General features: G+C 34.2%; 10 protein-coding genes and 1 long non-coding RNA gene across 22 annotated transcripts; 5 read left to right on the forward strand and 6 right to left on the reverse strand.

Annotated features, from left to right (window-relative positions):
• Positions 1–8,471: 8,471 nt before the first annotated feature.
• Positions 8,472–9,134, reverse strand: LOC119190854. Its single transcript, XR_005113229.1, has 2 exons — positions 9,045–9,134; positions 8,472–8,570 (listed from the first exon to the last, which is right to left on the reverse strand). It is a non-coding gene; the product is annotated as an uncharacterized LOC119190854 (long non-coding RNA).
• A 1,016-nt stretch (positions 9,135–10,150) lies between these two features.
• Positions 10,151–14,219, forward strand: LOC115444930 (secernin-3). Its single transcript, XM_030170932.2, has 6 exons — positions 10,151–10,411; positions 10,523–10,719; positions 11,757–12,063; positions 12,495–12,686; positions 12,813–12,947; positions 13,025–14,219. Exons 1-6 carry the CDS (start codon positions 10,259–10,261, stop codon positions 13,238–13,240), a joined length of 1,200 nt encoding a protein of 399 aa, XP_030026792.1. The 5' UTR covers positions 10,151–10,258; the 3' UTR covers positions 13,241–14,219.
• A 1,067-nt stretch (positions 14,220–15,286) lies between these two features.
• On the reverse strand, positions 15,287–34,013 carry LOC115444927. Of its 2 annotated transcripts, none has more exons than XM_030170925.2 (11): positions 33,618–34,013; positions 30,952–31,092; positions 30,510–30,642; positions 29,998–30,169; positions 29,788–29,900; positions 28,929–29,704; positions 28,689–28,830; positions 27,918–28,081; positions 26,829–26,953; positions 20,626–20,841; positions 15,287–19,815 (listed from the first exon to the last, which is right to left on the reverse strand). In XM_030170925.2, exons 1-11 carry the CDS (start codon positions 34,011–34,013, stop codon positions 19,743–19,745), a joined length of 2,451 nt encoding a protein of 816 aa, XP_030026785.1. In that variant the 3' UTR covers positions 15,287–19,742. The 2 variants fall into 2 exon arrangements, 1 of the variants encoding a protein (XP_030026785.1); XR_003938772.2 differs by having other exon boundaries at positions 19,653–19,815; positions 26,829–26,945.
• A 1,358-nt stretch (positions 34,014–35,371) lies between these two features.
• On the forward strand, positions 35,372–53,290 carry LOC115444928 (voltage-gated potassium channel subunit beta-2). Of its 5 annotated transcripts, none has more exons than XM_030170926.2 (19): positions 35,372–35,648; positions 35,730–35,824; positions 37,302–37,403; positions 37,663–37,797; positions 39,777–39,888; positions 39,974–40,106; positions 44,098–44,171; positions 45,730–45,963; positions 46,065–46,158; positions 47,136–47,284; positions 47,423–47,502; positions 47,710–47,842; positions 48,071–48,207; positions 48,285–48,381; positions 48,450–48,565; positions 48,631–48,767; positions 49,306–49,468; positions 50,045–50,111; positions 50,181–53,290. In XM_030170926.2, exons 2-17 carry the CDS (start codon positions 35,816–35,818, stop codon positions 49,415–49,417), a joined length of 1,854 nt encoding a protein of 617 aa, XP_030026786.2. In that variant the 5' UTR covers positions 35,372–35,648; positions 35,730–35,815; the 3' UTR covers positions 49,418–49,468; positions 50,045–50,111; positions 50,181–53,290. The 5 variants fall into 5 exon arrangements, with proteins under 5 accessions (XP_030026786.2, XP_030026787.2, XP_030026789.1 ...); XM_030170927.2 differs by having other exon boundaries at positions 47,157–47,284; XM_030170929.2 differs by lacking the exons at positions 35,372–35,648; positions 35,730–35,824; positions 37,302–37,403; ... (1 more) ...; positions 39,777–39,888; positions 39,974–40,106 and adding exons at positions 40,124–41,470; positions 41,759–41,975.
• Positions 53,291–53,506: 216 nt separating this feature from the next.
• Positions 53,507–61,233, forward strand: LOC115444929 (sodium-coupled monocarboxylate transporter 2). The gene is given in 14 exon segments (XM_030170931.2): positions 53,507–53,726; positions 53,729–53,819; positions 53,903–54,062; positions 54,142–54,259; positions 54,336–54,403; positions 54,572–54,726; positions 54,969–55,109; positions 55,178–55,396; positions 55,474–55,601; positions 56,406–56,548; positions 57,076–57,260; positions 58,076–58,196; positions 58,578–58,718; positions 61,086–61,233. Coding segments are annotated over 14 exon segments (1,815 nt in total). The 5' UTR covers positions 53,507–53,638; the 3' UTR covers positions 61,143–61,233.
• Positions 61,234–65,533: 4,300 nt separating this feature from the next.
• On the reverse strand, positions 65,534–75,421 carry LOC115444924 (sodium/potassium/calcium exchanger 4). Of its 5 annotated transcripts, none has more exons than XM_030170920.2 (10): positions 75,192–75,421; positions 69,111–69,293; positions 68,619–68,806; positions 68,151–68,337; positions 67,996–68,070; positions 67,589–67,821; positions 67,348–67,510; positions 67,062–67,163; positions 66,852–66,973; positions 65,534–66,666 (listed from the first exon to the last, which is right to left on the reverse strand). In XM_030170920.2, exons 1-10 carry the CDS (start codon positions 75,208–75,210, stop codon positions 66,439–66,441), a joined length of 1,500 nt encoding a protein of 499 aa, XP_030026780.1. In that variant the 5' UTR covers positions 75,211–75,421; the 3' UTR covers positions 65,534–66,438. The 5 variants fall into 5 exon arrangements, with proteins under 5 accessions (XP_030026780.1, XP_030026778.1, XP_030026782.1 ...); XM_030170918.2 differs by having other exon boundaries at positions 67,589–67,923; positions 75,192–75,419; XM_030170922.2 differs by lacking the exon at positions 75,192–75,421 and adding an exon at positions 75,034–75,160 and having other exon boundaries at positions 67,589–67,923.
• A 4,500-nt stretch (positions 75,422–79,921) lies between these two features.
• Positions 79,922–85,949, forward strand: LOC115444926 (sodium/potassium/calcium exchanger 4). Its single transcript, XM_030170923.2, has 11 exons — positions 79,922–80,308; positions 80,391–80,512; positions 80,840–80,942; positions 81,468–81,655; positions 82,084–82,228; positions 82,959–83,063; positions 83,371–83,478; positions 83,837–84,052; positions 84,370–84,471; positions 84,544–84,665; positions 84,755–85,949. The coding sequence occupies exons 1-11, from the start codon at positions 80,146–80,148 to the stop codon at positions 84,965–84,967; spliced, it is 1,587 nt and encodes a 528-aa protein (XP_030026783.1). The 5' UTR covers positions 79,922–80,145; the 3' UTR covers positions 84,968–85,949.
• Positions 85,950–87,025: 1,076 nt separating this feature from the next.
• LOC115444923 lies at positions 87,026–93,086 on the reverse strand. Of its 2 annotated transcripts, none has more exons than XM_030170917.2 (3): positions 92,871–93,086; positions 88,962–89,022; positions 87,026–88,879 (listed from the first exon to the last, which is right to left on the reverse strand). In XM_030170917.2, exons 1-3 carry the CDS (start codon positions 92,973–92,975, stop codon positions 88,335–88,337), a joined length of 711 nt encoding a protein of 236 aa, XP_030026777.2. In that variant the 5' UTR covers positions 92,976–93,086; the 3' UTR covers positions 87,026–88,334. The 2 variants fall into 2 exon arrangements, with proteins under 2 accessions (XP_030026777.2, XP_037299896.1); XM_037443999.1 differs by lacking the exon at positions 92,871–93,086 and adding an exon at positions 91,275–91,302.
• Positions 93,087–97,571: 4,485 nt separating this feature from the next.
• Positions 97,572–114,861, reverse strand: LOC115444922 (MOG interacting and ectopic P-granules protein 1). Of its 2 annotated transcripts, XM_030170915.2 has the most exons (9): positions 114,554–114,860; positions 113,520–113,964; positions 109,579–110,572; positions 108,765–109,510; positions 108,434–108,688; positions 107,139–107,380; positions 106,230–106,350; positions 105,839–106,148; positions 97,572–102,545 (listed from the first exon to the last, which is right to left on the reverse strand). In XM_030170915.2, the coding sequence occupies exons 2-8, from the start codon at positions 113,928–113,930 to the stop codon at positions 105,840–105,842; spliced, it is 3,078 nt and encodes a 1,025-aa protein (XP_030026775.2). In that variant the 5' UTR covers positions 113,931–113,964; positions 114,554–114,860; the 3' UTR covers positions 97,572–102,545; position 105,839. The 2 variants fall into 2 exon arrangements, with proteins under 2 accessions (XP_030026775.2, XP_030026776.2); XM_030170916.2 differs by lacking the exon at positions 97,572–102,545 and having other exon boundaries at positions 105,835–106,148; positions 114,554–114,861.
• Positions 114,862–125,368: 10,507 nt separating this feature from the next.
• Positions 125,369–137,396, forward strand: LOC115447268 (ER degradation-enhancing alpha-mannosidase-like protein 3). The gene is made up of 10 exons (XM_030174266.2): positions 125,369–125,698; positions 125,809–125,955; positions 126,992–127,144; positions 127,407–127,560; positions 128,554–128,723; positions 129,043–129,264; positions 130,493–130,658; positions 131,255–131,643; positions 132,022–132,223; positions 132,859–137,396. Exons 1-10 carry the CDS (start codon positions 125,592–125,594, stop codon positions 133,720–133,722), a joined length of 2,574 nt encoding a protein of 857 aa, XP_030030126.2. The 5' UTR covers positions 125,369–125,591; the 3' UTR covers positions 133,723–137,396.
• Positions 137,397–137,628: 232 nt separating this feature from the next.
• LOC115447273 lies at positions 137,629–144,094 on the reverse strand. The gene is made up of 9 exons (XM_030174274.2): positions 143,933–144,094; positions 143,585–143,714; positions 143,148–143,273; positions 140,493–140,635; positions 139,844–140,002; positions 139,284–139,321; positions 138,552–138,614; positions 138,369–138,455; positions 137,629–137,947 (listed from the first exon to the last, which is right to left on the reverse strand). Exons 1-9 carry the CDS (start codon positions 144,005–144,007, stop codon positions 137,695–137,697), a joined length of 1,074 nt encoding a protein of 357 aa, XP_030030134.2. The 5' UTR covers positions 144,008–144,094; the 3' UTR covers positions 137,629–137,694.
• Between the last annotated feature and the right edge of the window lie 85 nt (positions 144,095–144,179).

Below are 144,179 nucleotides of genomic sequence, written 5' to 3' on the forward strand. Positions count from 1 at the left end.
TTATTACAGCAAGATTGTTTGCGTCTATTTTAACATCCAATATTACTGTTTATACACGGAGAGTACAGAGCGTTCGCTAATAGACAATTTACCTAATAAGCAATTTACAATTTATCTAATAAGTTATAATTACTTACACGTATCCATCGATTTATCAATTATAATCGTTATATACCTGCGTCTTTAATAAAAGTGTTATATTGTATTTGTCGTACAATGTAAAATAATTAGGGAATGCTCATAGAAACTAAAAAATATTCTCATTCGTCTCTATTCTTAATTAGTTCTTAATAATTTATTATTAATCTAAATATTCGTTTTTTTGAATATCTTACATCAAGATGAGGATAAGTCCAAAGCTACATAAATTGCGATATGTTAAATTCAATAGAATAGAGTCTACGATTGAGCTCTGAATATATTATACAAATATATGATAAAATATTAGCAAGCAAGAAACGCTGAGAATGTAAACAAACGGAAATATTATTTATTTTTAGCTGTGACTGGGCTGTGTTTGAGGCAAGGACTAAGGCGCCAAGGTTACTGTCGGCAGCGAGGTATCCTACACGACGAAACGGAAATGGGAGCTAAAACTGTCAGAAACCGGCGGGAAGTCACTAGTACTTCCGATGCGGGGTTCCATAGAGCACTCTATATTTTGGCTCATTGTTGTTGGGTATTTACATAAATTATTTATGAGCACCCAGTTTTCTTTGTGAGTCGAGTACGGCAGGAATTTTACTAATAACTTGATAATTAATTTTCTGTTTTATTTTTAGGGTCCCAAGCCTAGATCAGCCAAAAGTGTCCATATAACTGGTCACATAACTCTTTTACAGAACATATTCCATTGATTAGTCGCAAACCCGTCCCATTTACAAAAAAACCGGCCAAATGCGAGTCGAATTTCGCACCGAGGGAACCGTACCAACTTATAGGTATATAAGTAAAAGTTCACCCATCACGACAATCGAGTCATAGTTATGGTATTTTTATTGAAAAATGAAATCCATAACATTACAATATGGAAAGCTGGAGTAGCATAAATTAAAAACAAAGGTCTTAAAAAAATTTGGTTTTCGCAATTTCTTTTATATGTGCTACAAAACACTGCTTCATGCCAAATTTCAGGATTCTAGGTCGACTGGAAGTACCTTATAGGTTTGGATTCCCTTGCGCGTAGTTGCGAGCGAATTGCAATTTAAATTGGTGTTTCTTTTACTTGCGTTGACATATAAGTTTGATTTTGTTACAGCTTAAATTTATTATAGACCTAAGTATTTGATATGAATATCAATTTAATACCTCTACGCGTTCGTGAAGAAAAAGGCAGTAACTTTAAAATGATTAAAAATATTTTTATCATAGGATTTAACTAACAATTTACGGTTTTCGCAATTTTTCCTTTATCTGTACTATAAGACGTTGTTCGTACCAAATTTCAAGATTTGGTAACGGTAGGTTGTAGGTTTTGATTCTGTTGCGAGTTTAGAAAATTAGCAGCATAAGCGGCCGTATCTTTTGATTGCGTTAGCTTTAAAGTTTGATTTTTTCACAGCTTCAAGGGACAATAGACTTGAGTATTTCATATAAATGTCAGCTTAATACATCCGCGCGTTCCTCAGAAAAGGCATTTTGACAGACGGATAAACGGATAACAAAGTGATCCTATGAGGGTTCCGTTTTTTTTCTTACGGATACGGTACGGAATCCTAAAAATGATACTTTTTGATGACAAACATCAAATAATGTGGTTCTCGCTGGACCTTGAACTTAAAATGCCTTTCCAAATTTAAAAGATATAGGAATAACATTTTTCATTAAAAGGTTTTATAAGTATTATTTTGGTAAACTATGTAATATCTGACCTACCTACCTACCTACCACAATAATATTCTATTGGTATCTAAGTACTCTAATACTTACATCAATCGTGATTCTATCGCGTAAACCCAGGCCTCGTTAATCATTATTTCACAAAACATCTAATTCATATAACTGCGGTTTAACAGCACATCATTTATGGAAAAACAAACGCATTAACGTATTCCATAGTTAGTAAACAAAATTACCATTAAAAATAACAGCTCATTTGAATAGGACTATTTTGTTGTTCTGCGTGACAAGTTTTAATTATGAAGTAATCAATTGGAAGTCACTCATAGTACACCGGGGTCCAGGCGTATTAAAATTATTTCATACATTTAGAATTTTGGTATTACTTATACTATATTATGGTGAAACTAACACCATAATTACTATTTCTGAATTCGTTACCAAAATATTTTTATAGTGTGACCTAACATAGCCGGATTTCTACCAAAACCCAGCAGGGCCGTAGCTAGACTTGAATTTAAGGTAGGGCAGCTGTGGTTACAGCTAGGGCGGAAGTAAAAATGTTACTAAATCCGATCTGGTCAATCGATTTTTGGGGTTTCTTTGACTTGTGAACGTGAATAAGTCAGGTTAATACTTACGTTATTGTTATGGTAATATACAGATTGTAACAATATTCCCTTAAATTTATTCCACCCATCAATACGAAAAACTATTACTGTAGGACCAACTTCCCTATCTTGAAATAAAAAACCCGCTGCTCCATATATTTCGATAGAGTAGTTATGTATAATTTTGTTGATTATTAAGGTAGGGCATCGCTCCACAATAACCCCCCCTCCTCTAGCTACGACCCTGAAACCCAGTTGTCAAAAATCCTACAAAATCTTTACCAAATGATTAATTCAAATTATACGGCTGGTTCCAAACTTGCTGCCATTTTAAAAATGACTGACCTTTTTCGTTATAAGTTACTAACTTTTGCCCGCGGCTCCGCCCGCGTTATAAAGTTTTTCAGGCTAAAGTTTTCCGTTATAAAAGTAGTAGTTTCCCGGGAGCCTATGTTCTTCCCAGGGTCTAACACTGTCTCCATACCAAATTTCATCTTAATACGTTGGGTAGTTTTTGAGTTTAACACGTTCAGGCAGATAGATACAGCGGGGGGCTTTGTTTTATAATATATTTTTTGGAACTTTTTAAGAGGATCAATCCCGTCATACATCATTGTTGCATAACTTTAACCGTTTACGCAGCGCACGCAACGGAAGCTCTCAAAACTAATAATTTTCCCCGTTTTTGCAACATGTTTCATTACTGCTCCGCTCCTATTGGTCATAGCGTGATGATATATAGCCTATAGCACTCCAGGAACAAAGGGCTATCCAACACAAAAAGATTTTTTCAGTTCAAACCGGTAGTTCCTGAGATTAGCCATTACTGCTCCGCTCCTATTGGTCATAGCGTGATGATATATAGCTTATAGCGGTCCACAAATAAAGGGCTATCCAACACAAAACGAATTTTTCAGTTAAAACCGGTAGTTCCTGAGATTAGCCATTACTGCTCCGCTCCTATTGGTCATAGCGTGATGATATATAGCCTATAGCACTTCACGAACAAAGGGCTATCCAACGCAAAAAGAATTTTTCAGTTTGGACCGGTATTTCCTGAGATTAGCCATTACTGCTCCGCTCCTATTGGGTATAGCGTGATGATATATAGCCTATAGCACTCCACGAACAAAGGGCTATCCAACGCAAAAAGAATTTTTCGGTTTGGACCGGTAGTTCCTGAGATTAGCGCGTTCAAACAAACAAACAAACAAACTCTTCAGCTTTATATAATAGTATAGATTATTTCCATCAAGTAAACTGTTTTAAAAATCAATAATATTAAAGTAGCCCTGTGTTGATTTTAATATTACAACAACAATCCTGGCCTGTTCGATGTTGAATAATTAAAAGTAAATTTTATTTTGTTTTTGGCTTCTGTTATACTTTCACAAGATTTTATTGAACTTATATGAAGTTTTCCTCCACTGATGGCCCATCGCAAATTTATATAAACAGCCAATGACCGCATAAGTACTCATCTCGTTTATCGTTACATTGCTACCAAATATAATGTAAGATATTGTAGGTATATCTGACATTTTTTGATTCAGGAAATTATTTTTGATTCCCTGCAGTTTTTATTTTTTAGTTTTATATATTGTTTTTTTTTTACTATATTCATTTTTAACCGACTTCAAAAAAGGATGAGGTTCTCAATTCGTCTATATGTTTTTTTGTGTTTGTTACGCGATTACCTACTCCGCCGTTTATGGATCGATTTTCAAAAATATTTTTTTGTTTATAACGACATACTTCTGAAGTGGTTCCATAGTCACCAAGACAGGATCTGATAATTGGATCCTCGAGAAATCGAGGGCAACCCCCAAATTTTATTATAAATATATTCGTCTGCCAATACAATAAAAATAAAGTAATACTTAAATAGTCTACCTATATAGTATTAATTAACGCCCTAAAATAAATATTATATTTTTACTCCATACATCCATGAAACGATTTCAATGTTAGTCGTTCCGACTTCCGTCACCTTATTAAACATAATGTAGTATTAATTTTCTAGTTTGCTTGTAACTATTTTTTTCCAAGGGGCTGGGGTAAAGTGACATTGCACCTGATTATAAATGGAGTAGCGTGCGGACATGTCAATACATGTCCGAGCAATCAATGATTAACGAGGATGATTAACCCTTGCCACTCGATGTACTGTCGGGCTGTTCCAATTCCATTTTGTTGTTAAATGAAGAATGAGCTTTGGTAATTTTTCACTCGATGGCTATCACATACTGCGACGAATATCGCAAATAAGGTTTTCTTTACCGCGATTTTGCTATAATACCTACAATGTAGTAAACTCAAGCATTACATAAAGTTAGTGTAGTATTTAGTTTATATTAGATTAGAGTAATTTAAAAAATAAATCAGTTATGAACTGAACTATGACCCATGTCATATTATAACACCACATTAAGCAAATACAGTGTGTTTAAATTTCTCTGACAGTAAGCGAGACCCATCGCTTGCAGTTTCATGTAACAGCATACTAAGTACTAAGTAGATATGTTTGAAATAGTCGCGATATTAAACGCAATAAGTAACCCCTTTTTTGTTATCGCGGACAAAGTACTTTAGGTACAACTACCATCTTTTGGGGTAATTCAAGTATTACGTAACTTTTGGAGGGGAGGGGGTAGGCGTACAGGAAAACGTTGCGGCGCGTTACATGGGAGGTTGGGGGGGGGTCAAAAATCTTTTAAAATTGCGTTACGTAATACTTGAACGGCCCCTTCACGACCGACAGGAGACAGTAGTGACATTCTACAAACGCCCTAATGGGATGAGGATGGGAAACGTCGGTCTGTCATCCATCTGGCTCGACACTTCCTACGTTTTCTTTGACGGTTTCAACAGAGGACCATTTCTGTTTCACCTTTCGCCAGCGGACCACCTCGAAGAAATGGGCTGCCGCGCTTCAACATCTTCCGTCGTCGACCATGCATGCCGGCAATGAAAGATGTCCTCCCGTGACTGACATGAAATCGCTGCTCTTTATTCCAGACTGTGCAAACTCTTAAATAGATACTTACTATGTAGGCATAGTCAAAGAACGTAATTCACCATTGTGATAACTGCTTCTAATGCCGGCGACACACACAGACAAATATTTGAACAAAGACTTTGCCACACATTTGAACATGGATACAGGCACTGACCAATTTCTATTTTTATGGCTTTTACTTTTAGGTTTCCATATAATCGGTTCTCCTTGAAGCAACTCGATAACTTCGAACGCTTTGATATGTGGTCGGAAAACCAATACCGAATGGCAAATACACAAACATTTAAACAAACTTTACACAAATACGCATATACCCGTGCAACACATGAGTTCAAACAAGTGTTCAAATAAGTGTGCAAATATTTTTGCTATGTGTGGCACCGGCATACAGGGCCGTAGCTAGGGGGGGAGGCATGGTGGGGCAATGCCCTACCTTAAAATACTAATGCCCTACCTTAATAATCAACTAAATTGTACATTACTAGGTACTCAATGAAAATATATGGAGCAGCGGGTTTTTTATTTTCCGATTTGGAAGTTGGTCCCATAGTAAGAGTTATTCGTATTGTTGGGTGAATAACCAAAAACCTAATAAACCTCTTTCGAGATTTGAGGGAATTTTGTTACAATTACTGTATATTACTTTAACAATTACGTAAGTATGGACTTTTTGTTTTTACTCACGTTCATAAAAAAAACAGAAATCGATTGAGCAGATCAGATCTAGAAACATTTTTATCTCCGCCTTGCTTGTAATAACAACTGCCCTACCTTAAATTCAAGACTAGCTACGGCCCTGCCGGCATATGGGCAGTTGTAACGCATTACTTAAATGCATTATGCATCTATAAAATGAACGCTGTGTAATAAAATCACTTTCATGACATCTTAAACTAATTCGATAGGTACTTACTTAGTTAGTCTTTTTTTTAATATTTTGGGTTCATTTCTCCTACGAAATCCGTAATAGTTTAAATGGCTAGAGAGATTTGTACAACAAATACGTTTTATGTTTTTTATTTGACATACTTTTTATCATTAGGTACCTACATTAAAGGAGTAAGAATGAATATTAAATCATTGTTATAAATTTTAATCCTTCATACTATCAAAAACGTAAAGAACTTAGTATATGACTGTACATATTTTTCTAAATCTGTGAATGCAGATTAGTCGTTACAAATTATGTACGGTCTCCTAAGAAAATTTTATTATAGGTGCAATTGTTAAGCCCCTAATGGTCCATATAAAATAACCATTCTGTACTTATAATGTATTTCATTAGCGGAGAGTGAGATCAATTGAAACGTCGGTCATTTGAAACAACATAAGTCAATTATAATCATACCTCTAAGTATACATATCTGAGAGAAAACCGTCAGCGCCACCATGCGCCGCGGGAACGAATTTCGGAATGTACCGCTAGCTGACCTAGTGTTTATTATTGTATTGTTAACATAAACATTCTATTAGATATCTTCTTTTTATTGCAAAAGAATCTCCGACTGAGTTACATCTGGCACCGAACGTGAACTCCTGAAGAAAATATAGTAACATCCATAAATATATTTTTTTTCTTTAGTAATTAAATGTCATGTGCGTAACGCTTTTAAAATTTTAAAATAAAATCACGTGGTCATAGTCATCATCATCATCACATTACCTTTTTTTTTTTGTTGTTTCCCGGAGAAAGTGCCTTATTACTACCGCCCAGCCTTCGTGGGGGGCGACTGAGCGGTTATACTGGGGTAACCGTGCCTTACGGCCCGGCGTTGAGCCGCCCGGATTTGATGGTGACCTTCGGGCGACCGCCGGGCCGAGTCCCTAACCCTATATACAACTTAACCGATGCACGGCCTACCAGCCAAAACTCCGCGGTGGCCCTCTTCGGCGCGTTATGGACGGCTGCGGGCTTCCTCTGACGTTGAAATGTCTAGTCTCGGCGTCTACGGCAGCGTGAGGCCAACTACACACTGCCGTCCATCCAGGGGGTCAACCGAAAAATGTGCAAAAGATGCACAGAAATGCACTAGGGCGGACAGCCCCCTGCTGCCCGCCGACGACCCCCTTCGTGGCCCCTATTAGTTGCCTCTTACGACAGGCAGGGGATACCGTGGTGGAATTCTCCAAACGCCCCCATTCCACAGGGCGGATCATCATATTACCTACCCATTTCATTATAGGAGAATTAAACAAAACTTTACCTGCAGCATAAAGCTCAAGTTGCCAAGCAGCAAAGAGAATATAACCACTACGTTCCAAGCAGTATATTATAAAACTTCAACTACAATAAAGCGGAGCCTTTTCTCTCGTTCTTACTTCGATAACATTTATCGTTATTTTAGAAATTTACCCACTTGCTACCGTGGCGCCACCATTATTTAACGCTTTACAATGGATCCAAAGAGAATATAATCACTACGTTTTAAGAGACAGGACTTAATACAAAGTAATAAAATCGAATTTACATGGCGTATCAATACCAATATCACGGAAGAATACGTCAGGAACGTCAAATAACAATACTACCAACTGAACAAAATACATAGTAGTGAGTACTTTTTATCGATATCGATAAATTCTACTGGGTGGGAATCGACGCTAATGCTACTTTGATAAAATTCATATAATGTATTTTCGAGTCCACATTATCAATTCAACTCACGCTATATAGTGAACATTTTAGCACTATAATTAATTACAAGGCTGGACTAAAATGAGGACTCGAAATAAAATGAAAAGCTTTCACATGTTGAATAATAATTGTATTTTAAAATAAAATCCTTCATTCACCATGTAGGCTAATATGATAGGTCAAGGTACAATGAGAATATTTAATTATAAAGTCAAAGGATGGTGACACTTCTTTGTCACACTCATTGTTTATAAAAACATGGCACGGAAATTCAAACATTTCATCAGGAAGTGGATCAGCTTTCAAATTTTTCGATGGTATGGCTGACTTTCTAAGGCGATTGTTCTTTTTATTAAAGTCTTTGTTGTTAAAGTGAGAACCACACACCTATTTCAGAGTATGCAGCTTTTCTCTGGGAACATATATCAAATCTTCTTTTCCCACAACCTGAACCCACTTTCGGCATCTGGAAATATTTTTTAATTGTAAATAAATTGCTTATTAAATTATATTTAAGCCTAAAATCATAAACAGTGACCAGGCATATTGATTGCTCAACGCATTTTTAAGTACACACACACACACATACACGACTTTAGTATTTTTTGTCCTGATGATCAGTCATCATCTTACTAATATTATAAAGCGTGTGCATGCAATTGTATGTTTATTATTCGTACCTGCAAAAAAATCTAAAATGATTGCGATTAAACTTGGTATGTAGATAGTTCGAATTACTACTTTTTATCACTATGTTCCCACAGAATCTGGACCTAAATGGGTGAAACCACGGAGGGCAAATTGATTAATAAATTTAAACAGGTATCGATAATAATAACAACATCACTAGTAACATAATGGTAATTAGAAAATGAGAATTTTCATTATTTCTAAGCTACTTTATTTGCGCGATGACTAAAAACATCTAATTAATGCTTACCTGACCTCATCCAATGGAAATTTCGCCATAAATATTCTGCTTTTGTGATTTATTCGACTGTCTCGATCTCCACAAATTTCACACGTAATGAAACGTTTTTTGGTGGCATGTCTTTAAAACGTATTCACTTACACCAACAAAAACACTTTTTGGTATATTTTTACTTGTTTGAATAACAAATAATACAAACATAAATCAATAAAACACAAATGTATTCCAAAACGTCAGGAAGTCAACAAACAATAATAATGGCGGTGAGGAATAGAAAGAGAAACTGTACTGAGAGAGAGAGATAGCAGTATCCGCCATTAAATGCCATGTCAATTCCATACAAAAGATTTTTTGTTCCTTGTTGCGCTAGGCTGAATGGATCCTTTTCGATACACAAGATAGTTCCTATCAATATTCTTTTTGGTTCTCCTTGCCTCCATACCTCCATAGTAGAAAAACATTGATTCAACCATAGACAACACAACAGTTGAATAGAGATGAGCCCAAGGGATAATTTTATATAACGTGCCAAACTATAAATAACCTAATTTACTTAATGTGTTATTTTTAGCGTTATAATGCTGGATCGCGTCTTTTAAAATTTGCTCTTTATGAATCGATTTTCATATTATAATATGTACATAAATTTGTGTAAATAACGACTTATAAATATACGCAAATTATTAAAAAATGATAAAATACGCGTTTATAAATAAATCTATACCGAGTGAACGATCTATACGGAGTGTTCGCTCGGTATAGATCTATTTAGAAATGTGTACTCGGTATAGATTTATTTTAAATTCATCAATTATAATAATTATTAATTATTATAATTGATGAAGGAAGGTTGGTTAAAACTACTACTCAACTATTCATTAAAGAGGAAAGGAGAGGACAGATTAATTAGAGTTACCCAATATCTTTCATTCACCTTCCTGAAAAATATTGAGTGATTGAAGAATAGTATAATTATAATTAAAATAATAACGTTACATTATCTTGAAATTAAAAATACACATCTCTAAAATTTATATAGACACCTGATTGACACTTGACTGGTGAGATGACAGCTTCAAATTGTAGGTAGTTGTCAACTGTCACTGTAATTATAATTTGTATTGAATCATCAAAAAAATTAACAGATATTCCAGATCTCGGGGTATAAAGTAAATATTTATTAGGAAAAAAACTATTTAATTGTGTACCTAATCAAAGACATAATGCAATTTCCAAGATCATGCGATACCTTCGTTGTGCTGCCACCTTTAACAAAAAATGGTGTAGTTATATTTGGGAAAAATTCTGACCGCCCTCAAAATGAAGTTCAAGAAGTAGTATACATTAAGGGTGGCTCTAGAGAACCTAAACTGAAGGTAAATATACCAGATATCTTTTCCAGGACTATTACATAAGTCTATTGATTGCAGTTTGCAGAGTAGCGTGATTTTATTTCCAAGTTAATCAGTGCAACAAAATTATTTCAGTGTACTTATATCACGATTGACGAGAGTCCGAATCCGGTAAACACCGTTATTTTAAGTAAGCCGGCTTGGATGTGGGGTGCTGAAATGGGTGCGAATGATAGAAATGTTGTGATCGGCAATGAAGCTGTTTGGACAAACAACAATGAAGGGGAAGGAGACCCGCGGCAGAAACGACTACTAGGCATGGATTTAGTAAGGTAATCTCTAAATAATATTATTTAAGAACTAAGTAGCAAATAACATATTGATGCTTGAAAGGCAATTATATCTAAGCAACAAATATAGCAAAAATTTATTATATAAATATTTGGAATCGCCAAATTTGTCTGCGTCATTTGATCTACAATTTATAGCTGAATGACAATGTTAATATATTTGGACTATATTTGTATAAAGTAAAAACTTTGTTTTTTCTTATTAAAATTAAAATTTTAATAACTTTACTCAAAAGTTTACTCATTGTCGCATAGGAATGATTGGCTTTCAAATGTTATGTAATAATTTAACTAATGTTACCTCATAAATTAGCAAAATTATAGTGACATAAAAGTAGCTTCTCTTGTTTAATTGTTTGACCTGTCTTAAAAATTTAATGTGTTAAAATAATTTTATACTTAAGGGTCTTGCTATATGTTAAATTATGTAAAATTCAATAATTGTTAATTTATACCACAATATTTGTAAGTATACCAAATATTATAGTACAAGCTTTTGCTTGTGGCTTCACCCATGTGAAAGTTTTCCAGGATAAGTCCACAGTCCCAGTGTTTTCCCTGAATATAAAGTAGCATATCCTTCCCAGGGCCTTAAACTATTTCCACACTAAATTACATCAAACTAAATTAAGTAGTTTATAATTTTATCATGTTCAGACGGGCAGATAGATGCAGCAGGGGGACTTTTTTCTAATATACTTTTTAAAATTGTTTAGAAGGAACAATTCTGTCATACATGATTATTGTGTAATTTTAACTGTTTATGCAGTGCCCACAACAGAAGCTCTTAGAAGGAATAATTTTTCTCAGTTTTCGACTCCTATTGTTTATAGCACAATGTTATATGTTCAAGGAAGAGCATAGTCTTTCTCAAGAAATGGGTTATCAACAACAAAAAAATATAATCAAACCTGAAATCCCTGAGATATGAAACTCTACAGCTTTATATAATAGTATAGATTATGGTTGAAACACATAACTATGCAATATTGAGTGAGCACACCATTACAAATTTATAGATTGGGTTTAGAAAGAGGCAACACAGCAGAAGAAGCATTGGATGTAGTGACTTCACTGCTGGAAAAATATGGCCAGGGTGGGCCATGCTCCGAAAATGATGACAGTCATTTCTACCACAACTCATTCCTCATAGCCGACACCAAAGAAGCATGGGTACTGGAGACGAGTGGAAAACAATGGGCTGCTGAAAGAATTGAGTCGGGATACAGAAACATTTCTAATGGATTAACTATTACCACAAAGATACACAAAAAGTCAGCAGGTTTACAAGAAAAAAGTAAATCTTTGGGGTTATGGGATGGCCAGGTATGTTCTTGAGATGCAGTTACCTCATCTAGACCAGACAAGTGTGTGAGTGTGTATATATTAAAATCAGCTCTGTATTACATACTGTCCCACTGTTAGCCACAGGCCTTGTCTGGTAGTGAGAGGGATCAAGTGGAGAAAACAGATAGATGTGTAAATCAATTTTCTTTATACTATTTAAAGATTCAGAAGCAAAAAAATACCATCTCATTCAAAGTCCTAACAATCAAAGTTATAATTGACCTTGATCAATGTCAAATGCATCATAACTAGATTAACAGCTAAAGGCTACAAATGGAAAACACAACCACAGAAAACTTTATCTGCAGACTAGTTGTTGGCCCAGACTTAGATGAAATAATATACAATTAAAAAAAACTATTATGCATGCCTTCTTGGCTGTTAAATGCTAATATTGTTATTATTTTCAGAGTGAATTTAATTTCACTAGATGTTTTTCATCTGGAGGAGATGAAGTGAGACAACAAGAAGGAGAAAAACTGTTAAAACAGGCAACATCTGAGGCAATGTTTGATGTCAGAGATATGTTTAATATCTTAAGACACAAGGAAAGTCATATTTGTAGGAGCTGTGATGACACTTTCCCTACTCAAGGGAGTCAGGTATTAACATTCATTCTTCATAAGAAATCAAACTACATTATACATATTTCATAAACAAGTTAGTACTTAGTATATTAAAATTTATATATAGTGTATTTACAACAATGTGGTGCCATTTTTTTGCAGGTGTCGAGTTTGTCAGCAACATCCCCAAGTGTGCATTGGTTCACAGCAACACCCGACCCTAGCATTTCATTTTTCAAGCCTTTTGTCTTTACACCAAATGCCAAGACTTCTGATTATACTGTCAGTCCAAAGGAGGTAATTGTTTACTACCTATAATTATTTTTATTTGTATTAATGAATACAACCTAACTCTGTTATCTCTTGTACCACAGCTAAAAAGAGAACATCATCTGTACAAGCTGCATTCCAAAAACTACTCATCTGCAAAAAATGACGAAGTCTTGAAAATGTTGTGTGACATGGAGAAGCACTGGCATGCTAAAACAGAAAAATTAACAAGAAAAATAGAATCTGATCAAAGCTCTCTTGCAGAGCTAGATATTTTGATGAAAGAATGTGTGGAGAATGAAATTAGATTATATGAATAAAATCAAGCATGCCCCATAATTTACTAGACAACAATTGTAGTATGCAAATTTAATGTTACTTGATGAAACATAGGCAATAATGTTACTTGATGAAACATAGCAACATGGGACTTACATTTAACATCATAAAGTCAGATTGCATCATCTCGAAAAATTATTGAGTCACATGTTACACCTGTTGTCTATATAGTACTTGACTTCAAGTAGATACTGCACTTTATAGATGCTACAGCTCAATTACATTACATTATACTTTGTCAATTAAAGTTACCTAAATTGATTTATTTCTATTTTAAAATTTAATGCAGAACATATTTATTATTCACTTTACATACTAATATTAAAAAAATGTATAAGCTTACATAAAAAACACATAGTATATACTCTGACGGTGCTTTCTGATTTACATGGATGCATGTTCGGATGGAATATTTTCCATCCGCATCCGCGTAAAACAGAACAAATATATAAAATTAATTGTACCTGATATGTAAGGAGAGAAAGTAATAATTAGCGAGTTGTAGTGACATTAACAGAATGTAGACTTAAATGGGATAAATATTAACATCACCTAAGAACACTCACACTGTTAGTAGTGAAGTATTATAGGTTCCATTTTAAACTTAAGAGACTGGGTTTGAGAAGGAAGGAAGTTTTTGGAAACGCTAGAGCAAATCTGCCATTTCACTAATGTAACAAAGACTACTTAACGAATTTACACTATGTAAACACTAAAGATCTGTAAAATTGTATGTTATATATTAATAATTAGCATTAGATCGCGGCTCTGGCGATCAGCGGTCAGCGGTTACTTTCACATTATACTTGGCGGATAATGTGTACACAGTCTAGCTTTTATTCTCAATGATTAAATCACGAATACCTTCCGATATGCATCACATACCACTCAAATCACACTTTATAATCATATGCAATAAAAACAGCTTACAAATTATATTATTATTGTGTTAATGTGTTATTATTGTTTTAACCTAAAATTATTATTATTCTTAGCGGGGTAAGGTTGCCCGCCCTAGAAAAAACCTTGCGCTTACATAGGTGGTGCAGGGTTTAAATGCTATATAAAATTATAATATTTTAAAATACATTAACCTGACTTGTTCAGAGATTAAATTGAATGTTATTATAAAATTATTTTTGAATTATCGACATGTATACCTAGGTAGGCAGTATTAACACTGCCGATGGAGCACTTGTCATGCCATACATATACGCGAGGCGCACCGCATAAGAAAATTACGTAAAGTGGATATTTGTTAGAAATATTGTGAAGACTATAAACTCTCCATCGACCGTACGTGTGCGAAAAAATCATGTTCACGCTTCGTATGTATTCTTGCTTTATTTATTTGCAAAACTATTAATTTTATCATTTAAATATGTTGTTAAACAAATTTGTATAACATACAACCATCTATAACAAAATTAAACGCCCTTTTTCCTAAGAATGACCTTGCCTGAGATATAGCGATTGGAAATATATTAAAAAAAGATGATTTGAAATCTTTTGCAATCATTAAGGAGATATAGGAATATTCCGACAATATTATTTTATTTCAGTACAGGCATGGCCTTGGCACGGTAAAATGCAGTATTGAGCACAACATAGGACTAATAGTTATTTTTTGAATTACTACGCCAAAACAATTCATTCTTATTGTTCTTATGAATAAAAGGGTCTAAATTAATTATTTTAATGATTCCAAGCTCCTCATTTCTGCCACTATCATCCAATAAATTTCAGGTTGGTTGGAATTTGTTCGAAATAAAGAAAAAGCGCACATTAATATTAATCTTGAAATTAAAATAGTCTAATTTGTAATTCAATTTGTTGGATGCTGTTTCTACTGGTTATGGGCGGTCATATGGCTTACAATCAGGCGAACGGTAAGCTCATCTCATCATTCAAAGCAAAAAAAAAACTCAAATGTTTTTAAAAGGTTTTTTAAATATAATTACTTTCGAAGTAACTTGGATAAGCTCATCAAAAGAGTTTGACAATTTATCGAAATCAATAACAAGTCGTTCATGAATGTTCTTTATTTCCACTTATACAGCTTAAAGTATCACATGAATCCAAAACAATAATGAAAATAGGAATCTTAAGATATATGGGAAGATAAATTATTTTATTAATAGTGTTAAAACACTACTAGCTCTTCTTGTACAACAAAATGTACAGGATTTTGTTGAGATTATTAAATAAATGCCACATAATAAACTAACGTTAAATTACAACAACTTTGAAATGTTATAATAAAACAATAAGAATAAAGACAATATTAAAGTCCTTAAATTTAATGTAATGACAATATATTCACAAAGTAAAGTAATTTAGAGCCAAATTGTATATTTTGCTACATGATATGCAATTTTCACAAATTTATTATAGTACCACAGAAGAAAAACAATTTTGCCACTATTAAATCGTGTTGATTTTTACCGGGATTATGACTAATTTAGAATCAGGAATCACAAGAAAACAATTTGAGAAAATAAATATTCTATGTGCGATATATACAAAGTACATCTTTATTTATTTACTATCAATATCTATTGACTATATTATCATGCAAGTTTTAAAAACGACATACAATTGAAGTCCGTTAGCGGGAAGATTATAAGATTGTATAAAAAATTTCAGATACCTGCATTTTGAGTTTGAATCCTATCTGAAAACTGTATAGCTATATACATTTCCTAAGATTTTCTGAAGTGATATTATTTCATTCTTAATTTATCATACAGTGGAAAGGTATATTTTAAAATGAAAACAAACTCTGTGCCTGAGTGTGTGTTATTACAATATTCTAATATTGTACAACATGTTGTGTTATTGTACAATATTCTAATAAATTAAATATCCAACTAAATATTTTTATGATACCCTATCAGAGCACACCATAATGCCGACTCCACATACAGACAAATATTTGAACAAAGACTTTGCCAAACATTTGAACATAGTTTTTCCTGGACCTGCCACACAGGCTTTCCAAATAAATTCGGTCACAGTATTCATTCATTCATTCATTTTGTGGAAGCCTTACACTTGTACTACTTGTGAATATAATTATTTATTACATGTACCTATATAAAAATAAAATAAAAACTGCGATATAGAGCAAGATAACAGTTTACTCGTTATTCTGATCCAAGTGGCACTGACCAAATTTAAATTTTGATTGCTTTTACTTTTAGGTTTCCATCTAATCGGTTCTCCTTCAAGCAACTCTATAAAACTGAACTTTGTGTAAGTGTGGCAGGATATGCAAACCATTCAACTATGAACGCTTTGATGTGTGATCGAGAAACCGATACTGAATGCCAAATACGCAAACATTTAAACCAACTTTGCACAACTCCGCAAATACCCATGCTACACATGTGTTCAAATATTTTTGCTATGTGTGGCGCCGGCATAATATTAACTATTGGCCAATATATAAAAATAAATTATCCCGGTAAAAATCTTGATATATTTTTTGCATGATAACTTTTTGTAACTTCCCTGAACTACACATGCATATGTACTGGAAATGACCTACAGCATTTTTAAACGGTAAATGGATTATTATGTAATGACAGTCCAATTAATCTTATATAATGAGATCTTAATATGACAACATCCAGTGTGGCTAACTAAGTTACCATTAAACACCTAACATAGTTTACATACATTTATTATTATTACCACTTGAAATATGAATGTTGACATAAAATGTGGTATATTATAATAAGGGCATTATTACGTCATCATGAGGGCCCCTATTATATGAAGTGAGACAGACAGATCGTACGCACAATAGAATTGCAATATGGTTATTACATGTAATATTCAACTTTAACACATAAGTTCAGCATCTAATACATTCAGCCACAAGTATATTGTTTCTTAGATATTTGGCATATACACGAATCATTCCAATTATCTACGCATCATCTTATACACTATGATTTATATCTTATTCGCGAATAACATAGTATACAAATGTTGATACAAATTAAAACTGTATCCAAGTAGGAGTGATTAACACACACAGGGAATACTCGAACTAGAGCTGTGTCTACAAAATAAATAATGTTGTAGTACTAGCTCCCGATTTACGGAACTGACATAAAATATAAGGTATAAAGTGATAATTTGTGAGGCAAGGGAATATAACATCATGCATATTTACTTGTGGCTTTGCGAAAAAACAATTATAACACTATTGGAAATCCCTACCAATTACGTAACTTTTACCTTTTACAAAATAATAATTCTGGTATTTGACTGAGCACTATATATTTATTTCAGTAAAATTAAATAGGTACCTTCGTTGTACATGTACATCATACTACTCAGTTTAAATTGATTTTAAATACGAATGAGTGTTTTAACCGTATGTGATTGTTTCTGAATCAAGCACAAATATATACATATCAATATGAGACATAGTGGCATTATTAAATTACTAATCTTGCCAGTAAAAATCTATACCATAATATGAAAAGAATTAAAAAAATCCCAAAACATTATAATAAAAATAATAAAATGTAAAATTCGAAAACCATGTATCCAAAGTTGAATTATTTTTTTCTGGAAATAGTCCATAAAAGGATTTGTATAAAACAGTAAGAAAATTGTATAAGAAATTTATTAAATATTTACCTCTAGAAGAATGAATAAAATCGTAATTTATATAGGACCGAATTTATCTACAGAAAAAATATTTCATTTATTTTTTATCTAAGTATATTATTGATAAAGACGGCCAGTGTGTTCTGTGATTATTGTTAGAAAGAAAAAAGGCTCTTCGATAGTATTAAATGTGAATATTACCACAAATATAAATACTCGGTCTATATACCTACGAGAACTTACTGTTATAACCTTGGTTAAATTTTGCTACTTGTTATCTTACATCTTATAGTTATCGACAAACACTGAATAATATTGAGTTAATTAACAATGCGATGAGCGTTGCTTGCTTATTTATGAACCTACTATGGTAAAATGTTTCCATATTAAGGGTAAAATATTTTCAACGGTTGCAATAGATTGTACCAAGGAGTGTTATATATAGAATATAGTTTAACATTAATCAATAATGAATATACATTCACGGATAGATTATACCTTAGCTTAGTTTTCGTCTAACCAGCCACAGGGATACTTATATACATACTTATATACATTGGTATCAATCTGAAAGGCGGACTTCTAAGCAGTCCTTGCAGAATGGTAATGATATTGTTTTAGTTCTAGAGGTAATTATTACAAACAGGGAAATTATTTATAATACGAATTATAATGTAATATCTGTATGTAGTTGTATGTACTATGTTGCACAGATGCAACCCATACCCTAAGATTTATGCTGTAATGAATATTTTTGGTTTTTCGCTTTCTTTTACGCATTATTTCTGATCAAACTTTACTTATAATATGGCGCCGTCGACAAACCGCAATTTTCCAAATTGCTAATATACTACATCAGTTAATTAATTTCATGTTGCAAATCATATCATCTATTGTACAATATTAAATACTCAGATGCACAAATAACTACATTAAAATCTTACTTCATAATTATGCTAGAGCAATTAAAAATAATTATTTTGAATCACAGTTCCTATAATAATACACAAACGTTAAAAAACTAGTAGGTGACGGTTTAAAAAGTAAACATCGATAGGAAGATTGTATGTGGAAAAGACACTATGCATCCCACTAATAAACACTGTTTCACTGTTCTAAATACGGATTTGTCACTTTCGACCTCACATTAAATGTTCTTGGCGTGAAAGAAACAAGATGTTTAAAAATATTATAAGTAGGGATACTAATGCGGTGTAATTTCTAAGTTTTACTTATACGCCCAGACATAAAACAAATGCAATATTGGCAATATATTTACATTTTTTTATTATCCCATTAAAACAACACGAACATCGCCAATGAAGTTTTGACATGATAAAACAAATCATATTTTACCAAGTATTTCATATACGAAACGTCTGTTAAAATTAAATTTAACGATCACTAATATATATTTGGTAAATCATACATTGTAAAACATTTACAAAATAATAATGTAAACATACGCATACAATACCCCTCTAGAGAAACATGCATAAATTCATATCGCGTACACTACACATATATACAAATTCAGTCCATTAAAGAGTCACAAATTTAAAGCATAGTATATTTACATTATGTGAATAATCTTCATTGGGAAGATATAGAGAGCTCACTGCTAGAATAATGTGAAATAACATTTTTAATAAAACTGCTACCTTCAGTTATACTTATTTTATAATGAAGTGTCATTACTTCATTAAATTTCAGTCCGACACAAGAGATATCATAATCTCAGAATAGTTCATTGTCTTTGAGCTCATCATAATTATTGTGACAAGTTTATACTGTCAAAATCGAATATCCACACTTCCATGTTATGTGATGCATTACCCTCGTTTTACGTTGAAAGCTTCAATGAAGCGTCTTAGATCTCTTTGCTCTCTTCAAAGCTTTCGAGGTCCTCACCCATGGCAGCATGAAATCTCTGCAGAAAAAAAAAACAAATGCAAATCATTTATCAATGAGTTACTACTACACATCTTTGTAAGTCACAAAACTGTGTACCATTAATCATTTTCTGACGCTAAATAAGGGTATGGAAACAATATTGTGTTTAATTATCATTATATTAAATATCATGGAAGGCAGCAAAGTTTCTGAAGTATTATGAGATTTCACTTAAGATGTCGACTAAAGTGATTGGGACAATACATTGTTGAGCACAGTTTTATTACTCAAAGTACAAAAGATGTCATTTTTTACAAGGCAGGCTGGTGCTAGTATCAGCGTTATAGCTGTATGAGAACCGTAATCAAAATGTATTTTACAAATCATAATTTCTAAATACACATCATATTCCATTTCTCTTGAGGGTGGCAAAAACGGCTGTCAGTGGGTGCAACACCTAAGCAAATACCTGCATATAATCCGGTACCCAGTATACAAGTTTGTTTGTTTTTTATATTATTTAATATGCTACCATTCTCTTAAAATGTATACTTGCAATGTAATGTTAAATAAATAATTGACACTGGCCACCGAATCGCACAAAAACCAGAGACCATTAGAAAATCGCCTAGTTACCATCTAGTTAACGCTAAATGATAAAAGAATGTATGTCAATACCATATCCTAGCAATTGAATCATCATTAGAGTATACCATTCCCATATATGTTGCTGTTTTAGTGAATAATGTAAACGATTGTCGAAACATCTTGTTTACGGCTTCTGTTTGTTATACGCCTCTATGGTGTGAAGTCCGCCATATCGTGCAATGTATAAATATGCACTCACGTCTCCGGTAGAGCAGGTAGAATCTCCCCAAAAGCCATCACAGGGAGGGAATCCGTAATCTCGATAAAACGGGCATCCCTCTGAGGCTGCGGCCATATCGTATAGATCGAAGGCTGTTGGTATGCTGGGGAGGCACTCCCGCCGCACCAAGAGTCCCTCTGTCTCAGCCGAAGTCTCTCCACATGTCTCTGCTCCCGTACTCGACGCATGTGCCACCTGTAAGCAAAGAAAATCACAATTAATAAATCAAGTACGACATCCATCATGATATGGAAGGCGTATTCAAGCTAGAAGTTGTCCACTTCTTTTGCGTTATTCGTTAAAAAAATCGTTATGTGGCATCCTACATTGTCTTAGTTAGAAAATTCTATGCGCAATATTTCCACTAATGCCTTACATTATGTATTACAAAATGCTTTTGTATATTTACTGCCTCAGAGAAAGCTAATAACTACTGATTATATTTTTAATAATGATCTTTTTTACCAGCATCACATATACTTATCACAATATACACATACAGGATGAAATTTTATCATAAAACAAATATAAACAAATTAGATAGACAGACAAGTAAAATTCGTTCCGTGATGAATAAATTTTATTTGCATGCCATGGTCATCAGCTAAATGTATAGGTACTGAAGCAATTGGAAAAAAAATCTCACTGACATGACATATTTTATTCCATTCCTTCTCCAAGTTATATTCAAGCTAAATTCAAAGCATCTCTTATATAATATACCTATATATTTCCTGGTCTATCTGGCTTTGCTCGCGTGATTATTTAATACTGTCAAAGATATTTATTAGTTTAAAGTAGTACTTGCAAAAAAATACAATTTTTAAAAATAATCACGTCTAAAATCAAATATCGATATTTCTTTTTATTATTTTTAATGACGAGATGATCTTGTTGTTCACTTGATGATAATCGACATAACCACCTATAAACAGTAGAAACATCATGTAACACCTTGAATTCCAAAGTATTATTTAGTATACCACTGCGCTCGTCATCCTGAGATATGAAATGTTAAGTCTTATTATATTCCAGGTGTTACCCTATATACTACAATGTTCTTTAAACCGAAATACAACAGTGACTATACACTGCTGCTTGGCGGCAGAAATAGACATGGCGGTGTTACCTACCCAAGCGGACGATGTTAGATTCTATAAAGATTAATAAAAATATAAGATTTTTTACGTACGCCCTAAACTGCCCTTTCGACTATTTTTATCATCTCCATCCAATGGTTGTCTGGTAGAGATCGCCTCGAGCGATAAGACCGCCATTTGTACCACCAATGTTTAAATAATTTCCATCCTATGTATACATATTTGTTTTGGTTTTTTAATACTTATGGTGTAAAATAAAGTTTTAAATAAATAAAATAATAATACCAGCCTTTATTGTATAATATGTAAGTATTCCTACTGTAACCCACTATAGAACAAAGGCCTCTTTTATAATTATGAGAGTTTAAGCGTTGGTCCACCCGTTTTGAAACGTGTCCAAAAGAGGAAGATTGAACTATTTGTCATATTTATTTTTGTTATGTTTAATAATATCAGCCCTATCTATACTATTATATAAAGCTGAAGAGTTTGTTTGTTTGTTTGTTTGAACGCGCTAATCTCAGGAACTACCGGTCCAAACTGAAAAATTCTTTTTGCGTTGGATAGCCCTTTGTTCGTGGAGTGCTATAGGCTATATATCATCACGCTATACCCAATAGGAGCGGGGCAGTAATGGCTAATCTCAGGAACTACCGGTCCAAACTGAAAAATTCTTTTGCGTTGGATAGCCCTTTGTTCGTGGAGTGCTATAGGCTATATATCATCACGCTATACCCAATAGGAGCGGGGCAGTAATGGCTAATCTCAGGAACTACCGGTCCAAACTGAAAAATTCTTTTTGCGTTGGATAGCCCTTTATTCGTGGAGTGCTATAGGCTATATATCATCACGCTATACCCAATAGGAGCGGAGCAGTAATGGCTAATCTCAGGAACTACCGGTTTCAACTGAAAAATTCGTTTTGTGTTGGATAGCCCTTTATTTGTGGACCGCTATAAGCTATATATCATCACGCTATGACCAATAGGAGCGGAGCAGTAATGGCTAATCTCAGGAACTACCGGTCCAAACTGAAAAATTCTTTTTGCGTTGGATAGCCCTTTGTTCGTGGAGAGCTATAGGCTATATATTATCACGCTATATTCAATAGGAGCGGAGCAGTAATGGCTAATCTCAGGAACTACCGATTCGAACTGACAAAAATATTTTTGTGTTGAATAGTCCTTTGTTTGTGGAGTGCTCATAGTTATATGTCATAACGCTATGACCAATAGGAGCGGAGCAGTAATGGCTAATCTCAGGAACTACCGGTTTCAACTGAAAAATTCGTTTTGTGTTGGATAGCCCTATATTTGTGGACCGCTATAAGCTATATATCATCACGCTATGACCAATAGGAGCGGAGCAGTAATGGCTAATCTCAGGAACTACCGGTTTGAACTGAAAAAATCTTTTTGTGTTGGATAGCCCTTTATTCCTGGAGTGCTATAGGCTATGACCAATATCATCATGCTATGACCAATAGGAGCGGAGCAGTAATGAAACATGTTGCAAAAACGGGGAAAATTATGAGTTTTGAGAGCTTCCGTTGCCTGCGCTGCGTAAACGGTTAAAGTTATGCAATAATGATGTATGACGGGATTGTTTCACTTAAAAGTTCTAAATAATATAACAAAGTCCCCCGCTGCATCTGTCTACCTTAACGTGTTAAACTCAAAAACTACCTAACGTATTAAGATGAAATTTGGTATGGAGACAGTTTGAGACCCTGGGAAGAACATAGGCTCCCGGGAAACTACTATTTTTATAACGGAAAACTTTAGCCTGAATAACTTTATAACGCGGGCGGAGCCGCGAGCAAAAGCTAGTATTATATACTTTCCCACAGTTGGGCACGGGCCTCCCCTTCTAAGTGAGAAGGATTAGGCCTTAGACCACCACGCGGGCCTAGTGCGGATTGGAAGACTTCACACACCCACGAAAATTCCTATAGAGAATTTCTCAGGTATGCAGGATTCCTCACCATGTTTTCCTTCACCGTTAAAGTTGTTGTTACGTATGTTTAGCGATTATTTCTTACCTCATGGTCCGATTTAAAAGATTATTTTGAATTCGACTGCGTATAGCTTTAGAGTGGTCCCATTTTAACTTTATTTGTATTGGACCTTCAACTTCGAAAATGCAGAGGGAATACCTCAAAATTAAATAAGATGAAGATGATTCTTATCATTTTTATGTAACTAACAAAAAAGCAAAAAATAAAGATTTTACAAAAGAAAAACTACTACAATCAAAAAGTATATCCTACAATTTACATAAAAATAGATAGAAGTAATATAATTTTCTTTTCAATTCGACTTTTTATGTTTATATCCATTTTAAATATTTTTTCGAGTCGGCGCCCATTTAAAGTTGTCAGATACACTAAGTACCATACAAATATACAAAATGATTAATTTAATTACACATACACATTAAAACACGAATTATAAATAAGAAATTGCTTCTGTGTGTGGAGTTTAATTATTTTCTAGATTGTAGTGGTTTTTAAAGTTGGTTTTTCTTTACTTAATAATAACAATTGAGTGTTGAAAAACTTAAAATATCTCCAAATATCAACCTAGTTGTTTCAACGGTTTAGATTCTATACTGTTTATACCATACATTAAATAAAAAAATATATATCTAATTCATCATCTTCATTGCCAAGATTCATATAATTTCTATATTTGATAACAGCACGACTAGACAAATTCTCCTGTTATCCACATTAAGTGAGCCATCACTTATTTACAGGTTGTTAAAAATATATTATCCTATACCGATTCTATTCAAGGTAATTTCAATAAACACATTCATATAAAATGTGATCACAAATGGTCCAGTGGTTAATTTTTTTCCATTTTTGACCTTTATTTTAATAGTTCGACATGTTCCCATATCAAATTTCACTGTAATTGTTTCAAAGATTTATTTCTCTCCAGTTTTATCCCCTTAGTTAAGGTTTTTACAAAAACCGGTCAAGCGCGAGTTGCTCTTGCGCAACGGGGGTTCCGAAAAAACTTGTAGGTCAAAACTCGAAAAACTTAGACTTGCACGGTTATTACACCAACCGCTAATAAGATTTTGATACTGAAAACTTTGTTTCGTGTATTGAAAAAAAAATAATAATCTTAATTTAAATCTAAGAAAATAATTCCACACAGTTTCTCAAATTAGGCTGAGCCTGTGTCTTGTAAAATCAATTAATTTTAAAGTAAATTCATTTATTAAGCGCGAGTTAGAGAGCGTGCGTGCGTGTGCGTGCACATGTGAAAAATTAAGTGTGAAGAAGAGAGTTTAAGGGAATATCATGTGGTAATGGGGTTAATATACATAGATGTGCAGTTGTCTAATTCTGGATTTTGCAGTGCAGAAGAGATTTTACAGTGTACCACTGTGAGCCAATCACAATATTTTCAGTCTCCTCATAGTTGAGATTAAAGTACGTATTTAAGGATTTTAGTATTTTCCTTTACATGTGCTGTAAGACACTTCTTGCAAACTTTTCACGATTCTACGATAACGGAAAGTACCCCACACTTTTGATTCTATTATAAAATTGTAAAATATACGACATAAACGGTCATGTCTTTTGATCGCGTTCACTTCCAAGTTTGCTTTTTTACAGCAGATATATACTTAAGACCTGGGTATTTGTTGACCAACTTGACACCTTTACGCGTTTCTGAAGGAAAGGGTCCTGACAAATAAATAAACAACAAACAACAAAGTAATGCTATAAAGGTTCAGTTTGTCCATCCAAAAAAAAATATTTCGCATATTTATTTACATGGTTCAAGATGGCGCTTTACGAAATTTCATTTCCAACGCTTTAAGGTGGTAGCTCAAGGTCCATTTTCATACATTTTGTTTCGGCTTTAATCTGGGTAATTAAACAAGTATTGGCAAGTAAAGAATTTAAATTCACGTCTAGTTAGTGATTAGTTCTCGCAGTTGAAAGAAAAACGTAAAAATAATTAATAATCATGGATATTTCGGCCTTTAAAATTTAATATGACGAAATTTTAAAGGCAGAAATATCCATGATTATTATTTATTTTTACATTTTTCTTTCAACTGCGAGAACTAATCACTAACTAGACGTGAATTTAAATTCTTTACTTGCCAATACTTGTTTAGTTACCCAATTAAAAAAAATGGTATGTTTTCCCCACTGTAATCCCACAAGGTTAGGGTTGGTAACAAATTAATATTTCTATTTTTTTTTACTAATTATTTCCGAATCCAAACACGATCAACCCTTTACAGGTTGATATTTTTACTGATTAGCACATACAGCTTAACACATATCTTGTTTTCATCGTGGGCCGCGTCAAAAACATCTTACTGATGTAGAAATGGGAATTTTCGTGAAGATCTTATGATGAAAGAAGTAAGACAATACATACACGGTCAAGATATTTTGACCTATAGCCTTCTGTTATTACGGGAAAGGTTATTTTAACAGGCATGGCAGAGCCTACATGACAACATGATCTAGTAAAATACCATATTATTTTTTTTAGTTATTATTCATCATCGAAATTAGTTTCTTTTTTTTATTAAAACCATATTTTGGAATATTACCATTTCAGATTTAAGATTATTATTAAAGAAAAAGTATATTCAATCCGAACCCACAGTACGTCTTACCGCACACAACCCTATTTTACTAGAACATAACAAGTAGCAAAATGCTACAAAATTATTTTCTAATGTTAAAGACCCCGATAACAATCGCAGAAAGTGTGCTGAACGTTGGCAATTATTATTCTGCAAATAACTACGCAGATTTTTACGTATAATAAAAGGGTGATAAAAGTACATTATATACTTTATTCGTCTTATACGTAATATATTGTTACTTATTTCATTTGACTAATCACGTAACGTAATTCATCTCATTAAAATATGGCTTATTAAACATTTACATCCTGTATATGCATTGATCTTGTAAATTCTAACAATACATCGACACTACCACATAACATGAAAATAAAAACATAGATAACTCTAATGCTTACAGACAATTGACAACGATAACATGTAATAATGAGTACAAACGGCAATCAATTTTACCTGAGCTGTCTCCGTTCCTCCGCTTCGAGCTTTTGGTGCCTCTTTTCGAAAACTTTGTCGTCTAGATTCTCCGTGCCCTCAAGAGTGTAGCAACTCGTGTACGGCTTCTCCCTCCATCTGGGTACCTAAGGTAATGTAAATCATATAATGCGAAAACAAGGGGGCAAATAAATAGAACGTGGGAAACAAATTAATGGCCTTTAACTTAATCATGTTTACTATAACACACATTGCATTAATTTATTGTCATGGATGAATTATACGATTGCATATGACATTGCATAGAACAATAATCGAAATATTATGATATACCTTTAGTCTATATTTATGATATAATCACACTGCTAAAATTCCAAAGAAAGTCAGAACTTCATAATGCTTTTTTCTCTTAAGGTTGGCATTAATTTCTGCGTTTCGATTTACCAAATATATAAAAATGAACAAAAGCAAACAAAACTAGCTCTTATATTTAAATGACTCAGTCATCAGCTTATGCTGTTATTGATTACATGAAGTATGCCAGGGTATACTTAGGGGGCCAACGAGAATATTGTCATTTTTGATATGTTCACAAATCTAATATATTCAATAAATAATACAGAACTGAACCGCTTTTTGAGTCAGATTATTAAATAGTTTTAAAAAAGTTCTAAAGGGACGCGTTTTGAAAACGGTGCTTGAAATTTAATAATAGCAACCAGTACAATTACACCATTAAGCTTTAATTAATAAATGTTAAAAAATATGATTATTTTAATTGTAGGCCACAGTTCTTGGGTGATAAACAAAATATAAAAGATAAGTGTGATCAAGCCAAAAAAGCGAAAACAATTTAAAATGACAAAAGCGGTTCTACAGTATCTTACAGTAGAAACAAAAGAAATTTCGATAGTCCATACTTTCAAAAAGAAAATTCCAGTCTTATTTTGTAACTTCTGGTTTTCTAAATCAAGAAAAAATTAGTTAACATTGTATAACATCAATTTCATGCAATTCGCACCATTGCATCAGCAAACAAATATTGTTTGCACCGCAATGGTTTTATGCTATAACTACACATTTATATTTTGTGTAAACATATGTACGTACTTCGACAGTAGAAGCCTTGGGGTCTTCAGTAGGGTCAATATCTTCAAACTTAATGTCTGGGTCCAGTCCCAAGTACCAGGATAGATCAGGATCGCCCATCAACGTGTGATATGGCTTTGAGGTCATCATGCCGGGTACAGCTGGCTTTTTGCCTCGGGAAACAGCTAATCATGAAAAACAAATAATTGTTATATTATCATTCTTATTTTCTCCTATTCGTCATTCTAATTCTATTCTATACCCTTCACCTACAATTTTTTGAACAACAAATGTTTACTTCCTCCTTTCGTTTCTTTTCCTTCCTAGATCAAACTTTAATTGGTCTAAACTTACATGCTAAACTGCACTAACCCTATTTTTATCGTAAATATTATTTATTTATTTAATATTTGGGAAACAAACAGAAAATATCAAATATAAATAATAAAAGAATATGTTACAGAATCCAGCGAAGTTTCCACTAATAAATAACACAGGTATGGAAAGAGTGAACAATAACATTAATTGAAATACAATGAAATAAAGGTAACAAAAAAAAAAACTTAAATAAAATTATGCATAAATTATCAATATTATTTTTGTGTATGATATTTTCTATTCGTTTATTTTTGCAACATTTATGGATATTAATGTAATTAACTTATAATACATCTCATATAAATGTTTGAAATGTTTATAACGTCAACCATTTTCACCTACAGAATTTTCTTTACTTAATACATTGAAATAGAAAATAGATTAAACATTTCTCTTTGATATATTCTTACTTACCTTTTCCTTTAACTGGCTTTGGTTTAGGTGCAGCCTGCTTTGGCGTAGGGTCACGTTTCGCCTTAGTAACTCCTGTGGCGGACATTGCACGTTTCCTGCCACGTTTGCTTTCAGTACCACGTTTGAAATCCACTGCCTCAGGCTATAATAGTTATCAAATAAAAAATATTAATCGTTATGGATGAAAACCCCTTCAAACTATCCCATTTTTTAATTAACATACATATTTATGATACTTACTGAAGCAAAATCTGGAATGGCACTAAGGCCAGATCCACCAGGTGCTTCTGGACTTAATAAGCTTGTGGTTCGTGCACCTCGCTGTTTCGATTTATCAGGGTTATTGTTTTCCGTTATTGGAGTAAAATCCACCGGATTCAAGGTGTCCAAATTCAATGGAGAATCGGCATTAAATAAATCTTGGAATTCTACCGAATCCAACCCAGGGAGAATACTTGTGGCTAAGTTGCTGGAGTTTTCGCCATAAGAAAAATCACATAAGCTTGTCTCATTACCAGTTTTACTGGTACTAAACATTTGCCAATCTAGATCTGGCTCACTTTTCACTAAATCCATATCCGGCTCTCCTTCCATAAGAGTCTTTGGTAACTCTTTTTTTGGCTCAGGTACAAAGGTGCTAGATAAACTATATCTTTCGACCTTTGGTTTGATCAGCGGCTTAGTTGTTGTTTCTGGTATTGCCGGGTCATAAATGCGACGTGTACTCGTAGCCGTAGATGGATTATCACTGGACAGTTTCATTCTCCCATGATGTGATTTTTGTAACATAAGTTTTGGGATTGGCGATTGTTCTCTCATGTCAGCCTCACCAAGCTGGTACGGATCTTCCCCCGTAGGCGTAGTATCAATCAATTGTAGTCTATCTGATAATGATCCTGTGAACTGAGTCGTTTTTTTTGGAATGGTTGATCTTGATTTTCCATATGTATTTACTTTATTTTTCTTATTAACGCTATAATTGCGATCAAAACTTTTTTCGTCTTCAAACATTTTACCTGAAAAAATATCAATTTGAATGAAAACAAATCCAAACATAAAGATCAATAACAAAAAAAGGGTCATTTTATTCAACTCTTACTTGTGTCTGGCATTTCTACTTTGGGTGTGGTATTGCGCGACATGCGGCTTAGGCTTCCAATGCCTGAGGTCCGCCTTCGGTTTCTTTGTATCTTCTGGATAACGGGGTTGCCGCTGTATGAAACAAAATATGTGTAACATGTAGATTCATATTAATTAAACCAAATCACGAAATATGTTATGATTTTTATAATGCCAATATATTGTTTACCTGTTGGATGTCACAGTATAGAGCGGCTCCGGACGGGGCTCCGGTTTCGCGCTCTCTTTTTTAACATAGGAACGCTTGTTCTCAATCATGGTGAAATTGTCGCAATTCAAATTGCTATCCAATATTGACATAGACGGCACAGCCCAATCAGTAGGCAGAAAGCTAGTTACATCTGAACAAAAAGAAATTATATTCTTACTATCTAATGCACTTAATTTCTTAAGAAATGATATTTTCTATTTTCCTAAACTTCCATCCAAAACTTGATTTTGATTGCCTATCTAAGTTCACGTTGTTTCCAACTGTGCATTTTTTATGGATAAAAGTTTGCTTTTTTACTATTCTAAATCCAGGCCTTAGTTTCATCTGTGTGCCAAATTTAAGTCGCATCATAACCAAGCTTTATAGGTTAACTTAAATAACAAACGTCCAAACATCCAAACATACACACATCTTCACTTTCACATTTTTATAATGAACAAAATATAACGAGCAGAAGAGACAGGGCTTACCCGATTCTGAGCTCCTTGTTATGTCAACAGAATTGTTGGTAAATGCTTTTGATTTATTGATATCACTGTTAAAGATGTACGAGTTTGTTTGGCTGTCTGGCAATAATAGCTCAGTAAAACTATTAAACATAATCTGAAAAAAAAAAAACAATGACTTCACTTTAATACTCTTGTTATGATAATTAATAATTATCATATTGATGCATTGACCTAACAATACTTGCCAATTTTAGAGTTAAATTGTAACTAAGGATATGGCTGTACAGACACACAAAAAGACTGCTCATTTTTTATTTCATCCCACATACTTATAAATTTTTTAGGGTATTATTAGTAAAAACATAGTTATTGTACAAGTATAACTAATTGATTAGTATATAGAAGACATATTGAATTATTTTGTTGTTTGTCAATACAGGGATTATTTTACCATATAACATACCTGTGAAGATGGGGATGGTTCGGTTTTTACAACCGTTGATGTAGCTGTTGTGGGAACAACATTCACTAATGGTGGAGGATTGACACTTTGTCTTTGATTCGCTGGAGCTTTTTTGTCCATACGATTCAGTTTAGTTTTAAGCTGAAATAAAGAATATTCTTAAGAGGATGTGTAAACTAGTGCAGATTATAGCTGCACCACATTCGCGAATTATTAAGCAGCATAGCATATGAGGTCTGTATAAAATAAATAAACTTAACACAAAATGTTCATTTGGTCTTTGTTTTAATATTACTACACTTTAAACATAGAATGCCCAGCAATTCAGCCAATATTTATACCAAATTAGTAAAATGAACATACACCACACACTCTCATTTTGGAAATACATCAGTAGCAATAGAGAAAATATTATTTTCGTCACAGCAAATTTACCGTGTGCACAATGTAATAACAGATCATACTATGAAATATTTTATTGAAATAAAGCTGTAAGGGGAGAAGGGGTGGCGCTGCAGGGTGCGATGCGCCCACATTGCGCCCACTCGCCTCCCAACCCCCACCACCCAGCACCTATTCCTCTTATTTACTTAGTGCTCTGAACGAGATATAAAATTGGTTACACTCTTCTTTGATAATTTAATGAATAATAATAATAATGAATTTGTAATTTTCTATAATTTATAGTTTTTGACTATTGATAGAAAAAAAAATGAAACAGGAACCAAAAATAAAACAAATATTAACATCAGCACAGCCATATGTAATATAGTTAGTACAATTCGCAAAATATGATCACTAGCATTGCTGCTATGCTCTTTATAAATACTCACATTGCATTTTTAAAAGTATGACAAGAATATCCTATTTTCATTAGCATTTGCTTTAACGCAGCTGAGATCAAATGTGCAGGACTATAATAAAGATATATTTTTTTAAATAAATATAGTATATCTATTGTGTAATAAGTTTTCAATAAGATACTGTTTATGACTTGTCATTACAAAATACCATTTTTGTTTATTTCCACCACAATAGCAACTTAGCATTTATGCAAATAAGATGGAACGCAAAGATTATAGATTATATTAGAACACAAACTTTAATAATGATGATCTATTTTACCAATATGATAAATGTGGAACTTTGTGATGATATTGCAATGTTAGTTTAAAATAACTATGGAAACTATAAAATGGATTTGGTTAAATTTGGCACACAGTTAGTACATTGGTTATATTTTACTCTGGAAAGACACAGTTGAAATTTTACTTATGGAATTATTTTATATGAAGCTGAAGTCATAATCTGTACATATTATTATATGAAATATGAACATAAATAAATAAGCAGCAGATTTATTTTTTTTGCATATAATATAATAAGAAAGCTTAAGGCCCTAATTACCAAACTTATGTATTATTGACTCGACCTCAATCCTAGTATTAGACATCATCTTTTTGAAAGAGAGTGATCATTTTGATACCAGCAATTAATATTAAGTCAACTTGATAATGTCAACTTAACAGTAGAGACATTTAAATAGAAAAATAAGATATGTCATCTTATTTTTCTCTTTATACTACTAGGGCTTTCTTATTTAACATTTGTATAATTCAAGAATTCTTGATACTATAGCAAAAAAAAGAGATTTGGTAAGGTTATAAAAGATAAGGAAATAATAACTTTGTTTTAACAGAGATTAGCCAAAAATCAACAGAGCATAGTATTAGTTGCTAGTATCAGCTTATAATATATTGCGTTTTATAATTTATCATTTTGACTGAAAGGTAACTAATGCAGTGCATTGCATTATTTCAAAAGGTTCCTTTGTTTGACAAAAAGCTTTGTTGTTTATAAATAAATTAGGGGTTTAAGAAGCCGAAACTGTGATTAAATATATGTAATTTATATCAGCAAGGTAACAAAATTAATAAGTAATCATATAATTGAGTTTGGCAATTATGCAATATGCAAATTATAATTTATTTTTAAGTTATTGAATACAAACTACTATTAATAAACAGTAATATTTAGGATTTCTTAACAAAGTTAAAGTATGATAATTAAAATTTTATTTATAAAAAGTATAAACTATCTAAGCACCATATCACGGGTAGTTGTCAATATATATATAGACAAATTATTGCCTTTTAATCTTTATCATTTTTAATTTATATACTTCCATGAAATCCCTTTTGTAAAGCTGCAATTACGATTATATACATCATAGGCGATGGTACAATATAGGTAACTTGCATAGGTAAATATTGCATCAGTAAGATTTTTATTTTTTAGGGGAATGTGATAATATAATAATAAAAATCTTTATTTGGCACAACATTAAATGACAAAATAATGCACACACAAATGTTAATACTTAATGTGTTGATTAATACTTTTTATTTTGTATATATCGCTCAATTTGGACATTTTAGTCAGTTCTGCAGTATTGTATTGTCATTGATGCCACGTTTGTTACCAACAAAGCTATTTTTATGTTGCAAGTTACTTTCTCCTTTTCATAATCAATCCAAACTTCTGAATGAATTTTACCTAGTCTTCATTGTGAATCATTTTGATGGTTGGGTAAATCAATCCAACCCTTTTTATTCATTTAACTTTTTTGTCATAATAGTTTTCTTACAGTAGAAAAAGCTACTTACTGTATCATTCTCTTGTTTCAATGCTTGATACACCTTCTCTCTCTTTGTCATTAAATCATTCTGCTGCTGAATCAAATCCAGGTGGTAGATAAGTAGTTCCTTCAACTTCTTATTTTGGCTTTCAGCAGCGGTGAGTTTGGTTGAAAGCTGGTTCACTTCAGGACTGGGGCTCACTAACAAATCCTTTTCTTCTTCAACGACACAATGAGTAGATATCTCAACCTCCTTGTCGAGCTGAAGCGTTTGCCTCCGATCCGAACTATCAGAATGGCAAGCGTATATATGGTCGAATGGGAAGCTTAACAACGAGTCTTTTGTGTCCAATTGATTAAGAGTAGGCAAATCAGTCGCGAAACTCACCAAATTACTTTCATTTACACTACTACGATTGTTCATTTTTATAGGGAACCAACCGTAAGTCACTGATGACGAGCCTGCCGGCTGTCAAACGTTGAGTGTCCCGACACTACCCTTTTGTTCGTTTCATTACAACTGCTAGTCTGAAACTCACTGCACTAACTAGTACTTTGCGAAAAATCAATGTTCGCGTTTGCCTAGGAGGGGAGGCTCACATTGTCGAAACATCGACAAATATATGTATTTCGATACACTACTCTGACAACTCTTACACGCACATGCAAAATGATAGAAGACGCATAATAGCTATGCAATTACTTCGTCCACGTACATTGACATGCGCACTGAAACCGATTCGAAACATTTGGATCTGAAAACAAAATGAATAAATGAAGACGAGAATTATAAACACTCGTTATTAGCCGAGATACGATATTCAACAAAAATTGAAAATATCATGAACTGGCGTCAAAGCGTCAATCGTAGACATTTTTTATTTTTTTTTTGTTTAAAGTACTTCTGAGAGGGGCGTGGAGAGTTTATATGTAAAGGTTGACATACTCGATATACACACAGACAATAATTTTTCTCCAGTGCGACTGCGTCATACAAATTGCATAAACTACTTTTTAATACTAAATTCCACTTGCGTATCAAGAATTATATACTTTTGTACAGATTAAATAATTCGATAATATATTTTTGCGTTTCATCAGGATTTTACAAATAAAATCCCATTTATTATTTTTTTAAAAGGCAGGCAAGAAATCAATACGTATCGCGCGACGGAAACGACGCTTTCGAAATGGCGGGAAGTATGAACCACAACTGTTGAGCCATGAATTTTCGGAAATGTAGGTCTATTTTAAAAACAATAATATTATAATGTACTATCATGCAAAGAACTGTGAGAAGTTTGTATTAATTTATTTAAATATATGACTATTTTCATTTCAAATAAATCTAGGTAGATTAGCATCTAGATTCTATAATCTAGTACATAAGATATGAATGTGTGCAGCATGTGGGCCTGTGTTAGTGTTTACAATATCCCGTACCCCTACTCTCTAGGGAGAAAGGTGGATCTAGGGAGGCGTAAACTCTGCAGCGGGATGAGTAACTAGGTAGAGCTGTAGTGTTATTATTATCTATGTCGGTACATCCGAGTCAACATGAACCTGGATGCGTGAATAAACTTATTTAATGAAGTAGGTACGCTTTAACACTTAATAAAAATATAATTTATAAAATTTACTCGTTCTTATTCTTATTATTAAATATCTATTATATATATTTTACATCTAATATGATAGATATCTACCTGTTGTCCCCTTTTCTTATTTGCTTCTGAGATATTTGAATAGTTTTGATATACTTATTGTTTTTTATTGTATTGCCTAAGGATGCTGTACGGTCAAGGTGGTGTCGTTGGTCGGTTGGATGGCTGCCAAACAGTTCCATACATAACTTCACTATACACGTACCATCAACCATGAAAATAAACATCTATGAATAAATTCACACAGTTTATACGCGGTGGGGTAAACGTTTGGGATTCAGTTTTATTCTCACGCATTTTTACCTTCACAAGTAAGGTTACACATTGAATTAATTAGTTATTTAAGTTATTAAAACTGGCGCATCAATTTTGGATATCGTACCACTCGCCCGCTGGTAGGTACACAATCTTGGCGATTTTAATACATTGGTTAGTGGATGGGTTTTCAAGTAATGGTAATTAGAACTATTATTCAGGAGCGAAACACACCTCCAGCGGGGATGAAACGCCACCGATACCAGAAGAAGAGTTGGAACAACAGAAGCTCGAACATGAAAAGCAAATGCAAAAGGTAAGTACACGGCCATTATGAAATATAAATAACCAACATTTTTACAAAACTTTTACTACTTATAGATTACATTTATTGAACTGAATTCAATATAATAAGTGGTTTAGCATTATGTCCATCTGAGCTACACCTGTGTGACAATTAGATATATTTGGGCAAAGCGGACCTGGATAGTTAAAACAAATTTTATAGTTAAATGTATATATTGGGTATCTACGTCCATTGCTATTTTCTCAAACATTAAAAAAAGTTATTTTCCTCAAAACCAACTCTTCATAGCATTTAAAATAGAATGTGACCCACAAATAATACGCTTAATTTACCTGCATTTCGTAGCGGAAACGTTAATCTCAGTGGTGTTGCTATATCAATTTATGTCTTCTATTTATTTTAATGTAAGTATAGTGTCCCATAAATAAAAAAAACTTAGGGAAGATGTATTGAAAGGTAGAGCACTGCCAAACAGACCTTTATAAATCCCCATCACTTCCAAAATATCGAGGACTTTTGATATCATTTAATCGCGTTTTTTCTTGTCTCTTGTTGCTATATGATTTTAGTTATTTTCAAGAATAATTAATTTGTTATTTTGTTACTTTTTACGTAACAGACTGGACCATGGACCATCATCCACAATAATTATTTCTATTTCATTTAGTCCAATATTTAAATAGTTGAATATCGCTACAATTCATTTTCCGTTTCATTATTTACGATGGACGGTTTTTGGATTTGTTTTTTATCGTGATTTTGGAAATGGAACTCATTAATTAAATGTAAATTGCGATCATAAAATGTAAAGGAGTATGTACTAACAAAATCAACTTTAAAGACTACGGTATCCTACGAACTAACATGAACCGACTTTCAATTACCGAAGTAACATACACACAGGACACTAACATTCTTCAATTTTCCGTCACAGTGTATGAGAGGGATCATAAATACACGCTTGGAAATGGGGCATTCCAACTTTGTGAAATTCAAGTTTGAAACTTTCAAACACATTTTTTTCAAAGAAAAAAATAACATTTTTCAATTTCCAAAAATACAATAAAAAAGCTCATTAAATGAAGTATTTATTTCATTTCTTTATTTATTTTATTGTAACATTTAAAAACTTGATAATTGGATTCGAAGTGGCGTATACCAGCCGGCCAGTCAAAACTTCAAAGTCCTTTAACTCGCTTACCAGGCTTTATACTTTAATAATATTTTGTACCTGGATCTAGGACATATACAGGTATAACATAATCAAATATTACGAAAATCTGAGGCATCGAGTTTTTTTTCGTGCCCGCTTCACATGGAATGCCCCAAATGTCACTTGTTGAATATAAACAATGATAAATTCGTATACGGAAAATGACTGTTCTACAATTGGGTTGGTAGAGAGTGCATATATGCGAAATGATATACTGAAGAACCATTAAAGCCATGTTTATAAGAATTCACCTAAAACAATATGCTGTTCTAGGAAAAACAATGCCAAGCAAGGGAAGCAGAAGAGGTCAGGAAACTCGACAGAGAACTCCTCCATCAGCGTGCCATAGAGGCAGAGGAAGAACAAAAACGGGAGGTCTGTATATAGTCACTATAATAAAATCACTTAGGTAATATTAAATGTTGTTATAATTTATTTTATAATGTACTTATCTATGTTCATCCAAAAGCATGTTGTCGTTGTAACTATAATTAATAAACAATTTCGTGAAAACAAAACTGACAAACAAACATAGCACCTAATAAACATTCCGTCTCTTTTTGGAAAGGGTAATAGGTAAAAGATCGAAATGCAATTTTAACGTAATCGATAGCCAAATACCCCTTGGATGTAGATAGCAGAAGCTGTGGAAGAGCTCAGGGGCATGAACACCTCGTGGTCCCATCACAGGCTGTGCGACCTGCAACGGCAAGCCGCCAGGCTTAAGCATAGTCGTCCGTCTATACCTGACACTACTAAGCACTACAGAGTAAGTACAATAGAACTTATTTAACATAAATTCTCGAAAATAATAGGTACTTGTCTACTTCTACTGGTCATATGGTCAAATTGTAAGTATACACATTAACATCATCAAGAATTAGTACTGTATAATGCATGCATACTGTATGTTTTATTGAAACGGATATGGTTATTTTTCGAGCGCGGAGTGGGTCATCCGACGGTAATTCATAAGTAGGCACCGCCCATAATTGCATATAGTTTCAGCGAAATATTGATAACTAGTGCGCCTGCTCATGTACAATAGCAACACAACCCAGCACTACATTGGGACCTGTACTCGTTATCCTGAGGTCTGAAAGTTAATATGTGAGAACTCTCATTTTAATGTTAAGTCTCATAATGATTAATAAGGGAATTAAACCTTGCAGTTTATCAAATCGATACGCAAAAGCCACACGATACTGCAGCTTTTCGGTAGAAGTACTTATAAAACAGCAATTATCCAAAAACAACAACAAATTCTGGTAATTTGTTATTCCATTGCATACGTGTACGTCTCCAAACTAGTCGCCACCTTCAGCGTATGTGAGCTCTCGATTCTAAGTGGTTCTGGGTTCAAATCCCAAATTGGATCTCCCAGACAATACATGCAACCTATATTAAAAAATAAATTCGAATCGTGTTTGCATATATTACTCAAGTATTTTGGCGCGCGACCCTACATTCATTGTGTAAAGCCATGTTGAAATAGAGTTTTAATAATCGAGTAAAAATCGCTTATTCGCCTTACCGCTCATACAGATTCACAGAAGAATCATTGCATCGGTGCTTGCCTTTAAGAAACATAGAAATTAGAATTAGAAATGGAAGATGATTGTTTACGACATACAATAATGAGCGGTCTTTTCTAATTTAGTAGATTTTTGTGAACAGTGAAATTATGGACGTTATGCTTCCAAAACATTGTACTTCCATTACTACCATATTTTGTATTAAATTCTTATAATCGACCTACAGGAAGAATGTGTACGTAAAGAGGGTACTCCGAATGCAAAATCTTCTTAATTCATGTTTCATGCTTCCTCCCGGGACCGTAGCCTGCAATAATTATAAATAGAACGCAGTATTGATTTATACCTGCTGTCTATCAGTACGACGGTTTGGTAGTATGTGTGATGTCAATGTAGTTGTGAGGGGGTCTGAATACATATTGCCTATGTATATTGCAGTTCCGTCCGGCCCGGTCGCTAAAAATAGTGAACAGGGTGAGGCTGCCATAAATCAATACAGCTCTCTAGATTTGGGATTTCATTTACAGGCACACGTTCCGACCTAGAACATATGACCTGACATTTAAGAACATGACCTCGTTTTATATTCATAGGTGTATTTCTTTTATCACACGCGTATGTTTATGTAGGGATGGGTAGAGGTATAAGTACAATCACAAGATGAGTTAATAGCGATATTAGGCGAGTTTGTCAATATACATAATTACGCTTTTTATCTTCGAGGTAGTAAACAGAGGCCCATCCAGTGAACATGTTCGTCTTGCTTAGTCCATGTTATATTGTAATAAGGCGTATCGTACAAATTCTAAACTCCGATTATGATACTAAGCAGAAAACCGAATATCACATTACCCGCCCGGGGATTGAAACTACGACCTCAGATCGGCAGCTGTATCGCACTACGAGTAGGCCAAGGAGACAGTCTCCGTGTATATTAGGATTCCGTCCAGGACAAAACGCATTTTTTAATTTGTTTAGCACCTTTTGAAGGTAATTCGATATCGAATCGAATCATAAGATATGCGATTTGTACGTCCTAGGCATCACATCTAATACCTCATCACTGTTTAACAAGGAAGGCGTACCAAGATTCATATTAATGATTAACTACTAGTGGTCGTCTCCTAAACATTAGACACGCTTGTGGCCACCCGAAACATTTCCCAACTAATTCATATTTAGATAAGTGTTTATTTTGTTTCTATTTACGCAGAGTGTCTTGAAGAAGGCTTTCAGCGCCCAACTCACGAAGCCTCAGTCTAGTCAGAGTATTGGAGAAAGCGATGGCATATTCATTAATTTGTCGCGACTCGGTTCCTGTAGAGGTAAGTAGTTTTTTGTTCTCTCAGTTATTATTGAAAGTTCTTTGTCTAATTTAAATGTATGGATTCATATCAATTGGTTTCGTAGACGAATCAGTGGACAGTGACGTTTGTTGTGAAAACTCTTGTGTGAATAACGAGGCGAGGGCATGGAGAGCTTCTGCCAGCGATGTCAGTCCCCAGAGACTGATGACCCTCGGGCGTGCACCGTCGTGTCCCGGGTAACTAACACAACCACATAGCTGTTTAAATAAATGTTTTACTTAGTATATATAGTATGGGACATGATTGATTATTCGGATATAGTACTTATATAAATTATTAAGGGTAGAGTGTTTTATATATTTAGTGAAATGTTAATTAGAATACATTATGTTTCGTACGTACAACACGCTCGATTCTATGCGTATGTCTTTTATGTTAAATACAATAAAGTTGAAATTACGACGCTTCTCGAACTCGGTAATTTTTTTTAACACCAAATACGGTTTCAGCTGTATCAAACGATGCACTTGCGATTAAAGAAAAATCTTTTTCATTATGTCATATCATAAGTCATTTTCACTCAAACCTTACCTTCGCGTCTGCTTTATGTAAAAAAGTACTGTGTTCTGTCTTAGTTCTCATAGAGCAGCAATGCGATCTCTGTGTTTGTAATAAACCATGCCCAGTCATTTCCTTCTATTTGGGGAGTTACTAATGTCTACATACTGTAATTAGACTACATGCCATTGTTATATTTTAATATAATAAACTTTAGTTTTATACACGTATTCATTGATTTTCTCTATAAATAGTACCAGAATCACATCAAAATGAATTATATATTCCTTAATTTGCATTCTATACAACATCATCATCAAAAAACAAGTTGTATGGTTTTATAGGTCCGACATCGAAATGTGTATATGTGGATGGCGATTGCTTTCATGTATGAATTCAGTAATATATAATAATTCAGTAATTGCATGCCTCAGAAACATCTAACTAATTTAAATCTGGCCATGGGGATTAAGAAGTATAGAACAGTCATTTCCACTAACGCATGCTGTACATTTAAATTAAATCGCTCAGAGCATAGGTACACCTGTATATGCGTCGCAATTGCACCCTGAACGCCATCTGTATTGATTTTAGTCCTCCGAGCTGAAACTTCGCTCGGCACACAGCTCCTACCCAGGCCGTCTAACTAAATGTCTGTATCGATTAGTGCGCTCTTTATGTTCGTACGTTACATAACACGCATTCGTAAGTTTACGAAAACTTCATATTTTATTATCAATTTATTATGAAGTGGATAATGATATCAAACGTGAGCTACATAAGAACAGATGAATCGAAATTATAAATATCTTTTGTAACGTCTGGGGCAGAATCTAGAAATAGGTCAGATCGGTAAAGCATTGAAGGCGCATGTGCGGGTGGTGGCGCTAGGATCGCGGCGCGCCGTGCGCACCACCCTCGCGCTGCTATCGGCAGCCGCCGTCGGGCACGTCCGCAGTCCATTCTACTGACGACGCAGTTTGTTTCCGAGCCGGCTCCGCAACATTCCTCACTCAGTACGTAGAACGCCCGGCCAGCCCCGGTGAGTGCTTCACAGCGACTGCCAAAACTGCCTAACGTGATCAATACCTACACTACTGTTTGACGTACCTACCTTCCTTGGTTTTAATTGTGATTATAGTCCAGTGCTTAGATGTTATTACCGCATTCAACACTTGATCTGTAATCCCTTAGTGGACTAGATGTTAGCGTCAGGGCATGCATGCTTCTCTATGTCTACCTGTTTCTGAGTGTGTTGAATTAAACCCTGGTCCTATCCCGGCGGCGTCGTCTTCGGGGCGTCCCGAGACTTGTGAACATTTCGTTACAGATAAGATGACTTTAGGGAGATAAGATGCCGTAACAAAACATAGGAGCGCAATGAAACGACACGAGATGCAAAGCAAGGGGGCAGAGGGAGGCGTCGGCAAGGAGGGCTCGCAGATGTCGCGCAGCGAGTCTACCATCAGCCGATGTACGCCGCATACGCCGCTCGGGCTGCCCGACAGCGTCAGCGTCGACTCCAACCCAATGCCCACCATATATCGGTAACTGGACGCCACGAGAAAGCCCTGTAGGGAGAAGACGTACTATCGCCGGTCAGCTGTCATCTGCGCAACACGACGCCAATACATGCGCAGTAGATTCAACTAACACAAACTATGCTTTCTCATAACAATACCGTCATACAGTGTATGAGATATTTAAATATAATAGGCATCGACTTCTATGATAATTAAAAATCCAAAAAAAAATTGTTATGTCTTCTCCCAACGGCAAGTAAAGCTGAGAGCGCACCACGCCGCATCGCGCACTGCGATCGTCGCATGCGAGTAGGTAACACGAAAGGGCCCATATCTTTGGATTGATGAAGAATTTGCAAGGAATGTTCACAATGTTTACATTCTTATCGCTGATTTTGCGATTAAAAGTATTCCCATCACTTAAGATACCGGCCAAAATAGTAATACTGACTGCTTAGCTTGCTCATGCTGGTTCATCGGAGGGGCGGTGGTGGCGGCGGATGCCAGGTATGGTATTGCCTTGAGTTGTGTCATTCGGTCGCTTTCCACATTATTTCACACAAGCCTTTTCCTTACCCTGTACAAATCCTCTTGAGTATTTATCTATATGGGAATGTTTGGGATGAATGCGTGACTTTTGTACGATCTACATATTTTTTTTTAATAAGTAATCAGTACAAATATCTAAACCTCAGTAACTAGTAACTTCAGTAATTATGGCGATGGTCTAAGGCTGCAAAAACAATAAAAAAATAGGAACTCACATCCATTGCATGCCAACATTTAGGTGCAACATAAATCATAATTTACCTACACCAACTATCAACCTAGAATTTAACAGTAATTTTAGCGATTAACTGTCATGTCTTAGAAGTAGGCGTCATTTAAATTCATTAGTTACTTATCGTCACGTATCATACCAAGTAAAACATGGTAATCTCATTACACTTCATAAAATGTAGAGCTACGGATCTATGAGTAGCATTGAGTGATATCAACAGGAATGACATATTATATTATGCTTCTTACATACAAAAGTTCACTTAAATTAGGCCAAAGTACGGGAAGCTATACCATGCCATGTTATTTAAGTAAACTTTTATAGGTAAGGGACATAATATGTTCCACCTGATGATATCACGTGAAACGCTTCTATAGACCCGCTATATTATAACAGTATCATCAGTATTAGATAATTCAATCGTTTAGATCATCAGAACTAGCTTTTAAAATAGTCTTGTATTTATCACTAATATTTCAATAACGACTTTGTTTACCAAAGAAAAAAAATATATTTAAATTAATCTCTTGCGGATCAAAAATGACAACATTTCCACTTCGTCAAATCGATTTCACATCTGAGTAATTAAATACCATCAGTAATTAACGTTATTATAAATTAATGATCTCGATTTTATCCAAATTCAAACCGTCTTCGGCTTATAATAAAACCTCACGCCTATATTCTCGAAAGGGTCGGCACAGCTGCAATAAACTATATCTTCCGCCGTATGGGATATTCAATAAATCCCCCGTATGTTCTGTTTGGGAAACGAAAAATAAATACATATTTTGATTGCTGCTGCTCGACCCCAGTTGAATACGGTTTTGTAAACCTACAAAGCGATTAATGATATCGGAGCTATTTATAAAAGCATAAACTAATATTTAAAACACTAAAATATTTTACCTTTGGACGCTGAAAAGTTATCAATACCATTGTTAAAGAAATACGTAATAAATTAGTGTCTAAAATTATCGGTCTCTTATTTTATAACTGCGAAGGAACCTTGACCGGAATTATTGATCTATCATCCATTCTTAGACGTACCAATACAATATGCAATAGATATGTATATCTTATAAATCGTACAAATGTTACAAAGGTTACCTAAACTAAACAAAAATATATAACTCTACCATTGTGGAATTGGCTTCAAGAATCATGGCATTTTACTTATATGCAGTTCCGTGGTAATTAAAAAACAAATCTAATAAACAATCGATGCACGAAAACTTATTAAAAATAACGACGCACAATTCAAAAACTAAGACATAATATTTTGGAATGTTGTCATTAAAAAAATAAACAACAATTGGTATATCAACAAGTTTAATACTCATGTCGATGTTTTTCTTTGTTTAGATGTCGCGCTCCAATAGCATCGCTGGATTGCATGGATGACTTTAGCGCCAATTCCCAGCATATGTTAGATCAAGGTAAATATATAATGCCAGATTCCAGTTTATTTATGCACGTAATGTGGCATCAAATTTACAAGAATCTATATGAGAACAATCTCCTTCGGTGATTGGATTGTTGCGCATTGGAGATATTCTTCTGCAATCTAAGATAAAACAAACACACACCGCGCTTTTATTCCCGAAGGGGTATGCAGAGGTGAAATCTTGGCACCCCCTTTTCACCAAGTGTATTCCGTCCCTAAATGAGATACAGAGTGAGCCTATCGCCATATCGGACCCAAATTCCCGACTCCGGCTGATACTGCAGCAGCAAAACCCAAATATCACTTTGCCCGACCCAGGATGGGAATCCAGGACCTCAGAGCGTTGTCGTACCGCGCATGCAGTACAACTACGCCACCAAGGCAGTCTCATCAACAATAAGATGACCATAAATTATTACTTATCACTTACTGCAGATTGATGATACGATACATTGTGTATCGTATCATCAATCTGCAGTGAATCTATATATATAAAAATGAATTGCTGTTCGTTAGTCTCGCTAAAACTCGAGAACGGCTGAACGGATTTATCTTATCTTGGTCTTGAATTATTCGTGGAGGTCTAGGGAAGGTTTAAAAGGTGAGAAAAATTCGAATAATTGCCGGGAAAATCCTCAAAACAGCATTTTTCTATTTCCCATACAAACGTTTTCTAACTAATACGTAGAGTCAATTTGAGCTTTATTGCTATTGTATAAAGTTCACTGTTGTCTAAGCAATGTAGGTGTGTTCCTAACATCAAAGGAGTGTGCGTTGGAGCACAGAATATAATAATGTAATGTCGCGTTCTGAAACTCAACAAAAGTGATCTGGCGGACTCGACTAAATTGAACAGTCACAAAATTTAATATATCATTAGTTATTTGGTTGGCTTCACGATATTATTTCTTTTGTTTTTTGGATGGAGATTTGGAATGATAGTGCGAGTGCAAAGTGCAAAGACATAATAAATGGAGAAACAGACATTAGAATTGAAATTGAAAATCTCCTTCTCTTAGTTAATCTATCTATACTTATAATAAATCTGTAGAGAGGTCAATTCTGTACATGAAATATATTTCCAAAATAACTGGGGGTGATTAGGGATCGATACTGATGCCAAAAATGCAATTAGTAAAATTTTTGTCTATCGGTCTGTATAACCGTTATAGAAACAAAAACTACTCGACGGATTTTAACTTAACTTGGTACAATTATTTTTCATACTCCTGAGCTGGTTATAGTATACTTTTCATCACGCTACAATTAATAGGAGCATAGCAGTGATGGAAAATGTTGGGAAAACGGGAGAAGTTACTCCATTTTTAAGCTTCCGTCATTTCGTGTGCAACCTTAATGGTTAAAAGTTCCTTCGATTTCACCAGGATCCCATCATCAGACCCTGACCGGACAATCGGACCACCTGCATACCACCATAAATTAAAAAAAACATCCTGACAAATTGAGCACCTTCTCCATTTTTGAAACCCGAAATCCACGCGGGCGAAGCTGCGGGCGGAAGCTAGTTATTAAATATTTATTGTTTGCAGCTGGCGAAGTAACAGTGTCCCGTCATATGTCCACTTATATGGGAAATCACACCACGATGCCTTCGGTTGTGACCCCCGGTTTGAGATACAAGAACCTCGGAAAGTCTGGTCTTAGGGTCCCCAACATCGGGCTTGGAATGTGGACTATGCTCAATGAAGATTGTGCTGAGGACGTTGTTATGACAGCTCTTGAAAATGGAATCAATCTCTTTGATTTGTCGGAAGCTCACTGTGGTAATCGACATGTTTTTATCTTTTATTATTTTTAGTCTCGAAATTTTTTCTTGCTAAAAGTATTTACAAGTAGGATTTTATTTATATTAGTATTTTTACAGCTAAAGGAGAGGCTGAACTGGGCAGGATTTTGAAGAAGAGAAATGTAAGGAGGACAAGTATCATTATCACTACAAAAATATATTGGAGTACAAAGTAAGTTCCAAACACCAATTCATATTAATGAGATTTATGATGAGAGATGCATGGTTCAAATGTTTTATAAAGTCACGATTAGTAAACTTTAACTTTCCAACACCATGAAACCTTACAACATTGCCCACATTTTTGCATTTTAACTTTACAATACCATATTGCCACTGAAACTACACCTACACATTTAAAATGTTTTAATACATAATATTTTGCAACAAAACTTTTGAACGACATCAGCTTTACAATTAAACAGTTATCCAATTTTTAACTGCTTTTCTTTTCTTCTTTCCTGATACTATTTCTGGCATTTAATGAAAATCACGTACCTACACTCTATATTGTGCCGCCAATTTGATTAATTAAAGTGGTCAATCCATCAAATATCTCAAATCTATTAACTGAAAATATATGAAAACTGAATATTAATAGCGCCACATTCAAATGTGCGAGCGATTTGTCATAAAACGATTTATCTTAGCAACTCGAACTGTATAACGATTAGCGACCGGAGCCATATATTATCCTTCATTACAAATAAACGCTTACTCTGTTTTAAAAAAGCAAGGTTTCAGTTATTTTATGTTTGGGAATATTATCACCGCATCGCCAATGTTGTAAGGGAAAGTGGGATTAAAACGTGGGGATTTCTTATTACATTCATAATTGATTTTATCATTATGTAAAAGACATTTATCATTGAAATAAATAAGTAGATAATTTTAGGAAATTCCGCATGAAGTTACTACTTTTTATACTTTTATTAAATATATTGCTTAGTAATATAAAATTGATTTTTACATTTGGATACAGCTATCAAGGAACTAACAACTAGTCTTAGGTTTTAATAAAGACATGTTTGGGAACGCTTTCTGCCGTTACGTGTTTGCTTTCAATACAACATAACTCAAATTGTTACGCTTATAGATGAGTGCTTGACCGCTGACTAGCCCCTAATACGTTTTGAACTCTCCTGATAGGTTTGCTCATACTAATAACAGGTCGGATGAAAGAGGTCTGTCTCGTAAACATATTGTTGAAAGTGTAAAGTCGTCGCTGGCCCGACTGCAAGTGGAGTATATAGACGTGGTGCTCCTGCACAAGGTCGATCCGGTCTGCCCGATGGAAGGTCAGTCGCAATTATTGTGTTAACCGTTTTCACGACGCGTTACGCCTAAGTTCGCACTATGGAAATAAACTTATGTAGATGTTTATTTTAGCACATTTAGACTATACTTAAAATATATTTTTATTTGCAATTAAACAGAGCTGGTACGTGCAATGAATTTTGTCATTAATCAAGGATGGGTAATGTACTGGGGCACGGCACGGTGGTCACCGTCTGAGGTAAATAATGCTTCTATATTATATGCGTGCCTTATTTACAAAGCATATTTATATCAACTCCTGTATGTATGTACTTGTTAACATGCGTAAATTGTAATTCATATTACATGTACAATATTATGGCATATAAACAGTTGCTATCCAGCCATTTAGCTACAGACGAAATCATTTAAACGAGTTGGGTACAAAGTTAATGTTATGTTGTAGATAATGGATGCGTATACGAATTGCAGACAGTTCAATTGTATAACACCGATTGTAGAGCAAACTGAATACCACATGTTCTGCCGAGAGAAACCTGAACTCTACATGCCGGAGCTCTACCATAAAATTGGTGTAGGTAAGTGCAGTTTCCACAAATCATTAATATCCATATGGTTTTTAAACATACAATGTACTTCTAATTAACACATTTATTCCTGTTTCCAACCGACTGACTTCCACCTCTACAATTATTGCACATTGTGAGAGCCTATTTAAATAAAACATTATAGAACCAATCCATAATGTGATTTACTAAGATGTTTGTATTGGTAATAAAATGATAACACAAATTAATGATCATCAGGGATGATGGTGTGGTCAGCTATCACAACAGGTAAAGGACTAGGTCGCGAGGAAATCACCGGACTCTTTGCGAAGTCACGGTTCAACAGAAAATATAGCACATTCAGTTGGTGTGAAGAGGACCTTGCCGTTCCCGAAGTGAGTATCACATTGCCTTGTGAAGGATAAGTAGACTTCAGCATAATATGACAACTTCATTTATTTAATGTGCCTAGGTAAGGAGTTCTGGTAGCAAAGAACAAGTAGCAGGCGAAGAACCGCGGACATACGGAGATAAACTACGCGATTTGGCTAATTTGGCCACTTCACTGAGTAAGTTTGAGGATAATTTTGAAAGATATTTCCAAAACTCGACTCTACATTTTACTAATGTCAAACAGATTGCTCAATGAGCCAGTTGGCGGTGGCTTGGTGTCTAAAGAATGAATCGGTAAACTGCCTACTGTTGGGAGCGAGCAGCGTGGAACAGTTCAAAGAGAACATGCACGCCTTGCAGGTAAGTGTTGTGGAGTTCCGTAAGTACGTTATTTAAGGATAGTGACATAACCGACGTGGTACCAGATTGTTCCGCAGCTGACGCCCTCGGTGATGGTGGAGATCGAGCGGCTGCTGGCCAACAAGCCGCAGCGGCCGCCGATGGTGTCCACGCTGGCGATGCGCACGCAACAAAACTCCAACACCGTGCGCGTTGACATGACGTTAGTATCCTACCTCGATAAGTATAATAGCTCTTCATTACAATCACACGATTTTCAACGTTTATTGTGTGACGTATTCCTTGTTCTGGTTCCGTATGTCTCCAATTATCGCCAATGCATAATTCTTGTTGCTTTTCCTCGTTACGGTCTAAATGAAACAGATAATGGCAATAATGATTTAGTATTATTTTCGTTATGATATAATCATTACTGTCGTTTCTTAATAAGCGTTCCTATGAATTTTATCATGGATTATTTTAATAATTCCGGTACTGAAACAAATTTCATTGTTCATTGCCTTTTCCTTTACCAAAATATAATGCAACTATTCTATGACATTATAATGTGCATTCGTGTTCAATGGTAATCGTTTACCATAATTGGAACGACTGGCACGATTGATTACCCACCCACAATGCACCCACTAATAGGAAATCGATCAACTACTAAAATATTTAGTGTTTGCTGGCGCTCTATGAGGAACTAATGGCCTAGCTACGAAATTCTTGTCGTGTAAAATGTAGAATGTAATTTCAAGCGGCGCCACTACATCTGGCACGGGGTCTCCCAAACCTGAGGACAACGCTGGCGAGGGAGAGGCGTCCACGCCCGTCAAAGAGTCAGGGCGGGCCTTCTGTGAGATTCAGTGACCGTGGTGGCGCGGAAGCACTGACTCTGCTTCCAAATCTAGTAAATCAAAGGTATGTTACATCGGTATGTACAGTTAAGAAATTATTTAATATATTTAACTATAATATATTTACTATATTTAACTCCGCTGTAAATTCAAAAAATGCGCGGTACATGAAAATAAAACTTTATGTGTTATACATTTTTTCAAACATGTTTTCGTTTTTTTTTCTAACAATGGGATTATACGACTAGTGTTAAGTATGTTATCTGCTGGAAAGTAACTCGCCTTAAACGTTTAATTTCTATGTACTTATGTTATCGCACTGCACTTACCTTCTAGCTCTGAAAATGCCCACTAATTATACTGGCTTAAATGTCCCAAACAAGAACTACATACTACTTGGCTCAAAGCCACATAGCAAAGGTACCTATCAACACTGCGTCTTATATAGAAGATACCTACAGTTATTGTAAATGCACCAAGCATAATAATCTGTCTTTACTTTACCTTGCATACAATTTATAAACTAACACCATGTGCCATAAATAGAATGAGACCACTTTAAATGAAGACGAAATGGTTACTAACGCTTCCACGCTACAGGATGCATCATATTAATTTACCTGAACACCTTACATTCCAGGAATCACTTAAAGAAGCGAAACCAAAATTCTTTTTGAATAATGCTGGCGAAGTCATCAAGCGTACTGGTAAGGAATTATACATAGTCGATCTTTTTATAAGAGAACAAGATTTTGATAAGGTTTTATTTTATATAGAACAAGATGGAGTATCAACGGACGTGGTGGTATCAGTCTCATCATTAAAGGGCAAGCAGCCAGCGACCGGTGGTAGCAAAGTGAAGAAATCGAAGTCCGACACGGCTCGACCCAGGTCTGCCTCGCTACAGCGCTCGTCGTCAGGACAACTGTCCGTAGCGCGGGACCGAAGGAGGTCACGGCTCGACCTCGCCTCACCGGCTGACTTGTAAGGGTCTTAGAACGAACACTGTACGTACAGACAACCAGTACCTATTATAAAATATTAAACAACTCAATATCAATTCGATCGAGTTGCTCTCGTAAATTATAACACTTACTACAAAATTAGGGATGTAATGAAGCATAAAAGGTGTCATCATATAAAGGATGCAAGGACGGAAACGAAAAATGATGCAAGTCCCTCGGTTGACCTAATTTGTAGGTACAGCGTAGTCCATCATGCCACATCTTCAATAGACATCGTGGGGTTATGTAACAATAAAATTCCAATGAATTTATTCAGCCAGAATATTGTTATCTTTAAGAACTACACTTTGCAGACCTTTCCAACTCAAAATTATCAAGATCAATACTGCCCTTGATAATAATACAGTAGATAATGTTGAAAATAATTTTCCGTAGATTTATATATGCGTGGATTAAAGTATTCATAATGGACGAAAAAGATAAATCGATTTCAGAACAATTTTAAAAGGTCTAGATTATGCGAGAATCAAAGTGATTTACAAAGATCTGTGATGCGTAAAAATATTTTTATGGATACTGAATTAGATCTTTACATTGGATATATTATATATATTATATTATCATAATATCTTATATTGTAATCTTAAACCAGAAGAGGGATCTATCTTAGATACTGTGGAAATTTAAATCGGCAGGAAAATGACCTCTGCGCCGTTCAAGTAGACCTCTAAAAGAGAATTCTATTGTAAATTATTGTTCAATACTTCAACATAGTAGAGACATTATTGTCATTTAACACATCAGTATGTATTCCAATCTCAAATAAGATAATATAATGTACTGGTCTTTGTAGTGACTTTGTTGTGCGTCGTTGTTATTAACGTATATTGTAGAAAGTATTGGAATATAGAAAAGTGAGTTATATTTGTAAATAGGTAGAATTCAAATTTAAATGATTCCTTTGGAAGTACGGATAACAGAAGCTAGGGGTTTTATAATATAGTAGTTTATAAGTTAATTATTTTATGCTTCAAATACTTCACGATTATCTTTTAACAACTTTAATACTCTCTGGCTTAAACATACAATTTAATGTCATTTTATGAACATACAACGATTCAGTTATTTAAATTTGCATTGAGGTAATTGGTTGCGTCTAAAATATTATATATTCATGTGTACTACTGTGAACTTTAACGCGTATTGGTAACATGTCGGTAACTCACTAGTATTAACGATATATATAAACATCAGTTTACTATGTAGGTAAATAGCCTTTTGAAGCGTAGAGCGCTGACTAGCAAGGCGTAGATTTCGACATATAATCGGTACCTATTGTAATCTTGTTAGGGACAGTCACCTTGTTCGAATTTTTCGACCAGTGCTTCATTCAATTTTAACCATTATGATACTATATGTAGATTAAATTATATTTGCGGTTAACAGTTAAATATATATTTTAGTGGTTTCATTTTAAAGTTTCAGGAATAAATATATTTTATTTATATATGCACTTAACGATGCGAACTATTATATTTTTTATATGTATGACATAGATATTTATAAAGCTAAATTAATTTATTATTGTCATATATGAATGTTAGTACCTACATTATTATATATCTTATAATGTTTAAGTGTAGTAACACTATAATGTTTAATTGTACCAAAATTTTATGTATAACGGATTAAAATAGCCACGACACTATATATTACATTGAATAGGTATATAATATATAAAAATATTATCACAGAACAATTAAAGCTAGTTATATGTACATATACAGATTATATCTTATTCTTATATGTAAGTAACATTATCATATACAAATTGGAAAGGTCTTAACCTTTACTTTGCGTGGTCTCTTTCACATCCTAATCATTTGATATAAGAAAGTAACAAAAAGTATTAATAACCGATTAATAAAATATATTGTTAAGAATATTATAATATATAAAGATCTGTTATAGATACAAATGATAAAATAATATAAAATTTATTGCATTCAAGCGATAACTCGATTTATGAATAATTAAATATTTTTTCAATATGACAAAAATAGTATTTAGTCGTGTTTTAAAATGGAATAAACTATTGTAATCGTTAGGTCGTGTTACAGTAACATAAATGTAGCCGTTCCTGAAGCTTAAAGTTTCTGTATACAGATGTCCCAAATAGACCATAATATCAAGAATAATGTTATGTAATTTTATGATCTTCTCGTTGTGCAATTGTGTGCTCTAACATTGAAATGCGGGAGTTTATATTCGTTCAATAGTAGGTACAGTTCATGCTAGTTAATTGTTTTAATGTATTTTGGCAATTTGTATATTGTATTTAGTTTCTTGTCTCATGATACAATCATAAGATTTGAAATTTATTTATTTGTTATTTTGGGTCGAAATTTCGAATCAATTTCCAATCTCTTACATATTAGTTCACACATTTAGACATAGATAGCATTACAATTTGTATAATGGGAGCTATTCGGTGAAACGGGCTAAACGGTAGTGTTTTATATAGTATATCATGTAAGATCTATTTTAAGGGATCGGAGTCGAGTACCTGCTATGAAATAGTGTCACATATGACACGTGTATTTACAATGGGATAGTGTCACTGTAGTGTAATAATTTCATCATTACTGTTTCTACCTATGGACTATGTAAAAAATAAGATCTACAGTGAAGACACGACAGGCTGGTACGTCTACGAGTGTCATATGTTTGCTTCTAAAGTTGATCAGAAAATACATAGGCACACGTTACCCTAGTAACATAAACTAGCAAATAGTGCATGCAGAGAAGACGTATTCATAATATTATATGTCGTTATATTTGTGTTTAATGTTTAAGCCAGAATAAATGTGTTACACATAATCATAACTTAATATGTCATTCAATAAAGTTTTACTCGTCAATGTGTCTTGTATGATTTATTTCCCTCGTATGAATCAAGTCCGCACAGTACATTTACTACGCGTGTTGTAGAGCTGTGTCAGCACACGCTTACTGCTTGTTAGTGTTTGTGGATGTGTGTGATAAATACGTGCGTCAAGAAGAATGACATGCAATGACACCGGTAAATAGTCAATTAACCAGTCTCATCCCTCCATCGGGTCTGCCCGAGATCCTTCCAAGGATAAATATAGCATCGTTCCAGCTGCAAGTTCCGCTCAGTAAATGGCTATTGTATACCGAGATAGAGTTTAAGTGTCGTAGTGAACGGACGCGCGATCTCACACAGTGCTCGACACGCAATTCGCAAAATGACGGTAGTATACTTCGATTGGCTTGATTACATCGTCTTCGGGGGCATGTTGCTACTGTCGGCGCTCATCGGGATTTACTTCGCATTTTTGCCACTAAAAAGCAAAACACCACAGCTGAATACTTAATGGGCGGGAAAACTATGGGCATGTTTCCCATTTCGATGTCATTAATAGCCAGGTACTTGTTTATTTAAGTCTTCGTCGTCAGCTATAGCGAGTGTATTATTTTTCTGTATCTAGTGCTACTGTTCTCTGTCACAGTTACATATCGGGAATATCGCTACTAGGGCTCCCTGCCGAAATGTACACATATGGCACGCAATTATGGGCTATCGTATTATCAGAGTGGGCAGTTTCTGTGACGATTGCGATCGTTTACTTACCGGTTTTCTACAACTTACAAATAACATCGACTTATGAGGTAATTTCATTGATAATTTAATATTAACTACATATACTTATGTGTTAGCTTAATACTACAGAATATAATTTTGTTTTAGTACTTGCGACTAAGATTCAGTCAAAACGTTAGACTGCTGGGGTCGGTTATATTTATAATTAAAATGATGCTCTACATTCCTATAGTTGTCTACGTACCAGCATTAGCCTTTAATCAAGGTATGTTCAGTGTCCCAAAAGAACCATTGCTTATTTGCGAAAATATTTCCGTTGATAATTATTTCTTCCTTTTCAGTAACAGGCATTAATCTCCACTTAATCACACCCATCGTTTGTATAGTGTGTATATTTTACACCACTCTTGTAAGTAATATTTTTAATGTTGTCCTCTTAACCGAACCTATTCTGTCCCCCCGCTCTAATAACTACATTGTTGTAGGTTAGATCAATCTGGGATTGAGGTCGAGGCGCGAAAATATTAATCAATTGCTGTAAACTATTTTATTTCTATAAATATTTTATTTGCAACAGGGCGGACTTAAAGCTGTAGTATGGACAGACACACTCCAGACAGTGCTTATGTATTTTGGTGTGGTTTTCGTTTTGGCGTACGGTACATGGCGTCTTGGAGGTGTGTCTAACGTATTAGCTATTAATGCTGAGGGAGACCGTCTAGAATTCTTTAAGTAAGCATAATTCCTTCTATAATATATTATGCATTTTTCATTTATCGTCCTCTAACTTAAGAGGTCCGATTATATAAAATAAGCATCAAGTCGTACGACGATGCAAAACCTAAATTGGTGGTATTGGTGTATTCTACTACTTTGATATTTCTCAGCCGTGCAGGCCCTCTTAGATTAAGAGACGATAGGTGAAAATAAGCATTGTCAAATAACCAGTGTTTGTGTTATGATTAAATTTTTAGTATGGACGTAGACCCTACAATTCGGCATACATTTTGGTCAACAGTTTTTGGCAATTTCTTTAGTTGGTTGGCTTCGTGCTCTGTCAACCAAGCCATGGTACAAAGATGCTTGGCGTTGTCTTCTTTGAGAAGGGCTAGAATGTAAGTATTAAACAACGTAAATATTACAGATTTGAATTATGATTATCATATATATTTTTGTTTTATAGGACGATTTTTATAATGGCAGCTGGCATTTTTTGTATTGTTTCGCTATGTTGTTACACCGGCTTGGTAATATATGCCACATTTGCGACTTGCGACCCTCTGACCACGGGAGCTATAAAGAAAAGTGACCAACTTTTACCATACTTTGTGATGACCATCACGGGATCAATTCCTGCACTACCAGGAATATTTATGAGTGGCGTGTTCAGTGCAGCGCTAAGGTATATAATTTTTCTGAAAGTAATTACCGTGTTACTTTTAAATATGATTGTTTAATAACCTTACTTTTGCCTTATAGTTCTATGTCTACTGGGTTGAATTCTCTATGCGGAGTAATATTCGAAGATCTCATTAGACCAGCTTACAATAAACCTATTTCAGAGAAAACTGCCAGCTTTATCATGAAAGTCATTGTTGTCGTTATAGGTGCGTAATATAATATATTGTATAATTTTTTATTTTGTAGTATTATTATTTAATTAATTAATGTTCTTACATAATATTAGGATTAAAGTCGCAATAATCTATGCCGCAGCTTTGTCCATTTCAACCAGCAAGCACTATGTTCAGATGGATTTGTATACTTATTTATAAGAAGAGTTAATGTAACGACGCATCTTGCATCTGTCTTTCACGCTAATGAGCGCAGTGGTTTGTAATTCAATAAACTAGCAAATAGATGATTAGGTGAACGCCCTGGTTACCTGACCTATAGGTACAATTATTTTAATAATAAAGTTAAGTATCCCGTGTTTAGTCACTCTAATCCCGAAACGCCAAATATTTCACCGGTGGTAGATCTCTCGTATGTGAGAGTTCGCCTCGGTAGGTACCACCACAATGTCTATATCAGTCGCCAAGCAGCAGTGTATAGTCATTTTTGTGTTTCGGTTCGAAGAACATTGTAGCCAGTGTAAGTACTGGACATAATAGGACGTAACATCTCATGTCTCAGGATGGCGAGCGCAGTAGAATACCAAATAATACTTTGTAATTCAAGGTATTGGATGATGTTTCTGCTGTTCGGGGGCGGTCGTATCGCTGACCATCAGGCGAACAGCAAGTTCGTCTCGTTATTAGATAAATACAAAAAAAAATATTCAGCAACAAATTTATGCTCATCAGATCCCAGACCAAAAACAACTTATTCAAATGCTCTTAAATTGGTCATATTTTAGTCATTAATTGGGAACAACCTATGATATTTACGTGAGATTTTGATTCATGCAGGAGCTACGTGTGTAGCACTGGTATTCTTAGTTGAACATATGGGCGCACTCATCCAGGCCGGGAAGAGCTTAGCCGGAATCACAGCTGGAAGTCTACTGGGACTTTTCTCTATGGGGCTGTTCTTGCCGTGGGTGAATGCAACGGTAAATATTTATTGATCGGAATGATTATCTTTTATTTATAATGTAATTGGTCTAACGCTCACGTGCATGAAACTAGATATAAATTAATTTGAGATTATACTTAATCTACTACTTTTCCTATTTCGGGCAATTATATTAGGTTTTTCTTCTTAATATCTGCTTTAGTTTGAAATTTCCCCTCAATAAGATGATGTGATTCTCATACTAATGTTTACGATACATTTTCTATCCGATTAGCGATTTAAAAATAAATTGTTTCAAATTATTTTATTTATAAATGTTAAACAATCATACAGTTTTCTGAAAGCGAAAAACACAAATCATTATCACAAATATTGATATAATCCATCATTCTAATGAAATCACAAATTATTCTTGACAATTGAATCTAGCATGTTATGGTAAAGTATTCGTTACGAGTAAAATATCGTGTTCCTATTTCTTTACAATTGTGTGACAACTATGTATCAAAAAAGAGCTGCCGTGTTTCATACAATTTGACATGTTATGTTGTTCTTCGTACCCAGGGTGCCCTAGTGGGCGGCATCGTCTCAACTCTTCTGGTCGGTTGGATATCGTTGGGCACTCAAGCTGCTATGTTGCGTGGAGAAATATATATTCCCCCGAAGCCGGTTTCCGTGGCAGGCTGCTCGGGAAACTTTAGTTTATCGGGGGGTCCAACGGCTTCATTTAACAAAATCGGAATTGATAGGTATGTCTTGTATTACGTCGTGGTTATAAAAACTAGAAAAAGTTACTTTAACGTACAAATTTTTACTAGTAGTTATTTTTTTTTTATATTTTTATTTGTTTTCGTGGGAAAACAAATAACTTCCGCCTAGTTTCCTGGCCAGTATATGGTTATTTGCTTAACCTGTTCTTCGATCTAGCCCGAGTAATGTTATATAGAAAGGTTTAATGATGGAGCGAACAGTCCATTCCCTAACTCGGTATATGTTCACAAACTACACCGGCATTTCAACTAATTCCTAAGGATATCTGGACGAAAATGATGTTCCACCCGCCCTTTCTGAATCACTATTAGGTGTTAATTTAACATATAATTTGATTAAATTGAAATTGACGCAGATCTGAAACACTCCTGCTTACGCTTATCTCCTCATTCAGTTTAAATTTGTATTTGTGTTTTGGTCAAATGAATGTTTCACACCAACTTAGTGTGACACGGGCCCTTATTGAAAATCAGCGCTGCGGTATCAGGTCGGCTGGTATTGCAGCTAGGAGCTGAATGAGGTTTCCCTTGTTGGCAGAATGAGTATAAATGTGTTACATCTCTTTACATATTTCGTTTTTTTTTCCTTTTATTGTATACTGTTCAAATAATAACATCTTTTATTATTCTTATAGTAGCAAAAGTAAAAAAGAAAATAACATCACTCAAACAGTAATATAAATACTAATACCAGGTTCACGTAATACCGTATAACATTCCGTACTCGTTAAATCGTATGAGCAGATGAACATTAAGATTCATGTTTATTTTTAGTAACAGATTATTACCCACAGGTCAGGAACATTCTTCCTGTATAGACTGAGCTACTTGTATTACACGTTCATCGGGATGTCTGTCTGTGTGCTCGTTGGAGTCGTCGTTTCCTTCTTCACAAAACCTAATGATCCCGCTATGGTAAGTTTGTTGCGTCGAGAATATAATATACTTATATTATGTTATAAAGTATTAATGCGTTAGAACTTTTTTTATAAATATTTATGAAACATTTTTTTTTATTAATTATAATTAAATAAACTATTGCATTGCTACATAAAGATTGGCCTATGATAATGTTGTATAATAGGCGGTAAACGATATGGCCACAATACCGCGTACAGGTGCTTTTTTGTGCGTAAGCCCAGCACATAAACGTACTTAAAATCTATCAGGGTACAATGTGCTCAAGTTGTTTACCGGCTATTATACTATATTTTTAGAAGCAATCACTTGTGAATATTATCATACGCCGGTCTCCGTGTATCTACAACACAATGACTGATTGGTAAAACTGTAAAGGTCCATCGCGACTTGCTGACGCCGGTGATCCACCGCTGGCTGCCGGCGCAGAGCCCGCACTGCCGGCGCCCGCGCCTCACGCAACACGACATAGAGATCCACGCGCGAGAGCTACAAGCGCTGCGGGACATCTCTAATGATGTAACTACATGTTTGGAATTTGTGCCCGATATGATGATTCATCCCCTATGACAGCATACTGGATACACACCCAAGTGCATCTAATTGCCTCTCTGCCTAAATTTCGGGTATAAAGACGTGAATATCTATGTGGCGAGAGAAACACACCAGCTTTCCTATACGGAAAATATCTTTATTTTGTAATTTAACAAACTTTAAACGCATATACATTGATATTTAATTTACATTAGTTACAATATTACAAACATTCTAATTACAAAAATTAAATCTAAATCTTACACTATGATGTCAATCAGTATTGACTAGACATGCTAGCATCAGCGTTTCTTGATTCTGGGTCATGAGGCGTCAACTTTATTGCCAAAACAGGATGTGCGACATAAATTCATGTGTCCAATCTCCATTTTCGACGATCTACGTCGCTAACAGTTCGACAAATTGTCTTCTACTGTGACCATGCATGTGGTGAGCGACCGTTTGACGCTCAGTCAAACATCAGTCCCATTAACTTACGATATGGTTGATGTCAGATTGAATGTGTAACACGTGAACTGAGGGATTCATGAATTTGGTCACAATACATTTAGAGATTTTAATTTGTGGCATCGGTTTTCACTAGATTAGTAGAGTAGTATAATAGCTGTATAATAATATAAATCTAGCCAAAATTTCGTCCATGTCGCCTGCTTTTGATCTCTACTTCTGGTCATTCTTCATGTTTTACTTTCACTCAATAAATAAAAAATCTTATATTAAAATTGAAATAAATATTACGTAATTAGAAAAAATTGTAGATGAGATTCCCACAACCGCAAACTCTATTGAAACTTACACAGTAGTTTGGCCATTAACGTTCTTTAGCTTTGAAAGGCTCCAGCAACAAGGCGGCTAAACCGCATTTATAGAAGCTATCTAGTTGAAATTTATAATACAGGTATAAAAAAATGTATATCACATTATTCTGAGATGTTATTTTACTTTTGTTGTTTTATTTTTTTTTATCATGTATTTTTTTGACGTGTGGAACGAAATCGTTCAAGCCTATTTCCTCAAGACAGTTTAAAGCCGCCATGTTATTTACGTCTTACGTGTGAAACTATCCGCCACCTTGAGTAGCGGGTAGTAATTCTCAACTAAACCTTAATAGAAATATTAAATGATTTAACAACTTAAAAAACTCACAAAATGTTTGTTGTCCTACCTGGAAATTGAACCAATAGCTGAAAAGTTTAGAGCAGTTTTTTCCAACGTGGGGCGAAATCCCCACAGGGAGGCAAATTTGATAGTTAGGGAGGGCAATTTAAACTGACTTTTCACTTTTCCATTATATGTTTTGAAAATTACTTACCATGTTTTGATCACAATTTCATAGTGATTTTTTCCTAAAACTTATCATTTATATTTTTTAAGGAAACAAAACAATTTTTAAAGGTTAAAAATGATGTATATATAGGTGCATAAAAATTTTAGAAATGTTATGGTGGGGCATGGCCTAAAAAAGTTGGGAAACACTGGTTTAGAGCTATTGCTCTATATGCATTTACTAGACCTATTGCTATATGCATTTACTAGACCAATACAGCTATATTTTTCTTTCAAATATCGTCATGTGATTAAACGAATAAACTATACTTGTATTACATTGTGTATAAGTGAATCTACATTACGTACTTTTGCTATCCTAATATACAAGGTGTCCCACAAAGCAACGCCGATGCACTGTAAAGCTTGCCGACCTGTATTACCAACACAGGAGCAACTTATCCTCTCGTTATTAATTATTTTTATAACAAATATTATGTTTCGCAGTTATCAATACATGTCGTGAACATAATTTTAATTCTAAATAATCATCCTAGATTGTATTATACCACAGTGGACTTATGTGTCTGCGATTGCTCTGCAATCGACATTTTTTAGGGCGTTGATTTATGTGACATTTCGTATTACGTATTTACAATAGGGCAGTTTCCTATGTTTGATTTAGTTTAGAAAATAATATGAAAAAAAAATTCTTCTGTGAAATCAGCATAAAAATTGGTTGAAAAATAAAGCAGTTATTGATATTTGAAATATTGTTGTTAGCAAAAGTGGGGGCGTGGTGGGGTTATCGCGCTGTCCTTTTCTCACTCACGTAGCGTTATGGCGGTTGGCACTAGGCGACGTCACATTTTACTATTACTGTAATTTGACAGCTTCCCTTTCCACCAAATTTCAAAGCTTAAAAACTTATTTATTATTACGTAGATTTTGAAAATTCTTTTTCCGATAGATTTTGGAAGGTATTATATATTTTTAATAAATGTATTTTTAAAAAAAGTAGTCAACTGCCCTATTATGATAACAAATGCACTTATTCTTTTACAGAAATACGACAACGCACGCCTAGAGTTTTCTAGAAGTAACAACAACAACGTCGGCTAATTATTTGATTTTGTATGATGTCGATTTTAAATGTTTAATTATAATTATAATTGTAAGAAAGTTGTATTAAACACTATAAGTAAACGAATAATTACTGTGTTTCAATTTATGTCATAATACTAATAAAATGACGTTCTATTATTTTATAAACCTGAGTAAACCAAGAATTAATTGATTATAAAAACAACTTTGAAATATTAAAAACTGCTCATAATAATATGACATAATATTATAAAACCTACGCCTCGGTGGCGTAGTTGTATTGCACGTCCGGTACAATAGCGCTCTGAGGTCCTGGGTTCGAATCCCGGGTCGGGCAAAGTGATATTTGGGTTTTTCTGCTCAGTATCAGCCCGGAGTCTGGAATTTGTGCCCGATATGGCGATAGGCTCGCCCCCTATCACATCATGGGACGGAACATACTTGGCGAAAAGTGGGTGCCCTAGTTGCGCCTCTGCATACCCCTTCGGGGATAAAATGCGTGATGTTATGTATGTTATGTAATATTATAAAACGTAATAAAATACTTTTTTAAAAATCTACTTTTCCGGACAACTACGTTATTATTAAAACTTGACACAACATACAATCTGCAGACCCGTACAGCTGTGCACAATCATTTTTTCGTACGGGAACCTGCTGATTTCTGTTCCCCTCGCCAGGAACAAACTTGACGAATAACAAAAAGAATATCTCTACTCGTTACAGGGATTCGTTAAAAACTGTAAAAACCAACAGGTTTCTTAAACTGTTGTTCAACTTTTATGATTCAATTTCTATTGACACCGATCTAGATGAACTCTGAATATGTTTTAGTAACATAATGTTATAAATTGGAAGATAAACGTTAATAAAATGATATTCGGTGCAATGTGTAAGTATACTTACGTGTTAAAAGTTTACTAATTAATCAGTTTGATTTGAATCATACCACTACTACTACCATACGCTTACTATTGCGCTCTACCAAGGATAACAGAGCAATGTTACTTGAACAAAATACAAAAATAAACTTAAATCAATTAATACAAAATGTACAGCTTAATAATTTAAAGCATTATAATATTTTTATTAATGAAAAAGAAAAAACATACTTTACTAATATCTAAAGGACAATGCCCAAAACCAGGCTATCATTGCGTCAGTCATGCGTCTTAACCAAATAACTATGTAAAATCATAATTTTAATTTTTACTTCATTTGTATTTATTTCAGTCATGAGCAAATAGGGGTTTTAAAAATATGAAAAAAAAAAGTTGTTTAATTGTTGCAAATCAAACACCGGATAATTTACTGCCAATATGGCGAAGTGATACCAATTTATAACAAATTCCCCTTTTAAATGGAATATAAAGTTAATATGCACAATAAATGTGCTTTTACTTGAATCTATAACATATGGATTAAATATTTTATTAATTAAACAAAAATATTGTTATAAAAAATATATATTTTACTTAATAATTATGACCAAACTCCAAATAGCTGGTAAAAAAGGTAAAATATTAATCCTTCTAAAAACAAACGAATGGCGACTTGTACTTGCATTGACAGAAATACTAAAGTCAGCTAAAACATTTCTGGACTTTATTTTTAATTAAATGAATATATGGGTACAGATTTTTATTACACTGGCAACTGAAATTAATGACATTTTGACACTTTAGAGTTGTCTGAATGAAAATATTTCATTATTAAAATATTTTACTCATTATCGGAGTGTTAATCTTATGTATTTTAATGTTGAGTCGAGAAATTCATTGTTAAGAAACAAGGTGTATAGTGTGTGTTCCGAACTTTGAGACGGAAGGCTTTTAGTTAGCAATACAATGTCGTCTAGAGCTTAGACCCAGGACAGTTAATCGAGACGACATATCCCGGCGGTGTATTAACTGCACCATTGCGGTGCCACAGCAACGATAAGTATATTTCTTAGACAAGCTATCCAGTTTGTAAGTTATGTAGATTATTATTAACCTACCCACAATGTGGAAAAATCTTGCAAAAACTAAAGAAAACAGTTTAACAATAATAATAATCTGAACATGTTTACTCAATTTCTACATTATATTTTAGGTTTCAAGACTGGAATGAATTTGTGCTGCCTGCTGGAGATCAGTTAATAGAGAGGTTCACAGACAACAACGACATGACATGACCCGACCAGCACTGCAAGAAGTCATTCACTCACTTCAACAGTATTATAAGCGTGTTGCGGCCACATCAAGTCCTTGTCTGTTTGCTGAGAAGCCATATCTATCAAAAATACACATCTATATAAAAATATACATCGGAATTGTATTTCTTGTTTTATTTTTCTTTTTTTATGATAAGTAACTATTAGCCTAATCAGGCTGTGAAGTCAGTTCCTGGGTTCCTGTTCGATTTCCAGGCCAAGCAACATTTTATCTCGGTGTTTCTGACATGACTTGCCTGGGATCGGAATCCTCCAAAGAGGGTTGGCGTCAGGCATGCGGCCGGTCATAAAAACAAAGCTGAATCTATTCTACAATATGTGTTGATGCCATATTGAAATGAGATAATGGTAGGTGAAAATAAATATTAAGTTAATCCATCTAAAAGAATAAGTCATAAGTCAGAAAAATATGTACTTACACAAAGAGTCGGGTAGTATATGCTCAGTGGAAAAACTAATATTTCGCCATACTATCTTAGAAGTTTTATTGGAGCTTCGTCTCATCAGATATGTTAATACCTATCAGTTTCTTATAAGGGCGATTAAAGCTAAGTGAAAAGAATGTCCAATAATTGTTTATAGCAACATCAAGTAAGTACTGCAATACTGAACTTAATTAGGCACGTAGGTACTTTCTACCGTAAATTATTGCGGTCCATACTTAACCTCAAAATAACCGAGTTACAAAAATTCTGATTACTCCGAACTCCCATCGAATATCCAATTGTTTTCAATTTATATAAGATTTAGAATATATTCCCTATAGTTTAGTGAAGGTTTTGTACAGACGCAAGCGTAGCCCAACTTTCATACAAAAATGGGCATTCTCCTTTATTATGTGCCTTCGTAGCCTGACTTGACGTTACCTGTCATGTTATTTGATTTCCGCTTACCGAAGTACCTATGTGACAACACTGTAACAGTAATTACCTGATACAACAATATGGTGTGTTTGATAAAATATAAGAACCTAATATCTATTACTTGGCAGACCTTTGGAGCGTTTCTCTTGAATGCTAAATGATTTTTTTTTAATCTTTGCTTTACTGATTCACAATGGTTTACAATATTTAAAAAAAAATCATATTTGTGTTTCTATAGTGTTTTTGGTTCCGCTATTTGATACGTAGCTCTAGCTAATTTTAAAGAAAAAATTGTTTGTAGATCTTCAACAGAAAGGCAGCAGGGGTACAAATAAAATATCCGCACTTCGCTAAGTTTATATCCATCATATCATGGTTTGATGGGGTGAGTGTTGCCACTAGCTATAGATGTACGACCGGAATGCAAAAAAGTTTACATTGTTATGGCCAGCAATGACTATTTATAAGAAGTATTTACACTTGGCAGGTTTCTCGTACGAAAGTAACCGTGTCAGTAGCTACCATTGAGCTATCCATTTCTACCGTCTTGCAGCAATGGGCATGCACTATTATATGCAGGTTTTGATCCCAAATTCATTGTAACCCGGTGGCTAGCCTCATAATGCCCAGTAATTACGGTTAAATACTGGGCATTATGAGGCTTAACATCTTATGTCCCAGGTTGACGAGCGTAGTTGAGTGCCACGCAGTACTTTGTAATTTATAGTTTTGTATAGTTTTGCCACTGTTTACGAGCGGTTGTATAGTTCATTACCAGACGAGCATAATGCTCATCTCATCATTGAAACGCAATAAAAATATAGGTAGTATAAGAATGCAGTACTTTGTATTTCCAAGTACGGATGGAGCAATTGTTGTTTATGTGCGGTTATAATGCTTATTATCTAATATCAGTCGATTTTCTTGCCGCACACGTTCGATTCTTAAAACGGTGGAGAAAAGTTGCCCGGTCTGAGCCCGTCCAATGGCAAGGTAATTCCAGGACGTGTTGATAAACAATAATCGTCAGACCTAAACAATATGGTAGTTTTTTAACAGATATAAAAATAAAAGTCTTCTAGCCTCCATCTTAAAAGTATGATGCAATAATTGCCAGCAAAAAATGGTCTATTTAAATGAGGGTTTACTTTACTATTATATAAAATTTGAATTTTAACTTTTCTGCACGGCACTTATATTTAAATTACGGAATTAGTCGTACGGAAAAAACAAATAACGCTAAAATGTGTCCCGACTTTATTAATCTTTCATAAACACTATCAATAATTATGGCGGTACCATTTTAGTGCTATTGAAGAAAACAATAATAATATTACAAAATTAAATTTAATTACTCCTTACTGCAGATGGTATACTTCGTATTTACAATATTTTTAGGAGATTCTTAATGAAGACAGTTAATTATAAATATTTTATTCCACTATCGTTATAATGGGCAAATAATCTATTATTTTACTGAACAATTATAAAACAATTGCGTATTGAAAGAGATTATAGAAATCTTTTTATTGTACTTGAGCCAACAACCGGTAATAAAAATCTTGTCCAAAATGATTTAACATGAAGTAAACTATTTTTCCTTTGTATTATAATTTTCACAATAATATTGACCTTTATTGTACTCAATAAAATGTAGTTAATACAAAATAGAGAATTATAATAATAAAGTCGCGCGGCACTTTCATTATTCTCGTATAAATTCTTAGTGGCGGTTCTCAAGCTACAATATATATAATCAAAAATATCGCACAGAATCGTGTGCAACGCTAGAGCCCTAAGTAACAACATTATTAGCTACTCGTAACAAACTACGTATCCTTATTATGAGATTGAAATTAAGAGATTCAAAATATTATTTCAAGTGTTAATTCTTACAGGAACGACATTTTTGTGGCGACAAATAATTCTTCTTCCAAATAAGTATTAGTTAAAATTATGAACGTGTCGAATAACTCGAATTTTATAGTTTGTAAATAAACAATTACCTAAGATCCACTAGGAGCTGTGTCAGAATTGCTAATTTTACTACCTTACCATTTACGTCACAAAGAACTAAAAGTACAAAGTGAAACTTTACATAACCTTATTCTGAATGCTCAAACACACTCTATAGTTTTCGGGCACTTTGACTGTGAAGCATTTTCTGTGGGCACCACTATCTTTTATATTTTGCACTTTTTGTTGTAACTTAAGGTCCAAAGATTCAAACACTGGCCTAGGACTTGAGTTCCGTTCTCTTGCACGTACGCACGTTGACAGGGAAGAAAACATTCAGTTCTATGAGAGTGGCGAGGACCAAGAACATTGCGTACATTGCAAGACAAGCCCGCCCCACCGCCGCGTCCAATTTGAACTTGTTGAACCAAAATGTCAGATACAGCAGCAACAATGTCGACAGCAACGATATAGCCGAGTACTCTAATCCCATGGAGTTTATTTTCACCTGTTGAAATAGTATTAATTTACACAGAGCCCAAAAATAATAATAAATTTAAAGTAAATCGCAGTGCATTTTCTGGCATAATATTTACTATATTTATACGACGTAATATAATGCATTCGCCAAGCATGAGCGCATAAGATCAACATTCGCGGGTAATACTGATAAATATATAGTTTAAATCTGACCCAGTAGTGTCCAGGTTCTGCAGGAGTTAGAGATGCTTTTATCAGCCATGGAAGACCGAGACACAATAAAATATCAAAGGTGTTAGATCCGATTGAGTTGCTTATTCCCATCGACCCATGTCCTGAAAATAATTAAATAATTTAATTATATAGTTGATTGATAATATAATATACTTTTAGTGCTTGAAGACAAATTATATTTAAACGTACCTTGTTTCGCCACTATAACACTTGAAACTGCCTCGGGAACTGACGTACCAGCAGCCAAGAATGTGATGCCCATTACTGAATCAGGTATCATTAAAGTGTCACCTACAAATATAATTATTTTTTTATATATTGGACTATGATTACCGAAATCCTATCAGCTGGTAATGTGAATATCAAATTATAAAAAAACCTTAAATATATAATGCACTAAATTCAACATTTCTAACATTATTAGAATCGTAGGTACCACAAAAATTAAATGAATGTAAATATTGCCTAAACTCACCGATTATAGTAATCATCCAAGCAACTATGTAAGACAGGGATCCTATCCAGACAATGCACATTATGAAAGTCAATGGAAACCAATTTTTGAATCGTGGCTTTTCACAATCTGGTATTGTAAACAAGAAGACTAAATAAATAGGCCATGTTACTATCCAAGTGGTCTGTAAATAAAATAAAACCTTTAGTTTTTTTTTGTATGCAAGGAATACTTCAAAGCTTTAATAAAATCATGGAAGTACCTTCGTAAGCCAGCTTCTACCGCTCGGCCATTTCCAAAGAGAATGCTCATACTTATCGTTAAAATCGTTTCCGTTTTCATCCAAAATAGATGCATTGGGATTTTCTTCAGAGCAGACAATTTCCAAGTCCGTTGATTTTGTTTGTATTTCAACATTTATGCTTTTTATGGTCACTTCGGCATTAGTTGGTTCTTTGTCTGACGTATCAACTTCACTGTTTTTATCGTTTGCATCTGAACGGAGAGATAAGACACTTTTTATATTACCATTATGTTGATGATGTTCCATGGGTATATCGTTTTTATTTCCGGGATTAGATGATTTAATATCTTTTTCTGAAAATTCGATTATATTTATATAAGATATTTCAAAATATTGATAGATGATGGCGATATTAATAAACGTACCATTATCCGTGCTACGTCCATTATCTTGTTTCGCTTCAGTTTTTTTTAACATATTAGAAACACATTTCCAACTTCCTGTGAATAAAATAAAATATTTTTATGATATTGAAGTAAAATTAAAATATGAAAATTAGCGAAATTAATAAAACGCTTACCTTTGGCAAAGTTTTGTATGGATTTGTCGTAATACATTATACAGATATACACTCCGTAGAGCAAGACAAGCAGAAAAGCCTCATACCACTGCACGTACTCGTCGTGCATAATGCATATAAGAATAGAAACTGTTATGCCATAAGCAAGACAATCCCTTGTTAGTGGCCACCAATCTAAGGGCACAACCTACAATCAAATGGTGCTGGTTTAATATATACAGTGACGTAGAAGTGGATTCCGTTAAAAATGGAAGTCAATTTTAAACATCATTAAGCCTCAATTAAGAAAATATTTTATTATTCTTAATTTTTTAATTAAGTTAAAGGCCCCCAAAATTCTCTTTAATAAGTAGAAGACTTCTAAAAACAAATAAAAAAAATTTACTTCGACATAATCAACGTTCCACTAATTTTAACACATAATAAAACAATATAAGTAAGCATGATAGATCATGAAGAGTGTCTAACCATTCCAGCACCTATACCGCAGCAAGCTGCGACTGCTAAAATATTGAAGACTGCAGAGCCAACGATCGTTCCCACACCGATGTCTCCCTCAGTGATAAAGGTCCCTATCACGTTCACAAATAGCTCCGGTGCGGATGTCGCTGCTGCCATAAACGTTGCACCTGCTACATCGTTCGTCATATTGAGCGCTGAAACAGGGCAAATTATTTCATTACCACACAAGGAAGGTAGCACAGTACAAAGGTCAGAGTATTAAAGAACGACAGTGCGCTCCACGATGTCAGAACATGTCAATGTGTTTATTAAACATGTACCTAATACATGCTCACGTTGTGAAGGGGATAAATTTGCATATCTTTATCATTTTATTTATTTTATTTTATTAGCCAACTGCACCCACTAATACGCTCGTTTGCTGAAGTATATTGTGTCCATATTAAATAGAAATCAGCAATATATATAATAAATCAATTAATTAGAAAAGTAAATTACCGTGACATATTCTCTCGACAGCCGGGACAAAGAATTTATCACACACAACAGCAAGGGCCACGAAGAGGTAGAGTGAAATCAAGGCGTGCAGCACTATAGCCCCATGCTGCCGCTGAGCCTCGGTGAACAGTCCCGCTGGGAAGTCGTCGATAGCAGGCGGCGTGCAGTTGCGAAGGTATCCGTCTGAAATCAATCACCATTAAATTCCGCTCGTATAATTTTCAAAAGTACAATAGCACAAACTTATTCAGAAATCATAATAATCCTGTATGTCCATCTCGCCTGAGGCCTGGATATACTAACATTAGTCTTGAAGTGATTATACTTTTACTAAAACTACGGGGCTTTGTTACCTGTAATAACGATTTATAATGTTATTATAAACTGTCTATTTATACCTATCGCAAGACGATCATGCCAGCTTCTATATACCTAGGTATATAGAAACTGACTGTAATAGTTCCGTAGCTAAATGTATTTTTTGGAATCGACTGTTATTGGCTGGTAACTATAAACCTTGATATAGTTGCCTCCGAAAGTTTATTATCACGGGGTTATACGAAGTTATGATTCTCTTCATGTGGAGAAAGCCTTTATGTGAATATTTCATAGCACAGTGAGGTTCAAAATTACGACGCAACAATGTTCAACTCATTTTACAATTACATCGTTTATGAGACCTATTGTGCGATGTCTCTAAGGGGAAGAACGGAGTTGCGTGTTAAATTTGTAATTGGTATAGGTATTTTTACGGGAGTAGACGTTGAAACACAGAAATGTCATCTTGAACACATTCTAGGGGATTCATTTCCTTGTTACATAAATAATAAGGAGACCTTTCGAAAATAACGAGATTTTGTGGAGGCATATCCCCTATTAGGCATGTGCATTGACGTGAAATACTCGTAGTTTTGAACCTTCTTGAAACATCGACAGCTCTAAAACAGTTAGTCCTGCACAGTGCAGCAAACTAACCCAGTAGTTCATCCCATGACATATAAATAAAATATATTAAATTACATGAGAGAAAAGGTTTAAGTTAGAAATTTTTCAATAATTGATTACTGTCTCTTTTACTTGTATAAGTGGTGAACCAGAAAGGGCGTCTTCATCTGCGCACGCGCAGAAAGTGCTCGTTCATTCTCGTCGCAGGAAGCTATTAGTATAAATTCCTTTCTTTAGCCCCTATGAAGCGCATTGTATGGAGCAATGGAGAGAATACCAACGACATTAATAATATATTTCTAGATAAGTTTATTTGTTTGATTTTGATAAAGTTGGTTTGTTTTTCCTTCTCGCTGAGAAAGTATTTATGAATGCTATAAAAAAATATTTATTATTTAATGTAATCATATTGATAATTTTCTAATTGTATACTAAACAATGAGTCCTATAATTAGGAATTGTTTTAAAATCCCTTTTAGAATAAAAAAAAAATACTAAAACCACGAAACAAACAAAGTTCTCGCCTCCAATTTTAGTAGAATATAAGAGCAGCTATTTCCAGAGTGGCAGGGATATTAAAGATACTTATTACCGCAATTATATATAATTATAAATATTTTTATGTTTTGTGGAACATAAGATACACGATATAAATAATTGTACAACAAAACTATCAAAATGGTGTTATTAGTTAGATGCAAATATATGTATGCGCTTTATGGCACATGAATCAAGACAAATCCACGACACGACGTCTGGGTTGCTTTAATCAGATCATTTATTTTTCTGAAATAATCGCGAGTTTTAGAGTCTCGTCTCGTCTTTACAAATGATTGTTTTGCACGTCCTCTCCCACCCTACTTGATTACTAAGATATGGATATATATTATTTAAATAACAAATTTGGGGAGGTACTAGGAAATTTAGATTGATTTGTTAGGCTTCTAAATGACTTATAGGTATAAGACCCATATAGCACATAAAATGGCAAATTAATGCAGATTAATTTTAGCCAAATTCATAATGAAATTTCTATTCTGACTAATAATGATACAATTTTGGTGAAACCACAATCAAGAGCTAATGTAATATAAGTTTGATTACGAAAGTCTCCTATAGTCAACAGACTTATCTTTTAACAGTCAGTCCAGACCAGTCCAGACAGCCGCCTATAATGCATACTAGACGTTTAGCTTAAAGTATTTGCGATCCAAGTAGATACTCAATTTTTAAAACAGTAACGTCCCCATTACAGACCGCCTTTGGATAAATAAAAAAAATATATTCCACTAATAGTAATATATTCCACTAGTGCAGTGATTAGGTAATGAGTCTGTACATTAGCTACAACAAGCTATACATACATTGCGATATAGATTCTACTGTACCACACATATCTACTTACTGTGTTCTTTAACAATAGTAAAAATACGAAGAAAGGCAATTCTAGATCATCAGCGACAACAATAGACATATTATAAGTAGCTAAAAAGAAAATAGAACGCATCTGACGAATCATTTCTTGGAAATTATCAAGAATAAGATACGTGATGTTGCTTTTCCATGTTAGTATGTTGCATTAGTTCACGTGACTACTTCACTGAAGTGAAGTTCTGTTACCTTCAACATAAGAGGATAGTCGGTCTATAATATTTTATTTAGTGAAATCTGGCTAGCATCAATTTAAGTTGATGCGTCGTCACAATCATATAAGTGCGTATGTTAAAAAACAAAGTGTCAGTATCTAGGTTAGAAAGCATTTAAATCGCATATTATATTAATGCGCAGTATGAAGTATAAACTACGTATCAATAAAAATATTTTCAGTGCGATAACAAAGAGCAAAAATATGTTAAGTACATTACTTGCAACTAAAAACTATGAAACCATTAATAAATCTGATAATTCTATTTTCATATATTTGAACGCACAAGGCATAGCTGTTAACCTAACTAAATATGAACCCATTGGTTAACGCAATACCATTACGTTTCGGTGCCATTGAGATGCCTAAAAGACATCACACCGATTTGTTCCTAAGAAATATAGAGATATTACAGCAGGTAATGAGCTGTAGCAACTATCACAGGCCTTGAAGTTACTAAAGAAGTTGTTGAATTCAGAACCAGCAGATGTAAAAACTAATAACAGTTTAAACAGAGAGAAAGAGAACATAAAACGCTGACTGTATAGCTATTTGTCTGAGTAATGAGTCATCCCGGGATGTGAAGCCCTGGGACGAGTCCTTATAAGAGGTGCCGATGGGTAGGTGAACTACAACATCTACCGATGTTGACCAGCTATATATCCCGGTATAACATCTCTAGGAATATATAGTCCTATAAGTCTAATTGATCATTGAATTACGAGAACTATCGTCTACTTCCATGATCCATAATTTGATCAAACTGAATATTTGTGCATCTTACCTCTTAACTTTCTTTAGATAGGTATTCGAAATTCAAAAAATATTTGTATCATGTTTTAATACTCTCCATAACACAATGCAATACGTAAAATATAATAAAAAAAATTATCACGGAAAAGTAAATGAAACTTCAGGTTTAGATCAAAAGAAAGTATGTGAGAACGTAATATTATTGAAAGTACACATGTATGGTTACAATATACATTATACATGAACTTTTTCGTAAATTTGTATAAGCAAATGACTTAGAAGTGATATAAATTAAATAACTAAAACTTGAAAAGTTTATGTAACTAGTAATTCCATTTAACATTTGATCTGAATTCATGTATGCTTTTCAAATCATATTTTGCTTCCACAATTCAGGGTCGAACACTGGACCTTTACCATACCTTGGATTGGGCGGAAAAGTTCTCAAGTACACAACAACATATTATTATTGACTAAAAAAATATTTTAAAAATATTATAATATTCAAAATCAGCCCTAATACACACAACGAAACAAATTGAAATTCAAAACATCGATGGCTGCAAGTTTTAAAACAAATCTATTTAACAATAAGAAAGCCACCAAAAATATTGTACACAACGTGTACATACTATGGACCAGTGAAGGCATGGCGTTCTCGATTAATAAACACGCTTCCTGTGGTTCTTTAAACACGCTCCAACAAATAGCAAAGTCAACAAGTCAATCGTGAACAAATTGTCTTAAATGACCACTGCACTAAGTTGTTTAACTGGATTAGCCGATTTAAAAAAACACGACGTGTCGGCGCCAGCGCTTCCACGGCACTTCTGTCTCATGTGATGGTGGTTAACAAGTACCAAAATGTGCGTGACATATCTTGTTTAGACACTCAAATATCACCAAGTGCATTATGAAGAAAATTGACAGATCACAGAAGGCAGGAAGTCCGCATTAACGCGCCATAAGTCGTCTTTCGATTTGCCGTTCCTTGAAGCACTTACACGCTACGAACTTTTAACGCCGTATTATTTCTTAACATGCGGTACAGATCCTAAAACGTTCTTAATTAATTTATTTTCTAAAACCAAGTACAATATGTGAACAATAGTACATATTTGTGACTTTCCGTGCGAACAAAAATAAGCTGACCCGTCTCAATGTTACTGTGAGCGTATGATTATTAATGGCCAAGGAAAAGTGGGAATGATTTGGTAGAGCGGCAGGGGCAGGTCACGTGAAGACTATCGGAGCTCAACCTTGCACGCTGACAGCCCTGAGTCGACGACGGCCAATTGATAATTTGCGCGAGGACCGGATGAGGCGCCGAGTCGGTGCTCATGCCTCCCCCTTCTAAGTTTAGGAACGATAGTCTAACTGGTACATGGATACTCTTGATGACATTTTATAAAGTACTTTTTACACGCAATATTACACGGCAATCAATTTTATTTACGTACCTTGTGAAATGCGAGGAACTGCTTAAAATTATGCCGAATATAAGAATTTATGTCATATACGTCTCTAACTGAATTAATGGAGCTGGCGAAATTACACAAATTGACTTTTGCTCTATAATATATATGTAGATACACGATTTAGTGTTTATTTATAATATTATATTTACAAATGGGTATTTTAATCTACAATCACATTTAAAAGTAAATAATATAGTATGCAAATAGCTATAGGTACATACAAATATGTAATTATATACTTATTACCTAAATAAACCTAATGTTTTCCAAAATACTACAACTTAAGATAATATTATACTGAGATTGTACCCATGTGGAAAATGTTATCATTATGAAAATGATTGCTTAACTCATCGATAAAATATGTATTCAAAATCAATAAAAATAGGTAGGTATATTTGAACAGTTTATCAAAACGTAGTTTTCTGTATGTAATATAAATCTCTAAAGTGGGTATTTTCGATAACGTTCTATTGAGTATAGTATTCTCAAACGTATTTTAGAAAAAGTGGGTATACTAAGAATGACTCGGCCTTCCCCTAATCGGTGGAAACATGCTAATGCCATTACAGAAACAAATACAGCCGCAGTTCTCGCTATATGTTTGTATGTCAACGATTACGGTAGCTCGTCATTTTATAAAAATAAGGTGAGGTTGATCACCAAGATGTATTTACTATTGTCAACTAATCGTTTTTCATTCATTCGTTAACAAAAGCTAGTAATACAATACAAGCACGCCTATACAAGTACAGATTATCAAAAAACATTATTGACGTTAAATTCACACTTTACTGGAAAAAAAAATTGAAAAATCTGTGTAGGTATCAAACCAAAAAAATACGAAATATAAAAGGCGTAAGTGAGAATGACTCCGTGTTGTGTTAAAGTCCAAGCGTACCTGTATCCACACTAAGCGGGACTCAGAGTCCACGTTTTCCTTACTTACGATACTGGACAGGAAAAGCTAATAGCTGCTTCACAGGTCACAACTTTCACAACGAACAACTGGCACAAGAATTTGGAATATTATCTTGTCTCTGCTCCAATGCATTCACTCCGCAAAAGTAGGGATCTATATGTCACCGGGAATTGGACGTACTTCCGCCCTCCTTTTCTTTAACCTTGCTGCAACGATAGCGACGATATGCACGCACTTCACCGGACTGGGCAGGTCGGCGTAAAGAGGTATTAAATGCTAGAACGATATACAATTCCTCGTGTAGATGTTTTAATAAAAGGAAAGACGTAGTGTCGTACCTCGATCGGAGGTATTCATATTGAGGTGATGTTGTGTGGAGCGCGACGCAGGCGACCGAGGACGTCGCCACTGGCGTCCGAATGCCACCGCTCACGCTCAAACGGACATAATGGATCCGCCGGAGAGCTCGTCAAAAGAAGAATACGGGGGCCAATTATTTATTTCCATACAATACACGTACGTCGGGCGGCGTTCGGGCGTAGTGCGGGAGTGACTCCCAGCGCGAGTATAGAGCTTCATCCGCACGATCGGTCCACGCCTTCTCAATGCGCTCACATGCCTCTGCATTACACGCGGAAATTGTTTATTTTAATGGAATAACCACTGCTGAGGTCATTGTACTTGTTCAAATATTGAAATTACTACAATAAATACTCTATATTATGTAAGTCGTAACAAGTCGGAATTATAATTTGACCTTACAATTGTAATTATATTTTTGTAAGGTGACGATAGATTTTTCCGCAATAAAACTGCAAGAAAGGAACACGAACTGTGTCTGAGTTTAATAATCCTTTAGGCTGGGTAACAAGTTAATTGATTATAATCGTTTAGGATAGTATACAAAGCACCGGTACAACGGCGGCACGCGACTCTAACAATTAGACTTAACTAAAAGATGTCAGCTCGGACGTTCATAGTAAACTATTATGACCATTGTGAGTCATATCACCAATGTAGCTGTAGGTGTCACAGAGAAGAGCATTGCGACTTAGATCAATATGACACATGTACAGTCGCGTGCAATAATAAGATATGTAATGCATAGTACAGATCGTAGCACACTTTCGCAAATGTGCCAATAATGCCACTAAAATTAAAAAATACCGTACACAGAACTTTATGAAACATATTAAAATAATAAAATTGAATATAAATTGTATTGTTGTAGGTAATTCTAAGGCCTGGTTTTGAATTAGTATGTATGTAGTTTCAAAGACAGATAGACAGCTTTTTGTTAAGAAAGACCATAGGTCATCAAAATATTTGTAATTATAGCTCTAAAAGTAGAATAAACAAAAATATGCCATTTATTATATGTATATACCGTGAAGTCGCTGTCAACCTGTTGCTGAAGCAAAATACACTACTATAAAACTAGCAGTTGCCTTTGTAACTTTAGCTACTGTTACTTTTATAGTAATGTAGAGTCTCAACATCTGCGTGTCAGCTTGACATCTCCTTTCAGTTCTTACCCACAGCCAGGCCCAGCACTTATAGTCGTATTGGCGAAATTGATGAAATTGGGGAGGTTCTTGTGATTTTGATAAACAAAAAACCAATAAAAAAGTGACAGCCCTAATCGGAGTGAGTGAGCCGTGGCGTGAGCCCTTATCGGTTCTTTTGGAAGGCTTGCGAGCTGGTATGGGTCCAGCATGTAGAGGCCTCTTTAACATACATGACTCTGGTTGAAATGACGTGTATACCTCGTAAGTACTCTCACTATATGTATTTATGAACACCAGGTGCAAGGACTATTGCAGAGAAGATGGGAATTATACTGGGTCTTTGAATGGGATCTAGCTGGACTGGTTGCTGGGTTTGATTGAGACAGCGGGACGCCTGCCAAATAAAATGTCTTTATCATTTGTATTCTAGGTAAAGGGTAACTTGTCCCCCACAAGATGGGCATCCCAAAAGTGGCCCATGTCAAGGAAGCAATACATTATGTAGGTGTGGATGGCTAAAGCGTATCGTGGTGAGGTGTGTACCGATTTCAGCATGTCAGTGAAGCGCCGCGGAGCGTGTTTTCTTGCTTTTACACAAATTGAGCACTTCCAACCTGAAGCTCAGGTTCTTGCACTTTCTTTCCTTGTCAGCCAGTTAAGATAAGCTAACGGTCACGGGGTCTCATTTAGTCCCCACAGAATCATGGTACGTTGTGTCGCCACTTACCATTGAAACGCCACGAAGCTACGCCTACGAGTGTATATACATAAAGGCTTCGGTTATAACATGACAAGTATACATATAATATACATAAATGTTACTGCATGCGACTGTACCTACCTCCATGTCGATTGTCGTTACGTTATTAAGAAATAAGTTATATTGTGTTTAGCTTATTACGTCATGTAAGTACGTCATGTATCATAATTATACTTATTTTTTTTCAACGAAATTCACTATAGCCTATATCAGTTTAAAAGAACGAAATACATACTAAATGCATAGCAATAAAAAAATACTAACCGAAAATATGGTAATCAGTATTCAAGCAAGTATTAATGATTAAGACGACGCGACGTATAGATGGTGACAACATGTTCTCAAGAAACAATACCCTACTATTCAACACAATTTCAGCATAAAATACTTCCGTGCTCACTGTGAAACTTGTTTTACCAATTCCAGTAATTGTCGGTTTCGTGACATATCGTCTGCATGATGCCTTAATATTATACCACTGACCAGCGGTGTTATAACCTAATTAAAATAGATAAGTATGACGAATTAAATCCCCCACACGGGACACGTATCTCATCTAATTCCATATCACATTATTTGTATTGATAATAATCATGATGCACTCTATACACCTTAGCAAACAGTGGAAAGTTTCTTGACCACTTCAACTCTTGTAATCTATAGATTAATGGAATATTTTTATCCACCAACCGTAAAACATATTTAGGTATCAACTGTTTACATTATTCTTTTCAAACGGCAGCCTTGAAACAGAATTAGTAAATAGTTGATTATCTTAAAAACATTTTTTTTTATCTATGAACGGTAATAAACCAGTAACCTATATTTATGTTAATTTCCCTATAATTTTTAATAGCCCTTTGTTTGTGGTCAACGCTGTGGACAGCACGAATGTTCACGACTCCCCAAGATTGTTCCAATGTCTCACAGGAACCTTATATGAAGTTTCGGGTTGCTGTTGCCCTTCGTATAGTGGGCAAGATTTCTGGGCCTCCCACTGCATAATTCCTACATACCTCTCCTTTCCAGCCGGTACCCCCTTCGTGGATTCTATGAAACAGTTGCTGAGAGGCTGCACCGATCTTTGTCTTCATTGTCATCATCATTTCACTTTCTTATTTATTTACTGGGCTGAACTTAACGTTATTAAATGTAATAAATAAAAATGGACACACCTGAAATAATAAAGACGTTGTTTTGCAAGAAGTTTATTGGTACTGTAATTATCGCAACACGTTACAAGTGCCTTGGCCTTCTAGAAATTGTCATATCTAAGAGATTAATACCTAATAGCTCCACATACAATGGGTTACGGTACTTAAGTACAATTCATATCTTCTTTCGACTGAAGAAATTTCACATTAGAATCGTGATACTATTTAATTTCCCAACGATACGTAACCTACTATCTAATTACTTGGCTCTAGTGAACGAGGCTGTAGCAAATGGATTAAGTAACTCAGTTTTAAGATTTATTTTTGGAGGCTGGCACAATAAAAATGTTGAACTTGTCATATGAGTGAGCCATATTTCTTTTAACCTATGTTGAAATTACACTTAAAACCAGTTATACTCATTGACACAATTGCTACGTTGTTTAAGAATTAGTCCCATATAAGAAGATTTGGAAGTCATCACAATCTGTTGCTGTGAAGTTGTTTTTCGAGTAATATTAAGAAACATAAAATTTCACTTCACAAAACTTCTTAACAGTCAGTTTCATAGTAGCCTAGCAGTATTTAGTGTAAAGTTTCGGCAGCCACGGATCTAAGGGGGGGCTAGCCGGGGCCCACGCCCCGGGCGGCGAATTCAGAGGGCGGCAAATTCAAACTCGGCAGACGAATACATAACTCTTCATTAATGCAACTTTGACTACTGAGACGTCCAATACATTCAACACATAAATTATTTTCCACGAGCGCGAAATAATGATGATGATGACAAAGGTAAAAATATAGGTGGGTGGGGGCAGCATTTTCCAAATTTTACCCCGCCTCGAAAAACTTCAAGATCCGGGGGACTGTGTTTCGGGTCATGGCAACATAATAATCAGTCACAAAATTTAAATTAATAGATTAATCGACAGCTACTATATGCATCATTTTACACGAGATCGTTAGATGTTCCGCTATTATCTAAGTACTAACAGTTTGAAGTTCATCATGCAGAATCACACACAATTGGATTAGTCGTAATAAGCTATTATGGAACGTTCGTGTATAGCACTTTATTAAGACGACACGACACTTCCTGAATCGCTATATTGCGGCAGAACAACAAATGCATGATTAACATGCTGAAAAACACAGTTACGTGACCAAATACCTCTCCTGGGATAGGAAAATTACTTCAATGGGAAAGTACAGGAAACCATTAGGATTGTTATATAACCTTAACATTACACTTTATGATTAATTTGCTGTGACTTGCTACTGCTCTCATCTCTAAAGGGTGGAGAATACTCATCGTATAAAGAATGAAACTAATATTTGACTGACGCGACGGTTTTAACTATGATTAGGTACGACAAATCCAAGCCGGATAATTGTTAACTATATTTTTCGTAAGTAAATCCTACAAGAGGTTACTAAATTAAACTGACTATTCTTATGGTTATTTTTGTTAATCTGTTATTGAAGTTAAATCGCAAGGAGTTCAGATAAGCATTTCTTTTGAACTACCAGTGATGATCAAAAGCGCCTGTTTATTTACCTTACGTTCGATTACAGAGATATCGCTGTGTGTGTCTATCCACTAATAATAATATTTACTGATAATCATTTATTTTCATCGAGGGCCGAAAGAATTTACTGTGTGCAGTAAGTTTCCGTCTGCAGTCACTTGAACACGTCTATGTTGATTTTTGTGTATAGCATAAGATCTTATGTTGTAATGCCATTGAACTGCGTATACAGCAAAATATACGACTTTTTCATTTGATATTAGCTAAATACATACAAAAATTGTGTAAATTCTCAATTTTTTACATACCTAATCAGTAATACATATACTTGTATTTTCTAAATGGCAAAAATGTTGATAAGGACTAGAAATGTTGAGTGTAAATACAAAATTTCGATAATTATTCGAGTGGTTTTGTTCCTCGGCATTCCTTTAGTATACTTTTTGTTCAATGGTGGTAATACTTTTTTTGGCGACGCATCACAATATATCAATATTAATGCAGGTAATGCAAAATTGTTAACAGTTCTGGAAACAACACATATTCTTTCAGTACCTACAATAAGTTAATAATGCTTGTTATACAGATGAAGCCAGTAGTTTCTCATCGCGCCGCCTTCTTGGTGTAGTGGACGGAGGAAAAAACTGCACACATCCTGCGATTTTAGAATTTCCTCCTGATGGCTTGACTCGTTATCAACGGCAGCACGTAAGGGTTATAACGTTTCATTAAATTTAAAAAACAAAACAACGGCCAATTTACATTAAAAGCGAAATGCGAATTAAAATTGATGTGTTCCGAACTATTATTTTGGGGATATAATATCAAAGCAGTAAATTAAAGTATTACCTTATATTGATAGATGATACACATACTCAAAGGCACCAATATAGAATGCTTTAAAATTGCATATAAAGTTTCGCTTATAAATATGAACATAACCATTACATTTAACTTCAAATAATAGCTGAAGCTACATAAACTCGCGCAACCGCTTTAAGCTGGTGTCAAGTTTTGAAATTAATTTATTTGCAGGGCTTTGTTTTAATCCACTGCGTGTTAGCAGTTTATTGTTTTTTATTGTTGGGCGGTATCTGTGAACATTACTTCGTGCCAGCCATCGACATCATTTGTAGACGTACGTATACACTATGGCTTACAATTTTATCCGATGTAAGTAGCTTAAGGTTAAAGTGCTGATAAACTATGCCTAATAATACACCTTTAAAATGCATCTGCAATTTTTTGTTTTGTTTTTGCTTAGAACAAAATAAACTCCTATTGTTTCTAGCATGATTACACATATAATAAAATATTCACACATATTTTATGAATAAAAAAATTAAAGTTTGAAGTAATCACGAGTGAGTTATGAAATATATTATGAGAGTTATAAAATATAACTTAAGGAGTTCTTAGATATTATTATTATATTCTACCTATTTATTTTGTATTAATATAAAGAAACTACTTGGAGCATTATTAAAATCTGTCTCTTTGTTTAAACTTTCTCTGGCATAATATCTTAATTTTATTGAAATTATGGTAGGTAATTTTTTTTTGTATTTTATGTTTTGTCTCAGAGCTTGGTCGTCTTTTTATCGCATAGCATGCGTGCATTACATTATTGTGAAAACTGTACTGAATTATATATTATTTTTAGGTCTACATATGGCATCAGATATAGCAGGAGCGACGTTTATGGCGGCAGCTAGCTCCAGTCCAGAACTGTTTATCAACTGCGTGGGTACTTTTGTGACTGAAGGCGATCTGGGTGTTGGAGCTGTTGTCGGCTCGGCTGTGTTCAACGTGCTTGCTGTGCCAGCATGCTGCGCACTGTTCGCTGCGAGAGTAAGTTTAGAATCCATCACGCTTCCGAAAAAGGATATGAAAATATTTGATAGAAAAAAAAATATTTTAACAATAATTATATTATAACCCCTTATAGACTTTGATGAGTACACACACTCACTCCTTTAACCACTTACGGGGTAAGCAGATACGCAATTGGTGCACCCATTTTCCGTCGTGCGTATTCCATCCCATGATGTAATACATGGCAAGCCCATCGACCTGTAATACAACTACGCCTCCAAGGCAGTCAAATCAATCACCACAAGTAAGCCAAGTTAGATCAATTTGGCATTTTTGGGAAGTAATCCTTGTCTATGAATCTAATCCATTAACTTGGACTAGAATAATATATGACTAGAATAATAATATTATGATGAACTTTAAAGGTACGTAAATTCGATCAATAGTACATTTTCATCGTTTAGGTGGAGCTGGACTGGTGGTCAGTTTCCCGAGACTGCCTCATGTACGCTGTGGCCGTGGTGGCGCTTATTTTAACGCTACTCGACGGCAAAATATACTGGCACGAAGCTCTCCTACTCGTTCTCATGTATATACTGTATATATTGGGTAAGTGTTTCTAAAAGTTTTATGCGTCTTTTTTAAATGAAGCATTTTGATCTCCGTGTAACGCATTATGTTGGCATTTCGCGAATAAAAATGTTCCCAGAAACATAATGCAAATTAACCCAGTTTTATTTTGCAGTTTGTGCTATTTTCTTTCCTTTTTCTTTTCTCTAAGATTTTTAAATACGATTAAGTTGGTTTAATTGTATTCTTATAAGAGGCCGTTCAAGTATTACGTAACGCAATTTGAGGGGAAGGAAGGGTCTTGTAAAACTTTACGATGCGTACAGGGACAGGAGGGGGGTTTAGAACAAAGCGGTATGTAACATTGGTTTTTTAATTAAAAAAAATAAGAAACGTATTTTAGTCTTTCCGGTATTTTGCGTAAAATATTAGAAAATTAGAAAAAATGTAAATTTAGAGTTACGCATCTTTTGGAGGGGGTGCGGAGGCGTACTGGAAAACGTTACGGCACGTTACATGGGGTGTGGGGAGCTCAAAAATCTTCATAAATTTCGTTACGTAATACTTGAACGGCCCCTAAGTCTCATTGGTCACTTGACCACTGGTACCTCCATTATCTTTAAACAAAACCTACAGCGATGCTTTTTTATTTATTTCTGCAACGCTCTAATATCAGACACAATTTAGTTACATCCATGTATACTCAAGATATTTATTTCTTTTTAATATATATTTTTTTAAATAAATAAATGCAAAAATATTTTTTCAGCTATGGTTTTCAACGGCCGTCTAGGATCTTTTGCGAAACATGGCTGTTGTTTTACATTCAAGAAATCTAAAACTTACACAGAAGTTACACCGCTTTTGGTTAAAGGTACGCGCAAACTTGTCTCTCCTTGAGATTAAATTGGAAATAAATTTAGCGGCCAGAATCCTACACTCGTTCAAATCCAGCCTCTAATTCAAACATAAGTTTGCCTCCTTTATCTTAAATTACAACTTACACCAAAAAATTATAACACTGCGAGCCCAATTTAGCGGAAATATTGTGTGACAAATCGTAATTATCAATTTAAGGGTAAAACTGTCATTATTTACAATCACTATAATCCGATATAATATGTATAAATCCTATAGTTAATTGTTTTATATTCTTTCCTGAATTGTAATTTACGTTATAGAAAAACTTGGACCTCTAGATGCATCTCAACGTATGACTCGTCCCGTTCAACAAAGTGATTTAGAACAAGGAATAGAAATGACGAGACGACACGGCTCTACAAGTTCAGGTACTGTAAAAATTATCTTTTAATTGTGAATGCGATCATTGGAATGAGTAATTAATTAAATTGTTTTCATATGACATAGATTTTAATACTATATTAATATTATAAAGAGGAAAATTTGTGTTTGTATATTTGTAGAGGCTTATCTCTGGAACTACTCAAGCGATTTTGAAAATTATTGTACTAATAGGAAACTGTACGTATTACTCCTGAGTGCGATAGAATGAATGCTATAGACTACTTTTTATCCCGGGGAAACATTTAGCCCGTTTAACCTTTTTCACACAGGCGAAACCGCGAGCAAAATCTTGTAAGACATATAACTAACTATAATAAGAGAGATGCCTCGTTTTTGTTACAGATTCAAGCACGACATCTGTTTGGTCATTTCCTGGAGAAAAAACATCGATGTGGATGAAAATTTACTGGTTTTTAACTTGGCCTATATCTTTCCTCCTGTGGCTTACTATTCCAGACTGTCGAAAGCGACAGGCTCTGTACCCCTTAACCTTTATAATGTGTATCGCTTGGATAGGAAGCGTGTCGTATGTCGTCGCATGGATTATTACTATTTTGGGTAATTTATAGTTTTGTTCCTAATCTAATTTTATCGCGTAATTAATTAATTATAAAAGCTTCTAACGATGTAACGTTTCATGCGGCTTGTGTGACGGTCTAAGTATAAGAAGCTGACTTAGGTACCTCTATACAAATAATTAAAACTACCAGTGACAGCCTTAACCAGCACAAGGCCCCAGGCGCGAGAAAATCAAATCAGGTCCTCAGCTAAGGCAACGCGTTAGGGCCCTGTTGTAAGCGCAAGGGCCCGGGAGGTTGCCCGTTTCACCCCATTACTAAATATATCTAAGCCTAATAACGAAAACTGACTTTCAGGTGACACACTCGACTTGCCCGACAGTATTACGGGCCTAACCATCCTTGCAGCCGGTACGAGCCTACCTGAAGCAGTTTCTAGCGTGCTAGTTACCAGGCAAGGTAACTATCGTAATCTTAAATCGTTATTATATAAACGAATAGTCCATGTTCTAATTCGGTATCCTTTCCCAGGATGTGGTACAATGGGTATAAGCAACTCAATCGGATCTAACACTTTCGACATCCTGCTGTGTCTGGGCCTGCCGTGGCTGATAAAGTCCTTGGTGTATCCAGGCACTCCTGACAACCACTGGGTATTTTAAATTTAAAAAATAGAGGTTCAAAGTAAATATCGTATAATAATTCACTTCGCAAATTATTTAAAACTGATCATTTTTTCCAGGTGACAATAAATTCAAGCGGCCTGCCTTACAGCGCCATCTCTCTTTTGTCCACGCTTTTCGCGTTGTACGGCTGCTTGACATTGAACAAGTTTCAATTAGACTGGAAAATTGGTGTCACTTGCGCCGTAATTTACTTTGGATATCTCGTACTTGCAGCGCTGATCGAACTCAATGTGTTCTTCATGGTCAACTTACCTATTTGTCCACATTAGTTGAACGACATCTGACTGCGAATATTTAATCAAAAGTCAATTAAATATTGTAATATGATGACACTTTTGCAGTACCTGCATCGTCTTGAACGTATCATCTCCATATCCGAGACATATGAATATTGAAGAATACGAATATTATAAAATAAAGATTCAGACATATGTAAAAGTATATTAGAATAATTATATATTATGTTTACGGTGCGAATAAATAAAGGAGGACATGGAGGTTCGTCGAAATCTATGAACAATGGATGTAAAATTATGAGTGTCCTGTACAGTGTACTGATCTGATAATATTTTTTTTTTTACATTAGATACCAGTAAAAAAATTTACTAAGGAATATCTCCTATATATATATATATATATATATATATATATATATATATATATATATTAATGTACTAGGTAGCTATACATATAACTATATTAACTGTATGACTGTATACTTTTGAATGTTTTGGAATATTTTATTAGTTTTGCCTACAGCACAAATCACGGGTAACAAATCAAAAATAAACTGTGCTTATGAAATACATACCTACTTAATTTCTGAAGATATCTCATATTTAATTGTAGGCGGATGTTTAAATTGTCTTATAATATTTGTCATGAAAATAACATCAATATTAGAACTGATTTTATAAGAAATATGTGAATATAAGGTTTATTTTACATATCTTATACATTCATTTTATAGATTTTACGAAAAATAAGCTTATTGAATGTAAATTTCAATAATTAATGAAATTATTATATATAATTAACGGTTTCTAAAGTTTCACTATTTTTTTAAGGTTAGTTCTTATTAATTTATACCGTTCGATAACAAAAGACAATTTTGTTCCATAGAAGTTTTTAATAAATCAAATCCAAGGCAATTTGTAATATATGCTTAAATAACAATTTGAAACAATATTTATGAAATATATCAAGATTATATTTATTTAATAAAGTCGAAGTTAATCATCGCAACAAGTATCAATATCGCACTCGTCCATTTAAACTGAAAGTCATTTATTAAAACTGTCTTACAACAAGATATTATGACCATGCAGACATGCAATTTACGAGTTTTACCATTATACGCTACATCAATAATTATGTATACAAATGAAATGCATCATTCTAAATAAATTACAACTATTATAATCAGTTAATAAAACTAATAACGAAATGGAGAAAATATTATAATGTTCTTGAATAATTATCAACATGCATTTGTAAGTATTTTTACCGTTGAACAGAATGGTAAGTATGATTTTTTTTTTTAAATATGGATATATAGTATGGGGTACTCCGACTATATATTCGTCTAGGGGCGAAACTATCTATCCAATCCAATTACGGGCGTTCCAAAGGAAAGCTTTGATAGCCTTATAGGTAAATATGGGATTATTGTCACTTGTGGCTTTGTCACCTTTGATTATAATATCTGAAATTGCGAAAGACGAATATACCCCCATGGACGTAATAGGGCCCCCTAACTAAAAAATAATATTATTTTTGATAAAAAAAAACATCTGTGTAATTAAATCTCACGTATATCATGTTAGACATCCTCGTGGTAAGTTTTTTTTCCCTAGAACTCAACAGAAGACGTTGGGAGATAACTGCAGACCAGTGGTACTCGGGCACCAGTCCATGGCCGCAGTTAATTTTAATCAGGCTTAGTACTCGTTAAGTTTAATATAAATATTAATTTATAAGAATACTATTTTAATTGTTACAAAAAATTAATATCTACGTTTATTTGGCGAAGTTTTTCTAATAAAAAAAAAGATTAAGTTACATTATATACACGTTTTTATTATTAATGTTCAGTCGTATCTGCTATAATTAACCCTTATTTAACCTTTCATCTAACATGATGATGAACATATTCAAGGAAAGTGAAATTGTCTATGACTCGCAAAACTCAGACATAAAACATCAACTTTCTCTATAAGAGTAGAGCAATTAACGACGTAGGCGTGTGTCATAATGCGCCGCGATACTTCATTGTTCTGTGGATTAGTTTTTTTTCTATGGATTTCATTTAGCAGTAGCTTAGTTTCTTTAGCTTTGACTTGGTTACAAACATAGTGAACGGACTAAGCTATGGGTGCCGTAATTTTTTTTTTTTTCTTAATATGCCGTAAAACAAATCCATCGACGCCAATTTTCACATAACATGTCCCATAGAATTCAAAAATATATATTGATTGTCCGTCCGTTCACGAAACAATCCCAGAACTCCAATGGTCACACATCAAGTAATGCTACTGCTCCCATGAAAACGATGTCTTGAAACTCATTTACAAGTGTTAATACGAATTACAGCGCAATAATATAAACGCAACTTAATTCTGTTTCACTTTAGCCTAACATTATGATCAGCAACGTAACAAGATAGCAAAAATCACATTACGAGAATTCAACCATAATGAGCATAACACAAAGCACATTGAAATCAAATTACATCGTCATAATACATAAAACGTTCAACTTTTCCATTCCGACGCGTAAAAGTTGTAAAAAACAACACAATACATAACAGTAGTGTGTAATTAGACACCACACGCGAGCGAAGACAACGTTGCACGAGTTTACAACGAGACAAAATCAAATACGAACGCATGTTGATATGCGTCCAGATAATAACAAACGTAAACCACTCGGCTTTCATGCAATACGATATTACTTGTATACTAATAGTTGCGCACGACTGCGTCATTAGACATTTTGGAAAGAAGTATGTTAGGACTTAGATTTAAAAGAAGGGAACTATTCATTTAAGAGGATAGTTGAACCTAGGGAATCTATTTAGTATTCACATATATGATTCAAGAACAATAAAGGAATAGGATAGATACACGCTCCAGGTAGTTTATTAGATCCCCTTAGAGTTTAGATCGCGAATCAACCGCGCACGCGCATCTGCACGTGAAATGATTATCCAGGGGTGACAGACTCGTACCGAGAGAAGACGCACTCCTAACATCATATAAAGATTTCGCTTTCATGCTCATACATATATAATTACTATACAATTAATAAAATGATCTTAGAATAAGCAACCGCCCTTGCCTATTTATATATTAAATAACTAAAATTAACAGTATTATTGTCAAATTATATACTTACATTTTAGGTTTTTTACACTACCAGTCTCTGCCAAAGTATATTATTAGTGTTATTTTTTTCAGAATGAGTTCAGAAACCTAATTTACTAATTCACCAATATACAATTTTGAGATTTCGAAGGAGGGCGAGCTTCGCTATTTGATACCTTTTTATTGTTGTTGTTTCCAATCTTTCGCAGCTATACGTTCGACGAATCATATATAACATATAAAAACTAATTAAATAAGAAATGCATTATAATTATCTTGGTATAATGGAATTTAATAGTCTCTCCCATAGAGACGGTTGCTTTGTAGTTGTTGAGTACATGGGCATCGTGGACATGCACACTCTAAATGGTTTACGCGAAGTCGATGGCATCACGAACGGGTATGAGTGCTTCACAGGAGATATTGTAGTCCCAACTAAGTTTATAACGGGTTTCGAATAATCCACTGGCAGACTTTTGACTACGTGTCGCTGACTTGCACCGCCGAGCAATATTATAGGGATCGAACTCGTTTTTGATGGTTTGGTTAACATAGGTTTCAAAGTTGTAGAAGTTTCTATAATTTCATGAAAAATAGAATCTTCATAATCTTTGCTATCTTCGCCTATTGTAGGGATAAAAACAACTTGCTTGAGCCCGTTGATGTCCTGCACCAATTTTGCGTGTTCTTTTACAATGTCGTCCGTCCTCGTCAACAAATCGAATCTGCGTCTCGGCACATCCTTTATGTTCAGATTTATGGGAAATATAGTAGATGGCAGTAAGTTCTCCATCACGCCTATTTTCTGCGACCATGCTAGAAATATAAAACAGTTATAAAATTATAGGTTGTTACAGGACAATGACAGGTAATTAATAGCACTGAAAGTAAATATTACCTTCGTTATAAACTCTGCCTATTCTAGGAGTGTTCAATCTCAAGTATTCGAAGCAGTTCATCTGAAACAGAAGATATTATCGCTAAGCTATGGTATGTAAGTAAAAACTACATAATTCGTATATCGTGAGACACTCGAAGTTCATCAACTCGCGTAAACAATGCATTTTCGCTACATATTAGTTTCAAATACGCTTCGGCGTATGTCAGTCAAATACATTATACATAAAACTGTGTAGAGTATCAATTAGAAAACAAATGTTAACTTTAATTAGCAGATAGTATTTAGTAGAAGCTATATAGACATCCATTCCGGAAATCCTAACACCCACTCGAGACAGTAACGGCTCATGAAAAATAACAATTAACAGTAAACTTTGTACTGTATAACTTTTACTACGGAAATACGTGTTGTCTGCGAACACGAACAAATAAACTGTTTCGTTTATATGGATACCACTAATTAAATGACAAAAATATTTATATGTACTGAACGTTTGAAGGTAATGGATGACTATTAGACATGAAATCAAAATAATGTTTAATTCAGTAAATATGCGAGTAACGCATGACTGAAATTGCCGTTGCAAATAACTGAATTTATTTCTCCTATGTTAAACAATGCGGAGATGTTTCCTTACAAAAAAATATTAATTTACAGGTGGAGTCTGCCTACTGTCTTCTTCCCTAAATATTTGTTTTACTAAATGTTTAAAATAGTATTTACGACAGACTATTCAATAGAATTATTAGGACCTATAGACATACTATTCAAGTAGGAAATTCCTTAACTGGGATCTTATAAATTCTGCACTACGAACTAAGCCAACCGTGACCATGTATGTTATACTACACATCATTATTGTTTAGACGGAATTAAGCCATAGATTGCTACAAGTTACGGAAATACATTAGCATACAATAAACATTACACGCCTTATCTATATTATGTAGATACTTATTTATAATTTTCTGGTACAGGGATGGTAATTTTAGGTCATGATACACATAATTCGTGACTCATCGCATTGTAAAAGCAATAATAATATTATTAGGACTTCGGCAGTTATTTCTTATTAGACCTAAGCTTGCAAAATCCTTTTGGAATTACAGAATCAATCTAGGTGGTAGGTCGTGAGAATGGGATTCAGGGTAAACCTTATAAGATATTTTGTCGCTGCCAGCGCGGCGTCCAGTAGTAAGCAGTAATTGCTTTCAGGTTTGAACATTAAAGTGTAATTACCTGGCAATAGGATATTGAACATTGCTTCGGGATGATTAGTTAATTCCGTGCCATGCAGAACTGAGTAATTTATAATTTTGGACGATACTGCTACTTATGATACTCATAAAGTTGTATATAAAAATAGTTTTAGCAAAATTTTAATGACTAGCAACACGTTGCATATGGAATAAACTATCTTATTTATGCCCTGTATCCATTTATGACGCAGCCAAAATTCATAATTGACTTATAAAATGGAGAAGACAGTCATTACCTATATATAATTGAATTATTTAAAAGAAACTGGTAAGAAAAATAAACATATTTGATGGAACTTAAGCTCAAAATTTTCAGCAAATAACATGAAACCAACAACAACAACATCAAAAGTTTAGGTCAGCTTTCCGCAGACATTAGCACTAACTCAGTCGATCAGGTCCATTCGTGGCACTCATTACATTGTATTCAAATATATATATTAATAGCTTATGCTCGCGGCTTTCCGGGATTAATTTTTTTCCGACTTACTTGATATGTATCGTTATATTATGACAAAATTACAGAATATCATTATAAGTTGTAGCCTATGTGTTATTTTGATGTATAACCAACATTATTGTAAAGTTTTATCCAAATTTGTTCAATGTTTTTTTCGTAAAAGAGGAACAAACATACATACATCCATCCTTACAAAATTTCACATTTGTAATATTAGTAGGATATTCACGAATAATATTTTCTCAATTATAATATATTTTTATATTATGTACACGACAATAAAACCTTGTAGATTCTAAATTCATATGAGCAAGCGGTGGCTCTACCACTTCATCGATTTAATTTAGTTGCAAATGTGCGGAAAATTATTGATGGCATTATAAATGAAATAAAAATTACGTACCGGTGATAATTCTTACGGATTTATAACAAGACAATAAAAAATATTACAAAAGTTAAAAATATAAAATGAAAAATAGAAAATGATTATTTCGATAAAATTCCTTTGTTTTAGACGAGATCATAATGTAGCTAATCGTGTATTATCTGCTAACACGCCTGTTAATTTGATGTATTATGCAATATACATACCATTTATCATTTATCTTAAAAAAAGTTATAGATGCATACAGTGGCGAAGGGTGAAAATTTTCAAAAGGGAGCCCGAAGAAATATTTTTTCTGCAGATGTAATACACATTTCACGATAAAAATAAAGTCAGTGCAATATCATAATACTTAATAATTTCCTTCTAACATAAACATTAATTGTAAACTCTAAATTTAAAAAATAATCACATATTTTGAACATAGGTACCTAAAAGAGTCTAACAAAAATTAATAACGCACACTATATACAAACACTAATTATACATTCTAAATTATTAAAATCGCGCCTTTGACTCAACATGAAGCCGCAAATTCTCGGGTTACCCTGAAGTACACATACACGCACGCACACATGTATTTTTACGTCACTTCCAAAAGATTAGACAAAGACACGGCGCTGCGTGTGAAAGAGACAAGAATATCGCGAGGGAAGCTATGCGCGGCCGGGTTCACTTCGAACACTATGAGGCGCGAGCACTGCGCGCGAGTTACGATTTAACGAATTGATACTATGTACCGTTATTATTGAAGTATTGATTTAATTGAATAAGTATAAGATGACTTGTTTGAGTATACTATTATTGTTCTAATTATAGGATGTTTTTATTTTATTAATTTTAATTCATTTACAAAAGGTAACCCGGTAGGAATCGGCTTGTATGGACGCTTCGCCACTGGATGCATAAGTACTAAGTCAAAATAGCAATTTTAATAATTACTTATAAAAGAAACACATAGTGAGGCCCTTTTTACCTTAACTATCGAAAATGTAATTTAACACCTCGAACAGGTAGAGTATTTTTTTAATTTCGCCACAGAAGCACCTAATCAACTGAGGAATTAATGTTCCTTGGCAGCAATTCTAGGAAGGAGTGCCGTGCGATTGACGCGATTATCCCCACTAAAAAATTGCAACGAACAAAACCTTGATCTTGTTAAACGCAGTCGTTTAGCCCCGAAGGTATGATTCGCAAATCGTAAAGTCACTATGTAAGTAAGACAATTGAGTTGGCGCCTCGGCAATGTTCTTAATCCTGAAGTAAAACTGTGCTCTGGATTCAACAGGTTCCATATTATTTTATTAGGTACTATCTTATCACTGGTAACAATAAATATATACGTTCGTATTACAGATAGTGACGGAAGATTGCCAAAGTGCCTTACTTTAGACGCAATATAATTTTAGTTTTCACTTAGCTTATAATTTCTAGACCTTGCAGCGTGTAATATGGCAATATTTCATTTTATTTGTCAATTGTAATTAGAGTCGTAAATTAGCACGTTATCAATGCACCAATATAAAACTCGTTAACACGCACGCACAGCATTTTTTACGTATTCCATCGATATTTGGAAGATACCCGACTTCCTTGATAGATATGTGAAATTTATATTACAATGGCCTGCGACAAAAAAATACCACAAACAACGGATTATATATCTCCAGTTATATAGAATGGAATATCAAATGTAAAATAATATTTAATAATAAGCATATATATAATTTTAAAGAGCTTACGCACGTTAAAACACTTGCATATACATGTTATTAAACATAAAAAAAAATCACAGTACGTACCTCAGGAGTCGGTGCATATTGTTGTTTCTGCGTGAAGAAGCCAAAGTCGAGCGTGGCGCTGACCTGAGCGGACCACACGAGCCACAGTACCATCCACAGCCACATCTTCGTACAATTAGAACTAGCGCGAACATTCTCTCTGCCACAATACCACCACTACGCATCATGCAGTTTAACGTCATATATACAAACAAAACAATGCTAATTACCTACTTACGTTACGAGCCAGTAGCATATTATGTATATTTTACCTGCCTAGGCATTTGTTCCAAAAATATATTCTTTCTATTTGAAAATTATCATTACTTAGGTACTTCTAATCAACAAGCGTGCCGTGAAGCGACGATAGCCGTTAGGAGTGTAATGGACCGTCGATACGAATGTCCGCAGGTTGAAAACCCAAGGGCACTTACCTCCGACTTTTCTAAAAAAATGTGTGTGTATTCTTTATGAATTATCGCTTGCTTTAAAAAGGTCAAGGAAAACATTGTGAGAAACCCTGCAACCTAAAAAAATCCACACTAGGGAACGTAGTGGATTTAGACCTAATCCCTCTCAGTAGAAGAGGAGGCCCGCGCTAGCAGCAGCAGTGGGTCAGTATATAATACAGGACTCATATTATATTATTAACTAGCGTGCCACTAGATAATTTTAAATCTTAATATCAAGGTAACTTTGAAATATAATGTAGAAGCATTTAAAACTAAATAATCTAGCATATTGTAAGTTAACTTCAACTTACAACTATAGAATATTATCTACAATTCTTGAAATCAATTCAAACGTATCACAACATTCAGTATATAAAAGATTGGTTCTTCATGCCGGATAACAATTTGGTACCGTTGTAATGAGTGATAAACTAGTCATTCTTTTTTATAATTTTTGGCTATATTAGGGTTTTGTCTTTTCGTTGGAGAAGATCTCTCGCTGCCGGCCGTGGTCGCTTCCTTAGTCAGCAGCCGGGAAGCCTGGCGTGCGGTGGCCCACTTCTGCAAGTTGGTCCTCTTGCAGAAGGAGAGTGCCAAGAGGGATCGGGAGAGGGAGGATCCATCGCGCCGCCAGAGAAGACGTAGGTGGTGCCGGGTGGATGACTGCCCTGCGTCTCCCGCTCTGTGGAATGGGCGCGTTTGGAGAATTCCGCCACGGTATCCTGCGTCTGTCGTATAAGGCGATTATTAGTAGCTACTATGGGAGCCGTCGGTGGTCAGCGGGAATCTGTTTGACCATCATTGTGAACTAGGCTGTTTTCTCTCTGCGTGTGTAGTCGGTACGTGTCCGACGTACGCAAAGATGCGTTGGCAACATTGCTTTAAACTGTGAGGCGCGGGCCACACAAAAATATATGGGGCGCAGACTGGACACGGAGGGGGCGCCCTCGTAATTTTTAACACATATAGAAAAGACAAGGCATGGACGTGATGCAAGTGCCGCGAGAGATGACGGTTTTCAGCTGTCCGATTTTGATACGATAATATGTCATCTTCCGAAGATGAAGATGTGTTAGCACTAGTCTATCTCGATAGTATAATACGCTAGTCTATTATAATTATATAGAACTGGATGATTTTCAATTAAACTACAAAATTAAACGTTGACTACATAGTTGTCCCGCATTTTAACTTAATATACAATGATTTTCCTTCTCTAAACACATCGCAATTACTCAAGGACGCAGGTAGTTTTGTGTGACAGCGACGCGCGAATGTCGGCACTCGGGTCCTACTCCGCCCGCACCCCCGTCCATCATCGCTCGCCACGGTGCACCGTCCTTTCTGTACAATAGGGCGCGCGTCGTGTCCGTGTCATATCCATTGTCCCCGCCCTAACTTTTCTGTATGTCTCTATACCTACATTTTGTATGGAAAGGACGCGGAAAAGACATATATCCGCGCCCCTTCCGCTTCTTACGTCTTTTCTGTCTATCCAGCGCAAGAGAAGATCGACTCGTTTGTGCGTTTGGTGGTCCACTGTATCCTCAGCATTCGCTTCCAGCACTACATTTCGAACACATTGATCCCGTCTCTTTCTCGAGCTAGATTGTGCACGTTTCGACTCTGACTTCATAAAGGTAGACAGGGAATATTAACGCTCTGATGAGACGCATTGTGGTATTGATAATAATTCTTCTCTTCCCCCTATATGCTTTTGAGTCGAGCCATAGCGTCTTTGGCCATGCCGATTCTTCTATTTATCCGGGAAGCAACTATCTTCACACTATCTTTACTACAAATTTAGAAGGAAAGACTTGGGACAATGCCTAATAATCATAGGTCAAAGACTTATGAAGAAAAATTTTGACATTCCGGAATAAATGAAACAACATAGGTCTAAGATGTTTTTATACCGCTATAGTACATTATGCCGGGTCATTTTAATTATTGTCGCAAAATAAGAAAACAGTAAAATCACGATTTTTATAATTACCACATAAACTATAGTTTACATACAACCAAAATAACAAGATTTCCAAATTGTAACAATAATTCTAAACGCCGTGTCAAGCCCCCGAATGCGTTAGCCGCAACTACACTAGTTCCGTACGGCTCTGATGTCGGTGAGCGTAAGAAACAGTGTAATTTTCATAAGGATTTTATATGATACCGGTAAGTTAATTTAATATAAATTTGTGAAATGATTAATTAATCGTTATCAACAGAATGTTTAATAGCTAATACGAGGTGTTATAAGGCATATTTTTAGAGAAATTCACAATTTCATGGCTACCGTCATAATGTGGACAGAATTAAGGCGGTGAACTATATTGCGTACGTATGCCGCAATACTGGCAAATCGGTCCGAAATGTTTTTGTTTTTTATTTTTAACTGGTGTTAAGTTTAATTATAAATTTAATATCAATAAATTTAATAATGAAGGCTGATTAATGTGAGGTAATTACGGTATATGTTATTTATTTGTTTTATTGCATGAAAAATACAAAAACAACATCGTACTGGAGCTCTAACTGTACTGACCCTCACAGAGGAACCTCTTATAGTTGAATGAGTTATAATGATGGCACAAACGGGTTTTCCAGTAACCAAATATATATTAGAAAGAAAAAAGAAGAGCAAGGAAACGAAGAACAATTTCTATTTGTTTGTTGAATAATTACGTATATTTTTGTTTTTTAATTTTGACTTCATTAAGTATCTATTCATTTTTTAATGAAAGTAAGTTAAAGAAATGTATAAAATTGTGACAAATATTGTAAATTTATTTCATTAATTATAATTATTTTAGTCTATTTAAGTATATACTTGAAGACACTTAACATTGTTTTCCCTTTTATATAGAAAACGTATGCTTCAACATAGCACGGAATTACGTACAACGTATTCCGGCATTATGTTAGGAGCCAAATTTTCGCACGGAATTAGAGACAAACTCGAGGTGCCGTAAAATAACAACTATTTCTATAAATTAAAGCCTACGATGTAAAATAATGTTCTAAATTCATCTTATAATAACAGTCTTTGGAATAAAACAGTTTTCATTCCTATCACCTTACTACTTTTTCATCATCATCCTCAAAGTAGAAATTGCCTTAAGGCGATACCTCAAGGTCCATTTTCATACATTTTGTTTCGCCTTTAATCTGGGTAACTAAACAAGTATTGGCAAGTAAAGAATTTAAATTCACGTCTAGTTAGTGATTAGTTCTCGCAGTTGAAAGAAAAATGTAAAAATAATTAATAATCATGGATATTTCTGCCTTTAAAATTTCGTCATATTAAATCCAAAAAAAATGTTTTGTTGCAAGGTGCAGGTTACGGCACAACTGTCACGAATGTTTGTATATATGCGTTAAAGTCACACAGCTTGTCATTGTTCTGAGGTCACACAGGAATAACGTCACCTGACAACGCGTTTTAGCGCTAAATTATAAATGAAAAAGCAAACTTAGATTTTTAATAAATTGAGCATATTTCAACAATAAAAACATAATGGACGCTCTAAGTGAATAGCAACAATTCAGTCTCATATCCCCTCGGTCCATTGTAATTGCAGGTATAAGAGTTGCACCCACATTTACAACCCTTAATCCGCGAGAACGATTCATGTCAAATTAATTGAACTTAAACATTAGAATATGGCAAATGCCTAACTCATAGCTTTCTTGGAGTCATTATTGGTTAGTTAACAAACTAATTAACATTAGGAGTGATAAGCTGTTACAAAAAATAATTGTAATCTGATGGCAAATTTTAAGAGTTTTCCACCTCGTTAAGGCTGATTTTAGCCAAAATAACCCCCATGAAGAATACTATGTGTTTTTTATGAATATGTAAGTAAAGAGTCTGGAGAATATTTAGACCTAGATCTAGAACCACAAGTCACCGTTTAATTTTAATTTAAAGTAGAAAATTTAGTCATAATTCATAGAACGTAAGTTTTTCACTTTACACTAATATTTCCATAATTTTCAAAAGCGATGAAGCTGATTGTTTTTAGCAAAAAAATACAACTGATGAAAATTTAGTTGCAACAAAAAAAAGTCTCCTACTTTAATAAAAAACATTTAATCGTTCAAATCAAAAAATCTCACAATTTAGAAAAATATTCATAACTCGAAAACTATGAAAAATCGTGGTACATACAGAGGGGTGATTCGGCTACCCCAAGAGTGCTCTATTTCTGGACCTCTGCTTGACACTATTTTCTGGGACAGCCTGTATAAAGATGTAAATTAAAACATCAATAATAGTAAGGTATCTTTATTACAAATATTTAAATGATACCTAGGTATATACAAGATAACAAAAATTATACAAAACTTTTGAATCGTGTTGAATTTAGATATAGACCTACTTAAAAATCAGGTCCTGCTGTACTCAATCACTCTCACTAGCAAAAACGCAGATAATAACACAGCACTAAATAAATTCTTTAAATTAATATTACTTATACTTTACTTTTACTAATCTAAATAAAACAACCTTAACTAAAAAATAAATATTTACCACGCACCTCCAATATTACTACAGTGAAAGTAAAATTAAGATATTAGGAATGTGTCATCCTAAACACAATCACGTAGTATTTGTTTGGACTCGATAATAAAAATATAACGGTCTGTGCCCGCTTCATAGTATTAACAAAAACATTTCTCACAACACAATCGATGTAGATAAGGCGAAAACTTTTGCTCATGGAACTAATTTATGACCAATTAAAATGCTGACAAGAAACAATGAATAATTACTAAATTAAAATGAGTATTTAAAAACAAAATTGAATGCGTAATCCGAGCAGATTATTTTACCGTAGTTGATTTGTTTCGTACGAAGTTATAAACAAGAGGAAAAACACCATTTCGGCTGGTGGTCGAATTTTCGAGCGACGCAACCGTTCGATGTATCTTTGGGCTCTTTAAAAGTTATAGCAGTGAATCTATAAGCGAGCGAACATATTGGATAAACAAATAAGGGGTAAACCAAAAAGTATGTTTTTATCTCAGTTTGTACATGGGCGCATTTGTACATGTATATTGCTTGATGTGATTACAAAGTTATCATTCAATATCATAAATTCTCCACTCATATCTTAATCGAGAATATTTAGAAATACTAGTTTTACAATGTCTTAATACAATGTAATAAATATTATCTATTTTAATGAAACTAACACAAAATGTAAACACTGCTTTGTTAATTTCACGAAAGATGTGCGGTTTAGAATAATGGTAAATACAGTACAAATGTATTAAAGCAGTCGTTAATGTACTTACTATTCAAGCGGCTTGTGAATTTTCGAGTAAAACGGTAGTTTGTTTACATTGTTTAGAAATCACATTGAAATTAAATATTATAGAGTATGTATATTGTATATTTTATACAAAATATTATGGTGCTTTGCTAACCGGGATCTTTTAATTTAATTAATAACGCTATGAGAGCCCATTAGCAAATCTTTTTATGCCCCAAAGGAAATTAAACGTGTAATGCTCATTTCATGCACATTTTAATTTGACATAATTTTCCAGATTTAATCTGTTTATACCACCAGGATAGGAAAAAATAACAGCATTTTATTAATCAGTCTACGGGTTTAATTATGCGCTAGGAAAACATAATATTTTACAAAATCTCAACGATTCAATAATTTATTTCCGAGATCAATTCAAGTTTATTATGCTATTGCTCGGAGTTCCGGATTTGGCCATTAAGTACCATTTGAATAAAACCCTCATTAAATACGAGACAATATGAAAGCGACTAATTCATATGCGGTTATTGCTAATGTAAATGTCTGTTTACGACTGGACACGAACAAAAGTTGTTAAAAGAAAGCCACAGCACACTAAACTACTATAATGATGGGGCAACAGTAGGACTAATGTCAAACTATATTATACCGTTGATGGCATAGCAATACGCGATCAAATAAAAAATGCCCCATAGCTAATGCCAATGTCACATTATCGCGAATCGATAATGTGACATTGGCTACACATATTACTCCTTTCGAATAAAATGTTTTAAAAACCTTTATAAGACAGTGTAGCCACAACACAAAACAAGATCAATAGGACTAAAGGGGGCGAAAAATCGAGATTTAATATGTAAGACAAACTTTTTGATTCCTAACCTAATTTTTCAGTTCCAGTATGGATAAGGCATATGTGTAAATTACATGATATCTTGAGCAGATTTGTCAGTGTAATAATCTCGATTAAATTCATCCCTTAAATCCTTTTACACCATTGACAAATAATTATGTTTTAAAAATGACGTCGCGTTTCACAACCACCGACGTATTTTTATACAATGAGCGACTAGGCAATCGCGGTTCATTTTCCCTGTACTCACAATCGCGCAGGACCTTTGGGACTTGAAAGTAATCTAATTTCACATTTATTACGCGCGAGATCGCCAATTATAAATAAATTTATATTTATCAGCTCTACATTACATGTAGTCAAAGGTATTTACTTTTTTCATTTATTTTTTTAACTTATATATGTATTTACAATAAGATGAATTACATAAAATTGTTATAAAATCAAAACTCTAAATCTGATATTTATAATAATATTTTCCTTCGTATTACAACAGACTGACAAAAAATTTACATTCTTACATTAAAACAAATTCTTTGCAATTATTTGTATTAAAACTGTTTCGATATTTAATATTAATCAATAAAATTAGGACCATGTAATGAAATATAATATTATGCGTGACAATTTGAAGTATGAGTGAAGAGATCATCACTTGTAATGATAAATTGATGATATTACGTTAGCACAAACTGAATAATAGGGTTTTTGGTTTTGTTTCATTTCGTAAATAATCCTATGTGTAACAGCAAATAGTATGAAAAAGAAATCTTTCATAAAAATTGCTTTGAAATTGATAAAGTACTTAGCTTAGTAATTTATTTTTGAACTATGGCAATGAGCAGGAGTGGGCACGTTGTGGGGATATTGCTCCCTTTCATTCGTTTCACACATCGTAATCCTCGATGACGTCACGTGCGCGTACTGCGCGTCTCTTTTCGTTTCTCAAGACTTTTCTATCTACCGAAATTCAAAAGCTTATAACTTGATTTTGTACCAGATTTTAAACAAACTTTCCGTTTTAGAATCCATGTAAGATAAATATTTGATAAACATAATAAATAAAAACAAGTCAAATACCCTATTTCGTAAGGCTCGTACAAAATTTGTACCAGTACAAGTATTAAATCACCTACAATTTAATAAACTTTTCTCGATCAAAACCCGATTACATTTTTAGCACTTATTTAAAATTCACACCTGATATTCAGTTACGTACAGCTATGTTTCCTCAGAAGGATAATATTTTCTCACTTTTCACAGAATTATTAAATTTTAACATTCTCTGAGATTTCTTTTATATATCGACTGTAGCTTTTTGAATGAATAATTTAAAATTATTTTATGTTACAATATATTTTAATAATAATATTCATGTATTTAAATACTTTTACATTATATGCTATGATCCAGTTTGATAGTGAGCTTTTAAGTATTATGGTGACAATTAAGGAATTCCATGATACAAACTAAAGACACCATTATATTAATCTGTCTGTATAACAGTCACATTAAATTTACAGTTGATTGATCGTGGAGCGTGTCGAAATGAAAAAATATTGTTTACATTTATAACTTAAACACCACCATAATATTAAGCATCCGCAAACCTGAAGATGGAATCCACGGGCATCTACGCGTATCTACGCGCAAAGTAAGCTGCCCATAAAGAATATAACAGTCTACAAATGGCCTACGGCTTTGCCAAGAGCCAATCACTAAAGACCTCATCAAATATATAAGATTATTCATTATTAGTTCACGCCACTGCACGAAGCAGGGTACTAATGTATATTGCTATAATACAATTAAAGGTAAATTAAATTGATAAATCTATAATCAACTACGATGTTATTATGGTAGTAGTAAAGGGCTAGGCAATTAGATACCAAGTGAAGCACAATTAAATTCATAATACGTGAAGCGAAAACGTTATAGTACTACTTAAGCACATTGCGCGCACGGAGGAGGCGAGTCGCATCGTTAAACTTCATATACAGAAGTAGTGATAGCGACAAACAGAAGAGAGAAAACTCAATAAAGTCTAACTGAAAAATGTAATAAATTTCGTGGGCATTTCAAACACCGGGGAACCACAATTTTAATCTTTGAGTTCAAAAAGTGAATACGCAAATATAATTTCGCTACACTCCCTTATCACTCGCAACTTTCAACCCTTATTGAAAATCATAAGGTACATAATAATGTAATGTCGTAAGAACGACAATACGATACTTGTTTAAATTAATTCTGCGCTCTACACCTCTCTGCCTGCCCCTTCACCATAATACCATAACGCCGTACAATTTAATCACCTTGGAATTGGAAATAATATTAATAATCTTACAAACAATTACAATATATTATCTCAAAACTAGTAGTCATTGAGGTATATAGCATTTACGTGAGTTAATCAGATTCAATAATTAGTATACATTCCAGTTCTATATAACATTTTTTTGTGATTATATCTATATTAAATATCAGCATAAAACTCTTGATAAAACACCATTTGTAACATATATCATATATATCTCATATTTACTCCAAGATATTGACATGACTATATATTATGTATTTTAAGACTTTGCTCGAAATATCACGGGCGTTGCTTGCCTGGGCAGTGATGTGTCCCTGTGAAACTATTACCAACACGCCACTACGCGAGAAGTGACATATTTGTGCAATAGTACCCTGTAGACAATATTTTATTCTATAAGGTACCACAAAACAAGGCATTAAGGACTCAAGCGATGAAAGTACAAACTTCAAATGACATAACAGTAATTTTATACTTCATTATCTTATCAATTACAATTGTGGCTAGAATATATTTTAGTATACACACAGTACAATACAGTGGGTAACATGGTGCAATTATAATTTAAATCTAAGGCGATCAATTACAACTCTTGGGTCCTATTCACCTCTTTGACTATAATTATTACAAATCCTTATGCTAAATGTAATTTTTATAGCAATCTTTGTGTGGAATGTATACTAAAATTGAATTGTTGAAAGTCTCCTCAATAGGCATAATGACGAGTACTTCCCCAGGGAGTGACGTCATAAAACGGCAAGCTTGCAGTCCGAATAGGTACACGACGATTATCTGGAAACAATATACGAACGTGTTTAAATTCGAATTTATAACATAATTCGAAATACATACGAGTCATATTGAAACAGGCGACATAACAACAATATTGCAGATTGCATGGGCAGCATTATAATTACTCATATTACAACAACAATATGACTTATGTTTCGTAAGCAAAGTTACCCGTGCATGTAATTCCTTAAAAGTAAGGGCAGCATATTATATTTGTAGTAATTATTTAATCCATATAAAAACTATTGATTGTATTACTGTCACACCCACCATTACAAATCATGTGACCCAGGATCTACAATGACACTTTTAATTATTTGCCCCAGACAATAAAGCTCAGCGTCTCTAATAATTAAAAAAATACTATTTAAAGATGCAACAAGCATAGTGCTTTGTATGTATGCCCAATATTATATTTATTATAATATTACGATTATAATAATGTTTTGTCGGGCAATAAATAAACTCTGCATAAAACAAAATTAATTAAATTGTAAGTATAGTATAGTTGGAATTATAATTAGTTATTCAGTGCAGCAAAGCAGGAAATAAATTGGTTTCATACAAAAACAATTAACTTCAAACATGAGAACTTTTAAAAATAGAATAACCTCTTTTAATACTCTATAATTAAAAAGGGACTATGTTACAGCTCATGCAAACATTTTTTTTATTTGGAATGGGTATAAGTTGTAACAAAATTACGAATACCAAGAAAATTCGGCCTAGTTTCCATAACACAACTGCAAAAAATATTTACGTATTATAAGTTTCGACATAGCGCAAGGAGAGAAATATAGGTCCACAAAAGATCCAAGAAGTCGTAAGTTATAAACATTGTACAAAATATAAATAGTCGGTTATATAACAACAAGCGGATGGTCAAATTTTGCGTTACACTTTATAAACTAAGTGACACTTTGTAAACAATATACCCTTGAAAAATCCACAACATTATACAACGGCACACAACATTAATCAAGAAATCAATCATCACCAATATAGATGATTTATGTTTTCTGTCTCTCTTATCATGTCGTCAATGCGACTTCGTGATCATCGCAAACTCGCACGAATTTTAGTCGTACGAATCCGTAATCAAACGACGATCTTATTGGCATTCGCGCGACTAAAATGTTTGATAAACTATTAGCGAGAACTAAGTTCATATATTGATGTCTAACAGATATCCTAATTGAATTCGCGCAATAATCACTTTCTGTTGTAGTGGCGCGACGTGAAAGGCGGAGCAGGACCGTCTTATAATCTCATTTTCATCAAACATTGCGTACTACATCAGTTTTTTTTTTTGCAATTGAGACCCTAAAAAATAGGTCATCCACAAATTTTCCGAAAACAGAAACTAGAGCGTTTCCGACGTACATAGTTATCGCCGATGCCGTGCAAAATGTGAACCAGGATCTATGGCCGCTCACTTCTTAAATTCGCGCTAAGATCACGTGATCTTACCGCGTTATATTAGACCAAATTTTTTTAACGCGCGAACCTGCGATGGTCCCATTCCCAATTGGCACGACGATCGCGTAGTCGCGTTGTATTGGTACTTCTTCAGACATGATTCTACTAAAAGACGGCCGACACCTAGCCGGTTGATTGTGACAGCGAATTCAGTGGGTAGACCACAATAGGCTGACATGGAGAATGTCAGATGATCAAGGGCCGACTCTAACGGTCTTTTGTTGTTGACGAAATATACTTCATATTATATTTAGAACACAATATTTGCCTATTTTGTAATTTAAACTTTGTTTTAACACTTCTATCGTGGATTTCTCTGTAATTGATTTGATAGAACAAATAGTTTCCCAGGTATATCATTGGAATAATTACATTTCGCGAATGCGCTAGCGCAAACGACATCCACAAAGTTACAATATGTTTTATTTCGCATTGTACCATAATAATGATTATACTTATATTAAAATTCGCTTTCTTTCAGTAAAGCAGCAATACATAAATATTGAATACTTTCGACACAATATCTACGCATATGCAATTTATAAACCAATTGTACTTTAATGGTCTCAACATATTGTTTAGTGAATTAAGCAGAAACAACTTATTTATAATGAACAAAATTGTCCACAACTGGTATAAATAAAAAAATATTTTTAACAATTACTAACGTAAATAAAGCTTGATAGACTAATTAATAGTTAAACCTATATCTAAATTCTTCCAAAAACTTACGATGTGCCGTATTCTTAAATGATACGATTGAAATACCTATATTCAATAATATATTTACGTAGATATCATCAATTATTGTCAACAGACTGTGAGCTTATTGCCAGCATTTGCGTATAATCTATGTATTATGTCTATATGTGGACACGATATAGGCATTTTGTACATCATAGTTCATGTTTACGTTATAAAAGTTAATTATATCAACAAACTATTGAACTGTTATCATTACATTTGCTTAAATCATAAAACCTCATTAATTAAGTCCAAAGTTAAAATAATTTATGTTTTAATAATTCTTTTCATCGATATAATGCATATATTTTAGTCGCTGCTTATATTAAAACATAATGTTTGAATTTACATCAATAGCATATACATCGCAGACAACTCCACATTCGCGTATAAAAATAACAATCGCATGGCATCAACTACTAAATTAAAACTGAAGCCTACTATTAAAGTAAATAAACATAAAACCTCATAGCTGTTTTTCAAAGAAATAATATGGTGAATATTCTCAAGATTTGTCAAACTATTTTTTATCTTACGACACAATAGCTAAGCATTCTGACACAAGTACAAAGCTTAGGTAACATAAATATTTCAAACTAAACATGAATTATCATCATCCTGGATCTCTAGTTTCGAACCTATCCTTTATAATCACAGAATTAACATTATGCTATTATATAAATGATACATATGCATAAAGTTAAATATATACGTATCATTGACGTACATTCTATATACACGAACGTCTATATAAACTATTTGTTCAACGCCTGAACTAAAATGGCAACTAAAACATCACTGTTATAGCTTATTTATTCACTTGCACCACAAATAATTTTACTTATTTGACTAATATTTTTTATTCACATCCAGGTTCGCACTTAGACTCGCGTTTTTACATTATGAGCGCCACTCCGTACACAACCACATGCATCAATATAAGTACCATATTAAATCAGTTTGAATGGATGACAATTCAATTGAACACAATGAATGTTCGTAACGCCAAATCTAGTACATAGTACATATATATGATGATAAATATATATTGACATAAAAAAATATATCACCTTATTTATCTTTCGATGCAGTCGCTGTCGCCTTTGCGGGCTGTGGTATGATAGTAATCTCATCGTTAATCTTTAAAGGTTTGAGAAGCGAATCACTGTTCGCAGTAGTTTTCGCAGACGATGAGCAAGTTTTGCTCTTGTCCATAACTCGTTTAGCGACGACACTGTGCGTGGAGTACACGTGGTTCTCGAACTGCTTGTACATGCCAAATGTGGCTGTGCATACAGTGCATTTGTAAGATAAATGTGCCGGCTTCAATGTGAGACTGTGGTCTCTGGCCACATGGTTCAGCAGTTTCCATTGGTACACCTGGAATTTATAAACGTTTGTGTTAATAATACTGCCAATTACTTTTATATGTATCTAGCTAGGCAATTGTATTGTACGCACTCTGCCACAAACTGGACATCTGCCGGCATCTTTTCCCTTATTTGCAGCCTCCTGCATGGAACTGGTGACAAGGCCGTGTGAGCCCAACAAATGTCTCTCTAGCCCTTGATCGGTAAAGAACCTGAAAACAAACGCAAAAAGAAACCATTTTTTATGTTAACGCGAAAGTTAGACATTGGAATAAAACTATTTTGCGGATTCCCAAAATAGTTTTATGGATTGTATGTTTGGTGTATGTATATTTTTAGAGACGACAATATGATCTTAACGGAAAAATCTATTTTATTTTTCGCGCAGGTAGAAAATGTCTTAATCGTGGTGTAGGTGAAGCACACGCCTGCTACAATCATGACCAAAACACAGTAAAAGGCCGCGAAAAAGGAATAAATAAGCCATTAAGGGTGGTTCCTACCAAAATGGTCTATGACGAAAATCCAAGCACAATAAAATAAATCAGCCCTTTCAAAGGTCGCTCAGATTTGTCTTAAGTGGAACGTAGCTAATTTAGAACATTGCATAATTCTGGCTGAACCCTAATCTCCAAATGTAATACCAAAAAGTGAACCACTTTTTTTTCGTAGAATATTAGGATGTTAATTCTAACCTAAAATATAAATGTACCGAGAAACATTAGACAATGGTAGATCTATAACGTGCTTCCCAAATTACTTTTAAAATGAAATAAATATAAGACTCGTAAGGTGAAGGAAAAATGAAATTGATAATATTTATTTATAAATAAATATTCTCAAATATAGCAACATACCTGTCACCTTAAAATAAACATTGTCTGACCTACACGTTACAAATAAGGTGCTTTATTCGGCAATCTTGCATTTTGTTATTTCCCACTCCGCGAGTCTTCCATGTTTTGCTGATAAGTAATGTGAATGTGAACAAACCACATACCTAAATTGACATTTTTGGCAGTTAAGAGGAGGCCTGTTGTATATCATCTTCGGGTGTATCTTGACTTTGTGTATCCACTGCATGTGGTTCCTGAGTTGTTCGAGGTCCTTTATGTAGCCGTCGCATATTTCGCAAATCACGAACGTGCTCTTCGACTGCTGCACGGGCGGCGGCTGAACGGGCTGCGGTTGTCGCGGCAAAGGCGTGATAGATATAGACGGCTGGTGCACGACCTTCTGTTTCTGCAATAACCACAGATATCACCTTGTAACGCCTTTGAATGGTGAATGCCATATTACGCGCTAGTACGTCCAATTTCGCACAATATTCGAACTCTATATACAAAGCCGCATCGCTCTTGTTAAGATATAATATTGATATACTATTGATACTGAAATCAAAACTGCCTTTGGATCAGTTACATTTGAATCATTGACAAATGACGCGCTTGGATACTTCCTTTTTAAAAATATAACAAATATAAAGGCAATAAATATAAGGGTATTAAGTTCTCAAACAATATAAACGCTAAGTATTTGACCAAATCTGTAAAATTTATACTTCTGTATTATATATAAAGCTGAAGAGTTTGTTTGATTGAACGCGCTACTCTCAGGAACTACTTGTTCAAATTTTAAAAAATGATAGTATATTAAATACCGCCATGTTAATAAGCCATAGCGTTCGGGTTTTATACAAACTTTTGCTGGTAATATCTATATTTAGCTCTTATCAAAATATTGAGTAAATAAATTGTTTTCATGCGTATTTTTCTATTTGTTTCCCCCAGAAGCATTCCGCACTAGGCGCAGACAAAGGGCGGTATTGTTATGAAATAGTCAACGATGTTGATGGTTTTCGGTTATTTAAATCGATAGATCTCATCATTATTATATTGGAAATGAGAGTGTAAAGCTTAGCAGATTGCACATTAAATGTATTGAGAGTATTTGTTTAAAAGATTTGATGTGATTGGGTGATATTGCATATTATCCGTAGTAAACACCGTACGCTTTAAATATGAACCAAAGTAAAAAGCTTTTATATCCCCTTCAAGCTATAGAGACAGTTCATGAGCACCATCAGAATCAACTGCTTCTTTATATACAACTTAGATTAGATCCTTCTTTGTCAATTATTGGTCTAAAATTTTATTTTCATAAAGACTTTAGTCATGTATTTTATTTTACATGTTACTTCAACAACATTATCGTGGGCTTAAATATTAAGTCAAATGTTCGTATGAAACCCTGTATAATTGGCCCATAGCTTACAAAACAAGTAGGTTCACTTACCGTGGGATAATTCGATGAAGGAATCACAGGCGAGTTATGCCTGGCCATAATGCCTCCACGTACAATGGGCGTTCCGTGGACCGGCGCAGCTCGCGGCGGGATCGCCATAGGCGAGCGGCCACGTGGCCTGTAGGCCGAACTCACACCAGGCAACATATTGGCCACTGTCATTGGCCTGCTCAAGTTGGGGCCCAAATTACCACGATTGAATGAACTTTGATACGGGTTCATAACACTATTGCGCGATTTTGTTATCTGAAACATAAAATTATCCATTGTTATAGATTCCATAATAAAATATAAGATAAAATATGAATACTCAACAATATACCTTTGGTATTTTAGCTGGAGGTTCCCACTCAATTGGTGGGGCTAAATTCAAATCTGGCTTAAACCTCTTTGCACATGGAATCAAGTGACGGGCGAGTTTGCCCTTACCATTATCCTCAAATGGACAGTTAGCACATTGATGATATGCAGGGGCTCTTTCTAATTTCCCTCTAATATTGTGTTCTGCTTCCATGTGGAATAAGATATCATGTGGACTTCGGATTTCAAAGGAACAGAAATTACATTTATATACATTATTTTTCATATGTGGGGTTTCTAAATGATGAGACATGACTAATGCAGATTCAGACTTGAAGCTACAATATTCGCATTTCTTCTGAGTAAATGAATATGGCAAATTATTTTCTTTACTTAATTCTATATTTTTCATTAAGGATGCAATAGAAGTCTCGGTAGCTTTAGTGCTATGACCTGACTTTTTCTCTCGATGCATCTTTCTATTTTGCTGTTTTAATAAATCATGTTGTACATATTCCTGGACTAGATTATAGCCAATATCAATGAAAAATTTACCAAGAGAACAGTCAAAGTAATTATCAGATTTAGATTGACAGATTTGTTCCGAAGTCAATTCAGTAACTTCTTTTATGTTATCAATTGGATCTGCTTTATCCTTGATGACTGTTATTTTATCTTCTTCATCACTAAGGATATCATCATCAGAGTCTGTAGATGATTCTCCATCCCAGGAAACATCATCATCTTCATCTTTACGCTGATTTCGTTCTGAAAAGAGTATAATCATAATATTTTGAAATAAAATATGAATAGTTTATATTTTTTAGATATAATACCTTTTTTTTCAGCCTTTTTCTTCAATTTTTCTGATTCTCCTTTATCTTCCTCAAATGGTTCTCCTTCAGCCTTTTCTTTTTTATCTTGTTTTGTGTTATCATCTTTATCATTCTCTTCTTTTTGTTTATCTTCTTTTGTAGGAGTATCTATATCTTCTTTGGCTTTTATCTCGTCTAGTTCTTTGCCTAGTGTATCTACAAATTCCCTAAAAGGTTTCAATGAAGGTTTTTCATAAACATAAGGAACAATGAATGAAGGTGCTTCCACAACAAACATATCATCTGTTAAAGAAGGTAAAATAGATGGAGGCTGTGGAGTAACATTGTTAACTGTATTATTTTTACTGTTTATTGGTGTCACAGTTGTTCCTCGAGCAATAATACTCTGATATAAATTGTGTGCACTTGTGCTCATGGTTACACCTGCAACTTTGTTTACTGGTCTTTTTTCAGAGTTTGTATCTATAATCACTACAGTGGGTTCTTTTTTCTGGTTGTTACTATGATTAGATTTCATTTGCTTAGCCGCCATCTCCACAAGAGATCTTGTGTTGTTAATGATAATAGGTTTAGATTTATGCCTCAATGCATCTACATAAACTATTTCTTCTACATCTGACTCGGTACCATTTTCCATGTCATCAATGTATCGTTTTCTCTTTATAGCTCTGCTACTTCTGCGCAGTTGGACTTTTTCATCACCTTTTGTGTCTGGTTTTTCAACTTGTTTTATAGTGGATTCCTCATTATCACTTTCAATTTCTTGAATTTCAGGGCTTGTTGAATCATGGGAATTCCCATTATGATTATCCATTCTATCATTTTCTAACATTATTATATCATTCTTTGTTTTTTGACTTCCATGAGAAGACTCATCACATCCATCTATCTCATGATCCGTTATGATACCAACAGAATCATGAGCTTTGTGTTCTCCATCAGAAGCATCTTCTTCTGATGAGTCATCTTCAGAATCAATTTCATCTTCCATATTCTACAAGAATAATAGCATTGCGTATTACTTTGTAAAGTATTGTTTAAAGGGAACAGAATAAAATATTATTAGATATAATTTTTATAAAAATATTCTAATATCAATAAATTATAATAAAATTGTACAGTAGTACATTTATTCACTCTATTTTTTATTGTAAATATTTATGGAATATAAACTAGGAGTTTTTGGGAATCCTGATATTTACAGCAAGTTTGTGAGATTATATTTCAGTGTAACAATTTAAAATAACATTTTATTTGGTTTAAACCTGGTAATGCTACATATTGCATAGTAATATTAAGTTGTTTAATATTTTTCACTAACATATTGGCTATGTACGTAATGCATGGTTAGAGTATATAGTAAGGCGATCGCAGCGCACCCCATACCAGAAATTTATAAATTATTTGTTTCTGTTTATAACATCAATATACAGGATGTCCCAGAAAGTAGTGTCAAGCCGAGGTCCAGAGATAGAGCACCCCTTGGGGTATCCGAATCACCCGTATGTATGTCCGCGATTTTTCATAGTATACGAGTTATGAATATTTTTCTGAACTTTTAAGAATTTTCGATTTGAACGATTAAATGTTTTCTTTAAAAAAAAATAGAAGACTTATTCGACATTTATTTATCGACTCTAAATTTTCATTAGTTGTAATTTTTTGCTAAAACCAATCAGGGCCCTTATTCTGTATGATAGTGTAAACGCGTAACGCGGCCGTGTCATGTTATCTTCGGGAAAAGTGCGTGGAACGGTATTCTGTAAGCCAAATTTCTATAGTCCTAAACATGACGCGTTGTGTTACGTGCTTGTTACGCACTGTTAAAATAACGTGCGGGATAGAGAATAAGGCCCCAGATTCGTAACTTTAATGAAAATTATGAGAATGTTGGTGTAAAGTGAAAAATTTACATTCTATGAATTATAACTTAAATTTTCTTCTTTAAAATAATAAACTAAACAGGTGATTTCGTAGTTCTAAGGTAAGTCAAATACTTTTCCAAATTCTCAACTTACATATTCATTAAAAAAACATAGACCTTCATGGGGGCGATTTTGGCTAAAATCAGCCTTAAAAGACAGCAAGGTGGAAAATTCTTAAAATTTGCCATTAGATTACAATTTTTTTTTTTTTGATTTCTCATCACTCCTAGGATTAACTAGTTTGTAAACTAACCGAAAATGACTGCAAGAAAGCTATAAGTTAAACATTTGGCATGTACAAAGTGCCCATGAATCTCTTGATATTAATACAAATCCATTAATAAAATATAAACAAGTCAATACCAGTTATGCTTAAATGTGTACCTGAAATACAATTATTAATTATTGCATTTTTGAAATCGCATCCCCAAATCCAAACCAAACAAGTTTATAAAATAATAAAGAAACATGTAAACAGTTTTTTAAGAATCTATCTAAAGGTATGCAATGTACACATTTGTATAATGTCATACTGATAAAAATGTATCTGACATTTATACACTTTTACACTGGTCTGACACAGTTCAGGGTGGGAGTTCAGTTAGGGTAGGAGGCGAGACTAAACCGACATTTGCCCATTTATTCCTCAGACAGCAATTCACTTGCACATATGCTCTGCAAATGTTTTTTATTTGCAATGTCATCAGAAACAAAATATGTTGCCAGTATATTATATATGTAATATTTACATAAACACATATATATTAAATCAAACATACTCAAATTCCTTGAATGAGTATGTATGAACCATTTAAGCATTATAAAGTTTTTATTAGAATAAAGTAAAAGTATGTATGCTATAAATAACAATAACTAAAAACATTTTCATTGATTCATATCAAAGCAAGTCTTAAGCTGTATATAAAATTTTAAATCTATAACCTCAATAATCACAAACTAGATAATATATATTTTTTTTAAACTGTTAAAACACTTGCCTGTTAATTTAGCTTCTTTTTTTAGTTATATAGTTTGCATAATCAAAGTAATGAACCCACAAAATGTTATGTATTGTTCATGCTTTTCTCTCCAAAACCATATTATACATTATTCCCCTATTATAAACTCATGTTTTATATCAGCTATAGGTAATTTATACATAGAAGTTACTAAATTGTTATTAGAGACAATTCAAAATATTATACAATAATTACATCAACCCTGTTTTATATACTGCCCTGCTGCTGGGCATGGCGTTCCTCAACTACTGAAAGGAATTAGGCCTTAGTCCACCATGCTGGCCTAGTGCCGATTGTTAGACTTCACAACCCCTCAAAGCTCCAATAGAGAACTTTTCAGGTGTACAGATTTCCTTACAAAATATTAAATAGCTTGTAATTATTTTAATAATAAGTGACACTGTTCAGTTGTTGTTCAGTTCAAATCCCATTAATAATTCACAGCATTTAAACACTTCATGTTTAAAAGATTATTACAATTAACACTATGAGTGTATTTATTAAATACACAACAGCAATGCAATGTACAGGAAAATTCAAAAGTATATCTTATGAGGAACGTGCTATAACGCAATATTTCTACTAAAACCATTGCACACTGTTATATATGAAGTAGGTGAATTACCATGGCTAGTACAATTGAAATTAAACACCATGATTAAAGACAGGACGGACACAACTGACATTTCATTTGACACTATAAAGAGTACAAATTGTAACTTGTAAGTCCCCATTAAAAATGTATGTGTAATCAACTAATCATTGGAAATCATATAGAATAATAGATTGTATAGTTAAGTATAATAATTTATGAAGTGCCAATTTGGTACTGTTGTAAACGATATTTAGCTTAGTAAATAAAAACATAAATTGCTGTTGGCAACAAATTATTCTATAACAATGTTATTATTTATTAACTGTAAAGCATGAATTATCAAAACTTGTTTGCTTAATGTGTACTGTTAATTCTATAAGCAAACAATTAAAATAAACTTACCTCAATGATTTTGTCATATGATTCATCAATTTTGTGCTCATTAGTTTTTTCAGTACTAGTATGTAAAACATCCATGCAATTGGAGCGTGAATCATCATTACTACCACAAGAGTTCTCTACATCACCATTTTCTTGTTCAGTTTCATTTTGAGTATGGCCATCATTGGACCAATCCTCAGTATGTACAGATTTGTCATTATTCTTCTCAACAGACTCTAAGTTGGCTTCACACCCAACATTAGACGATGGTGTTGTTGTGTTTATGTCACTGTCTGCATTGGGGCTGTTTTCAGTGCAAATAGCTTCATTGGCATCATTCTCTGGGAATTGTATATTGTCTTGTGGCTGATCATTAGGTGAACTAGGAGCATTGAGAGGATCTTCCATAGTGCCATTTACTTCTCCATTCATATTGATACAAAACTACATTCCATGTGACACACACCTGTCAAAACAATCACAAATTAGGTTAGGTATGTCTAATGTCTTCATGATCATGAGAATGAGACAAGAAGTATCTGAGCGTCATATTTTTTATAGTGAACAACCGCCCCCTCCCGCCGCCCTTCTCCCCCCTGGCAAGGCGCTAGCAATCAAAATGGCGGTGCCATGGTATAGCTCTAGAGCTACGTGTACATATTATTTCATGACTTCAAAGGTCACATCCACTAATAAAAAGAAAACTCCATAAAATCATAAGTATGATGTGGAATTGAATAATATAACCCACAGAGTACGCTGACGTATCTTGCAATGTAAATATGAACACAAATTCGTCTCAAAACAACAATAAACGATCTTACCACCGCACTGTTAATCATAACCCCTAGTTACTATGAATATTGTTAATTACAGCGCATTTCATTTTATTTGTATTATATTTGTAACGTCCAAATTAAACTCATTTTTAAAAGTAATTTATGTATTTGTGAAAATCTAAATAATTTTATGAATAAATGATGCCGGTATATTTTGTCTACTAAAGCAAATTCTGCGTTAAATAATAGCATAAGCTCGTCAAATTATTGGCTTACTTGAGGTCTCGATAACTATAAATCCGCAGAGCAGCGCGCTCAATGATCCTTTTTTCCACCACTAGTTTACTGCTTGGTAGATATTCCAATAGCGAGACCCAAAACGATTTTGTTATTTGAGAAAGCACTCTGAGAACTCAACAGTCTTAAGATTTTGAGATGCAACACAAATTAAAAAACAGTTTTCTTAAAGACACTGGTAACCATAAGCACGTAATTATTTCAGTCATTGATGATAATATAAATTGTGCGAAAGTACATGAACTATCGCCAGTCGTCACAGTCCAAATGCAATATGGCGGCAATGAGTTGGTCACGTGACCTCTGAGACCAGTGCTGGGCTTTTGAAAGAACATACAGAGTAGTATGGTGAAATCAATGATATATCAAAGAGTTACATGTATTATTCAAACAATCGATTCTGGCAAAAATTCATATTATGAAAACTACATATGCCAAAGCATATTAAATAATATATAAAGCTTTTTGGCGCATTGAAACACACATGACAAGGAAATTTCCATTTCTTTAATTTAGTTATTAAAAATACACATAAGGTTTCATTTAAATCATGGTAAAATTATTTTTAAATTAAGTATCTCAAAAATTACAAAATTATGAAACTTTTCCCCTGTCATAAATGATTCGGCGCGCGACTTCACTAGTAATCGGCTAGGCGACCAGTGAAAGAGAATTACTATTAGAATTACTATTCTAATTTATTGGTCTCTGATTACTAAGGTCAGTCGGGGGAAGTGCGCCATAAAATTTTCATAGCTGGATTCAATGCAAAATAATTTCTTTTTGTGCTGACTTAAGAATGTAATTTTATTAATTTAAGAATATTTGGTATTTTGTGATAACAACCTATAGCCATTCAAGGAAATCGGACCATAAATTAATAATATTTTGCTCAAAGTAAAAAAAAATAGTAGTAGGCGCACTTGCCTCCGGAAATGGGGTAAGTGCGCCTGTGTAAAAAAAAACGCCAATATGAAACATTATAAACAAAATACTCACTTTAGTCCATAGAGAAATAAGTTTTACACGCATTGCTCTTGGATAATTTTTAATCAATCAATATTATAACAAACTATGGCTATCAAATCAAATTCGGGGTAAGTGCGCCATATATATGTAAATCAGGGCTTGAAAACATTTTAGAATTTTTATTGATATATAATTTTTTGCTATGTAAGAGTTTTGTGTGCGAATATGTTGGAATAAAAAAAATGTTAGCCCTAATATAAAATGCATTTTATTTCTAAAAACTAAAAAAAACATAAAAAAATTTAGGAATTAACAATTTTGAATGCGTTATAACTCAATTACTTAGAATTTGGCCTTATGACATTTGATATGTTTTAGCTGCATTATATCCAGATAACGTGCCTGATCGAACAGCAACCTATTCACGTAAAGTTGCTCTAGACCAAGGTATTTCAGTTTTTCTTTTGTAAAAACGAATTAACTAATACGCCCTTTTATTTAAGTCGGCTCAAAACAAAATACCTTGAGTACAAAAATTCTGCTGTTAAGTATAACATTTTAATAATAATAATTCATATTAGTAAAACTTATTCTCAAAAAGGTTGGTTATATATGGATCAGGGGCAAGTGCGCCATACGACTATTAACTGTGGCGCACTTGCCCTACTCGACAATTTTTAAGTACATTTTTTCGCATTGCTAAAAAATCATTTATTTGAGTATATTTAAATAAAATTCAGGCAGGAAGTTAAAATAAAAGGTTTAAACTATGTATTCACCTTACTGGTTTACAGAAATATGTTAAATATCTTGAAATATTTGATGTTATCTTTCACGGGGTCATCTCTGTTTACAGCTCTAAATGACACTTAAAATAAAATGGCGAATAAATCGTATTAAAATGAACATAGCCATTTATGTTTTTTAGTGGAACTGTATTTCAGTTAGTAGCATAGATGTAAGATTGCGGTAATTGTATAACATTAATAGTTCTCGATATTTTTAGGGTAGGTGCACTTACCCCGTCGGCGCACTTGCCCCACCTGACCTTATGTATCAAAGTTTATGTGGAAACGAGTAAGCTGCTCGCTCGCCTAAGCAGCTACCTATTTAACAGTAGAAAAACCATCTAATGTTTACAAATATGTACAAAGCACGGCGTGGTATTGAGATTTATGAGTCATTAGATGATAAGTCTCATAATGCCCAGTAAATACGCTGGTTATAATGTCATTCAAACCAAAACATAACAGTGCATGCACACTGATGCTTGACTATAATTATAGACAATGGGGTGATACCAAACGGCCACTCACATAGGAAATCTCAGCCATCACTCAATTCCAGTAAGATTTCCACCACTCCTGAACTTGCATAAATCTAGAATAATTATGGTTGCATACAAAGACGTTTTACATAAATTTTGTAATAAAAACATCTTAGGTTGCATATACATTGCCAACAATAAATACGGTTAGTAAAATAGGGATGGGTAGAGGGGAAATAAGGCCTCTAGAAATCTCGCTCACTAATTATTAAACGTAGATAATAACAGGATGGCACTGAAAGTTGATTTCCTCTGAAATAGCGATATCTCGCCATATAATCTAATATATATATATATATATATATCATATAATAATTACGGACTGAAATAAAATAATTTAATTTCAAATAGTAAATAGTAAATCAACATAAAAGCTGTAAAAAAATCAAAAGTAGGTTTCTTCTTGTTTCTTTAGAAGTTAAATGGTATAGACATGCTCCAGATAATTTGTTCTACATAATGAATAGATCGGCCATCGGCCAGACAACGGTATTAGCTTTTTTCGTAAATGAAAAAATTAATAGGTAGCAATCTATAATGTAAGACGCATTACCAAACATACCAGCTACGAATATATTTTATATACTAATACGATTATATATAGGTACCAACCTATGTAGGTCGGTAGATAGATTCATAGTCGGTCGATGGGTTAGGATACTTGTAGGTCATTACTTTAGTATAAGAAAAAAAATATCGATAACACAAATTGATTTCAAATCACCAGTTGCTGCTTAGAAATAGTAAAGCATTGATATATGTGTACCGAAGAGAACAAAACACTACGTACAAATCGGTAGAATATAGGTCAATGTAGTAAAGCTTTTCCGTAGCAAATGGCGGTTAGTAATATTTATGTAAATTTCTAGAATTAAAAATGTGTATACTAATCAGGTCTTGTTACAGACAAATTGTCTAATTTGAAACGTCCAAATTACACAAATTTCAATTAGACTTATTAGCAATTGATAATAAACAAAGACATTAAACAGTATAGTTAGTTATAGGCCGGACATCAGGGCCTAATTTTTTCTCCGCGAAAAAAAAAAAAGGATAACCTGTAACTACCAATTAGTAATAATACTAATTGGTATTTAGTCGATGTCATATTTAAAACGTCCGTGTGTCAAGTCACAAGACATTACAAGTCTGAGCGTCATAGCATGCTTTACAAGTTTGTTTAAAACAGTCTAAAATAATTTAAGAATTTTACATAAGTCGTAAAAAGCGCCATCTGTTATCGAAAAGCTTTACTATTTCCGGTGTTGTGAAATCAATCAATTTAAATTATCGATATTTTTTCCTTATGCTACAGTAATGACCTATAAAAGTCTACTGATTCCTTATCTACCTATTACGAAATAAATTTTAACACTGACACGATTTATATAAATAATAAGTATATACTATAGATAATATCAGCCCTGTATTACATACAGAGGTGGCTTTACCTATTTATCGACAACGTCTGCTCTGCCGGGTCCGCAGTTAAAATTAAGGTTCCCTAGGGCTCCTTGTTGGAGCCACTCCTGTTCTTAGTCTACATAAATGACCTTACCTTACACGGTTGATAATATGACAGATATAGTATTGTTCGCTGACAACTCTTCGATTATTTTTAAGTTACTTTAAATAGAAGGGATTAGAATCTCGGTGAGCCACATACCTAAACTCCTTAGTTTGATTTCTGACTGGTTTTCTGCTAATAAGATACTTTTAAATGCCACAAAAACGAAATGCGTCAGATTCTCGTTACTGAATAAAAAAAGGAACTAAATATTGATTTAGATGGGAATAAATCGCAATTATCTCCCTCAACGGTCTTCCTCGGGATTTTAAACGATAGTAAATTGCAATGGGGCCCTCATATTAAAAAAAAATCTAGTAAATTGAGCTTCGCCGTGTTTGCCAAAGAGAATTATAATATATATGGAAAGTGATTGCTATTAAGAAGATTTGACAATTAACTTAGTGTTGAAATGGTGAGTTTGTATTTCCCGCGTTTGCTATCTAAGAAAAATGTTATTAGGAATGATAGTGTTGGCTGTGTTAATTATCTATGTTCTATTGTTAAAAATGTACAAGATGGATGACGAGTGATTTTGTGTAAAAAGTAAAAGTTATAATACCTACAAATATAATTGTGAATCAAGAGAAGAGCTGTTTTATTGCCGTCCATATCCTAACACGCAGCTACGGTGAGGCTAGTGTGTTTTGCATACTTCCACAGCATTATGTCCCAGTCTATTCTTCTGTGGGGCTCTGCTGCAGGTCTATAGACCATTTTTATCTTCTAGAAAGGAGCGATTAGAGCTATTTACAGCCTTCGTTCTCATGATTCTCTTAGGGAAATGTTTAAGGAGTTGAATATATTGACCTTGACGGCCCGATACATTTTTCAGAATATAATTTAGGTACGTCCAAAAAAAGTAAGTTTATCAAGAACAGTGACTTGGATAGTATAAACACCATAAATAAAAATAAACTAGTTATCCCAAATCATAGGCTCTGTAAAACTAATATATGATTCTTAGCAAGTAGCATACAATTTTATAATACGCTTCCCTTCGAATTTACTAATTTGGCCGAACAAAAAATCAAGTGTTATGTCAAGCGTGAATTAATGTGTAGAGGGTACTATACTGTATCTGATTACCTTAATGATAAGAGGGTTTGGAAAGTTGTTGTTATTAACTGAAACTAATGTTTGTAAATTTTTATTTATTCCATCATGAATTTTATTGTATGCCTATCCAGGGTTAAATCCCTACTTGTGGATTTGTTTCTTCCCATTTTATCGGTGATGTGCGTGCATAAGCTTATATAACTATTGTGACCCTGTAGAAGAAGGACTTGAACAAAATATGTATATACAAAAGATGTAATAAACAATTGATAACAAAAAAGTAAGCCCGGAGTTTCTTTCTGCATTTCTTCTTCGGGTAGTCATCGCTTAGGTAGCTAATGAAAGGCTGGTAGGTTAACTAGGCTAGGGCTCATATCCTCACTGGTGAGGATCGCGACGGGTTAGCTTTATATTTCCCCCTATCTGCCAACCCGAGCTGGCTACTTTGTTTTACTTTATGCCTTGTATTCCATAGGAATTGTAACCATAATTTAAAATATCCGTAGCTACATAAGTAGCCTTAAGTGTTATTCAAAAATATTAATAATTATTCTTAAATAAGATAAGTTTTGATTTAATAGATAAAAGGTCAGGGGGGGGGGGCAAGTGCGCCGATGGGGTAATTGCACCTGCCCTAAAAAAATGTAAAACTATTGATGTTATACAATTAAGTACCGCAATCTATGCTACTAACTGAAATACAGTTCCACTAAAAAACATAAATAGCTCTGTTCATTTTAATACGATTTATTCGCTATTTTATTTTAAGTGTCATTTAGACCTACCCGTAAACAGAGATGACCCCGTGAAAGATAATATCAAATATTTCAAGATATTTAACATATTTCTGTAAACCAGTAAGGTAAGTACATAGTTTGTCGTTGGGGGAGACCTCTCGCTGCCGACTTTGGTTGCCACCATGGTTGACAGTAAGCGTGTCATGTCGCAGAAGGAGCGCTGAGCGAGATCGAGAGCGAACGGATTCCGTCCGCCGCCAACTAAGCAGAAGGAGCCGCCGAGGTGATGACATCTGACCCGGCGCCACAGCCCTGTGGAAGAGGGCCCGAAAGAATATCGCCACGGTTAACCCCTGCCTGTCGTACAAGGCGACTAATGGGGATCCCATCAGGGTCATTGGACCATACATTCGAGCCTGTAAGTCCGTCCTGAGATGGGATGAATTGGTGCGCTAATCCTCGCCGCTGTTGTAAACGCCAGCCGGGTTCAATGTACCGACGGACTGTTTGCACAGTACATCGCAGAGGTTGTTCCGGTAGAGATCTGAGGTAATGCCTTATGGTACCCCGGAGCTGCTTTTAATGTGTCGATGAAGGCTACCGCGGGGTTTTAGTCGGTACGCCGACGTGCATAGCGTGCTGGCAACCCCGACGTACCCGCCTGGGTTCCTTGGACTAATGAGGGATCTTAAAGTGATTTCCCCGCGAAAAAAAAGGTAAGTAGTACATAGTTTAAACCTTTTATTTTAACTTCCTGCCTGATTTTTATTTATATATAGTAAAATAAAGGATATTTTAGCAATGCGAAAAAATTTACCTCAAAATTGTCAAGTAGGGCAAGTGCGCCACAGTTAATAGTCGTAGTGCGCATTTGCCCCTAAACCATATATTACCAAGCTTTTTTGAGAATATGTTTCACTAATATGAATTATTATTATTAAAATGTTGTACTTAACAGCATAATTTTTTGCACTCAAGGTATTTAGTTTTGAGCTGGCTTAAATATAAGGGCGTATAAGTTAATTCGTCGTATATTTGTTTGTTTTAGATGGTTCGTTTTTACAAAAGAAAAACTGAAATACCTTGGTCTAGAGCAGAGTTCCCCAAACTTTTTTGTGTCGTAGACCCCTTGCCATGTTTTTCCGTGTTGGGTAGACCCCCTACTTACCTGATATTGATTTCCTGTAAATTTCTAACTGTAGTGAAGTTTAGTGTTAAAAACTTAAACTAAAAACAAGTGTTAATTTATACATTTATTAATTGAATTTAAATTAAAACTACTCAAAATAAATTGTTGTATCTGTTATGTAAAATATACGTAACATTAAATAAACATAAAATAAACTATGAATAAAATAACATAAGCAATAAGTCAATATTTTTAGTGACAAGGATGAACTTTATGCTTTAATAATAAATTATCAACATTTGGCGTCAATTTTGTAAGGGTTAATCTTAAATCTCCTCGGCTAATTATGTCCAGTCTGTTTCTTTTTTTCGTTAGGAGATTGGTAACAGTGACGAATTGAACAAGTCAGTGCAAGTTAGCGAAGCTCTGAGACTGCGACTCTCAAGTTTTTACAAGTTCAAAATGTATTGCGACCACAAAGCGAATACCAACATCCTACAACTTAGTTTACACAATTTTATACACATATATAATATTTTTTTTACTTCATAGATACTTTTATAAATAATATATATGTTTTGATATTATAAGATAGTATTATGTAAGTAAATAGGTACTATCAGTGTATGTGTTGAGATCCACTATCGTGGACCCCCATTTTTATTTCATGGACCCCCAAATTTTTTTTCGCTTACGTAAACCCCTTGCCGTTTGTCATAGACTCCTAGAGGTCGATATAGACCACTTTGGGAATCACTGGTCTAGAGCAACTTTACGTAAAGAGGTTGCAACTGTTCGATCAGGCACGTTATCTGGGTATAATGCAGCTAAAACATATCCAATTTCATAAGGCCAAATTCTAAGTAATTGCGTTATAACGCATTCAAAATTGTTAATTCCTACATTTTTGTATGTTTTTTTTTTTTAGTTTTTAGAATTAAAATGGATTTCGTATTAAAGCTACCTAAGCTATTTAAACTTTTTTTTATTACAACGTATCCGCACATAAAACTAGTGTTAATAACTAAATATAGCAAAAAAATGTGTAAAATGTTTTAAAGCCCTGATTTACAAATATATGGCGCACTTGCCCCGAATTTGATTTGACAGCCATAGTTTGTTATAATATTAAGTGATTAAAATTTATCTTATTTATTATCTATGGACTAAAATGAGTGTTAATGTTTTATATTGGCGCTTTTTTCACACAGGTGCACTTACCCCATTTCCGGAGGCAAGTGCGCCTACTACCAATTTTTTTTACTTTGAGCAAAATATTATTAATTTATTGTCTGATTTCCTAGAATGGCTATAGGTCGTTATCACAAAATACCAAATATTCTTAAATGAATCAAATTACATTCTTAAGTCAGCACAAAAAGAAATTATTTTGCATTGAATCCAGCTACGAAAATTTTATGGCTCACTTTCCCCGACCGACCTTAGTAAGTAATAAGTATGTTTGTTCATGAAAATGCCATCTTTTGGCCTATCCAATTAATATATATTTATTCCGTAAATAAAATTATCTGCAGCGTGTTAGTACCACTTAAGCTTAATAGAAAAAAAGAAGAAAACAACTACCGTAATATTTATATCTTTTATGTTGATCTAATATTTACAAAACGAACTTCTGAAATTTAATCAATATTTCGGTCTGTAAAAAGTAAGGCCTAAACATAGACATTACCTAAATATAACATAAAAAATAAAAATCATATAATTAAGTAAAAGAAAACTTTCAATAATAACATAAAATAATTACTTAAATGCTTTATTCATCACATAGGCGAACATAGTTGCAATAATGATAAGTCAAGATACATACATAAGAACTAAAATGTTTTTATTACATAGATACGTTGCCCGAGCTCAATACTGGCAAGACGAAAGTAAGGTAATTGCCCGACTTGACGGCCAATGAGCGTGCGGCTCTAACGTTGTTACGTAACTGTCTTTTCTGACTAATGTATGCTGCATCTTTTTATTCCTTCTTCGAGCCAATCTGTTATTATAAGTACAGGAACGTGACTATAGCAAATAGTGCGCCGTTTTTATGTGCCATTTTGTTAGTATATGACGCGTCTATTTGTAAAACGTCATTACATAAGAATATTTAATTATTACTTAGATAAAGTCGCTTAAATAAACTAAAGACAATTTATATTGGACATAAAATAAAGTCTAAAAAGTAAACAAAAAAGCCAGCTCGGGCTGGTAGGAAAGAAGAAATAAAATGATGTAAATAATCCTAATAAAAATAAAGGGAAGAACGCGTCGCAATCCACGCCGATGAAGACGATATAAGCCCCAACCTAGCTAAACCTACCAGCCTTTCACTAGCTACCTCAGCGATGACTATCCGGAGAAGAAAAGCAGAAAGAAACTCCGGACTTTTACTGTCATCAATTGTCAGAAAAAACCGCACTTCAAATATGAGAGAAAGAATAGTTATAGTGCTCAATCATTTCTTATTATTTTCACTATGAAACACCATATCCCAATATAAACCGTTTTCGACATATTGGACTTTGAAGTTTTTTTTTAGAAAAGCCAGTCTTTTTTTCTATTTGCCTATTTTTTTTAGTTTCTATCATTTTATTTACGTGTGTTTGCTACTTTTGTGTCGAAGACAAGTTGTTTTGTTATTATCAACACTAAAATTTCAGATTCATGAAAGCATGAGCGCAAAGCGTTGTAGCAGACAATCTATTATAAAAAAATAAATGAATTCGTAACGACTTTATTTTTATGTTTATCTTTTTGAAATATTGAAAAATAAATCTATGAAAGATACTCGGCAGATGTGCTTCAAAATATCGACGTTCTAATAGCAGCTCGGGTTTTATCCATACTTTTGAAAAAAAACATTCATGAAAGGCTTCCAAATACTTATTATTCGGATTAAAAAATAAGGAAAACTATGTAATGGTTAAAAGAATATGTTTATTTTACTCCGCGTTGGTCCTCTTCGGGGCATTGGGGACGGCTACTTGCTTCCCCTGACAGAAGTATCTAAATCGTCGCCCGAAGCCGTCCCTGTGCCCGCCTGTTGTGGCCCGTCTCCTATCTGTGTGTGAGGGGAGAGGGATCCTCAGAAGCCCCCATGCAATCGAAGGATGTTCTCGTTCTCGTTCTTCTCCATACCGGGGGTCATCACAGTGTGCGAGATATGCACAACGTACACTAAGGGCGGATGGCCACTAGGCGCCCGCCGACGACCCCCCGATAGTCCCTATTAGTCGCCTTTTATGACAGGCAGGCGATACTGTGGTGGAATTTTCCTGAATGCAAGAGATAAATTAATTTCAATAACCCCTATCCTTCGTCTTCTTCTTAATGTCAAGAAAGAAAAAATAATTCTTCTTTCTATGCTGAATGAGACTAGTCTAGCTCAGACAAGTCGAGTAGAAAATACGAGATGGCGAAACTGGTGTGAAAACGACCGCTTATTTTGCTAATATTTAAGTTTTCATGTGGATACGCATTTCGATAGCGCGCGGCGGTTCGCCGTGTGGGTGTGCAATACGCGTTATATTATATAACTATACTGAAGCACGATCGCTTTATCTCTCTCAGACTTTTCTGCCAATATTCACTTCACAGCTAGTTAGGAACATTCAATCCAGTCTGGGATTACGTGTTCGAAGTTTATTCTCTATGATTAAAATTCTTAAAAATCAATAAAAAATATTTATATTTAGAGCATTTATCATGAGTAAATTTATGATATATTATTTTTGTCATACGGTCAGGAATAATTTTACAATTGTAAATAAATAAAACGGTTGTTTTATTTTCAGTCGTTGTAGCGTTCTATTTATATTGGTGAGTAACCAAAACTCCAATATCCTGTTTTATTCATAGAAATAAAAATGCTTTACTTTATATGGGAATATTTTGCTGCGAAGAGTTTACGCTAGTAATGCTAAATTTCGATACTTTTAAAATTTGTACCAGTATAACAACGTTGACAAACGCAACCTGACTGACACATTCTGACATAGTGATAGTGAAGTAGTAGGAATTTGACTGCGAACGCACAGTAGACTGTCATGGTGGTTCATATGGATAAAAGACAGTATAAAATAAAATAAATAATTGATAATTTTTGTTAGTTGTCATAAACTAGAAATGACATGTCTTTTTTAAAAGTACTTAGTTGATAATTTGCTCCTAAAAGTATTATTATTTTATACAATACTTCATATTGAGATTGGGTGATAACGATGGCATATCGAGTTTTGTTAGTGTTTTTCTTAGCAATAATATCTGTGAGGACCGAAGAAGAGGGTTATTCCTCTCGCATGTCGAGAGCTGAGAGAATTAGTTTAAGGTAATTGTCCTCGGATGTTACTTATAATAATTAATATTTAGGGGAAATGTGTGTAGGTAATGAATATCTATTATTTTAACATGTAAGACATTTTTGCTATCTTTTTGTAGAGAAGAGGCCAGAAGTATGTTCTACCACGCATATAACGCGTACATGGACAATGCTTACCCTGCAGATGAACTCATGCCGCTCAGCTGCAAAGGCCGTTGGAAAGGCATCACACCCAGCCGTGGGGATATGGATGATGCTCTTGGAAAGTAAGTCACGCTTATTTCATTTTACTATTTATATATACTATTTATATCTGTTGCGAAACAAAGCTTTATCTTATTTTTTTAATGCTGGTTTTTTATGTTGTTGGACATTATTTGCGAATTAATATAAAATTAACAATAATTAAGTTATTCACTTAGTGAATTGAATTAATTACATGGTGATATAAACAACACTCAAAATTTTTAAATATGTAATATCCAGAATTTGAAATAAAGGTAAGGGCAAGGAATAGTCTTTCTACTATGAAACATTTGTATTTTGTAATGCTACTATCTGAACAATGTACCTCGCTTTAGCAAAATTTATGGTTTACATAGTATTTTTGGATTGTTTGCTCTGTAAAGATTGAACATGAAGTTGATTTATATTAAAAAAGGTAGTGCATTTGAAGAAAGAAAATGTAATACTATATTGTGTAATGATATTGTCTTTAGTAATTAAGTTTTGGTGCCATAATATGTATGTATCTTCAATAGAGGTGTTTATTGTGTTTTTCATTTTCTAAATGAGGTTTAAAAGTGTTTAATTTTATTTAAAATGCATATGTTATGAGAATATGAGGAAAATCTTACAGTGCAATGCCCCTTTGCTATGAATATAATTCGTTATTCAATTAGCAATAATTTACAGAAGTCTATATTGATATGATTTTTCTTCTCTGATAAAACCTGTAAGTTTCTTGTTTTGCTTAGTGAACTACTTTAATTGAATCATTTTATGTGTGCTTACTTGTGAGTGTGTGCAAAAGCGAAAAAAATAAAACATGATGTAAAAATGTTGAACATATGTGACCTTTTCCATGCTTATTGTGACAGCTTCAGGTTGTTATCACCTGTTAGTAAACATATAATAAAATGTTCAAATATATTTCATTATTATTTGCCAGGTTGATTTTGTGGTGTACAATGTACATTATCCATTTGTAATCAGAAATTAAACAGTATAAAATGACATTTTAAAATACTAATACAATTTTTTATAATAAATGTTTTTAAAATATGATTATAATTTTTTCAGTTTTTCACTAACATTAGTGGACAGCTTAGACACGCTAGTTGTGATGGGCGACTTTTCAGAATTCAGTAATGCATTAAAACTTGTTATAAAGGATGTCAGCTTCAATCAAGACATTATTGTTTCTGTTTTTGAGACAAACATACGAGTTCTAGGGTAAGGAAAATTTTAGTTAAAATGTTAATATATATATAATAGTTTATAACAATATGATGTAATTATAATTGTAGTTTGTAAGGAATAATCGACAGATTGAATAAATCTATCCTACATAAACAAAGTAATAGTAAAAAAAAATGTACAAAGGATCCAGCTTGAAATATTACATATATTTTATATGAATAAATGGACCTTAATAACTATAATGTATAAATCTATTATTATTATAAATTCACACTTATCAATTCATTGTTTGCAGCGGATTGCTCTCAGCTCACATCCTCGCAGATTCTTTGAAATCTGAAGTCCCTGTGTTGCAATGGTACAGTGGCGAATTGCTCAGAATGGCGGAGGACCTGGGGAAGAGACTCCTGCCTGCCTTTAATACGTCCACAGGCATTCCACATGGAAAGGTTGAGATACTATATTATTATTTTATATATATTGTATATTTATCGTTAATCAATCCTATGTAGTGTTTTTCTAGACATGGAGGGCAAACTGGATTATATTATGCAATTGTATATAATGGCCAAAATCATGGGAAGGTGCATATTTTTGCTACATTAAGCAATATTATATTACTATGTTTCGTTAGAATAAGTAAAAATAAGTGAAATACAAATGAATGTGGGACATTTTGTTTATCTTACCTGAGGACTGTTGGTTTTTAGCTCATCACTTTTTGTAACAACTAATTAGCTGCTATTGGGGTCTCTTCTTGTGTTAACTCACAGAAATGTTATGCCTCTTGTATATAAAAATCTAATAATTAGTTGCTTTTTATCAATTGATGTTGCATATTTTGACATATTACGTGATTATTTCGAGCATTTCTTGTCCGTCGAACCATTGACACTCTCCCGAAGATCTGGCGACCTCCCCTTTCACCCTAAAGCCGGTACTGTCTGTAGATATCTTAGGTATAAAATTTCATCATGTATGTTGTTTTGGCAGGAATTCTGCAACAGAATATACTGAATTTGACTTATAAATAGATAAGATTAAAATGTAATTATTATATAAAAAAAAATATGCACAACAACCGGACTTGTGCTCGTCCTATAGAAACAATGGTGAAATTATTTTTTTATTTTTATACTAAGGTTATCTTAGCTCTCCTAAGGTATGTACACTAAAACACATTGAATGGCATGTAACACATTACCGTAACAAATAAGTATTAAACAATGTGTAGACATATAGCAGATGGAATGTGATTATTATAATACAGTTTATTATGTTAAAGATAACTGCAGACAATACTAAGATATATCTGTGTTATTGAATGTGTGCATTCTCCATCGACCATACCGCATATACTCTTATAATAATTAACACTTGTGTCATCCAAAATGACATTTCAAAACGGGTACGAGAATTAATACAATTTTATTATGTCGCAGATAAATCTACGTCACGGCATGCGAGGATTGTCAGAGTCGCGCGAAACTTGCACCGCCTGCGCCGGAACGATGATATTAGAATTGGCGGCGCTGTCCCGGCTCTCTGGAAATCCGGTCTACGAACAAAAGGCCCACAAAGCGATGGACCGTCTTTGGAAAATAAGACATAGGTACGGCAGTTAATTATATTGACATACTAGACAAGTACAAAACTATACCTTAAATTATCATCATCTTGCAATAAATGTATGAAAACTATTAATCTTCTACTAAGTTTTGACTAAATATAATTGTTGTCTCTAATAACATGAGTAATTAATTCGATTATAAATGCTTCAAACTGATTTGTGCTTTTGTTTGTAATTGATCTATGTAATTATGTAACATCACATACAAGGGAAGAATATGTTACATAATATTTGTAATGTTGAGCTTGCCAAATTAATATTGTTCCATCTATTAACTAACTACTTGCATTAATTGTTCTAGAACATCGGATCTGATGGGTACAGTAATAAACATACATTCTGGTGACTGGGTGCGCAAGGACTCGGGCATTGGAGCCGGCATCGACTCTTACTACGAATACTGTCTCAAAGCTTACATCCTTCTTGGAGACGAGAAGTATCTTGCTCGGTTCAACAGACACTACAATGCTATAATGAAGTACATCAGCCGAGGACCCATCATGTTGGCTGTACATATGCACAGGTAATAATAAATTTCCTATTTATAGAACATTTACTTTGTGACTAAATTATTTATTTATTTTTGTACTTCATATAATATACTAGCTTTTGCCCGCGGCTCCGCCCGCATTATAAAGTTTTTCGGGCTAAAGTTTCCTGTTATAAAAGTCACGCTATATATTTTCCCGGGAGCCTATGTCCTTCCCAGGATCTCAAAATGGCTCCATACCAAATTTCATCTTAATACGTTGGGTAGTTTTTGAGTTTAACACGTTCAGGCAGACAGATGCAGCGGGGGACTTTGTTTTATAATATATTTTTGTAGAACTTTTTAAGAGGAACGATCCCGTCATACATCATTGTTGCATAACTTTAACCGTTTACGCAGCGCACGCAACGGAAGCTCTCAAAACTAATTAATTTTCCCCGTTTTTGCAATATGTTTCATTACTGCTCCGCTCCTATTGGTCATAGCGTGATGATATATAGTCTATAGCAATCCAGGAACAAAGGCCTATTCAACACACAAAGAATTTTTCATTTCGAACAGGTAATTTCTGGGATTAGTCATTACTGCTCCGCTCCTATTGGTCATAGCGTGATGATATATAGTCTATAGCACTCCAGGAACAAATGGCTATCCAACACAAAAAGAATTTTTCAGTTCGAACCGGTAGTTCCTGATATTAGCCATTACTGCTCCGCTCCTATTGGTCATAGCGTGATGATATATAGTCTATAGCATTCGAGGAATAAAGGGCTATCCAACACAAAAATAATTTTTCAATTCGAACTAGTAGTTCCTGAGATTAGCCATTACTGCTCCGCTCCTTTTGGGTATAGCGTGATGATATATAGCCTATAGCACTCCACGAACAAAGGGCTATCCAACACAAAAAGAATTTTCCATTTTGACCCGGTAGTTCCTGAGATTAGCGCGTTCAAACAAACAAACAAACAAACTCTTCAGCTTTATATAATAGTATAGATATATATATAATCGCACTTAATATAATAAGCAATGACTACGACGCAATATGATTAGATGACGCATTAACAAAAAATTATGCTTAAATAAAAACATGTACTGTGAAACAAATAACATTTTGTGGCCGATATAGCAATAGATTTGACTTCTGTATGAAAGAAGTAACTGCAGAAAATACTCTGAACACAGGTTCTTATCCGATCTTGATACACGCAAGATGTCAAATTACGCGAACGTTATTAATATGTACTATGAACGCCAGGCCGCACCTCCAGTCTCGTAACTTCATGGACGCACTGCTGGCTTTCTGGCCCGGGCTGCAGGTGTTATTGGGGGACGTCCGGCCCGCAGTCGAGACGCACGAGATGTTATACCAAGTGATGCAGCGCCACACATTTATACCAGAGGCTTTCACTTCAGACTTCCAGGTACAAATTATAGTATTCATAGTTAGCATGCCTACTTTCTGGCATCCATCTCGCGTTATTTAGTAATGTTTATGGACCCTAAAAGTAATGTTTATTTTTAAATATTATAGATATATATTTCATTTTCGATAATTATTATAAAGTATTACTTTCGATCAAGTGGTTCCAGCTAAAAATAAAATAATATAATTTTAGTTATTTGTTAAAAATAATTCAATGTTTTTAATTTACCAGAAATGTTTTTGCAAATTACTCACTCCTTAATCGATGCGGATGGAAATAAAGAAGTTATTATTTTGCATACTGCCTATTACTTGCATGACGAATGAAGAATTGGTTACATTTTATAATATCAATCAGTGTGCCTTGCGTGGATTATAATATTCGACACTATTAGACGTATTGACAGGATTTATGAATAAATTAAAACTTATGTGTCAAGACTTGTGGAATGTGAGCACGATACGTAGTGTTTGCTTGTTATTATTCTGAGCGTATTGTTATGGAACATGTCAATCTGAGCTTACAATTATTACAGCGGCGAATCTTAATCTGTAAATATGTAAGAAAGTACTAGTTAACATAATTATTTCTAGGTTCATTGGGGTCAACACCCTTTGCGCCCAGAGTTCTTGGAGTCAACATATTTCCTTCACCGCGCTACTGAGGATGACCATTATTTGCACGTTGGGAAAGCGGTATTGAAATCGTTGCAACAATACGCAAGAGTGAGTTGTGGTTACGCGGCAGTTAATGACGTCAGAACTCGCATCCACGAGGATAGAATGGATTCGTTCGTGTTGGCAGAGACTTTTAAATACCTCTACATGCTTTTCGGCGAAGATAAAGACCTACCTGTTAATTTAGAAGACTATGTGTTAACTACAGAGGCGCATTTCCTACCTCTCTCATTGGCAACTGCTGGAAGGAACGTGACTTACTTTTCCACTAAAATTGAGGAAGAAGATGATGATAAATATAGAAAGTAAGTTGTGTCGATATTCAGAAATATAGTTAATTACGGTAATATTATAATGTAGATCCAGACATTATACATTTTTATAGGATAATACAACAAAATATGTTTATATGACAATTATTTTACATTGTATAACATAAGACTCATTTTAGAGTAAACTGGTTTGTTGTTAATAATATAATAAAAAAATCGCACCATTTAGAAGTGTAGAGTGAAAATATGATATTTTATCTTAATTTGTATTTACGTAGGTAATATGTGATAAATTCACATAAAAATATTATCATCTCGATATGTTTAAGTATCGTATATAATGAGTTTAACTCAGATATATACAAACATGCCCGTGTAGACAAATCGGATGCATATATTGTAACTGTTCAGGACATGTCCGAACACGGCGTCGCTAGTGGCAGAGAAGGTCCGGCAGCCGATGCGCCAGCTGCTGGGGTCGCGGGCGGCGCGGCCGGCGGCTCACCTGCGCCCGCTCTCCGACCCGCGGCAGCTGCTCGCGCTCGCCGACATGGGCATCTCTGTGCTCACGCTGCCCGACGGACGCGTGCAACTGCTATACACCACCAACACTGTAACTACTTACCACTTGTTATCAAATTCATCTGCCCCCTTAGAATGTTTCAAAAAATGCGACTCATCAGTCGATGTCGTTTAGTTTTGATGTTTGTGATTGATAGCGAAAGTAATGCGCATGTCGCATGTTAGTCTCTCAACCAATCTCGATAAAACATCACGAAGTCGTGTCGTGTTTCATTGCTACATTCTAACACACTGATTACTTTGATTTATGAATCATTCAAGTTTAGTATAGACACGTATTAAGAAAATAGAATGTATGTGGTAGCATATTATAGTTATTTAAAACTAGTTGACCCGACAGACGTTGCCCCGTGTTAACTATGAATTTGCAGCGCGCATTCTGTTAATCGCTGAAATTAACTTTTCTTAAATTTTCTAACGTTCCGCTCAACTTCCTTATTTTTTTCTTTCATAAGATCCTTCTCTGGAGAATAACAAATATAACAAAAAAATTGTGAATCTGGTCCAGCCGTTCACGCGTGATGGCGTGGTCCAAGGGAAATAGGGATTCATTTTTTTATATATCTAGATATAACTTATAATTTAATATATAGTACCACTTCTTTTTTTTTCAAACTCTTGAATTTAATTTATAATACATAGTAAATACCATATTTTTCATTTTAGGCCAAATCAGCCAAAGACGCTGCAGAAGGACTAACGTTCATGCGCGAAATGTCTAAATGGAACTCTCTTAGTGACCTAGAAAATGGCGTAGTACCAGTTGGCGTAAAAATCAATGACAAGATATTTGCTGCCGGGCCGGGGCACTTCGGCAAAGAGATCTCCGGGAACAATCGGTACACCAACACCATGGCGCTTGCATCGCCGATCGACGCTTGCACGCCGCTCGTAAATGAAAAACAATTGCACGAAAAGTTCGCCATCGCCAAACGTGGCCAATGCACGTTCGCACAAAAAGTTCGTAACATCCAAAGCGCTGGCGCTTTGATGGCGATCGTTATCGACAACGTGCCCGATTCCACTCACGAGAACACGGCGCTGTTCGCCATGTCCGGAGACGGCAAAGGCGACATTGAGATTCCTGCCGTGTTTTTATTTTCCCGCGAGGGTGAATATCTCACCAAAGAACTACGAAAAAATCCCGACTTAGAAGTGATCGTCGGAGAGCTCAGGTCACTTAAACGTCAGTATGAGAGTGTCTGTGAAGACAATAATTGTGAGGCGGTTCTAGATACCGAAGGCGATGTCGCGGATAAAGAATCCTTTGAACATTTGAAAAAAGTGTTGGGCCAATTAGTAGCCCAGTTTGAACTATCGCTTTCCCATGATGATTCATCATCGAATAAAATGTGTACCGAGGAGCAAGCTGTTACGTCTAAAACGGAGCCAACCAACCGTGAAGATGACCTGAAAAACGAATCACCTGATGTTTGCCTCCAAAGTAAGAAGCCAGTTGGTCCAGCAATAGTTTCTGCCATAAACACTCAAACCTTGGAAACCGATAAAAATACACAGGACGACCTCTGACAATTAACTTTTGAAGGAGACTGTAAATAAGATAAAATGTTTATATTGAAAAATGTATAATAACTGTACATATTAATTGTAAGAAACTAAGTAACACAAGGAATTTTGGTGCCTTTGGATATCCGGAGTTAATTTTATTGTAATTAATTTATATATTATGTTTAATCGCCTACATTGGTGGCGTATCGATTTTTGGGCTAACTTTTACACTCGCGAGCTTTAAAATCCGACAGAGTAGCTAGGCCAATCGGTGGATTCGTGGAAATATTACTTTTGAAATGCAATAAAATATTAATTCATCAGGTTATATTAGTTATTTAAAAATAATATAATGTCATCACAAAGTTAAATTATTCATTTTGAACCAAAGAGTTTTTTAAGCAAAAATAATAGTGTATAATGCCTTCTTTCAACGTCATGTCAACAGATGTTTTCAGTTTATGAGGTTTATGCTAATTTATTTCACAAATATACTAGCATATAACACAATCATTCATTTCATCGGGTTTGATGAGTTTTTCATTTAGTTCGTATATTGTTTCTGTTTCCTCATACAAGCCACTGCATATGGATAAGATAAAACGAAAATGGTACCTGGCCCACTAATTTGTAACTAGGCTAGGCTACTCAACCCTAGTTTTAGGTGTGTAAAGCCTTTCCAGGGATTTTAAGATGTTTTCGATATTTTTCTAAGGACTAGCCGCCGTTATGGCTTTTGGTTCTATCTTTAACGAACTTTATAAAATTTATCATCAAAAGTTAGTTGCGTTATTTAAATTCTTGTCTCTAAAGCTACCCTTAAATGCTCTATTACCTTTCGTTTACCCCCATCTCCCTTGGTGTTACGTGGTGTTATATAATCATATTGATAAACAATATTGTATAATTGCCCTAAGGTGTAATGGATAAACTCGCGCGTACGAGAACTGTGTTACTCGGTATCTTTAATTAATTTTAAATATTTTTACGAGTCCTGGGACCACATCATATTATTATTGGAATTAGAAATCTTGTAGGTTTAACGGTTATTCAAAATATATTTTTTTCTGATCTTCAAAGTTTTAATTTTTCTCTTTTCTCTGAAGCTTATTTACTTTTGAGCTGAAATTATATGTATTAAGACAAAGAAATAATAAAATGTAATATCTTTTTTTTATAATTACGTATATTGGCAAATTTTGAAAGCTGCCGGATTTTTATTGCTTTCGAGTTTATAATCGCACTTGAGAGTGCGGATAAAAAGATTGGATATAATTTATTAAAAAATGGGATATTTTATAGTCTTATTTTACTATTTATGAAGTGATCCTTAACAAATGTTGCTGCCAGTATGAAATATAAACATCGGCAATGTGCCGCGGTTTAGACTAAGAAACGTTGGGATAAACATTTTACTACATTTTAACAATCTAAGTATAGGTTTTATTTCACGAATTAATTAGTAAAAATTGTGTATGAGAAAAAAGTTACATTATTTTTATAGTTATTTAAGCACTAACAAAAATAAAAAATATGTTTTCACGAACATGGATAGTCATGAGTTATAATAATTATACTGATAAATTTTCCAATCAATGAGATGTAAGAGTGTTCACATTCGTATACGTATAACATTATCTCTATAAAATGGTCTCAAGTTATCTATTTAGTTTATCTTTATTTTAAAACTTCCATGCATTTATGGCACAATTATATTTTATCGAAGTGGCACGTTGAAATTGTCAAGATTAGATATTATTCTAGTGCTGAACTGAGAATTCTTCTGCAGTGTGGGTGACTACATGTTGTCCGATGTCACAGCGCTGTCGGTGTACAGGGCCCTTATTCTCTATCTCACACGTTATTTTGACAGTGCGTAACAAGCACGCAACACAACGCGTCATGTTTAGGACTATAGAGATTTGGCTTACAGAATACCATTCCACGCACATTTCTCGAAGATAACATGACACGGCCGCGTTACGCGCTTACACTATCATACAGAATAAGGACCCAGATGCGATAAATAGTATCAATAATACATCTTGAAATGTTTACACTAAATTAATACAAAAGTGGTCTTGCATTGACATCTAACTGTCTTCAAAAAAGTATGAGGTTCGTAATTCGACGTGTATGTTTTTTATTATTAGATTATGTTCCTTTTATACAGAATTCTGTAACTTTTTTCCTACAACATATGCATATGTGTTTAGGTTTCTTGGTGAGGATAATTTCAGATTGGCCGCTATTATTCCACCGAAATTGACAATACGTTGTATGTTTTGCTTTTACAGATGAGCATATAGTAACCTCAGCATTGATTGTGTGTAATTTAATATCCTAATAATCTGAATAATGCTTATATACTGTAAGATGCTTATATTCTGTAAATTACTAGGCCTACTCTGTTTGCAAATCACTTATCTTTTTAAATTAACAGCCAGGCTAGATACCATGTTGTATTGATCCTAAGGAAGCGGACGTCAGTCTTTGTCAGACAAGCAGAAATATGTTAGGTGACATCAACAGTCAACACATCTCTGTCGTACCGTGAACTTTAACATAAGCGTAGCATACCCGTAGCTTCATGTAGCTCATCGCCGTTTGAGATAGGCCATATCAGATCCAAACGTACAATAATAATTCATACCTATCGTTAAGGTTTTTTTTTTGAATTATTGGTACCTTTAGAGCCCGCCAGCATACGGTGCCGACAAATTCCTTGTACCCTAGTTTTTTGTTATAGTCATGCCTTATTCCGTCTACGGGGAAAATCCGTCATTTTGAAATTACGGTTGTTCTAATCGAAAAACAGTTTGGATAGCCACATAGATAAATAGGGTATTTCCTTGACTCTGTTACCCATACGGCTATCAAAGCTGTCCTTTAAAGTTCGTGATTCCAAATACACTGATATTGATATGATTGATATTGCCCCGATAGGCGGAATAGGCCCCCTGACCATGTACAAAATTGCAATGAAAGGTATTTATGTTCCATTTGCTTATAGTTTTTTTCTGTTTACGAGTCAAGTTCTTAAACCTAATGAAGCTGTTCTATATTTTGTAATAGATGATATCAATTCTGCTATAGGTGCCTATACAAAGTCAGTTTAACACTGCGTTAGTATATGAAACATACTTATCCTCTTGAAAATTTCACTAATGATTACTTAATCCGTAAATGTATGTTTCGAACAAAATAAATATCAATAAAGGTAATTTTAATTTTATACACCGTGATAGCTGAGTATTCGTTGCAGCAGAATATCATACTTTCAGTCAGAAATACACTCACGCACACTCCATATATACATTGGACTCCAAAATTATAAAAAAATAAGAAAGTAAAACCGGGATTTTTGGTGGAAGTATTAGTTATTCATGGATGATTTTGGCACAATGTTAGCAGAGGTAGACGAGTATGTAATTTAATTTATTAACGCAATGTCAATAAGAGTCTGTATGTACCTATATGTGTTATTAGAACTATAAGCAACATATTAATTTATAAACAATATTTTTTTATGCGACAGCCACAGTCGAAGTTAATTTTGTGAAATAAACAATTTTGAACTCTCCGAGTTCTTAGGAGCATAGAAATTCAAAATAAATAAAATATAGACGACTCTAATATACATAATTTTAAAAGCATACAAATACTATATAGATATTGGCGGCGAAGGTGGAAAAGGGAAGAAGGTAGGAAAGGGAAGCCTGCATTTGTCTGTTGATGTTACATAATAATTCTTAGTTTACATTTAAAGTTCTGATCCCTTTAATTAAACTGGTAAGAATCGTATGATAAGCATCTACCCTTCGCCGTTGGTGTATCTGACATAGAATAAAATAATGTACTTTGATTTAGTGATATACAGTGATATAATAATTTTATTATGTAAACCGTCATAATAAAACTACAATATAAATATTCTTAAATAACTGACTTTATTTTTATAACCTTGGATAATAGTATACAAATATTATCGGGTTAGTAGCCGGATTTTAATGCAGATTTAAGCCGACGAGGCGTCTGTGGGCTGTAGTCGGGCGCGGGGACCGGGGGGCCGGCCACCGGCGGCCACTGGTCGCGTCGCCAGTGGGGGTCTACGGTGGGCGACGCCGGCGGCCGCACTGCCACGGGTCGTCTGATGTCTTCTAGATAAGAAAACGGCCGACTATTCTGTCCCAGGTCACGCGGAGCGCGGCTGTGATGCCACGAATCGGAGCGGTCGAACGAACGACTGTTGAATGAAGGTTAGTGAATACTACAAAACTACCAATTATGATAAATTTTTGAGTGGGTGGAAATTTTTAACTCGACAGTATAGCTTTTACAGTGATTATTGAACAATTGCAGGCCAGTGAAACAGCGTCGAATTAATACTTTCCTAAAGTATGCAGCACTAAGTTTATGCCGCCCCGCATGTCCCGCGTGCGGGTGCATAGTTTGCAGATACATAAAAAAGGTCCGCGATTGCAACGAGCCCACCCTATCGGCCATTGCCCCCTCTAGGCCGTGGCGAATATCGCCTATGTACAAATCTTACACTGCAGAGAAATATCTGTGCTTAAACAACATATTTTTCATCTTATGTCGAGAGACGACACCGACCGACTAACTATGGATAATGACATAAAATATAATTTTTGTTAGGTACTCACTTAGTCATGTAATCCGGTTGAGTAGCTTCGCGCACCGGGCTTCGCGGGCGGTCCTCGTCGTTGATGAATCCGTTGTTAATATGTGAACTGAAGATTAAAATTAAATAAGTACTGACGCCCTTATATACAATATGACAATGTTAAAATACCAACTAGTATGACAAAAAAAAAATTAAGCCGTACCTTCTTGTAAATGGCGGGTAACTTGGATGCTGAGTCCAGTCGTCGTCTGGTTTCCTGCCATGCCTGTAAAAAGCAATGGAGCAAATGTATGCCGTATTAATACGAGTTGGGCCTGGTGCCTGAGATATACAACAAATATCTGTCCACTTCTCAAATAAATTAAGTTTTTAAAACCTGTTAATCCTGCCCCCAAATCAGGCATTCTGACTATGTAAGGGAGAAGGAGGCAGCTAAGGACAGATGCAGATTAGGACAATGGGAATAATAAAATAAATTAATTTATATTCTTTTCATAAACAATACATAACTCTAGCCTTTCTCATATTTAAATACAAAACTTTAAAAAAAATGCATTTTTGTAACGCTCACGCAATACTTTAATATTTGCTCCATAGTCCCTATATCGAAGTTTTTTATTGTTTTGAATAACGAGATGAGCTTGCCGTTAGCCTGATGGTAAGCTATACGACCGCCCATAAACAATAGAAATACCATCCAACACCTTGTACCTACAAAGTATTGTTTGGTATTCCACTTCGCTCGCCATCCTGAGACATGAGATGTTAAGTCTCATTATGTCCAGTAGTAACATATTAGTTAGTATATTTCATATTATTATGACTTTACAGTTAAATAATCAGGTATAAGTATAAAATTATGTAATCTTTAATGACCAAAAATTGCCAGGCGTTTTTATATACCTAGTACCTATTGAAAGTAATGTAAACTTACTCAAATGCGTTCAAGGCGCCCATTTTGTGAATGGAATGCTGAAAATAAGTATGAAACATTCAATAAAATACTAAGGACTTACTTATATATGTACACCTATAATTCCCTTGCGGATTTGAGACGTCAGTTAAGACTACCTATTAATTTAAACGGTATACCTAAGTAACGAGACGAAAACATTCTTAGGAAACTCTTTAATTATTGGAAAATCTTTTATCGATTTGATCGATTCTGCTGCTTAAAAGTAGTAGATTAGTTTGTGCTGTGTTTTTAAAACAATTTATTTCAGATTGAACAATTATTTGAGAATGAACCCCAGAGATGGTCAGTCTTAGGCACGTGGCCTATCAAAAATGCTGAGCCATTTCCTTCGTGCCACAAACAAGTGTTTTGTGTTGACATTACATTGGAATATTAGAAGAGCTGGTGGAAAAGAAGAGCTACAATATATAAACAATAGACATAGATGTATAATCAGTTTAGTACTGTCAATTGTTGTTATCCCATGTGTTATTATAGCTGATAAATAATTTAAGGTACACGCAATATTAATATTTCACCTCATCTTTTTGCTGGTTCCAATTTTCTGCTGCATAAATGACAAGTAGTACGAGGAATACGAGGTTGATAGCATGAGCTACATATCCTTTTAGGGAGATTGTCATCAACGCGAATGCGCCATAGTAGAGTACAAAAAGTTCTTTATTTGTCGTTTCTTTCTGAAATATTTATCATTATATATTAGTTTTAGGTCTCTATTATAACACTAATCCACCGCTGGTTACAGGCTTCTTCTGCTAATTATATAGTTTAGGTCTACGCCCACCACAACGGCCTGTTGTAAGTTAGCATACCTGCTTCAGATAAATAAATTTGACATTCTTATTACGAATTCTAAGATTACATGCTATGCTATGCTATGTAGCTTTTCTCATTTCAGTAACATGAGTTGATAGAGTAGGCTCTATGTTGGTACACAAAATAATGTATATACCTAGGTATATTTCAATCGGAGGTTTGACCTTATTTCATATTCTAGAAAGTTTACTTATCATCAAGAGCAGACTGCAAAGACTAACAGTCGATTTTAGTTTAAAACACATTACAGCTAGTAAGTAGTGCCCTTCAATCATCAATGCTTATAATTCATTGCCTAATGCAAGATGCACGATGAGTAGCTATAAATCAATAACGCAGTATTTAACTTACCAATAATTGATTACCAAGATACGTATAGTCCAATCCAAAGTGTGCGGCAAAAGTTAAATCAACCACCAAAGACGCAACGCTAAATCCAACATACGCATATACTGTTACAGTTACATACTGCGCGCTTTCTTTACTACATACAACTGAAACAAAAATATGGATTAACCAGACATGAAATAGAGACACACCAGAGTTGTAGGTAGCGATTATTGGTTTATTAATTATTATGTGGGGGTGGAACGAAGGATTTATTTAGAAAGTATCAATATTATATTATCACGCTAGTATTACTTAAAAGTAAAGTAGAAAAGAAAAGAGTAGCGCAATTTTTTATTTATTACTTTGATAAGCTTTATTTTTATAGTTTATTAACTTGAGCTCGCAGCTTCGCCAGGGTAAAAAAGTTTTCCGGGACAAAAGTCCCGCTATACATGTTCCCGGGTTAGAAAGTAGCGTATGTCTTTCTCAGGGATTTAAACTATCTCCATACCAAATTGTATCGAAATTCTTTGGATAGATTTTGAATTTATGCTGTTCAGACAGGCAGACAGATGCAATAGGGCACCAAGTTTTAAAATATATTGTTTAAATCTTTTTAAAAGGAACTATTCCGTCAATTTAACCGTTTACGAAGCGCACGTAACAGAAGCTCTCAAAAGAAGTAAATATTTCCCGTTTTTATAATATTTTTCATTCATGCTCCGCTCTTATTGGTCATAGCGTGATGTTTTATAGCCTTCCTCGATAAATAAGCTATCCAACACTTAAAGTATTTTTCAATTCGAACCAGTAGTTCCCGAGATTAGCGCCTTATACAAACTCTTCAGCTTTATATAATAGTATAGATATATAGAAGTATGGGTTACAGTACATACTATTATGTATTATGCTATGGCAGTGGTATTTATTATTATTAATAAATAATCAGTCATTAATAATATTATTTACACGAAAAACTAAGTGCACTTTAAAAGGAATTTAGACATTCTGAATGATGCACTTGATAAAGCGGAACGCCAAACAATCGGAATGAAGTGCATATAGGGGATTTCCCATTTAGTTAGTTTTATCAGTGAATCATCAGAATATGTTATTTATTGGTATATTGAATATTAAAGTCAGTATTTATGTTATAATTTAATTTTAATCTTAATTGTTGTATTTTTGTATTGGAACGAAATTTCCCAGAATTGAATTAGTAGTTAATGAGGGCGAGATTTTAACAGCTCCCAGCTCAATTAACTTAGTAAACAAGTGCAGGACTTTCAAAAGAATAATTAGTTGGTAGTCCCAATATAAAATTGGGTATTTAGTATTCTCAGCGTAGGTTTTTAACCTTTTTGCATTAATTTTACTTAATTGTTTGTACTGAAATAAACCAAAAAATGAAACGCGACAAAGGTTAACATCATGACACATGACAAAGGTCATTGTAATTTCTTTATTATACAACGTTTACACTATAATTAGTGTAAACGTATAATAAAGAAATGACGACTAATGAAGTAGCAACTTACATCAGAATGTAAAATAAGGGGATTTAGTATACGAAATTACAACCCTAACAGACAATTTTTTTTCCAGAGAAAGACGAACTAAGCGCTAATATTAAAAATATTTTTTTAAAATTTTTATTGATCAATACTAAAGAGCACGGATGTCCACAGGTGGTTACGGTTTGACCTTTTGTGCTGCCAAGCAACACTATTATGTTACACTTTCGAGGACTACACAAAATCATTATAAGTAACCGTCCAGGCGCATTTAGAAAATTATTTTACTCCGTTTCGCGAGGTATGCTCTTTTTTAACCTCCCTAAATCCTCCCTCATCAAAGACAGCTAAAGTAACATAAAAAAATTACTATTTAATATTTGACACTTATGATTAGCATTTGACCCTGTTAATTGTTATACCGGTTACAGAACAAGAACTAAATTAAGATAGGTTATATTATTGTAGCTCGCGAAGTTGCAATATTTTTTCATACTTCTGCGCAGACTGCAAACTATATATACGAAGCTGTGTACTATGTATATTTTCTCTGCTATGCGAACAAAGGTAAACCAACTGCAACAGCTTTATACTTGACGAATAGAATATTACCTAATGAGAAAGAAACAATAAATAGATTATATATACCTCAGGATGACAAGCGCAGTGCACATGCTATGCTGAGATGCTATATCTTACGTAGTATATTACTCTATGATGCTATGAAGTAGGTAGTAAGTTATTTTGTACTTAAATGAAATTTCTTACTGCTATAGCGCTAATTTCTATAACTGAGCCGACGCAGCGTGTGTCAATATTTTTCATAATATACCTAACTTATACCTTTATATTATATAGTTTTTGGAACATCGTGTGTTTCTTCGTGGAGTCGAAACACTAAACATTGTTGTTCTTTCACTGTCTTAGGGTATAACTGACGAAAGAATAGAGTACTCGCTAATGCGTTACTATTTTAGACTAGTTGGACGTCTAGACTTAAAAAAAAACACATACATTAATACCACCACCATCATATAATTGTAAAGGCAGTATACAATAATCAATATTGTACTTTCAGAGTTATAGTTGGATAGGTCTGAATGTAAGACATTCGCACGAACAGCATAACATAACTAAGATTCATAATATTTTGCTGACTTACCTGTTGTAAGAATACAAGCCATGATGAGACAAACACTGGACGCTGCTAAAGTAAGGATCAATAATATAAACACTGTGTTCGCCGAGGTCACATTCAAATCCTTAAGCCATGAATGGTTTTCACAATCTGGAATTGATTAAATCTGCCAGTTAGTATGTCCTTTTCGAAATAATTAACTTGAATTTCGATATTTCAATCCTTGACGTGAATATATTCAGCAAGTAGCGACCTTGAACAATGTTAAAATTACAGCGCCGTTATATTAATCGATAGATATCATTCTGTGACTCATATAAAAAATATTTTCCGCGACGCGACGCAATTTAACAACGCAAACATAATATAAAATATAATTTCGTACAGAACGAAAAGGACATTTGGAAACCGGTTACTAGATTTCCAATTTTGGGATGGAAACAATATAAAAAATGAGGTACCTTGAAAATATCTCAGAAAAACAGTTGTCCAAAAATATTCTGTTGTGAATTCATTTGGTTTTATGATACCACAATCCTCTTTGTATATTAAAGCAATTGCACACAGTATTATGTACGTTATACACAAAACCTAAAATTTAACAAAAAAAAAAAACTTAATAGGTACGTAGTTAACAACACACATTTTAAAATAGGCACGCACATACATAGGTATTGTTTGATGTAAACCAAGAAACAAAAATCACAGTAGGTATTATTGCTACACTTAAGGAAATACAATGTACTTTTTATTTATAATCTCGCATTCGCATAATGGGAAGTATATTATTAAATGAAAGAATCACTTACTGCAGTCACTCCGCTGGAGAGCAGGGCGGTTAAAACCAATTTCGATTGTGGTTTATACTTTTCCAGGTTTGTCATTTTAATAATTTATTAATTTTTACGAATACTGCTCATAACATGCTGTGTCTCTTTTAAATGAAGGAACTAAACATGATATCAGATTATTAATCGCAACATGATAATTGTTATCGATATTAATGCCAATACTATCTACGTGTGATGCTTGAATGGCTAATATTTACGTATAGTG

This window comes from Manduca sexta, chromosome 27, assembly GCF_014839805.1.
Source record: "Manduca sexta isolate Smith_Timp_Sample1 chromosome 27, JHU_Msex_v1.0, whole genome shotgun sequence".
Lineage (NCBI taxonomy): Eukaryota > Metazoa > Arthropoda > Insecta > Lepidoptera > Sphingidae > Manduca > Manduca sexta.

What these genes read in the sequence shown, in the direction of transcription:
- LOC115444930 (XM_030170932.2), top strand. Translation starts at nt 10,259, where the DNA reads ATGCAATTTCCAAGATCATGCGATACCTTCGTTGTGCTGCCACCTTTA. An exon ending in CTAGAGAACCTAAACTGAAG is followed by an intron (nt 10,412 to 10,522) that starts GTAAATATACCA and finishes AAATTATTTCAG; the next exon opens with TGTACTTATATCACGATTGA. An exon ending in TGGGGTTATGGGATGGCCAG is followed by an intron (nt 12,064 to 12,494) that starts GTATGTTCTTGA and finishes TATTATTTTCAG; the next exon opens with AGTGAATTTAATTTCACTAG.
- LOC115444927 (XM_030170925.2), bottom strand. Translation starts at nt 34,013, where the DNA reads ATGAACAATCGTAGTAGTGTAAATGAAAGTAATTTGGTGAGTTTCGCG. An exon ending in AACCATCCCCATCTTCACAG is followed by an intron (nt 30,643 to 30,951) that starts GTATGTTATATG and finishes TTTTTTTTTCAG; the next exon opens with ATTATGTTTAATAGTTTTAC. An exon ending in AGTAGAAATGCCAGACACAA is followed by an intron (nt 29,705 to 29,787) that starts GTAAGAGTTGAA and finishes ATATTTTTTCAG; the next exon opens with GTAAAATGTTTGAAGACGAA.
- LOC115444928 (XM_030170926.2), top strand. An exon ending in AAAATATATTGGAGTACAAA is followed by an intron (nt 46,159 to 47,135) that starts GTAAGTTCCAAA and finishes CTCTCCTGATAG; the next exon opens with GTTTGCTCATACTAATAACA. An exon ending in CACGGTGGTCACCGTCTGAG is followed by an intron (nt 47,503 to 47,709) that starts GTAAATAATGCT and finishes GTTATGTTGTAG; the next exon opens with ATAATGGATGCGTATACGAA.
- LOC115444924 (XM_030170918.2), bottom strand. An exon ending in GCGGTATAGGTGCTGGAATG is followed by an intron (nt 68,338 to 68,618) that starts GTTAGACACTCT and finishes ATTTGATTGTAG; the next exon opens with GTTGTGCCCTTAGATTGGTG. An exon ending in TGTTATAGTGGCGAAACAAG is followed by an intron (nt 66,974 to 67,061) that starts GTACGTTTAAAT and finishes AATTATTTTCAG; the next exon opens with GACATGGGTCGATGGGAATA.
- LOC115444926 (XM_030170923.2), top strand. Translation starts at nt 80,146, where the DNA reads ATGGCAAAAATGTTGATAAGGACTAGAAATGTTGAGTGTAAATACAAA. An exon ending in CTCGTTATCAACGGCAGCAC is followed by an intron (nt 80,513 to 80,839) that starts GTAAGGGTTATA and finishes ATTTATTTGCAG; the next exon opens with GGCTTTGTTTTAATCCACTG. An exon ending in ATGGATTATTACTATTTTGG is followed by an intron (nt 84,053 to 84,369) that starts GTAATTTATAGT and finishes ACTGACTTTCAG; the next exon opens with GTGACACACTCGACTTGCCC.
- LOC115444923 (XM_030170917.2), bottom strand. Translation starts at nt 92,975, where the DNA reads ATGTGGCTGTGGATGGTACTGTGGCTCGTGTGGTCCGCTCAGGTCAGC. An exon ending in AATATGCACCGACTCCTGAG is followed by an intron (nt 89,023 to 92,870) that starts GTACGTACTGTG and finishes CTTCTGTTTCAG; the next exon opens with ATGAACTGCTTCGAATACTT. An exon ending in AGGCAGAGTTTATAACGAAG is followed by an intron (nt 88,880 to 88,961) that starts GTAATATTTACT and finishes TTATATTTCTAG; the next exon opens with CATGGTCGCAGAAAATAGGC.
- LOC115444922 (XM_030170915.2), bottom strand. Translation starts at nt 113,930, where the DNA reads ATGAATGGAGAAGTAAATGGCACTATGGAAGATCCTCTCAATGCTCCT. An exon ending in CATATGACAAAATCATTGAG is followed by an intron (nt 110,573 to 113,519) that starts GTAAGTTTATTT and finishes TTATTCTTGTAG; the next exon opens with AATATGGAAGATGAAATTGA. An exon ending in CTTCATCGAATTATCCCACG is followed by an intron (nt 107,381 to 108,433) that starts GTAAGTGAACCT and finishes TGGTTATTGCAG; the next exon opens with AAACAGAAGGTCGTGCACCA.
- LOC115447268 (XM_030174266.2), top strand. Translation starts at nt 125,592, where the DNA reads ATGGCATATCGAGTTTTGTTAGTGTTTTTCTTAGCAATAATATCTGTG. An exon ending in CAGGCATTCCACATGGAAAG is followed by an intron (nt 127,561 to 128,553) that starts GTTGAGATACTA and finishes ATTATGTCGCAG; the next exon opens with ATAAATCTACGTCACGGCAT. An exon ending in TGCTATACACCACCAACACT is followed by an intron (nt 132,224 to 132,858) that starts GTAACTACTTAC and finishes TTTTCATTTTAG; the next exon opens with GCCAAATCAGCCAAAGACGC.
- LOC115447273 (XM_030174274.2), bottom strand. Translation starts at nt 144,007, where the DNA reads ATGACAAACCTGGAAAAGTATAAACCACAATCGAAATTGGTTTTAACC. An exon ending in ATCTTGGTAATCAATTATTG is followed by an intron (nt 140,003 to 140,492) that starts GTAAGTTAAATA and finishes TAAATATTTCAG; the next exon opens with AAAGAAACGACAAATAAAGA. An exon ending in CAACCGGATTACATGACTAA is followed by an intron (nt 137,948 to 138,368) that starts GTGAGTACCTAA and finishes TTCATTCAACAG; the next exon opens with TCGTTCGTTCGACCGCTCCG.